The sequence below is a fragment of the Falco rusticolus genome, chromosome 3 (genome assembly GCF_015220075.1).
Source record: "Falco rusticolus isolate bFalRus1 chromosome 3, bFalRus1.pri, whole genome shotgun sequence".
NCBI lineage: Eukaryota > Metazoa > Chordata > Aves > Falconiformes > Falconidae > Falco > Falco rusticolus.
In genome coordinates, this window is record NC_051189.1 from 11,811,002 (window position 1) to 11,951,038 (window position 140,037).

The following is a 140,037-nucleotide window of genomic DNA, read 5'->3' on the forward strand; positions in this document are numbered from 1 at the left end:
CCGCTATGCCTACACGCCCATCCCAGCACAGCCTGCAGGAGTGGCAGCTCTGGGGCCTGCCACTGCCACCTTGCGACAAGAGAAGAAAATGCAGATGCCTGGTCCCAGCCCATTTCCCGAGGAAGGAAGGGAGGAGTTTTTAGTATTATTTGGGTAGTTTTTAATTTTCGCTCTTTCCAAAACTCGGGTTTCATAACCCTTTGATTTCAACCAGCTTTAAGATGAGATATCTCCATGTGAAAATAAAAAAGGGAGAAAAATTCAGTCTATCTAAATCGCCTTGAACAAACCATGAGTTGAATTCCAACAAGAGTAGCTGCACCTTGCGCTTACAAAGAGCCTGAGCACTGCAAAGAGTCACATACAAGGTGCCACAGTACCGTATCTATTGAGTGCTTATATTTCGGTTTTATCATCTTTCATCTAATAGTTTGGACCATGATACTAACTGGGTGCAGTTCCTGAAACCAGCAGGTTTAACTGGTCTCAGCTCAGGGAAGGTTCCTGGTGTGAAACTCAGACTCTCATGTGAGTATGGGTGACTGCATCCCCACAATGTTAGCAATGAGGAGACAGAATGGGAGCCAGAAGCACCTGGTGCTCAGGGATAACAACAACTTGACATTGCTCTGATGCAGGCATGACAAGAATCTGTGTGAAATACAATACACCCAGTCATTGTTTGTGTTAATTGGCATGGAGAGAGAGAGCAAGGCATGCAGCTCACACCTCTTCCCCCATGGGTTCCTTGCTGTGTGTGCTCCATTTTAGCCATGCTAGCTTAACTCCTTCTACACAAAGGACAAGATGTTATTAACTTATTGGCACCTTGGCTGGCCAAGTGTCCCTGTGTCACAGGAAGGCCAGATCACCAAACGCAAGGAGACCAAGGTACATTGCACATTGTTTTACATCTCTTTTTATTGGGAGATCAGAAGCAGGAAGATTGGAACATGTTCCCACCACCATGCAAAGCACCTCCCATCTTTCCAGCCTCCTCCCATCTCGCCTGCTGCTCTGGTCAGTGTTGCAGCCTGGAGGTGCCATCTTCCCTCTTGCTCCCCGTGGCTTCTCATGTGGATTTCAGTACCCATGGACTGGGGAGGAAAGGAATGAGGAGGAAAGAAAGGGGAAAGGATTAGCACTGGCAGGAAGGTGGAGCTCTCGATTCGATCATTTTCTTCTTCCTTTAGCACACTCAAACTTTCATTTGCAATCCATCTACTTACGGTACTTTGCGTGATGCCTCCACATCCACATCAAAACCAGAAAATGGACCCATTTTCTGCAGCCTCCCTTCCATCCCCACAGCTATTTCTTCCTCCAAAACCCGTGTTTGCCATGACTAGAGTGGAGACATGTCCAGAGGGACAATAAAGGGCAGGGATGGAAAGGCAGGAATTCTCCCACTTCAGACCGATTTGCTAGCACATGGTGTCTCATACCCTGAAGCAATCAGCATGATCTTGGAATGCCAGTGAGAAACGTGTGCAGAGCTAACTGAAACAGAAACACTGCCAGCAGCCCATGTTGTTTATTTACCAGAAGTATTTTCAGGCATTTGGTATTACTGTAACTCTTAACAAGATTCACCTGGAAATACAGACCTTAATGAAGGAAGCAGCTCTATTCTGTGTCAAAACATGAATGGTCTCCCCTCTTAGATCTGGAGAAACAGCATAATTTCCCTGAACTTTCTGAACACCTGAAATGTGGGAGAGACCATCCTGGGCCTGTCTAGAGACAGACAGGTCCCCATGGAGCAGCAGGAGCAGGGACCTGGGCGGCAATGTGAGAAGAAAGGATGGGAACACCAGGCAGGAGGGAGGTGTAGCCTCTTAGGGGCAGGTTTCTTCTGTGACCATCTGCTGTGCAATGCCTTCCAGTCCCCAAAATACTCCCTGTCACCACTGATGCCCTCCCATCCCCAAACCCACCTGTAAGTGAGGCTGCAAATATGGATTGCAAGAAGGGAGTGCAGTGGAGAAGACTCCTTCCCAGGAAGGAGATAGTCCAGGCTCAGGGTAACCAGAGAAAAGGAAAGCTATTTTTATGTCTTTGTTTCAAACAGCCTGTGGCTGTTCCTATGAAACTTCCGAGAGCCCATTGCTGTTATTCTGCACATCTTACATTCCCCAAGGAACATAATCTCCTTCTCCCACGGGATCCAACTGGGCTCCCAAAAATAATAAAGCTTTAAACAAAAATTAGAATGACACGTCTTTGGAAAGCAGCATACATGCTCCCCAGTTCAGGAGAGCAGGGGGGAGACTCCAGAGCAACCATCCCCATGTCTATGTATCTGTGTATGCATGTCTACAGACGGGAGCAGGGCCAGAGCAGCCCCTCCAGCACTGCAGCCCCAGGGAGCTCAGGAAGAGGAGCAGCTGCCCACTGACACCCACACAGGGGCCATTATGTACCCAAAATAGCTGCCCTCTCCAACAAGAAAGAGTGCAGGCTCGCAGGACAAATCCCATCTCCATTCCCAGTAGGGTCACGGGCAAGTCAACGATATTTATGACTATTGAAGGCAAAGACAATCCCTGTTCTTTATCCATCACCACGAAGAGACTCCAATGGCCTTGAGATGGCATGTATGGATTTATCCCTCCCTATATTCTATAGGCTCAGCCTCATGTCTGTCCTCCTTTTGACCAGACTGCAACTCCCAGCCCTGGGCTTTGAATCCAACCCAAGAACTTTCTTTTCACACAAAGCAAGAGGTAATATTTGTAATATCTGCAGAAGCATCCAAGAATTTTGTTCCGAGTGTAACTTTTTTATTAATTCCATATATATTCGTTAGAGTATAAGAAACAATATGTACCATACACTACATATATCTATGTTAATATATTTAAAGGAATCAGCGTTTCTTTATGCTGCTTATTCTTTTACAACAATGGTAATACACGATTACAAATCTCACATATGTATTAGTAAAATCAACATCTCAGTGTAACCATCTTAGTGAAATGAGATCATCCAGCAAAGCTGAAATAAAATGTGTCAGTATTTTTTCTGCAACACTCTATTTGCCTTACTATATTTTCATGAAGTGTCTCAGTTTTGATGAAACGGTAGGGTGTGGTCTGGAAAAAGTGTCCCCTCATAAAACATTGGACCTGGGAAGCCTGTTAAGCCTTTAATTTCTCAATATACACTATCAGAACAAAGCTGGACAAATTAAGACATTCAATCTGTCTCTGTTGTTTCTGATTCTCTGCTTTGCATGCAATTATCTGGTTAAAGGTAGCTTGCCCTTGGCTCCCTACTCCCCATTTCATGTGCTCCTTGACTTGTGAGGTCTGGGCTTCAAAGCATCCCTACCAAGTCTACAGAAGCCAGCAGATGGCAGGACCAACTCAGGGCTTCATCTTCTTGGCACCATGGCCACTCCCGAAGTGCAAGACTGGGTGTGTTTATCTCCATTCCAGTTTGATAGCCTCAGACAGCAGCTTTCCAGGGGCGAAGTAACTCCTCCAGCATCAACGAAGGATTCAGCGCCATCTTCATCCCAAACAGCTGAGACCCGCAGCGTCTCACCACTGAGGATGACGGTGAAAGCACGGCACAGCTTCAGGGTGCAAAAGCATTGGGATCACAAGAGCAAGGGCCTTGTGACAGGAGCATCTCCAAGCATCCAGATGTGCACCATATTTGCCTTTCCGGGAGACAGGAGAGCATGGATGCCTATACCTCATTCCAGCATGGAGGCTCAGCCCCCAAGACCAGAGCTACCAGGCTTCCCACCAGGGGTGGTAGGACCACAGCCTCCTTCATGGCAAATAGGGTCCCTGGGTCGTGAGTCATTTCAGATAATCCATAACTTGAGTAAACTAACACCAAGCAAGGACATTCTGTGAGTAGCGATGTGGATCATTTGAGTAATGATTAAGCAACTGGCCTTATTTGTTCTGGCTGTCTGTGCAAGGAAGTCACATCAGGTCTGTGTTCTCCAAAAGAAGAAATTGTGCCCTTTTACCAAAAAACAAACATCTCAAAAAAAGTTGGAAGAACTTTGTTCATTTTTAAGCCCTTCCTTTCAGCAAATGGCAAACCCAGTGAACCTGGGTGGAAAGGGCTGGTGCCGCAGTAAGCTTTGAGCATGTACAGACAAAATATAAAAATGAGAGCCCTTGCGACGTTGGCGTAGTGGTAGATGGCAGCAGCTGCCACTGAATTACAGCCATTTCTAGGAAGGAAGCACGGAAACCATTTTCTCATCAGCACGCTCCAAAATCTGCAGGTATTTGACTTCAGCCGTTCTTTTATTTTCCAGTGAAAACTGTTCCAGGATATTTTATGCTTGTACAGAGCAAAGCTGCCTCCCCTCATCACCTCTCATCCTGTCAGAAAAGGTGAAGATCTGAATTTTCTGCTGAGATTTCGATCTCTGATTCCATAGTCCAAGTAAACACATTCAGAGCACTTAAAGGCTGTCCCACCACTGCCCTAAAGCTCCAAATCAGGCATTTGGTTTAACAAGCCACCACTTATAATGCTCTATAAATGCCAGGTTCTTGCTAGGTATTTTCTTTCTGTTATTAATATTTATTATTACAGCTGCATATTTTCACGCCTTTCTCTCCTGGGCTTTACAGTAGTTGGGGTTTTCACATGATTTCTTGTGCTAAGGATTTGGAGGCAAAAATAAATTCTACAGTAGGACCAAAAATCGTGAGAGTTGGCAAACTGGTCACATGATGCTCGGGATTAAACTGTTGAATAACATCTCTTGTATATCTATCAAAGAAATCTTTGCCACAGGTGCCTGAAAGGAGAAACTGTAAATATCTCACCTTCCATATAATAAGCATACAGGCATACAGCACATGAGGAGGAGACAAAGACAAAGGGAGAGTAAAGAGGAGAAAAAAGCATCTCCATACACAATCTATTCATCATCTATAGGCTCAAGAACACACATGAACTGACCTTCAGATCTGTCCCCTGGCAATGCCATTAATATAACTTGTTATTTGTATAAGGTAAGTAGCCTGCTGAATGCTCTTTCTGCCAGCCGCTGCTCCCTTGCATAATCAACTACTCGACATAAGCAAACTCTGAAATGCTGAGGGAGGGAGATGGTGGTCACTGGAAGAGGCAACCAGGTCTCACAACTCTGCTCATAGCTTTAGCCCACAGGGTCGTCCAGTGCAGCATCCTCAAGAGCCTCATACGGGCTCGAACAGGCGTTAGGACACAACTATGCTAATGTCTTTTAAGTTTAGCTCTTTGCTCACAGCAGAGGTGTGAGGGCAACCGAGTTCAAAACCAAGATGCCTTTTACCAGGTGGCTAGAAGAGTCACAGCCCCACTACTTGCAAGGTAGCGTTCTCTGGGTGCTGCCTTGGTCTCACTACAGTATCTACTCACAGCAAGTGGTGAGGAACAAATTAACCCTGCAAATGAGGTTTCTAACCCTCTTGGGAGGAAGGCTCAGGCACAGGGAAGCTAGGGAATATTTACCCCATTTCTAGTAATTTTTTCCCATTTTCTCTGTGCTATATGTGCATAGCAGAGGTTTGCGGTGTACCTCAAGCCCTGTGGTCCCAGCAGGCAAGGGAGGATGCATTAACCAGAGGAAGGCACATCTGAGGACCAATGAGACAAGCGATGCATTCTTACCAAACTCATCACCTAATTGTAGGTCATGTCACAAAGACCAGTCCCTCCTGTTGTAAAGGCTGTCATTAGCATCTGTGTCATTTTAATTAAAAGATGGGGAGAAGGAAAAGGAAAAAATGCATAACCCTTTTTGTTGTAAATATTTCTAAACATCTGCACACCATCTTTCAAAAGCAGCTGTTTATCACACATTTAAGTGGGGACAGAGGTGTAACTGAACAGTGCGTGCAGCTTGAGCAGCTTTTGGTTTTGACACAAAATCAGAGAACCACACACAAGGAGGTTATGGCTAGAGTGTCAATGCTACACCTGTTTTTTGCTGCTAGAAGAGAAAAAAAGTGCAGTGCACCTCTGATCAATCAGTGGAAGTGACAGCAAGCTTTCGCCAGACAGTTTAAGGCTCAGTTTTGGGGGTTTTTTGTGTCTAGTAAGTCCACAGGTAGGCAAAGCAGGTAGGAAACCAGCTTGATGCAGATGGTAGGTGGACACATCTCCCATGGGATGGCTGACAACTTCCAGAAGCAACGTTGCTGGAAGATCCTGGGATCTGAGGGACAGCAGGAGTGGCAGATGTGGTGGTGAAGTCACCTTCTGCAGTCCACGTGACCATCAACCCATCAACCAGGGATGGCAGGTAGAAGCTAAAGATCTGAGTATTGATATCTTTGCTTTTGACTTCACTATATTTTGCAAACACACCTGTTGCCCTGGATCATTTACGTATCGATGTTATCGTCCAAAGTGGGGAAATCGAGACATCAAGTCTTTGCATCATGCAGCCTAATCTTTAGCAGTCCTGATCCCTGTGTGCTTGCTCCATTAGGAGTAACGGGTTTGCCTCAGACCCCAACAACTGGCATTTTTCACTAAAATGCACCTGGAAAAGGTGATTCCCAAGAGAGGTGACACAAGCTGGCTCAGGGATGTTTGTCAGAAAGGACAGCAACAGGGAGGAGATGGACTTGCTGCTCAGAGGTGAACTGGAAGGAATGCTGAGGTGAAGCACTCAAAAGCTGCTGGAGAGGGTAAGAGGCCCACGTGCCGGGCATAATATTTGGGTTTTCCATAACAGCATTTCAAATGTCTCTGTCTGGAGCAAGGAAACAGACACAGCACACGTTCCATCTCAGGTAACAACAGGAGCATGTTTATTCAGGTCTGGCACTTACAGAGCTCGGAAGGACAAGGTACACATCATTTGTTTTCCAGAAAAGTCAGCCCAGGATCAGAAGAAACAAAACGATTTTATAAAAAGAGACTGCAGCTGCAAGGGGTCAGGAATGTGTCTCCTTTCGGGTCATGCATTCCGATGCCCAGACCACCCATGGGCTGGAGCACGCCGGTGCCAGGCACCTACGCAGAGCGAGAGGCAGGAACGTCTGAACACTTGACCAGGTGGTGTCTGGGGTTAATTGGTTCTCGGCGAGTCCCAGCCTTGTTTTAACCAACCTTAGCAATGAGGGGGAGGGTATTAGGTATAAAAGCAGAAACCCTTCCAAAATGATCCACCTTTGCCAAGGAGGTGTGAGAGTGCAATGGGGTATATCCACAGAAGGAGGAGAACAGCTTGGCCAAACCGCCCAGGTCTCCAATGCTCGAAGAGCATAAAGTCTGGGAAACAACCACCTTGGAAGCCTGCTGAAAAGTAGAGGATCTCCTTGCAGACAGCAACAGAGAAGATATTGGCTAATGAGACCTGCAACAGCCCGTGAAAGATGGCTCTTCCTCAGCCAGCCCCATCACTCACGAGCCCTGAGGATGTAGATGAAGCTAATGAGGACCCCCAAGGCCAGTACCGTGTAGCTGGCTTTCACGCTGCTGGAACCACTGATGTTGCAGAGGAAAGAGTCGCAGCAGTAAACAGACGCAGCCGCTATGCCGAGGTTAATCCCAGCGCTGGGGCAAATGGGAGAGCATCCTTTGGAGATGGACTGGCCAGACTTGCTGCCTGAATTTAGGTTGGGATGGGCGGAAAGGAAGAAAAGCAAAAAGAAATGGGTTTAGAATGTTTCTTGGCTTTCTGATCACCTGTTCTGCAAAGGAAATAACAGAACTGAAATAGATGAAGTATCACAGGTGGCACAGAGAGGATGAAGTACTTCTCAGCGTCAACCTACGGAGAGTAATCTCAGCCAGCCCACACGATTCAAGAAACACCCATGATAACTTCCCACACAGACCCTAGAGATCATGCAACAACCCAGAGACACTACTTCCAGGCCATCAGCCAAAGTCTGGCCGCCATGGCTCCAGTGAAGAATCTCAAAAATCCCACTCAAGCTTGACCCTGGGACTCCTCAAGCGAGACAGGGAGCACGGGGTGTACAGAGCACCAGGGAGGCACTCATGAGCAAAGTCTGTGTTTCAAGCGCTGGCTGCAGGAGGTGCAGCAAGCATTTAGCAGCAGGAAATTGGAAACTGTTAGCACTGTGCTAAGACCAGAGGTTTGTAAAAGCTCCCAGCCTCCATTTGTGCACCCACAACCCACCCACATCACAGACCGTGCAACTCAGGCATGCAACACCCCTCCCCTCCTGCAAGGGAGAGCAAGGCAAGCCAGGCTGGGCTCTGGGCTCTGCAATGGCACTAGGAGACTTGCCAGAGCAGCCTGCTTCCCTTGGAGCAGCAGCCAGGAAGCACAGAGCCACCCATATCTTTCCTGGAACTTAGGGAGGAAAACTGCAAATTCTCCCTTCCTGGCAACCCCACTTTGTCCACGGAGAGCAAAGAAGCAAATGTGCGACTCAGGAACGAATAACCCAAATGCAGGGCAAAAGTAGGAAGGGCAACCCTGGAGTTTCCTACAGAGGAAGCCTGCAGCATCCTCCACGCTTCCACTTATTCATCCGCAACCTCCCCGCCCCCAACCAGAAATTCCCTTCGGACTCCCAGCATCACTGCAAGCACGTGGGCTTTAACGTGACTCTGTCTGGCAGCACGTCCCTCATAAAAATTCCCTTGGGATGGTCCAACATTCAGCTGCTAAGCAGAACTTTCCCTTTTTTTCAGCCAAAGGAAGGAAAGCCTTCCTGCAGCTCAGCAGGTGACCCAGGAGAGCAGCCAAGAGGGGCAGCAGAAGGTCCTGTCACCACTCACCAATTCCCATTCCAACATACGTCGTCACGCAGTGGTTTTCATTCTCCCCACACTTGACAGGCTTCAGGCAGGCCCAGTTGGAGGACGCATCCGAGCAAGAAAAGCAGATCAGCGTGTGGGCTGCAAGAGAAAGGCATACATCGGTTAAGGGCTGGTGGGAAGATCTCCTCGCTTGGTGGTCCCCACCTCTAGCAAATGGCACGCGCTGCATCTGGCCACAGCCACCCTTGCTATTTCAGCTGTATCAGCCTGTGACAGGTTTTTTCCAAAAAAATTGGCCAGATGAAGTGTTCAAGCATAAGGGATACATTTTGAGCTCTTGGCAGGATCAACTGTCAGCTAAAGCCTCAATACAACCACAGGTCAACCCAGTACTTTATGGCATGCTCCTGTTTGCACCAAGAGCGGGTTCAAGCTACAGCCGCCAACTTGAAACAAAACAATAGAAGCATGTTCAAACCTGCAGCCTGGAGCCTGAGATTTGGGCTTATTCAGCTCAGCTACTGTGGACACTGATGGGAAATGCTCCAGGCATGCACATGGGTTTGAGCCTTCTGTGACCTGGCCTTTGGCAGCAGGGCACAAAGCTCAGGCTACACTTGTGCTAGCACATGTGGTGGAAATGATTTCTCAGCTAGAGCAAGCCCAGCATTGCAGCAAGACCTGCAAGGACTTGCACTGTCCCACTACCCAGGGAGTCACAGCACTATGAAGGCAGCATATGCAACCAACCTTTTTAATCTGGAGCAGGGGGATAGCAAAAAAAGCATGCCTTCCTTCATGGCAGGTCCCCTAAAATGGTTTATCCTACACCAGCAGGATGGACTGCACCAGCTGGCTCCCATCCCTCATCCTTCAGATCTGCCCAAGAAAGAGGAAAGATTGGAAAATAGCATTCAGTTGTGGGAAATGGTTGCAGAAACAGCCTGGACCAGTGACTCAGCAGGGACATATGCACTTTGCTGTGGACAGATGATCCTCCCTGTACTTTACATATAAGAACATCATATCCACACTGCAATTGTTGACCTGTATACACAGACAGATCAGGTCTGTTCCTGATGTTTCACGGACTCTGATTTTTGAGCACTCCAACAGCAATTCCTTCCATGAGGCACTGCCCTTCTATTTTACAGGATGCAAAATGGAGTGGGAGCTGATTCAGGATGGGAAGTGCAACAGCATCATTCCTGTTCCTACCACTTTCAGCCCCACCACAAGCAGATTATCCTAAGAACATGAAGTTGGTGAAGCCCTGGGAGAGCTTGCTGAGGCTCAGCAGCCCCTTCATGGAGTGTTTTGAAGACTAAGTTGGATAAATATTGGTAAGCAGCTGTCCCGCTCTTCCATGGGACTGCATGACTTCTTGTGGTTCTTCTCAGTCCTGTTTCTCTCAGGAATTGAAAAGCTTTTTTATGAGAAAATTGGTGAAAAAATAAAACTGTTGTCAGACAAATTACTTTTGAGCAGCCACAGCCAAGGCAGGGAAAGAAAACAAAAGCATAACCTCAGGAAAACAGATTAAAGTGGGTTAGTGGGAGATCCTGAATGTCACATCAGGGCAGCCATTGACTCTGCTTTGGAGACAAAGCCAACACCACAACCCCCTGAGCAAGAATGCCATGGATTGTGTCATACATCTTCCAACAGTCTGCAAACGATCCCTGCAACAAAACCAAGTTACCTAAAGTATGCCAGTGCAGCAGCCACAACAGATACACAGCACCCAGGATTACAGGGCCACCAGTTGAGTCAAAAGCCCCAGGAGAGATTCGTCAGTGGACCTTGCTTCTAGATCTAGGAGACAGGGAGGAGGATGAAGCCAGCCATTGAGTCTGCACCTGTCATTGTCCCTTGCTGAGCCCTCAGAGCGTTTCCATGGGTTGGCCAAACCTCAGTGTGGGACCTCAGAGAGAAATCCAGCTCTCTCCTGCTCCCTTGTTCCCAGCATGTTTCTGCTCTCAAGTCTCAGGCGACCTGTCCCAAAGCCTTTGCCTTGCAACCACCCAAGGGCAAACTGAGGAGGCAAATTGACTCATCCCATTTCACAGGAATTGTCTGCAACCAGGAATGAAGTGGATTACAGGCTTCCTGTGGGCATGATGGGAGGACATATGTCCTCATATCTATTTGCTCACTATGCTGAACACATGAGTCGAGTGGTGCAGTGCTATTCATTAAGGCTTAAGAGGTTCCAGATACAAACACATCACAAATATTTGCTCATGCACATGAAAGTGCTTTTAGGCATGAAATTCTCTACCACGTGACTAAATCTATGCTCCTACCACAGCACCTCCTACCTGTCCCCATGTTTTTCTCTGTCACATTTACGTATTACCCCTTGTCTTAATATAGACAAAATCCTTCCAGAAGAGGCAAGTCTTTTAACATAGTTTAAGAGAAGAAATACACAGTCGTAACTAGTGCCACTTTCTGCCCCACCAAAACAGATAACTGAAAAATCCACTGCAGAGTTAAGAGAGCAAGCAGGCTGAGTGTTTTAAACAAAAGGCACAAGAGGAGTGGCATAATTATTTTATGCAGCTGGAGACAGAGCAAAGAGTTGGAGCTCAAGGCTACCAAAAAAAAAAAAAAAAAAAAAAAGCCCAAGACTGAACAATGCAAAAGGGAAGCCTCGTTTTCACCAACTAGAAAATGCAGCGTTCTTGCACAGGAAGAATTTATGTGTTTATTTGTTTGCTGCTTAGCTCCTTGGAGGAACAAAGAGCTCCCAAAACAGAGCAGACCATTTGGGGGGATTCCTCAGGTAAGAGGCTGAATCCATTCTTGCAAGGGGAGGGGGGGGGGGGGGTGGAGAGCAGCCTGTAAAAGCCCACTCTGAAACTCAGCAGCACCAGTGGAAAATGCTGTTGCTTCAGCAGCTTTCATTCGGTTCCTACGCCCAACGCTCTTTCCTTTTCCACTGCACTTAGACGAGATCCTTATTTATACACCATATGCAAGATCTTAAGGGGACTTTGAGCAGGTAGTAAAGCTTTTCTGCAAGACTCCCTCGGATGCGCTGGAAGCATTTGGGGATAAAGCTACCTGCAACAAGACTAAGAACTTACTTTAAAGCTGAACGGTTTTTTGGAGGAGGGAGGAAATGAAACCTCTTATTGCCTTGGCCTGGACAACCCATCCTCCCAGCTGGAACGGAGCATAAGTCAGCTGGGCTCTGATGGAGAGCCAAGGCTTGAATTGCCAGTTGCTTCCTGGAAGTCACGGGGGGAAGGGGGCATAGAAAGAGCAGCAACCAACTAGTTTCTTTTCACCGGTGTCCTCTGGAGACAAGAAGAGCCCGCGATTCCTGAGCAGAGCCTCACAGGGCCCAGAACTCTCCTGTTTGCTCTTTGTTTGGCTTCTCTAAGCATCAACATATGGAAACAATACAGGGCTCTGCACGGCCCCATGGAGTTTGGATAGTCAGAAATGGAGTCGCCGGGAAGGCGGGGATTGCAGACCCTGCGACTTGGCCACAACTTGCAGTTGTAACACCCAACAACACGAAGCGTGCTCTCTCCCCTGCTTCGGTGGCAGCCCCAAGATGCACTCCATGGGGTACGGTCCCTTGGGGGTCACCACCCACACGTCGGCCACCGCAGCCTTCCCTGACGGATGCTGGGGGGCGACAGCAGGAGGCAGAATCACGAGCGGCTCTGCCCAGACTTTGCTCCATCAGCCATTGCCAGGCTGGGCTCCATCTCCCCTCCACCCTCCTTCCCCTCGGCTGCATCTCAACCCATTTCGGCGCCGTTATCCCGGCTCGCTGCACCAGAAAGGGGGAGCGGGGCCGGCCCTGGGCTTTGTTCGAGCTGCAACTGGGAAAAGCTCCAACAAAATACCCACATGCACAGCTGGAGATGCACACCTATACATACAGGCACTGAAGTTCCTGCTCCGAGAGGGATCCTGCTGCGAGGTAGGTTTTGGAGAGCCACCCACACACACGCCCCGCGCCAAAGCCCGGCACGGCTCAGCTCTGTCCCCCCAACCCCTTTACAACCCTCACCCCCGCTCCCTGCAAAGCTCCAACTTCCAGAGCCCCCCTTGCAAGACGCAGCGCGCACACGCACGCACGCACGCACACACCGCAATTTGCACCCAAACCCAGGGCTGGGGAGCGACTGGGGAGAGGTGGTGGTGGCTGGGTGACGAGGGCATCCCCCCCCCATCCCCCATTACCTCTCTCCACGCACAGCACCGCAGCCAGAACAGCGAACAGGAGCGCCTTCATGGTGCGGCGGTGGGGCCAGGAGTTGCGCAGGGAGGCTGGCGGCGCGCAGAGCTGGCGGCAGGGCCGGGCGCCGGGGGTGGGGAAAGGCCAGAAGCCCCGCCCCGCGGGCCGGCCCGTGCCCCGCGCCGCCTCCCGCAGCGCTTCCCCGGCCCCGCCTGGTTTCGTTTCTCCGCTCCGGGGAGCCGGGGCCGGGGAAAGGGGAGGGCTGCGCCTCCGCGGCTTCTCGGCTGGCCCGCGCCTGGCCCGCCGAGGGTGCTTAATGCCTTGCGGGAGCAGAGCCAGCTAGCCTCTGGCCCTGCCGCAATGGCTTTCTCCATCCACCTTTCGGGTCCCTTCTATGTGCCTGAGGGAACAGACGGGAGTAGGAGGGCTCCCTGTATACCGGACCCCACTCATGCACAGCCCTTTTCAAGTGCAACCCCCTGCATCCACGACTTCCTCCACCCACGAGGACCTGCTGTGTTCGTGTCTCCCTCCTCTCCTCCACGCATCTTCACTCACAGATTCCCTGAGCACATACACACACCCATACACCCCCACCACCCTGTAAACACACCTGCCCTGCCTGTGCAAACCCCTGTGTGCAGGGTTCCCTTCAGGCATGGACCTCCTGCATGTAAGGCCCTCTGAATGCGCAAGCCTGCATGACACCCTCTTTCCATGTATAACCCCTCCACCTGCACAGCCCCCATGCAAGACCCAAGCACACAGAGAACCAGTTTCCCTAGCCGTTTACCAGACCCTAAATGGGATGACACATATGGGGTTGGGAAGCTTGAAGGTAGGAGGGCCCAGCAGCTGGTGTGACACAGGACAGCCTGCGCTGCTTGGCAGGATTGTGTCTTCAGAGCATAGGACAGCCCACCAGAAAGGTTTGTTGGAGTGGCCCAGGTTCAGTAGATCCCACAGAAATAGCTGTGTCCTCCAGGAAATAAGCTGCAGCAAGGGCGCTGGGGGAGGCACCGCGTGAAGCTGGCTGTCAAGGAAGTCTGGGATGGAGGAGATGGTTGGTGAGCCAGCAAGAAACAAGCAGGTTTGACAAACTCTGTATGCCACTGATGGGTTTAATTCTGCAGAATCAGCATTTCCTGGCAAATGCATCTGCCAGAAGAAATTCCAGCTTCTGTCTTGTCAGAGTGCATTCAGAGTCCTCTTCTTGAAAAACAAATCCATGCCTGCAAACCCCCACTTCCCTATTCTTTTCTGTGGCTCTTTTTTTTTTTTTTTCCCTAATCATTGCCAGTTATTTTAGGAGGAACTGACTGTGAGCAGTGTGTTTCTGTGGTCTAATATCTTCCACTGAAATGAGCTGCTGGGACTGTTTCATTCTCTGGTTTACAAATTAAATACTTTAAAAATGGGAAGTTTCAGTTTTGCGGTAGCCTGTGCAACTGTAGTTCACATACACTCACAAGACCCCTGTCTCATACAGACCAAGTTCAGGTTGTGTATGTGAGAGTCGGTCTGGTTTTTTTGTAGCCTACATCTGAGCAGTCTCACAGCATTTATCTCAGTTTTGAGATGAAGCACCTGAGATTTAATTTCTGTGTATCAGGAAGGCACAGCACATTCCTTCAGCTCTCCTGTTCCTTTGATGTCTTGCATGCTCCCCTATCCCCACCAGAAGCCTACAAGGGCCTACAGCTTTCTGGGTTTGTCCCTCATACAACTTTAACATTATTGGTTCCACTGTTTCATGGAGAGGACCTGCCTGCTGCTAGGAAGGAAGAGAGAGGACCTAAGAATCACACAGGGGACAAGTCACCATGGGATCTGGAGTTATCCCAATACAACTGATGTTACAAATTTGTTATTAGTTAGAATTAGCAACCATATTTGTTTATATTGAAACACATTTGATCTTATAGAGTTATTTTAATATGAATATAGAATTATAAGAAATATTGTAGTGGAGTTTGTGTTTGCACAACAACCGACAGCTACAATGAAATCCTTTGTACAGCCCTGTACACTAGGTCAGAATCACCTAGTAGGAATGATTAGAACTCAGATAGCAGACTTAAGATTCAAGATGACTGGATACATTTTTTACGTGTAGACTAGGAGAATGCATTGAGATGTCAAAATGCAGAATTAATGGGAACTGGGGAGAGTCAACTGGAACAACCCGTAGATACCTGCCAAGAAACAGTTACCTTAAGTAAAAGGTAATTCCGGCAGGGGGAGATCGCAACCACCAACTCATGTACCACCTACCCAATAGTACCCCAGACCATTTCTAGATCTTTCTAAACTTTACTGCGTAGAATCGGATATGGGAGGAGAGTATGTTAATGATTTTCAGGAAATATTATGTTTATGCGTGAATACTTAATGAATATGTATGAATAAGTTCTATATATGGTGTACGATTTTGAAGCTTGGTGTGCATTGATCGTGAGAGGACTCACTCATGCACCCGGCCATCAATAAATAAGTGTCTGCTTATCTACATCACATTGGTGTCAATAAGTTCTTCATTCCAAGATTTTGGTAACACTGAAATGGCTGCAGGGGACAGGACAGCTTTAATTACAGGATGCTGCAAATGAAAGAGCTTGGCAGAGCGACTGGGGATGAATTTGCTATGGTGGAAGATACGCCAGGTGAGGAAGCTCTTCTGAAAGCCTGCTGGTCTAAGCCCACGTCTCCCACCTCCTCACCAAGGCTACAATGTGGGCCAGCAGACTTCAAAGCTCAGTGCAGCAGCTCTGATGGCAGGACTTTCTGTTCTAGACCAGCACACAGCAAAACACCACACTGAAGGTTCCAGACTCCTTTTGCAAGTTGTTGGAGGGCTTCATTGAACTGTTGGCTTCATACTGTGAATGCAAGGCAAAAAAAAAAAAAAAAAAAAAAGTCTCTTCACAAGGAGATTATAAGAAAGGCAGCATGGGTAAAGTCTAGCAACAGGAATGTGGTCTGTATTGGGGAAAGGTGGATAAAGATACAAAAAATACACTTAAGGGAAAAGGAGATAAGGAAGCAGTTGGGTCATAAAGTGAACTGGTGCTAGAGTAAATATTTCAAGGTCTACTTGCATGATGGGGATGAATGGCTAGTTTTAAAACCGGGAAAGATGAAGAGTATGGCAGCTGCCTTCATGGGTCAAGGGAGCAGGGTAGCAGGGATGGGTGCAGCAATTAAAACTAGAATTACTAGGTCTGCAAGGTTTTGGTGCTGAACAGGCACTTTAGGAAATTGAGCTTAAAATGTGGGCCTGCTAAAAGCTTGCTCATCTTCTGTGGAGCTAGACAGTTTTCTTCACTCATCTTCTGTGGCACGCAGAGAGTTTCCTTCACCATCACACTTCTGTTTCAGGGCTTGGGCAAGACTTTCTGAGCCTGATCAGGGCTGTGCTTGTGGGTCACTGTGAGGCACCCAAGCCCCAGTCCAATTTGCAAATGAAATGTTTCCCCAGTTAGTGAAGCAGAGTTGTTTTGTGGAGCAAACCTGCTAAAACCACTTTGCATAGATGCCACAGAAAGTGGACAAAGTCCTTTCCTTTGATTTCTAGAGACGAGAAGTGCTCAGTCTTCTCTTCTGAGGGAAAGGATAGAGACTGCTCTATGGAAAAGCCCTGTCCCACCTGCCAAAGCTATCTCTGTATACTGATACTGATAACTGGTACTGTAAAATGTGGAATATCAGTTTGGCACGGCGGAGGACTGCAAAGACATGATCTGTCCTCTGGCCTGAAAGAACAGGAGCCAAGACCTCCATCCTTGCTGCAAGGCATGTTTCCCCTCAGACAAACAAGGTTTTTTTTCCCAGAGCAGTCTGCTGCAACGTAGTCATGCCATAAAGGCCGTCACTGCCCCAAGTGCTGGCATAGCCTCCTACACTGCAAAGAGTGTTGAAGCCATGATGCAGCATCCCCAAGACTCCTGTTCATATTGTCTTGCTCCACCTGACTGAATGAGAGGGGTTGGCTTCATACACCAGCCCTTCCCCAGTATTCCACTTCTGGATTTTTCTCCTCCTGAAGCCCATTTTGGTTGCTCTGCATCAGACCTGCCCAGCAGACTTTCAGGAACATTCTTGGATCATCCAAGGATGCTCCAGACACAAGTTTTTCAGGGGCAAACCAATCCACAATTGCTTCTTTGAGCCTTCTTGCTGTCTACAGGGCCAAACAGCTCACTGTCCTCTGTCACCTTGACAGGCATGACTGTCCTCTGGCACTCTGACAGGCACCTTCTGCTGCAACCTGTGGGAACAGACCTGAGATAGCTCTTAGTTAGCTACTGAGTTTCCTGAAAATGGGTGCATAACCAGGCACCTTTTTGGACTGCAATATTTACTGGAACAGGACCTTCATCTGCCCACTCAAACCACAACCTGCAGTCACAATCAGGCTGTCAGATTTATGAACTTTTATTTCTGGTTGATGTTAACATTTCCGTTTTCCTTCTTTCCTGGAGTGGTTAAGGTGAAGGTGGTTTGCTGGCTGGTGCATGCTCAGTTGGTATTTGAGAAATCAGCATTCTTACACCTCCTCCTTCCAGAGTCTGCATGACTCACACTTCGTCTTGCTTGTTTGTTCCAGGCTTTTGACAGCAAAACAGTTGTGAAGCTTTAAGCAGGGGTCATTACTCAGGCAAAAAGTTCAACTGTGATTGCTGCTGTGATGTCTCCAGGCTACTGGAAGTGTGCTGGAAGATACATCCATGTCTGGAGCAACCAGGGTACCTCCGAAGAAAGGTTGCTCTAGAGTGCTCCAGCATTATAAACTGATTCCTCTACAAATGGGCTCACGTTGTCATGCCCTGTGTGCATGCATAGGCCTTAACTGTCCTGACCAGTCTCACCAAGGACCTCTATTCAGCCTGTGCCTGTGGGTCCAGGAGCCCCATTTAAGCTCAAGCCTGAGCCTTTCATCCTTGCCAGGACTATGCCATATGTGTGCCTATCTCCAGCCATCACCTGGATGCTGTAGGTAGTTTGTCTCCAGCTCTGTTCCTGGCCTTGTGTTGGCCACAGGGCTCAGGTTGTGACCTTGTCCCCAACTCAGCCGCTGGATGGCCCTTCACCTATGTAGTAGGTATGCCTGTCTCCAGCCCTGTCTCCATCTCCTGGGAACACTTTGGACACATGTTGTAACCTTGTTTCCAGTCTTGGCCTCTTTTGAACCATCAGTAAGGTTCTGCAGCAACCTGCAAAGGTTCCTGTGCCTGAGAGCATCTCCTTTCCCACAGCATGGACCTCATCACCTGGTGGTTTTGGGGAGAGAGAGGCTTTTCAAGCCCTTCCCCATCTCTTCCACCAACGATTTGCCTCTCTGTAAAAAAGGAATTCACAAGGCTTCAGGGAGACTGCACAAACGGTGCCAAAGCTGCAGACAAGGTGCTGGGCTTGTGGAGCTTTGCAGTAGAAATGTTAAGTTTGATATGAAAGACATAGGAGTTGGAATGTGCAAGTTTGTGAAAGCACCTAAAAGAAACAGCAGAGCAAGGGTTAAAGGGAAAGGCGTGTGCTGACTAGACAAAAGCATGCTCTAGAGCACCCGGTGTTTGACTTCATTCAGATGAAAAGGAGGAATAAACTGACCTTAGATAAGAGTCTCCAGAGGAGGAAGAACTGGGTAGGAGCCATAAAACACCCAGATAAAGAAAACAAAAGAACTGGGAGCTTCAGGAATTTCACCTAAGAGAGGCAAAATAAAAGGAAAATGGAGCTAAACCGGCTTTCTCTCTCCAAAGGCTGTAAAAGGCAAGTCCAAAATCAGTCTGTTGTGCTCTGCCAAGAACCTCAGAGGCATGGTGAGAACTGCATAGCTGTCATCTCTTGGCTACCTGTGGCGCAGCAGTGACACTGGCCAGATCACCCAAGCACACACATGTTGGTGCTTGTGAGACAGTGATCAAACTAAAACTGGAAGAATGTGTGTGAGAGGGCAAAATCAACTTTGTTAGAGATTTTTTATGATAAAATTGCTTTCTTCTCCGGGAAGATCTTGCAGTAAGTTTTATTACACTAATTTCCTGAAGACTGCATGTGCAGAAGGGAGTTTCTTGTTCCCAGGAGCAGTGTCTGCACGTTATCTAATTGCTGATTAACATCTAATATTGGAGCAGGCCCTGGAGCTGGAGGCAGGTCCCAGATGAGCTATTGTGAGCATCTGGCACAGAGCCAGTGCCTGTTTCCTGGCCTTGCTGGATCAAGGAAGATTGAACCCCTGTCACCCCCATGCATGATGACAATGCTTTGTGTGGTGCTTAGGGATTTGTCTAGGTGAGAAATCAGCTGGAAGAGGTGAAAATTGTATGTAATTCATATTCTGCAGGGTTGTATCTCCACTCACTGCCTCAGCACTACTATTGCTTTTACTGTTGACTGAAATCCTGGGGGTCCTGGAGGTGTTTTGAGGGTTAAACACCCTTTGGAGTAAAGTTCCTACATGATGTCAGTGGAAGAGCATCTTTGGGTCACCTTTGCTGCTAGACATTGCTATGTATTTGGCTTTGAGCAACCCGGTCTAGTGGAAGGTGGCCCTGTCCATGGCAGAGGGGTTGGAACTAGATGTCTTTAAGTCCCTTCCAACCCAAACCATTCTGTGATTCTTTGATAAAGCAAAGTCAAGCCTGAACATCACAATTCTGCTTTAGTGAAGGGAACCAACACCCACAAGAGGTTCATGGGAATGACAGAAAGGAGATGGAGAGAATCGGGAAAGGCAACTGAGTTCATTCTCCAGCCCCAGTGAGACACCAATGAGATGCTGAGGACAGTATTTTTCTATCGTGCTTTGATGCATCTTGATAATGATGCTAAAGCTGCTGATGCTGGAGGCAGTTCTCCAGCTCTTCACTATACATCTTCTGATTCTATCAAAAAGCCCCTTGGCTGCTGTGTGAACTCATAAGCAAAAAGTGGGGAGAATGTAGCAGCCCAGGTCCTCCCTTTGGAGGACAGACTGGGAGGATCTTATCCTGTCACAGACCAGTTCACACCTCCCAGTGCAATGTGTAAGACTTTTCAATAGATTGCAAAGTTCCAAGAAGGTTGCCTTCTTTTTCATAATTTTCCCCACAAGTTTGACACATTAAACTTGTGATCTGTTATAACACCCACCACAACTTCTTTTTCTGCCAGATTGCTGCAAGGGAGATTACCTTCTCATCCTGTATTTGTGCAGATGACAGGTCCACAGTAACTGTAGAGCTTTGTGCTTGTCCTCACTAAATGACATCCCCTTTCTCAGACTACTGCTTAGATTTATTGGAGTCACCCAGAATTCTCCTGTTTCCAGGTTCTCTCATTTTGCCATCTACAAACTCAATGGGCTTACTCTCTAATCCGTCATTCAAACCAGTAATTAAAGCACCGCATCACACCAGAGCCCAGGCAAGCCACAGATGACCCTGTTTAATAGATCATTCCCGTTTGATAGCAGACTGTTGACAGTTATTTGCTCATGATTTTAGCTAGATTGTGTTTTCTTAGTTCTGCTTATGAGACTTGTCATGTGATATGCTGCCAAAAGCCTTATTAACACTGAGCTATGTGACAGGTATCACTTTTTACACTAACTACAGATTTTGCCATCTTGACACAGGTGGGAATAACACCCATCTGTCACAATGTTCTTGCTGTTCATACCCATCTCCTTGATAACCCCTACATCACTGCAAATTTTTTTATGATTTATATCAGAGTTCTGTTCCAAGGCTGGGGTCTGGGTTGACTGTTCTGTATGTCCCCTGAATGTCCTCCATGCCCTTTAAAATGATGGATGCTGCATTTGGTGGTATCCAGTCTTCTGAAATACCCAGGTTTCCCTACTGTGAAGAAACAGGAGCAAGTCAAACAGGCTGGGTTTGGTAGTTGCAATGGATGCCAAAGATTTCTTTACTCAGTGTCTTTGGCCTGGACACCACTTAGTTTGGCTCCTGTCCCTCACTGATGTGTATATTGAAAACATCACTTTTTATTTGCTTAGACCTGTGCCCTGCTTCATTTTAATGTTCTTGTTTTGATGTGTTAGTTGGCTAATTCATGCTAATCTCATGAACATCTGCAGCAGCAAAATGGCTGTGCTACTCTTGTGTTAGATGTGGTTAGTGTCTCCACACCCGTCTTTCCTCTTACACTGCACGTACTGCGGGCTAGAAGCAAAGCCACATCTCCTGACTCTGGATGTGCAACTCAAGTTGTTGTAAGATTGCAAAACAACTTCTAACATTGAAGTGGCACCTGGATGCCTTCTCCCAGCAAGCACAGCTAAACCTGGAGAGCACCACCTACCAAATGTCACGCTGCAGCTTCATTTGAAAAGGCAAATGTGACTAGTTCTTCCATGGAGGAAGAGGAGACTTGGCTGTCTGTGCCTAAACTCCTGGACCACAGGAGCCCTGATCTTCTACCTGCACCTTCTTCCAGTCCAGGGAAGGCAGGTACTGGTGTGAAGGGAGCTGTGACCTTATCATTAGGCAGACCAACATGTACCCCATTTCTCACCCCAACCAAGGACAGCTTTTAAGTGTCCCCCTTTCTTCTTTATGAAAGAGTTTCAGTGATTTCCCACACAAAGCACCATCTCTGACAAAGTCCATTCATAAATCCAACCTCCATGCTCACTTTTCAGAGACCTTCTCCTTGTTTACAGCTGTGGGCTTTCAACCCAGGAACCAGGTGGGTGGTGTTATGACTGGCAATGCAACCAGTAAACACAGTGAAAACCTTAAGGCACTTCACCTGCAAAGGATCAATCAGTGTAATCTTGGCATGGTCAGGTGCGCTGGCATTCAGAAATTTCAAGAAAAGAAGGAGCTCCTCTAAATTTGTAGACAAGGAGATCTAGAAACACCTCTGTCCATTTTATCTTGTTGGACGCATCATCCATTTGGGTGCTACCAGCAGGCAGCACTTAAACTGGTGTCGTGAAAAGTAGGGGAAGAGCTAGGAAGGCAATAAGGGCCTGCAATGGGACACAATGCATGCAGAAGTCTGCCAGAAGGAGAAAGTCCCCATAAGCAGAACCAAGTAGCGTTTTTAAAGAGTGTCTGATAGCCAGGGATCCCAGTGCCAAAGTGGAAGGCCACAAAAGGGAGTCAGTAGTGGTTGTTGGGCTCAGCTAGGCTCTGAGTGGGCCACCTCCTCCTCCAGAACCTGCAGCCACTCCACTCCACTGGTCTAAAAAAAAAAAATCTAGATGGGGTTTGCTCTCTTTCCTTCACTCTACCCATCCTGGTTGCCCGCATGCCACCAGCCTTGGTGGACTTGTCTCAACCCTTGACTTGTTCCCTCCCTACCAGCTGGTCTGACCCACCAGATCTTTGCCTTCTCATGTCCAGTGAAACTCGTTGAGATATAAATTGCTCCTTCTGCTTCCCTTTTCCTGTGCCAGCTTGCCTGGTGGTAAAGACAGCAATGGCTTTGGCCCATAGCCCAGCTTTCCTGGAGTTTTTTGAAAGCACACAATGTATTGCAGGTTCTTCCCTCTGTGCAGGGTATTCCTGGAGCATATGTGCTCAAGGCATTGGGATGAAGTACGGCCACCACAGTCTCTACCAGTGCTGCCAGCCCCTGCCATTAGCAGCTGGACATTTCTTCCTTCTTTTGGTCCTTCTCTTCCCCTTCTCCATCATAGCCTTCCTTCCCTTCTGTGGTTCTCTTTGGTGAGATAAATTTAACAGTACGTTCTGCTGGCAAGTTCACATTTTGACATCTGTCATCCCCAGGCTCACCAGTATGCTCAGCTCAATGGGCATCAATGTCTTCTTGTCCCTGCCCAGCACTGTGGTGTCACTTCCTTCATTTGCTTTGTTTCATTCCTGTGTCTGTTAAATAAAATGTTTAAAACCGGTCACTGGCCTTCAGAGTTCATGGTACAAAACATGAAGCTGATGGTGAATCTTGGGCTGGTCATCATCTTGGGAAATCAGTTGCTTTGTAATCCAGGCAGTGTGAAACATCTCAAAAATGTGCATCTTTCCACATACTTCAGACAAACCAAAGATCTCATTTAGCTGTCAAATACTACATCTCATCCAAAAAAACCCAATGAAACAACCATCCTTCAATTGTTTGGATGAGCTCTGGTTTCCCCCAGCACACAGCTGAGCTGGTGATGCTGCCAAGTCTTCCTTTTTCTTTTGTATTTTGTTTTCCAGAAAACTGAGCTTGCAGCACTGGCTATGACCAAGAAGCTCTGGGCTGTTTGTGTTAGTCTCTGGCTGCCTGCCCTTCCTCTTCTGTGTAGACACCCACAAGCCTCCTACAGAGCTTTTCTGTCTCCCCTCAGCTGCAGCTCTCACAGAGAGGAGGGAACAGAGAGCCTGGAGTGCAAAGCAAAACAAAGCCCAGCACAATCAACCCTTTCCATGCCAAGAACATGGTTTTATAGAAACCATCTCACAATCTCTAAATGGCTGGGGTTGGCAACAGCTGTCAGATTGGATTGGCCCTGGAAAAAAAAAAAAAAAAAGAGGGAAATAGGTATGGGGACATCTTCTTTTCCAGCTAGACCAGGTCCATGAGTAGGCAGTGTGAGGGCAATACCCAGCACAGTGCTCACCATGTTGACCCCCCCTTCCCTTCTCCTTCCCACCTCCACGCTGCTTCTACCCTGCTTCTGCCTTTCGTCTCTCAGCCACGTTGTCTCCTCTCCACCTTTTCCCCCAGCTCAGCCAACACATCTGAGCTGGGTGATAAAGGATGCTAATTTCAAAATGTGATACCCCTACAAGAGCAAAGAGCCAGAGGAGTCAGAAATTGTTCACCAATGAGGCTGAAGGAATGTCCAAAATGTTGCCAGAAATAAGCTTTACCTCTGCTTACTTGTTTACAAACTGCTTGACTGATGCGTGATAACCAACTTAACTGCAAAGAGAAGATACTGAACATCCCCTCTGTGCTGACACAACTATTGAGTTTTACCTGTGTTTCAGGCAGGGTGGGTTGTTATTCCTCAAAGTGCTTTGAAACTCAAAGAGACAAAAATATATCTTCAAGGATCTCTTCAGAGCTGTAAGGATTTGAAGCCTGAGCATGGTAAAAGGGCTGCCTTTTATGTGTTTTCTTAGGTGACTTGGATGTCTGGGGACATTTAGGATTCAAGTAGGCTTAGGAAATCAATGGGAGTTCAGCACCTAACTTATTTAGATGTTCTCAAAAATCCCAGGGGAAGCTCAACTGCAAAGCATGACTCTTTGAGAGCAGTAATTAACCCAGAGGAACAGACTTTTATTTCAGCCGGCAATGCCATCACAGGGAGCTTTTGCTAACCCATCACAGTCCACATGCAAAGATGTAAGTGATACTGGCTAGTACACCCAGGGATATCGCTCCATAGCTGCTTTGCTTGCTACTGACTCCATTCACATTGCATAATGGTTTCTCACAGCAAGAAACCCTCTGATAGGTTTGGTTTTGTTGATGACTTGATGCAGGACACGTTGGAGAACACATCTTAGAGATGACATATTTAGGCTGGTTGGGCTCTAATGCAGAAGAGAAGGGGGGACAGGGAAAAAGAAAGAGTAGAATGTAAGAATCATTGTTAAAATGTTTCCATGGCTAAATCTGCATTGGTGAATAAAAGAAGACCAGGCACTAGTCCCCCAAGGCAAATATGTCCTCTGCTCAGGGCTAGCAAGTCTGGCCATGTCCACACTGCTGCAACATGATGCTGTGCTGATCTTCTCTGGGCTCCGTGTTTCATCTGTCCCTAAAGTAGAATTAGCATGTATTGGTGGCTTTCATTTCAAGATGCCTGAAGCAATGCTCTGGCTGGGTTGCTGTCCACCAAGATGGTTTCTCTACAGCATAAAACCCAGGGGGAATGCACTGTATGACCTAAGATTTGGTCTGAGAGCATGTGGAGATGTTTAAGGGTACAGAGTCCCAAAGACAAACCTGAAGGATTGTGCATGGCAGTAGGAGTCAGCCATGGCGCAGTTTTGCCCAAACATTTTTAAAAACAACCCTGGGAGTGAATATTGCCATAGCAGGAGCTAGCTGGGGAAGCCCACCATGAAGCAACATGTGCACACAGCCCCAGGCTCGAGTTCACTCACTGGGGCTTCTATATGTATCTTCAACATTTCCCTAACACCTGGTAACAATATCAAGCGTGTATTGACACTGCAGTGACTGCAATAGTGTTTATGTTGGTGTTTCTTAACAATTGGTGATGGGGGGGCTATTTTTTCTATACTTTTCCATATGCAGTCATGGCTGGGATGAAAGCCCATTCCTGGGACTGCTCTTCTACAGCAAAAATAAGGTGTTATTCAGAAACGTACTTGTTCCAATGTTGTTACGGACAGTCACGCAGTATTTGTCTTCCTTTGCACACATGGAAATGGACAAACAGTTCTTGTTGGACTCTTGTTCTTGGCACACATAGCACATAAATGGATAAGCTAGTGGGGGAAAAAAAAAAAGCACCTTACATGGTGTAGGCACCACAATACCTACAATCTAGATATCTCCATTTTCCTAGTTACAGCCTGATGAATGCTTGTGTGTGAATGACCAGTGACTTTCTTTATCCCCTGACCCGTGGCAGCAATGTTAAATCCCTCTCTGTCTCATATGTCTCAGACTGCAAAGTGTTATCGATCTGTTTGCAATCTCTGGCAGCAGTAGATGTGAGTAGAATTCAAGGATTTGGGGTCTTTTATGATGGAGATGATTGCTGAGCAACAGCTTCTCTGTCCTGAGGGCTCTGCTACATGAATTGCCAATTACTGCTCAGTCACTCCTCCTGGGCAAGCGTAGGCAAGGCTTCCCGGGGAGAACTTGAGGATGCCTGGAGCGTTTTGAGGAGGTGGACAATGCCCAGTGTCCTACTCCTTCATCTAGCTCAGAGACTACTGTCACGTATGGTATCCTTTCTTGTGGTCAGACGCCATTAACTGAACTGGCCTAACCCCAGTCCTAGAAAGTCTGGTGAAAGTAGTTAGATGCTCTGTTGAACTTCTGCATACTGCTGTAAAATCGAGAATAAATGGGAAGTCTTGACCAAAAGAGTAGTTTAAACTGGTAAGCACAGATTTGGTGAGATAACTCATACATCTGCAATACAGATATAAAAGATGACTGGCAGGAAGGGCAGGCAGCGAGGAGTTGTCTCTCCTGTCAAGACTGTACATACTTGCCCTCAAATCCAGAAGATGGTAGGACAGCCCTCTGGAAAGCCACTGTAAGGTAATGGTAAAAAGAAGAGCCTGGGAACCACAGCCTGGGTAAGAGACCACACCAAAGTGTCTGCAGAACAGCACCCAGCTAGGCAGATTGATTTATAGGTTTTATGGTGGTGATTGGGTTCTGAGCTTGCAAAATCACCCAGAGCAAACTACGTGGTTTTGTGTGTAGGGGAGGAGATGAGTTACTTTAAAAGCATAGACATTTTTTGAAAGGGAAGCAAACACAGTGCAGAATGCTGGCTAAGTTCCTGGTAAGTCTGGGGACAGTCTGTCAGTATGGAAAGAGCAGAAAGGATCTAGAGGACACATTCCTGTAAGTGCAGTTTTGCCTGATAAGAGGTTGGCAGTAAGAAAGTGGAAGGGCAGTGTAGGTCAGAGAGACCATTAAATGAGAAGTTCCTAATGAAAGGAAAGAGAAGGGAAGAGAAGGGAAGGCAAGGAAATGAAAGGCAAGGCAAGGAAAGGACAGGAAAAAGTTATTGACTGCTGATGCTAAGAGGGCCATAACACTATATAGCTTTTTTGCTTCATCCATCACTAAAAAAGTTGAATCTTCATGTACAGACTAAAGGAGATGCAATAAGGTTTTACCAAAATTTTTGGCACAATCTCGAATTATGTTGTTATGAGCAAGCCTGGGAAACACAGGCTAGTGAAAATGCAACAGGATGGGTGACAAGCCAGACATGAAAAAACCCTCACAGGGTAGTTCACAATGGTTATGATATGGAGAAATAGTGTGAAATGGGGACAATGGACACCGACTGTGATTGTATATGTCTACTCAGGAATGTGGGTATGGTGACTAGTCATGGGTGCGGTGTCTGGTCACATAGGCACACAGTTTTGAGGAGCCTGCCCCTCTTCCTCTAACAAAGGGGCTATTTAAAAGAGAATGAGAAAAGGATGAGAGACATTCAAATGCTATCTAGAGGGAGGGAGTGCTAAGTCTCCTTGCTGGAGAAGATCGGATGGTCACAAGAACATGAATCACCTACAAACCTGCAAGACCAGCACATTCCAGGCAAAGGACCGATAAGCTAATTAACACACGAAGCGAGAGTAAGTGGGTTTAGGTAACGAATATGTATAGGCGTTAATTGAATATTCATTTGTTTTATTGTATAAATGTGAGATGGTTTGTCACTTCGGGCATGCACGCTTGTGGAGGAGCGATCCCCCGTGCATCTGCGCGCAATAAACATACCTACTTTATAACTTTTGAGTTATAGAGTCTAATTCTGCACGTCAGTTATTGGTCAAACCAACTGGAGCACTGTTTGCTCATAAGGTTTAACAAGCATAAGGTTCTCCAGCTGTGCGCTCAGATCTGTACAGTATCATCACCAATGACAGACAGGATGGGACAGAGGATGCATATCCCATTTTCAGATGATGTCAAGGACAAAATAGCTGAAAGCCCTGTAAGTAGAGTTCTAAGTGATTTTGACAGATGGATGTAATAAAATAATGAAAAAAAGAATGAATGCAGTCAAAAAAAGAGAATTATATTACATCAAGATAAAAATTAGCCACTTAAATGTAGGATGAGGAACAAGTGGTGGAGTTACAATTAAGGATTGCAGTGTAAACAGCAGGAGTCAACCGTGTCACACTACAGCAATGAAAACAAATGTCACCCAAGGGAACACAGGCAGCAATGTCATCTGCAAGATATGCAAAGTGGCCTTTCCACTCTGGCAAGGCCTCAGCTGGAACACCGATGACCAAATCTGTATGCAGTACTTCAAAAAATATGCAAAGCTTTTGGAGCTAAACCAGAGGAGAGGAAGGAGAAATGGTCAAAGATCCTGAAAACATGACCTCATAGAAAAGATTTGAAGTATTTAGTTTGTGTATTGAAAATGAGGAAATGCTGAGGAAAAACACAGTAACCTTCATGCAAGCAAAAGAAGATGCAAAGAAGAAAGTAATGAACTGTTCTACACATCCTATGGTAAAAACACAGAGGAACAATACAAAAATAGATATTAAGAGATATTAAGACTATCCTTCTGAAAGGATGAGAGCCTGCACAGTTCCAGGCTGTGGAATCTTCTTTGTTGAAAACTTTCAAGGTCATGTTAGGCAAACATCTACCTGGTTTGATCTGGCATTGGAGCAGGGAAAAGAATCATGACCTTTTAAGATTTCTTCTGGACATACTATATCTAGAACAGTGAGTTCATGGATGGAAATGGCAACAGATCCTCTTTGGTGGGCTGAGAGATCAACAGTTTTGATCAAAAGTTGCTTATTAGGGTCTTGAATGGGACTCCAGGTACATGAGAAGGATCAAAAAACAGTTATCTCCAAGCTTCCCTCTGCCCTCTATCAAGCCAGAAAGCTGCAGTCTCTTACTCTTGAATGTGAAAGCCTTCAAATAGAATTATTAGCTTTCTCTGATCTGGACTGGGCTACAGAAAGGTGCTGTATGAAACCCCTGTCTTTAAGTCCATTTGGAAGCTGATGCCAATATAAAATGTTGTCAGCCTACTACAACAATAAGGTTTCCCACCGTGAATGTGTGCTACCAGAATCTTGGGTCTCTATTAGCTTTCCACTTCATCCTGCGTAACACTGAGGATGTTGCCTTTGATAATTACTCTCCTCTGTCCTTGTTGTGTCACTGCGTTTAGGAATTATGGGCATAACACCCTTCCTTTTGTTAGAATTTAATACTCCTTTTCCTACCCCAAAACTGGTCGAGACTTCTGGTCTTCCAGGCATGCTGCAGAACCATCTGTCCAAAAAATGTAGGAGTGGGGGGTTGATACATCAGAGAGCAAGAATTAATTAGAGGCCTCTTTCTCAACCCCTGCTAGATATGTATCATGGTTTCTGGGAAACTACCAGGTGTGGGGGAAATATTGGCAATCAGGTCATTATTCCTACATGCAAGTAGCGATGTAGCAACACGTGTATCAGGTCCAGAAGGAGGACACACATCCAGAGTACCTCAGACTTCCCTTTGGGAGAAGGATGCCTTTAACATGACATATGCACAGAAAAGCTCTTTCACATCTGTCTCTGATTTAATCTATAAGAATTCTCACTGGTGCATTTCCTAGGGAGCAAGACACATGGCAAACCACGTGGCTCGCTATAGTGGAGGAAGCAGCAGTACAGAAAAGCCTGTAAAATACTGAAACGCTGATATGGATAAAAAAATTACATGTTTTGTTATGCTTTCCAGCACTTCCAACTTGCATCATTTGGGAAGATCCCATAGATTGCTGCATGGATATAACCTGGCATCCAGAGTCACACAATTAGAGCTCTATCATTCAATATTGCCTGATGAAAAGAAGAGTTAGTTTATCGGGATCTGATTTCTGCAGTAAATCGTTAATCAAGGTGCAGAAGGGAGTTGGTGGCAATATGGCTGCAACATGGCAATACTGCAAAGTTGGTGATAGCCCCCAGATTTTTGCCATGAAAAGTTTTCACCATCTGCTCTATAAGCCTTATCATAGCAACATTACAGGCTCACCTTGCTCCACACACAGGACAGTAGCCAGTAAGGTGACAAGGGTAGTCTTCATCTCCACCAGATCTTCTCAGCTGGACTGGGAAGATGTTTGGAGGGCAGCTTATATACCTGTTGAATGGCAGCAGTTTTACAGGTTCCAGACGGCTCACGGGTGGACATGAAATCAACCTAAGGGTGTGTAATGTTCATGTGGGAGTTCTCCATGCTGGAGCCTATGGAAGAGGCTGGCACCTTGGGAAAAAGCCCTTTTGGCAACACATTTCTTGCTCTTCCAGTCATATGAGTGATAGGAAATGAGGATCTGCTCTCCTCCAAGTTTCTTCCTTTCCTTCCTCCCAGCAGAAGCAGCAGCTGCACTGATGAAATAGCAGAGCCCGGAGGCACGGGGAGATAGTCCTAGCAGTGCATTTTTCTAATCCCTTTGGACAGTCAGCATGTGATGTACCAGGGTTCATACCGTTAATTTTCTTTAATTATTCCACAGTACCAGAAGCTCAGACTCTCAACTGGCCTACACTGGCTTACCACTAATAAAATCAGTGTTTTATGCTAAATTAAATTAGCTAATGGCTAGTTAAAAGGAAGATTTTCCTCAAATTTTCATGTCAGTCTTCATTTCTTTATCAATTTTCCATTACCTGTAATTAATCCCTCTGCTTGCTCCTCTCCTGGTTGTAATATTCAACTACCTTATACACTTTTTATTCAATGATCTTTTGCTTCTATTTCAAGGATCCTTTAGGTGGTTTGCTTTTCTCCATGCCCAACAGTTTCTGGAAGTCAGACCTCCATTTATGATACCACAAACTGGCATCCTGGAATTGCTGCTCTACTTTGAGAAAAGCCATTTTGCAAACTGTCTCTTTTTCAATCTCTTCTCTTAAATCAATCCTTTTTCTTCTACTCCTCTGTGTTGCTCTCCTGAATTTCTTAAAATCTGTTTCTGACATTCGGGAAAATAGACCTTAATACAAGATGCATCTTGTAAAAGCTCGAGCTGCCATCTCAATAGAGCTTCTTCCAAAGTGAGATTAATCCTGGACAGCAGGTAGCAGAATGTGCAAAATAAAGTATTGCCAACGCCACCTTTCGCTGGCAATTATGGAAAACTTAGCAGGCAGTTCCCTAGAAGTAGCTATCAGTAGGATATTTTTGTCTGTTTCTAATATGAATGACTCCAAGACTGGATGGTTTCCTTATCCATGTGAGTTTCTGACACCTTTTCAGGCCCTCCTGACCTGCTCCTAGAATGACATCATCTAGTGGTGAATTCCAGAGTTGTTCAAGCCTGATGTCGAAACAGATATCCCCGCTCTTGTTTCTGGAGGCTTGTGAGGTCAGCAGGGGACATACTAGTGATGATCAAACCATCTGCTTCTCATCTGCCCTTTGCAGAGGGTAATTCGGTTTACTGCCCACATGTGTTAATAAACAGGTTGTTCTTCATAATTAGTGGGTGTGTCTCCTCACTGGTACTTTGCAATGAGGGTAAAAGGGGGCAACAAATTTTTCCTTTTTTTGATCTTATTAATTATCCCATAGACTTCTGTTATGTATATTCTTTTCCCTTTCTACTCGAATGAAAGTGCTTTAATTATTGCTGCATCGCCCCTCATACTGACTTTGCCAACAGCCATTTGTTCCTACATGAACCTTCTTGCAATAAGATGTTGGCTCAGTGCAAGTCAGCTTTGAAAGACTGGTGAGGCTAAAACATCACCAGCACTGCCAACAAATGTCTACTAAGGAGAAAAATTTGAGTAGGAAACAAGCTTTTCTACGTCAAAGAGTTATGTGGGAGCTGTCCCCAGGGCATTAATGTCTTCATTAGCAGCTAGGCATACTAACAGTGGAGCATGCCCTCTTCCCAGCATCTGGAGAGCAATAATTTTGCACCACATTGACTGTGTCACAGAAATTTGTTCTTTCTCAAGAGGACAGATTACAAAACTCAAAAGCAGTCAAAGGCAACACTTAAGCAGCTAGCTTGAGGACGGTGTCTCCTGCTGCCTGGCATCACAGCCTTCAGCCTGGAGGAGGGCCTGGAGCAGGAAATCCAGGGATACCAAGTGAGAAGTGAGATTGAGGAGGACTGCGACTGCAAAAAACTCACGGAAGCTGAGTCACCTCTGTAATCTCATCGCTACCCATTCAGGAAAACTAAAATGGACCTCAAAATGAAGCCATGAGTTGTCTGTATGGCAGCAGAGAAGCAGATAATTTTGAGAAATGGACACTTTCGTCACTTTCCATGGCTTCCAGAAGCTTTTAAAATGCAGTGAAGACCTTGCTTTGATCTTTTGCTTTGTCATTGATTCACTTGGTGTTAATCAGATCTGGGCAAAGAAGCAGAGAGAAGGGGAAGAAAATTCAAGTTGGGGGGGGGGGGGAAGAAAAATTATTCAAGGAGAGCAGAAGGCAACACATGCCATTCAGAATCAACAGTGATAAAACCCTGAATGAGAGGAAAAAAAGTCCCTGTACTCTGCCCTGGTGAGACCGCACCTGGAGTGTCGTATCCAGTTCTGGGCTCCCCAGTTCAAGAGAGACAGAGAACTGCTGGAGAGGGTCCAGCAGAGGCTACAAAGATGATAAGGGGACTGGAGCAGATATCTCCCTTATGAGGAAAGGCTGAGAGAGCTGGGCCTGTTCAGCCTGGAGAAGGCTGAGAGGGGACCTCATCTATCCATACAAATACCTTAAGGGTGAGTGCCAGGAGGGTGGGACCAGGCTCTTTCCAGTGGTGCCCAGTGACAGGACAAGGGGCAATGGGCATAAACAGCAACACAGGAGGTTCCATCTGAACATAAGGAAGATTTTTTTTCCTTTGAGGTTGACAGAACACTGGCACAGGCTGCCCAGAGAGACTGCGGAGTATCCTCTGGAGATATTCAAATTCTGCCTGGGTGTGATCCTGTGCAACCTGCTCCAGGAGACCCTACTTTAGACAAGGGTTGGACTAGATGATCTCCAGAGGTCCCTTCCAACCCTGACCATTCTGTGATTATGTGAAAAGAAGGACTAAGGTTAAACCACCTCCCACAGGTGCCTAATGTAGGCAGGGGGAGGCCTCCTTGGCTGATTCAGGTCCTGGCCCAGTGACTCAGAGCACTGAAAAGTGAGCTGTTAGATAATCCATACAGAGAGAGCCAGCTACCTCCGAGGAGCAATCCCAAGTATTTCAATGAGACACCCATCTTTTTCCTGAAAGCCCTACAGGCATCACAGATGTCTCTGCAGGGCAGCTCTCATGCAAGGAGTATGCAACCATGGGAGCCAGAGAATAAGAAACCCCGGGTGGAAGGATGTGGAATTAGGCAGCAGCACCTGTGTGGGAGATGTCACACAGGGATTTCTCAGGGAGGCTGGCAGAGAGAAGTCTCCTCTTACACAACACCCATTGCCAAGGGAGGGTTCACTAAGGGAGCTTTCATGGTTTTAGGACCTCCTGTGCCTCAAGGCAGTCGCTGCTCCCACCTTCAGTTAGGGACTGTTTTTATGTAACTTGAGATGTGGGTCAGCCTTTGGCCCACATGCGTGGGTTGTTTTTCTGGGCAGGAGGAAATGCAAAACCTATGGGATCAGGGAGAAACGGGGCAAGAGGGAGGCAGGCTGGGGCCCATGGAGGGAGCTGCTCCCTTAGGGATGGGACTCCTGGCTTCCCAGTGCTGTTCATAACTTCTCCATGCAACAGCCATAAGTAGACCATGAAAACCTCCATGGCAGAAGCAGGCTCTACCACGTGCCTTCACCCCCTTTGCCCACACATTTTCATACCTTCCTTCACATGCCAGGTTCCCTCCCAACCCAAAAATGGAGGCACCCGCCAAGTTCAGGCGGCACAAAACTGAACCTTATTTTAAACCTGGATGCCAAGAGCAGGACTGTTCACAAGCTCAGAAGGACAAGATCTGTGGCAGTAGTAGCCCCAGCTTGGCCTTTGCCTGTGCCAGACAGCATGGTCCCTAAGAAATCCTAAGCCTGTGGGTAGAAAAGTCTGAAGACTACTTTAAATAGTTCAGTTGTTACCACCTTATGATCTGGGTGTGGAGCAGAGTATGGCTATCCAAGACCACAGTACAGTTCTTGGCTCATTCCAGGTGTTCAAATATGTGTGCCACTTGAATATCTCCAATTCTGGCAGGAGGGGAAGAAAGTTGAACGGAGTAGATTGGGCAGAAGACTGGAGCCAGCTCAGCTGGGGGATGGCAGTGCAATAGAAACTGTGGGGACAGTGGAGAATCTGATGGCTAAAGATGGAATATCCTTGGGCAACCTTGCATTTGCACTGAGGAGGAAAAAGATGAAGTGAGGCTGTAGCAAGAAAATAGAGGTTGGAAGTAAAGCCCAGACTAAGACTGGATGAAGAAGCCAACTAGGAAGGTTGGGAGAGAAGACAGTCAGGGATTGCATAGCTGGGGGTAGGATGTGGATGGGAGAAATGGCTCACAAGAAGGGATAAGAGCAGGTGAGGGTGAGCTGGAGCAATGAGACCACATTTCATTTACAAACCTGTTAAAAAGATCCAGCTGTTTCTGAGTGTTGCTGTTCCTCTGCTCTCGGCAAATGCCCAGCAGTGAGCAAAGCATAGAGCTGCTCTCCCTATGCGATGAGTCTACAGAGAGAAAACCAGCTGGGTGAGCTGCACCCAACTAATTACCCTGGGAGATCTTCCTTGGGGTAATCCTAGTGGAGAACTTCTTCAGCTCAGGAGAAAGCATCTCAGCCTCCTGTGACTCACTACGGAAGGGCATGAGTGAGCAAGTCTCCCATTCCTAAGATTATCCACAAGGAAGATCAGTGCAGGGGAGTGAGCTCCTTCAATTTTAACCATGAGAGGAAACTTGACTAGCAAACATAAAAGATTTATTTTCAAAGTTAATATTTGGTCAAAGATGAAGCTGAAATATCCAGATGCCAGCAGACACACGGTAGAAGCCATCTGTCTTTTCTGATGATTTTTCTTTAAGCACCATGCAAGATACTTTTTTCCTCTTTCAAAATAATCCGTAATGCTTATAAAGCAATTTCCGCTGGAAGATCTTAAATCAGTTTAAAGTAAACTTAATGCTCAAGATCCCTTCACATTGGGTCCCGCCTTGTCCCCTCTGTTTGCCTGCTGGAGAGCTCAACAGCCATTTCCTTTCAGCCAGCTGACCCAGAAGAGAAATTGAAAGCAAGTTAAAGAGAATACAGTTTACTCTGAAATGGAGTCACAAAAATGACACTTCTGCCATTGCAGGGGAAAAAAAAAAATAAATCTGGGAGAGACTTCCTGAAGTGAATGCAAAGCAATGGCAATATATTTCAGTGTTATTTCAATTCAACTTGCAGACCAACGCCTCCGCTTTTGTTGCTGCTAACATGGATGCATCCAGCCGCTACACGCGATGTACCATACCACACAGTCATACAATAGAATAAAATAGCACTTTATTGTGCCCGGTTTCTGTTTAACAACTGTAATATTAAAGGCTTCCTCAGAGCAAAATGATACAGAACAGAAAATGGTATAAAGAGAAAAATGACACAAAAGAATGGCAGGGATAAAATGAAGGGGGAAAAAATGCAAGGAGTTGAAAAGGCCAGTAGTAGGAAAGATGGTGACTATATGGTGCCCTTCTGCAAGTGCAGGGCTCCGTATCATGCTTTTCTCTTCCAAACACCATTTTGAGGTAGAGCTGTGCTCTTACGCATTGTTATCAGAGTAAAGAAAAAGCAAAAATATTTGCTGATGAGATGTGACCTTCCAGGTAGGAGAAGCAGGGCAGCATTCACACTGTACAGATGAGAATTTGATTCCTTGCAATACAAGCCCAAGCAGCTACATTTCCCCCCAGCCCCTTTAAAAACCCAGCCGGAGGATGCAGGTGAGACTGGCCAAGATGCCCAGAGCTATAATAGTGTAGCTGGTTTTCACACTGCTGGCACCACTGATGTTGCACAAGGAAGTCTCGCAGCAGCTGGTAGCAACACCAGCTATGCCAATATTCACGTCAATTGTTGGGCAAAATGCAGAACATTTCTTGGTAATACGCTGGTTACGGTTATCGCCTGAAGTGGGACAGAGAGAAAAGGGAAAAGTCAGTTTTTTTATCTTGTAGAGTTTTTACATACTTCAATGATAGGCTGGCTGTGAACATCCAGTGGGAATATGTTGTTCTGTACTTAATGCTGTTGGTTTTCCCTTGCGCTTCCTCACACTATGTCAATATTTGCATATATGTGACCTATGGAGACCATCTCCAGGCCTTACTACACCTCTGTTGTTTTCAGGGCCAGCTGAGTGCAACCTAGGGCAAGATTCTGGAGATCTAATGCATTTGTACAGTGCAAGATTGCAAGACATAATCGTCACCATGCCTTGGGATTGCTCCTTCCACACTACCTGGCCCTTTCCAATTCCACCACCTCATGAGCATATATTTAATCTTGGAGATGAGGCAAGCGATTTGTGCAGAGGAATCTCCTCTCTTCCCATGTCTCCCTTTCCTGAGTGCATTTAATCAGCAGTGCGGTAATGTTACAATATATTGCAACAGAGATGGGCTATGCTGAGCTCCCAGCTGCTGCAAGGTTTGCCCTCTGTGTGCTACAATCCTCATTAATTCTTTCCCTACACATCCTGGTAGGAGGAGGCTCTACAGTCAGCCTAACCTGAACTCCATCTTGTCATCAGAGCCTTAGAAAAGCTTCGCACTCACCAAGTCCCGTGGTAGAATACGTTGTGAGACAGTACTTCTCATGTTCAGAGCATGTGGTTGTACTGAGACAATGCATATTGGAGGATGCATCTTTGCATGTGAAACACATCAAGGAGAAAGCTGCAAAAGAAGCACACAACACACATCAATCACCTCTAGAAATATCTGTAGAAGCACAAAACTGGTGGTGCTGGTCCAGATGGAAGATCTGTCAAGCCCAGCAGTCAGAAGCAAAAAAACTCCTGAGTGTGTGAAACTTGGCCCCAGCGACTCTCCTGGACCCATATTACTTTAAGCTCAGATTCCTGACACTGGTGTGGTTTGTTCATTTAGTAAGCCTCAAGGGACCTCCCTTTTGGATGTTAATACTTGAGTCTCCCTTGAATCCATTTAAACATCTCACATTCCCAGTGTGCTTTTGCCAAGAGCACCCCGGTCTACTACCACTTGCAGCTTGAAGCTCTTGTGGTTTCTTTCCAACCTGGCTCCTCCAAGTCTTGGTTGCTGGCCACTAGTTCTTGTATGGAAAGAGACCTATGGATTGGATGGAGCTTTGAGCAAACTGTTCTAGTGGAAGGTGGCCTTGCACATAACAGGGGGTTGGAACTAGGTGATCTTTAAGGTCCCTTCCAACTCAAACCATTCTATGATTCTACGATTCCTGTCCACACTCTTTCACATCCTCAAGTCAGCTGAAGTGTCCTGGCTTACACACCCTTTCAAGGAGCACACAAACCAACAGTGAACTATTTAACAAATATTTTTGAATACAGAAAGGGAGATACACACCTGTTGAGTAACCCCCCTGGCTGTACTAGGCATGAATATTTTGCTGCATGCCCCTCCAACATATCTCAAATGAGGGACAAGTGACCTAGATCTGCTTCTTAGTGTTTGCTGGAAAGATGGATGCATTTGGCTGGTTCACTTTTAGAGCTCTCTTGTGTCAGGAGGCAATCTTGGACCTGTAGAAGGCAGGGCTTAGCAAACCGCCCCCTTGGCTGCAGCAGATTCCTTTTTACAGCCTTTCACGGGTGATGACTGAGTCACACTACAAAATGTGTACATCTGTAACATTGCATCTGCAAAGCGCTGTGCTAATACAAACGAATGAGAACAGCTTGCACTTCAGTAAGCCAAAGCAGTCATTCATAGCAAAGAGATCCTTGGGGAAGGTTTCATTGCATGATAAGGGGAATTTCCTACTCATCTGTTTATCTCGAGCAAACACTCCAGCAGTAATGTCACCCACCAGGAATTAGACTCACTCTCCTCATTTCCAGGATGTCCGTATATATGGCCGGTTAATACCCATCTTATTCTTGTCCTTTAGCTTTGCCTTCCTTGTTCTTCGTCTCCCTCTCCCTTCTTCTCTTTTGTTCAAGCTTCTTTTCTGTTTTTAGTGCCTTTGCCAGCAATGTCCCAACCTCATTGCTGCCCTTGTTTGGCCTTAGACAAGCTCATCTAACTCAAACAGGATCTCTGCTCCTTAACATCCTACTAGCCCAGACCTGGCCGCAGCTCAGACTGTGACCCCAGGTGACCAGGATCACTGTATTTCATAGGAAGCCACAAAATGCTTTTTAGGGTACTATTCATCCTTTTGTGTCTCTGTGGAAACTGTCTTCTCTTCCTGATCCAGCTAACAGCCCCTTCTCCCTTTCCATGGCCACCCAGCACTGACCTTCACTTTCCTCTTGTAGTCTGTAGCCCTTAGAGTTCCTACTGTCCCTTTTCCCTCTCCCTGGAGAGCAGCTGGCAGAGCACACAGAGGCCAGGCAACTGGGCTTGCAGTGACTCACATCCCATCTCCCTGTGTTCCCATGCTCAACGCCCTTATGATTGATTGTCAAAGCCTCAGACCTGGTACCTGGCTCGTCCCGACATGATACCCAGACTATTGAAATTTGCTTCCTACCTTGCTCATTTTCATCTCCAGAACCTTTCAGCTGTCCTGCCTTTCTCTTGCATTCATCATTGTCCTGACACTGCAGGCTAATTTTTTTTCTTTTTTTTTCCCAAGGCTGGGACCCTCCTTCAGAGCATCTCCACACAAAGTGGTATGGTTTCATTCTCTTTTCTTGTGCAAACCCTGTATAGGTACATTTCTGCTCCACCCCGTTGGGAACCACCCTTTCCTCCCAGAATAACCGTATGCTAGAGCAGAGTCCCCAGACTGGGTTTTCCAGACATGTAGCTCATTTTATCCCTTAATTAATGCAGCTTCTTTAATCAAGCCCATTCCAAAGAAAAACTTCCTGAACCTATGCAGGAAACAGTGGAGCTTGTTGCATGTGCAAGTGTTGTTTCATCACAACCTCCCAAAGCTGCTAATTTCAGATTCCAGTTGCCTTGGGACCCTTCTAGCTGGGGGGTGGGGGAAAGCACCCTGCAAGGTTGATTTTGCCAACCTCTCTCTGTTCTCAAGAGGTTTCTCTCTCACCATTTACTATGTAGGACCTTGGAGGCACAGGGGCTCCTAACCTGGGAGCTAAGACCCTGAAGTCAGGTAGAACAATTTTCCTCATGCTACTGAAAAACACTTCTGGTTTTATTGTGCCTGTTGAAATATCTGTTGCAATGAGGGCTAAGTGGGGAAGGGAACAGTATTTCTTTTCAAGTGTGCCCCACTCAGGATGCAAACCCGGGGTTAAACCAGGCTGCCTTTGGAGGTCTCCTGACTGCAGGCAGCAAGACTCTTCCCTGCTTGAAAAAGAACATTCCTCAAGGAATATTTTCATGTGAATAATTCCAGCCACCCAGATAAACAACTTACATGGGTAAAGGATTAGCAAGTGCAAGTACTGGCAGATGCAGGATTTACACCATTAAAATCAGTCAGGTCCAGGATTAACTGGAACAGCAACCAGCCTTCTGGCTAGATTGCACAGCGAAGCAGCACTGTGTATGTGTTAATTTTCACTGACTCCTTTGATAAGTTTGCTGTCTCATTACCTGATCTTTTTAAAAAATGTGATTACAGTTGATAAGCTGCAGGAAAGAATCATTTTATGTATTGCCCTCAACTTTCTCAAACCCATTGAGCACAATGGTTTAGCACATGCCAAGGTTAAAGCCTGTGAAGTCCCATAGCAAGAATATTTACAGCTTCAAATTAAGCATGAGCCTAAATGCTCTGCTAGATCAGGACCAGAATGGCTAGTAATTTGCAGGTAAAACCCTACAGTAGAACCTGAGAAAATTTCAGTTTGCAATAATGCAAAAGCCCCCTGAGCTGTTCCTTGCCTGACCCACAGCCCACCCCTGTGCAAACAGGACCTCTCCCAGTGGCACAGGCAATGATCTTTGGTAGAGCCCAATCAGGCTAAGTAAAAGCACAGGTTCCCAGTGCACCCTTCCCAAAAAATACAGTTATCAGAATGAGAATAGGACCCTACAACTCCAGCCCAGACCTGGGATCAACATCAGCAAAGTTGCACCTCAAAGCAACAAGCTGCCAGAAGGAGCCAGAGCATCTTCTTGTGGTGTGACATCTCTGACAATTTAGGCAGTGGTGATTTGTAATTGCAAGCAATAAACAAGCAAGTGAATAAAAAATAATCAGGCTATAGTTAGTTATATGTCAGATCTGCAGCTTTATTGCACATACTGCCCTCTCCCTGTCCAGCTCTGTATATCCCTCAGCTAACTCCCTTCTCATGGAGCTGCACCAAGGGCTCCCAGCTGCCTACACTGAGCCACTCGAGAGCTGGGCTGGGACTGCATGAGTCAAGTGAGTTGGGTATCTTATCCCCTACCTCAGCTCCTCAGCTTCCTTCCAACTTCTGTTGGGGATACGTCCCTTGCCTTCTTATCCTGAGGACTGTGGTGCTGTCTAGACCCTAATGACCCTTCAGCTTTACCATTCATGCTGCAAAATGCCCTTGTCATCCTGCAATATCAAAGACATGCCCCAGCTCTGGGGGTCTTCCTAGTGCAAAGCAATCCTTGGAGACTCACCACTCTCCGTGCACAGGGCTATGACGAGCACGACAAGAAGAGAAGTCTTCATCCTTTATAGGTCTTGCAGCCTCCAAAACAAGGAGAACTCACCCAGGGCAGGTTTTATAGCTCCACAGTGTTTGCTTTGATGCTAGGATAATAACTATAGGGTTGCTGTGTCAGACGGGGTAATTGAGACTAACGTGTCGGTGCTTGTGTGTGGAAGTATGCTTCTCTGGAAACAGGCATACATTCCTCCCCACTTTTCTTTTCCTAGTTGTTTCACAATGCAGCTTGTTCATCTGGTATTAAGAATGCAACAGTTTCTAATTCTGGATAAGTGGAGGAAAAGGAAAAGACAAAAACAAAACAGTGTCCATGTGAGAAGAGGAATGTTTTCTTTCCAGGCCAGCCTAGGTCTCAGAACAGACTGCATCCTTAAAGATCATGTACTCCCACACTGTTTTAGTGCATGTGTAAATTGGTTGAATTTAAAATTGAAATCAGGATTGAAACTTCTACAAAATGTCTCCCAGGATTGTCAATACAGCTAGATCAGAAGAGCAGTATCCTTCCACTGCATTTCATAGGGGACCAGACATCATTTTCTGTGGGCCTTTTTAAGACAGAAGTTCAAAATCATAAATGTTTCTGTTAAAAAAAAATGGATGCTTTATATGAGGGAAAATGTTGTCTTATTAGAAAATAAATTCCACTGAGCAATGAGAATGACCACTTAAATTAAAAAATAGAAATAACACCCCCTCCCATCACATTGAACAAGCTGTGATTTTTTCTCACAGATTACAAAAAACAAATGTCAGGGAGGAAATAACCAAACCAGTTAAAGCATGGAGAATGAGGGATTGCCTGATAAAAGACTCATTAAGCCTTCAGAAAAAAAAAAAAATTATAGCCAGCCAAAATTCTGTGAAATGCCAAATAGGAGTACTCCACTGGATTTCCATACGGTGCTCTTTATTCCTTCTTTTTTATCATGTTTCATCCTACCTCCCTGCATAAAAATCGGAATCTTTCCTATCTTCTGATCGCTGTTGCCTTTTCCTCCCACAGTTTTCTTTCTGCAGTCTGGTCATGGGGGTGGAGGCACAGTCCCAGAAATAGTCCAGCTGGATCCCTTTCACATGACACTCAGAGCTGCAGGAGCAACCTGCATGCCCCAAGCCTCTGCCAGTGACTCTGCCGCTTGCTGCTCTCCATCTGTTTTGTTTCCTTTTTTTCTTAATCTCAAAGTTGCTTAGATTTCCATCTCCCATTAAAAAATTGGGCTTCAAATATGACCCACCTACAGTCATTAATCTCATTGAAAAGGCATGCCTCGCTCTTGAGGTGATGTAAGTCTTTCCAACACCTCTAAATTGGACATATAAATATTGTTAGTATGGAGACCTGTGTGACTAAGGTGAGGAAATTTCTGCTTTCTCAATAGGTAGGTCACGAAACTCAGTTGGAACAGAGGTGGCAATTAACCAAGAGAGCTCAAAGGAGGGGAGCTGTTTGGCTTCACAAGGCACCAGGCAGGAGCAAAACAGAAGCTGGCACCCTCCATACCAGGTAGTGCAACCCTCTACTGTCAAATACTTTCTTCTCCCCACTCCAGAAGAGGTTTCATGAATCTTTATTGGAAAATCAACTTTTATTTCTGACTGTTTTGGGTAATAGCAGCAAAGGGGGCTCTAGTCACAAGGTGATGCCATTCTGCAGCCGGTACGTTGTGCTGCAGAGGCAGCCCACACTCAGATTTATTTCAGCCAACAGCATCCATTAACAGGTACAGAAATAGCAGCTCATCCAAGCACTCCCCCCCCATCCCCGCCTCAGTAGTCTCATCCAAGCAAAACCTAAAATATCTCTTGTCTCCTAGAAGCTGCTGAGATTTTGAAACAGCAAGGCTGTATTTCGTAAAGGAATTATTGCAGGATTTCTGACAGTGAAATTTTCCATTAGATGGTCCTGCACTCTTCCAACTGGTCCCATATGTCCCTCTGATACTAGTGTTATCTTTGTCCCTCACCAGTGCCAGGTGAGAGAAATTGAAAAAGACTTAGAAGGGTAGAAAGGACAGGGATGATTAGGACACCAGAGGGACCAAAGCAAAGGAGAAGATAATATTGCAGTTTACAAGTATTTGGAAGTTAGGAACTTTAAGAAGATTTTGGAAAGAGTAACAGGGTGTTTAGCTGGAATTGGAGGGTGGGGTGGAAAGACATACTTCCCTTCACACAGTTGCTGAGTGGAGAAGGAAGGAGAGTGTTTTCATTCATCTTGTTCTAAACCTGGTTGAAATTGTCACATGAGAAGGACAAATGATTTCTTTATTTTAGTGAAAACATGTAGTTTTCATGAAACAAAAGCTGAAATTTAAAAGTAACTGTGTAATTCAGATTTTTTTTGCTAAACGTGGATTTTCAAGTTGGCCAAAAGCTTTGAGAATCATTTCAGAAATTATTGTGAATAACATATAGAAGAAGTGGTTACAAACCAGTGCAAAAATCCAAGTTTCTGTTGGTCCCTCAGCACAGAAATGCTACAACGCTACCATTCTTCAGTTAGCCCATCTCATATTTAAATAAATGCCAGAACACTCTCCTTGCCCAGAAATTAAATCTTTATAGGATGACTGAACCTAATCACATCTTCACAGCCTTCAGCCAGCACTGCGGTTTCTCCCCGTTGCACAGAAACACACGTGCTCCTCAGCCTTGTCTGGAGTGCTGGTTGAGCAGGACTCCTGTCAAATCCAGCTGGGCTGCAAATATGAGGTCTTTTTTTTTCAGGTGCCCCTTTACACAGGCCCTCCCAAAACATAGCACTGCACTTGTAAGCTGCTTGTCCAGTTCCAAGAGTGGATGTATTTTGCCCATTTCAGCTACAGTTCCACTCCTCCAAGAGCTGCAGGGCATCTCCACCCTCAAGAACTGCAGGAGATCTCCTCCCCAAGAGCTGTGGGGCATCTCCACCCCATCTCCTCCATCTCCAAGCCCAGAAATGCAGCAGTGACAGAGGAAAGAGAAGGAGCAGAGACCTCCCCAACAGATCAGACACGGGTCACCTCTGCCAGGCTCTTTCTGCTCGTTTCCCCTGTCCCTGCTGGGAAGTCATGAGCAATCACTCAGACAAGCAGCATCTTTTCTAGGCAGGCACAGAGGTCCCTTTTCCATTAGGACAGATTCCAGCATCATCATCCTCATCTTGGAGATCTATAGCATCTTAGGGTGGGGCCTTTACCTATTCTAAAAGCTGAAACCACCCACCCTGCAGAGATCACATGAGAACTTTGCAGCACTACCAGAAGCACAACCAGTACCTGCCAAACCCCCAGCCTTGGGTGTCAGCCGTTACAAAAACAATTCTTGCTGTTGCTTGCAATGGGAACCACATGAACATCTTTGACCTTTCCAGACTGACACCTTGATTCGTTAGCACTGAGTGATCAGGCAGAACATCTGGCTTTATGGAGTGTCTGCCTTGAGCTGCTGGATGCATCTGAGTCAATTGAGAAAAGTAGCCAGGAGAAGACTCCCAGGCACTAAAAAGAGGAATTCAATGTGAAGTAGAGATTCAGACAACAGCCTTTTCTGGCAGAGCTGTTTTCTCAGGCTGATCTTAGTGTGGATATAGCAAATACACTCTAGAATAACATAAATCTTTATTTTGCCTGACAATTGTCACACACATGCTATCAAAAGAGCTTTCCCAGGGAAAATCAGTACAAAACAACAAATAATACAGGAGAAAAAATAGGAGCTATACTGCTGTGCCATTTTGTGGATGGGATCTGAAGCAATATCTTGGAAAAAACAGGGTACCATAGACCCTGTTGGAGACACTTGACAGAGGATGTTGGTTTCTCAGTTAGGGAATACCTTGTTGGGTCGTCACATCTTCTTCCACACCTCATCACAATCCTGCCCTGATGACACAGATCAGGCTGGCCACAACTCCCAGGAACATTGCAGCATAGCTGATTTTTATGCTGTTGGCACCACTGAAATTGCACAGGGAGGTACTACAGCATTTGGTAGAATAAGCTGCCATACCGAAGTTCACATTCGTCTCAGGGCAGTCTACAGAACATTTCTTGGTGATGCGGTGTCCGATGTCCTTGCCTGGATGGAGAATAGATAAGAAAGGAGAACTGTGATTTAAGATTCTTTTGCAAGAGCTGACCAGAGAACAGTAGGAGGAGGTGTATTGCACTATGCCTAATTTGCAGTGCAGCAATAACAGCTATCAGCAGATTTGATGACGGCTGGGTGAGTATCCACACAACCTGGATCAAATGCATGACACTAGAAAGTCCTGGAAGCACACCATGCTTCCTATGGGACAGCAAAAAATCACTGCCAATGCATTTTTGGTTTCTAAACTCCATTATTTACACACAAACCCTTTCCATCCTCTATCACGAAGCATGTGTGTGAGCTCTCAGATGAAGCAACAGGGTCTGCTCATGAAAATCTGTGTGCTCCAGCCAGCCCTGCCACAAGGTGGTGAGGAATGTACCCCAGGTGGTGGATCACAGAGCACTGCTGAGGGATTCACACCTGCTGCGATTCTTAAACCTCAGTGATTGACTCTTTCCAACAAGACCAACTAGTGCCCTAAAAAATCTATTGCCCATCAGTGTCTTTGGAGGGAAAAAAGGAGGCGAAAAAGAAAAAAAAAAAAAAAGCCAAAAAAAGCGCCTTGACATATTGCTGGTACTCACCAAACCCAGCAGAGCTGTATGTGGTTACACAGTATTTCTCATGGTCTTCACACTTATAGGTTTTAAGGCAGTTCCAGTTGGAGTGCTCGTTGTCACATGTGTAGCAAAACAGTGAGGAAGCTGGAAAAAGCGCACATGACACCTGTTAATGGTTTCTAGCAATGTCCTCCTGGGAAGAAAGTGTCAAAAGCCATGTCCCTTCTTGGAAAATACAAGGTGAAAAATATGTTACGAACAAGTTTTCACAGCAAGTGAAATAAGAGGTTGGGTTTGATTAATGAAGCTGAAAAAGGAAACAACCAGAACAAAACAATTTCCTTTCTTTACTTGAGATTTTCAGTGATTAAATTTGAAAACACGTTCTTCAGCCTGAGCAGCACTCTCAGGTGACCTTTCTTTCTCACCCAGGTCCACATTGGCCTGGTTGACAGCCAACCTGCAAAAGCAGAACTCACGACCTGCCCAGCTGGGTCTAGTATAGTTCTGGCAAGGAGAGGATGAACTGGCACTGTTCTCAGGTGAGAGCTTAGTTTTTTAGTATTTTCAGACTGCATCTGCAAAACACCGTACAGACATGAATTAATTAGAGCCTACGACACCCCTGTGAGCTAAATTACTGAGCATGAAGCCACATTAAAGGGAGTTCCCTGGGAGAGGTTGCTCTGGACAATAGAGAGATTATTTCTACCAGCGCCTGGAACAACATGTTCTCAGTGATATTATTAGCAGGGCTGAGCCAGCTCTATCACAAAGCCAGAAGGAGATGGGAAATGCATTTCTGAGCAAAACTGAAAGAAATTGAGTCAAACTTCCAGGCTGGCCAGCAGGCCATGCTAGAAACATATGCATGTGCCATCTCATTCCCTGGAGGTGGATTCACAATTGATGGAAGCTGTTTCTCTCCTGTGCAGAGTCCCATGAAGTGCTCCTCATGTCTGAGCAGGGGTGACAGAGGCAGCTGAGCTGCTCTCAGGAAGCCTGCTCCGTTGTCACCAGTGGTGGACAGCTCTTGGCTGTAGGTGACCAAATTGCACACCAGGGTCCTCCATTGTTAGGCCGTAATTTTGCTTGTTCAGCTCCTCTTGGCCTTCTTAACCTAGGAAGGCTCTCATTTCTGCACAGAATAGCCCCTTTCAATTGAATTTGTACCCATTTTCCACAACGAAACTCCTCTCAGGGAGTCTCCAAAGCCCAGCTTCTGCTGATTTACATTCATCTCTGAAGTTGAACCTGCCTGTGACGCTTGGTTAGACAATTCCAGAAGCAGTCTTAAAAGAGAATTAAAAGCCATTTTATGCCCTAACTGCCCCAGGTAGGTGAATAAAAGGCCTCCCCTCTGTGATGTGGGGAGCTCAGGTGCCTTGGGTACAGCTCTGCGTGCCTCAGCATATGACTGACCATCTTGCTCTGAAACCTACGCAGTTGCTCTTTCCTAGTGTCAGGTGTTGCAAGTGCAGGTGTTCTCCAAAACAGCAGATAAAAACATTCTTGTGGCATCCTGGTTTTAATTTCTCTTTAACTGACTACTCAACACCCGCTGTTTCTCCACCACTTGCATAAGTCAAGCCTCTCACCTCTCCAGTGGAGGTTCACCAACCAGAGCTGTGGGCTACCATTCTTCTGCAGACCATGGCAAAGCAATCCCAGCCACGCTGCCTAGCAAGTGTTACGGCACTTTACAGACCCTGTAGCTCTCTCTGATCTGCTTTTCTTCCAAATCTCACAAAGCTGTTCAAACCACTTCCTGATGCAGTAGGAGCCCAGACCCCAGCATGTGTGCAAAAGCAACTGAAGTGAACTCACGTTCACCGACTGATGCAAGGAAAATCTCTCCCAGTCGGGAAACAATAACAGCTTAAACATTGTAACTGTTATAAAGCCTTCCCTGCCTCTGGCCTCCACCCTCCATTAGCTCTAGTTTTGCAAATGCAGCCAGAAATAGCCTTAACGGTGCAAAAAGGCTTGCAGGACTCCTTGGGATTTCAAATCCATGCACAGCGCCAATGTTTCTCAACTGCACATTCCTATGTAGTCACATCTGCACCTCCTTTTGAAAGTCAAGCACAGAGCATTGTGGACCCCCATTACAAACACATTCACTCCCAGACACTTAAAAAAGCTCTTCAAACCTACGAGCAAAGGGCTCTTAGGCTTTCAAATACTTGCCAGCAACCTAGTTTCTTGACTGTAATGTCATTGTGTGATATAAAGTGAAACACTGGCAGAAGATGTCATGTCAATACCAGCTGTATTTACCTTTATCAACAACTCCTCAAGTTTCATTCAGGAGCAAAAATAAAACCAAAGGCAAAGCAGTGAGTCCAGCCAAATTCCTATCAGCATTTTTCAGTCCACATGTCTATCTTCAGATGTGAGTGGTCAGAGCTTGCTACTTGGAGGTGTGAGAAACCAGGGCAGTTAGCTCATCTTCTTTGGGTTATGGGTACCTCAACAAAACGCACTCAGAAGCTAAAGCTCAACCACACTAAATATTGCTCGATGCAGCTGATGCCAAAGAAAACCTGCACTACCAAGACCTCACCAATTGCAATAAAAGCTCTCAAACATTCGTGTCCCTGCGTTATGTCTGATTTCTCTTCTGGCATTTTCATCCTCTCCATCTGGCTCTCCCAGCCTTTGCAAAGCCTTACCTCGCTCGGCACATAGGGCTGTCACCAGCAGGGCAATCAGAAAAGTCTTCATGGCTGTTGTGCCCTCAGCACCTGAACAATGTGGAATGGTGCACCACGGTAAGGTTTTATACTGGGACCTGCGTTTACTTTGACTTCCTTTGATTACAGTATTTGAGGTTTTGGGAGTGACAGCACATAAGATGTGCTCAGTGATGGGTGTGGTTTGTGTGTAGGAACCTATTATGAGGCTCCAGGTAGCAATTTTTTTTGCATCTTATTCAGATCCAATCTTTTTTTTCCAAGGCCTACTCCTGCTGACCATGTCCACATTGCTAATTGGGGAACAATTTATCTGATTCAAACATGGGAGTCCCTCCTTAATCCTGTTGGGCTGAACTGCAAAACTTGGAGCAAAGCAGAGGCAGCTGCACCAGTCTGGTATGGCTTATCACTTGCAAGATAGTAGGTGTCATCTGACATTCGCCATATTTTCTCTCTGGTCTCTATATATGAGCGCTTCATATCTGTGGGAAGTGGGAGAGCAGGCAATAAAGAAATTTTTTTGCTGGATTGCCTGCAATCATTCAGAATTATTCACTTTTACTAAGGAACGTGCTTTAAGCAGAAATCCCAGCTTGCATCATTCCTGCAACAACACTATTTGTGCCTTGAGGACTGTCACTCAGAGGCTCCCATGGTCCAGGCAGGGACAGGATCTGATGCTTTTGTTTTGCTCTGCTTCTCTGTCCTCCAGAAGCATCCAGGGTTTCCAAGTGACAATGTTTGTTGCTACCTGTAGACCAACTCTGAACTCTGTCAGGTTTTTCCAGTCCCTCATGACCTTTCCAGTCCTTCTGGACTTCCTCCTTCTGCTCCCACAACTACTTCATCACCTCTTGCCAAATGATTCAGGATGCAGCAGAAGCACAAAGTGCATGGAAATGGCTGCAGGAGTTAAGCTCCAAATGGGAGCAAAAATAACTGAAAAATAAAACAAGTCCTGGTCAAAAGACATCTCAGCAGACCAGGACCTACCATCTTTAGAGAGAGAAATGACCAAGGGGAGCTCAGAGTCAAGGTTTGTAAGGTCACAAATGGCATGCAAACAGAATAAAGAACATCCAGTTGCTCTTTGTCTTCCCCAAATTACTCTCGCAAGGGATTTGGTTCATAGGGTCTTCTGATCACCTGTCTGCAAGATCCTGGGCAGATGGCCCCATGCTCAACCCCTGCGATGAGGCTTTTGCTTCCAGTCATTCTTCCCTCACCCAGTGCTTCCTTTTCTACAGCAGCTTCAGCCCCCAATTTTCTATCTCTGCCTGTGCCCAGAGAAGGGTGGAAGAAATGAGTATTCCAGTTTTCAAAGTCTTCCACTCTGTTCTTTGGATTTCCCTGACCTTGAGCATGAATCTTTCATTACCTCCTTTTTTAGCAAGGATGTGAAAGACCCACGTTGACAGCTAATGTAGCAACTGTACTTCGGAAATAATCTGTGAAAAAGTCATACCCTCCAAACAAGACTCATATAAATACATGCATGAACGAGATCAAGCAGGAAACTTGATCAACTGGGCATGGGAGGAAATAGTAGGTATTATTCTACATGTTTGTTTTATGTATAATAGCCAGGCTTCTCTCAGCCAGCTGGAGAAATGGAAAACAAAACTTCCTTCCCTCTCCTCCACTTGAAAATTCAGAAACAAAACTGAATTATGCACTGAATTCAGCTTATCTTGGAGCCAACCAAGCAGAAAAACGCAGCTCCTCAGCAGAAGGAAGGGAGCAACGCATGAACACAGCCCAAAACAAGAAAGAGAAAGGCTTGAAATTAAAACAAATAAATGAACAGTAAATAAATGAGACTGTTAAAGGAAAGTGCAGCTGAATAGAAAATCTGCAAGTGAGAAATGGGCTGTAGGAAGTGGAAATGTGAGAAAGCATTTAAATAGATTAGAGAGAGGGAAGGTTAATAATAATAAACAAGATTAATATTTCACCCAGAACTGGGAAGAGAGAACAAGGGAGCTGAAAAATAGTGGTGTAAAGCAAAATAAATCAAAGCAAACACAAAAAGCTCAGGGGGAAATAATTAAAGACAGAAAAAGTGAGGGTAAGAAGTAAGATGGGATGGGAGGGAAGTTTCGATGCTTCACTGTTTCTTCTATGGTGGCATTACTTAGCACTGTGCAAAACGTACATGTTGCTATATGTAGACACTGTTCAGGTATTAACCACAGCCCTTTAGGGTCTGAAGAACATTTTCTGCAGTTCTCCAAATCCCAGTTTAACCAGTCACTTAGTGTCAAACTTGGGGTGTCCTATGAGACCTGGATGGGGAAAACCCTGGGGCATCACCTGACCCCTTTCCTTGTGCCCCGAAGGAGAAAGACTGCAAAAGCTTTGGGACCCAGACTGCGGTCTGGCCATGTCCCAAACCCCACTATTCTTGTGTACTGTTGGTATTGCAATCATGCCCAGGGCCACTGCGAGGGCTCTGGGCTCCAACCAGCACCACGGCTGTGGGGTGGGGGATGGGTATCCTTTGAAGTAGAGAGCAGCCCAGGTTTTTTTCAAGCAAGAGGTGAAAAGATCTGGAAGAAAAAACAGAGCAAAGACAACTAGGGTAGTGGGAAGTGCAGATGGTGTCAGGAGAACACCGTGTGGAGGTGTTAAAACTACTTTCCCAGAGACGTAAAAAAAAGAGGAGGGCATTAAAGAGAGGAGGGCAGCAGGATGAATCTTGCTGCTGAAACTGGCTAGGTGGGTGTTAACCCGATGTCATGAGGGGTATTAAACAGTTAACAGAGCCTGGGAGCGCTAGGAAGAAACTTTAACCCACTTCAGTCTTGGACAGCCACAACTTGTGTTTTGTGCCAGACCTTGGGAGAGCATTGTACAGAGCCTGTCCCTTTGTGCAACTGGAGCCAGACCAAGTGTGTTTTCAGCCAGTGAGGGAGCAGTGAGGTGGGAGCACTGCCCGCTCTGGGGACACTTTACTGTCATCTCTCCCCACTTTCCCCTTTTTTGTTCTGGAAGGTGGCTCCAGTTGCAGCTCCGCTCTATGGTGTAGGGAGGAAACTGTTTCAGATCAGGGTTTTAAGCTGCAGCTTCAACAGGGAAAAGGAGATGCCATGGACAAGGTGAGAAGGCAGCCATGAGTAGTGCTCCCAGTGTCCCTGATCACACAGTTGGTGCATGCAGGGCAAGCAGTCCAGCCCAGCCCAGCCCCGGACAGCATCAGGCTGATCTGGTCGTGTCCTCTCCTTCCCTGGCAGGTCAGGGAAGGCTGGGTTTCTTCATCTGGCTGTGCAAGGGCAACAGGGTTAGGTGAGAGACCAGAAGGTGGGAGATCATGGAATCCAGAAACCCCAGGGGAAAAGGAAGAAACCGTTGTCATACTTTGCCCTTTCCACCTAAGTAAGCCTGATTGTTGCAGGCAGCCTGCTCTATTCTTCCCTTTCCTGAAGCACACCTGGATCTGTAGGTGACTTGGTAAACTCCAAACAACAGGACAGAGCTCTCCAGGTCAGCCCCATGGCAGATGACAGAGGCTACCAGACCTCCAGCTAGGAAGGACAGGGGTAGCCCAGACCCCACCATGTCTGGCTGAAATACAAGGTGATCCAGGTAGACTTCCATCTCAGTGTGACAGCTGTGATGGTTGCCAGTGAGCCTTGGTATCAGTCGCAATGGGTGGCAAACCTGAGTCCTTTGGGGTCACAGCTCCCAGCCAACAGGGAACCAAAGCCATTTTGTCACATCCCTTAACCTCCAAGGTCCTAAGAGATAATTCAATCCCACCAGCTTGGAGGCTCATGGGGAGATACCAAACAGCATTATCGTACATGGAGTCATCCACTGTGATTCACATGTCTTCCAGTGCCCTGCCTGAAGGGCCAGGTCTGGACTAGATCACAAACAGGGCATAAGCCCAGCCCCAATGCCATCCATGCCATCAGACCATCAACATGGCTGGGCACACCACCAACTGGCATTGTCCTCAGACAGAGCCCTGACATGGGGATGCTCCTTGCAAGCAACTTGGGTGTAACCACCCTGTTTACAGAGGAACAAGGTTAGAGTATGGATGTGAATCATCCTTCTTGGAGCCAGGGCCATGGTGTGTTATTCTGTGGTGGCATCTCTGCAGCCAGGGGTGGGGATACTGGGGACCTGTGGATCTGAAAGAAAAAGGGTGGTGAATGATGTTTTGGGAGAAAGAAGATGGTGAGAGAGGAGAAATCCAGTACCCTCTTGGGATTCCCTTAAAAGAGTTAATGTCCATGGAGGACACCACTGGCCACAATTGCTTGGGGAGCAATGATCCTCACAGGTTTATTTAAGTTTGCACTTGTTACACAGCTCAGCTGGTAATTCCCACGTCTGTCCTTGCTTTTTCACTGGAAGTGGGAATTTCCTCTTGTCCAAGGTCCAGCTCTCCTGATCCTCTTTCCTGATATGAGCAGTCAATGTGCAGGCACTGAAATGGGACCGTCCCCTCTGCTGTATGTTCACACAGGTGCTGACAAGCAAGGCTCTGATACTTTTTCAGAAATCTTGGGCTATGATAGATATCTGAACCATGCCAACACACTTATGAAAGGCTGATCAAAAGCTTTACCACGGAAGATTTTGGCCAGCCTCTCCAGGAACAAAAGTAGGTGACAGCTATCGTGCTTGTCTTCACAACTGTCTGTCTGATCACTGTGGGGTTTTTGTGTTTCTTTTATGGGTTTTTTTAATTGAAACTTTTAAGATCCTAGAGTTACACAGTGGTGTAGGGAGCAGTCATTTGAACCTGCCAGGCTAGTGATATGTGAGAGAAACTCATGAGAACACAGCTGTGGTAGCAGCTGGCCTTGTGAGAGCCTCCACAGCTGTCCGCAGGGACAAGAAAGCCTTAGTCTGCTCGTCCATTTTGCTTCTGTAAGAAACAAAATTTTCCACTATAAAGGGTAGACACACACCCCCTGACCCAGAAGGCAAGGCAACAGTCACAGTTTTCAAAATTGCTTTCCTTCTTTTTTTTTTTTTTCTTTAAATATTTGCTTTAGGTTCTCGATTCATCTTTTACATGATTGGTATTTCAGGCCCACCAGTGATCCTCTGCACTGAAACCTTATAGCTGAAATTTCCAAGGTTAGGTGAAAGCTGAGATTAAAATGAGAAATATATGTTTCATTATCTGTAGAAAAGCTATGATGAGCTCCACAGACAACCTCTCTACTCTTAATTTGTTTTAGGGTCTCTGGGTCTGATTTTTTACAAGAGGCTCCCAACTGAGAGTGGAAAAACTCAATGAGAGCAGAAAAATTTGGCATATGTGTGGGAAGATCAGGATGTTTCAGTTTCTCTCCTGACCTGCTCCTGCTGACCCAGTCAGGTATGGCATCAAAACTCCAGTTGCATGGTGAGAACAAGAGCTTGGACCATCCCTCCTTACGTCTAGAAACTTGTCACACCTCAGGTAATAGCTGTGCTGAAACCTTCACAAATGCAGCCAAGGAGGGCGAGGAGAGCAGGGCTGTCCCCAGAGGGGAGGCCATGGCAGGCAGAGGAACTACAGGTCAAGGAAATGTCCTGGCAGAAACCATCCCAGCCTGACGGGTGTGTTCAGCAGGGCAGAGAAACAAACAGGATGATATCTGGGAATACAATCATATTCCTCACTGGATGAGAGAAGGGTGTTTTCCCAGGAGGGTTAGTAAAAAATTCGAGGCTGTGTGTTGTTTGGGTTTTCTAAATTGCGGTGATTTTGGAAAAGCAGGGCATGGTTTTGCTGGGGTGTGTTTGCCCTGGTGGTAGGGCAGAAGGAGGGAAAGGCATCTGTCCACCTCAAGAGCATCCCTGCACACTGCAGCTGGGCTTTGGCTTCTCTGACCACATCCCCACTGCTTGGGGGGTACTGTGAGAGCAGCTCACATGCCGTAATTGATCCCATCCACTGGCAGAGCAGCTCTTCTGAGACCAGTCGCCAACCACTCAGTGCAAACAACCGCTTGTAAACCTCAAACAGATGACAGCCTGGGAGGGATATGGGAACCAAAAGCCATCCACACTGATTCAGGGAGCAATACCAGGGTGGAAAAAGCTACCCTGTCTGCAGACACCCTCCTTCGTGCCAAGGAAAGGGCATAGGAGGAACAACTTGCCCCATCTTGATTGTATCCACCATGTACTAGGCTTTGACCCATTCCCAACTTGTTAAAATGTCGTGAAAAAGACAGCCACGACTTGCAGGGATTTTACAGTGTTTCAGCAAAGGCTTCCAGAGCCTCAAAATTGAGTCTGAGTGAGAAGAGTGATGCTCAGTGTCCCAGGTGTGGGAGAACAGTGGCTTTTGCTCATCAGCCCACAGCACCTGCAGTTGGTGCTTCCACCAGCATTTCTTTGCAAACTGACCACTGCTGCAGGACGGAGTGGGAAACCAGAAAGGAAACAAGCTCTCTGACAGGAGAAGAGGTCCATGAAGCTTTCCTTCCTCTGAAAGTACAGCCCAGGGATGTGACCTCCCTTTCTGGGCTGTAAATACAGCGCTTGGCATCAGGCCCTGGTTTTGCTTACACACAGCTGCTCTCTCCTGCCATCCACACGTGGAGGAAAATCCACTTTCATTCAAGCTGAAAGGGAGATGGGATGAAGGAAGTGCCAACAGAAACAAAGCTGCGAAGGTCTTAGCACCAGGAAATGCTCTGCAACCAAAGCTCACCCCCTGGTCCTCCAGACGTGGCTTTCATGGCAGACATACTGGGTATCTCCTCTCCTCTCTTTTGACTGTCCACAGACACCAGGCAATGCCTCTGGTGTCACTTCCACAGGCAAAAGCAAGCCACGACCATCTCCCGGTGCCCTCACTGCCACCTGGTCCTGATGGTGGGAGGGGTCCTGCCCACCTGCTCTGGTCCCATTTCATTTTCTGGGGCAGGGTGGCCAGGAGGGGCGGATGCAATGTGCCAGCCCAAGCAATCAATCATTGCGTGTGCTGGAGTCAGCCATTGCTTCCTTTGGGGTTTCCCCATGATAGTTGTACAGCAGTCAGTGGGGTTCTGGTCAGACCCACAAAGTGCTTCTGATAACAAAAAAGAGCTTTGAACCTACTTCTACACTGGTAAAAAAGCCAAGGACAGAGCACAGGCTCGCACATTCGCCCACTATCAACACTCAGTCATGCCAAAAAATGCCTCCCAGACCGCACCCAGGAGACAGCCCAGGGCCAGAGGGCCATTTGGATGTGACCACCCTGTTTGGGGGATGGAAAGGGTGCCACAGACATGCCACCATGGCCTCATGGCTGGAGAACAGACCCGCCCTGTGCTGTTTATCTGTCTGGATAGAGCCTCTCCCTGTAGCATTTAACCTCAGGAGCTTGATTTCACCCGTTTACTTCTTCACACTCCTGCCAACGCGTGTGGTACAGCATTTAGCATGGAGGGTCTGGAGCGGGAGGTGAGATTATCTGCAGGGATGCTGCTGTGACAGCCTCCGACCCAGCTCCCCCATGCTCCAAATAAGTGGAAGGGACCACACAGGCAGTACCATTTCAGTAATGCCTGGGACATGCTGAGCACCACTCCTGCTGGTTTCCTTGGAAGCAGGACAGCATCTAGGAGAAGCACTAGGATTCTGCCACCAAGCCTTGGCGACTGTGGGTATTTTGGGAAATGAAACATGATCAGACTAGATATTCATCAGGCTCTGCTTCCTCCAAATCCTTCAGGCCCACAGCAGGCAGCAAATCCCAAGGAGAGCATCTGCCTCCAGATACATTCACCACAGCCCAAGGTCCACGTACCCAGGGAAAGCTTTGCATGGATCTAAGCATGGGGAAAAAAGACACAGAGCAGCAGCCTGGGAAGGTTTTATTGCTGTAGGGAGGGGGTGAAGCACCACCCTCCCTTCTCACCACAGCTGACATCCAGCTGGGAGCTGAGTGATGAGCAGACAAGCCAGTCCTCCAACTTTTGCAAGGCAGGGCTCATCCCCAAGGCACTACCTTGCTCTCCTGTCTGTCGTAGCATGGGCTGTGCTGGGCTCAGCCCTTCTTCTCACCAGTGCCAGTGCTGGGGAGGGCAGCCTGCTGAAGGGAGAGGCAGGTCAGCAGCAGCATGTAGCCCTCCTGCTGCTTTTCAAGGCTTTCTGAAGACACAGGGCTCTGCATCTCAACCTGACATTGGGCTTATTCCAGGGAGCAAGTCCTGACCCTGGAGCTTCTCTGATTGCACTGTCAGGAGACTGGAAGTTGAACAAGGGGTGCTGGACCCTATCAGACCTACAGAGCAGCCTCAGCCCATCATGCGACCTGTCACACTACTGACAATAAATCAGGCAGTAGCCAAGCGACTGATGCACTGAGCAATGCCCAAACCCTTGCCTTTACCTCAGTGTCTACATCCATCCATTGTAAAATCTCCTGTGTGATAGGGAAGTGGGGGAGAGATGTCTTTCTGAGCTCTTTGCATGCCCAGCTCCTAACAAAAGCTCCTTGGCACCACAGTGAGTCAAAGAACAGCATTTCTGGAGGAGTGAGCAACGTGGGAGCAGCCTCAGCTTTGCCATGACAGGTTTCTGCATTGCATTATGGAAAGGATGAGTGTTCACACCAGTTATAGCAGCACAGCGCTGCAGGGGCCTCCAAGAGGCAAGCTCTGAGTGCACAGACATCTGCAGTCAGTGGGCAGGCTGACCCATCCTGGTCCCGGTGTAAGGACATCCCTGGACCAGCTAGATGAAACATCACTAAGATACTGAGTGCCAAGATCCAAAGAGCCCTCCAGGTCAGGGTGAGCAGCTCTGCACTGTTATCTCCATCTTAAGCACGTGAATCAGAGACACCAAGTGACTCTGCCAAGGTCAGACATGGGGAAGCAGTGGTAGAGCTTGGTTTGAAGTCTTGCCTAGGCCACCTTCTCCCCAAAGACCTTCATGGACTTCTCCTTTCTCTACTTTCACATAGTTGCCGAAGGCATCAGGTGGTGGGTTCCAGGCAGGGTTAAAACCCACAGGTGAGGAGTTAAAAGGTGGAATTTTTATAATTTGTATGCATGGTGGGTTGCAGGTGCCAGTCTTATTTTTTGGCTGTGGCCATTTATGAGAGGAATGGAGGGAATTAGCATAGTTTAGAATTAGAGGGACAGGAAGATGTTCAAGGAGTCATTGCAAAGAGTGAATGTGAAAGAAAATCAGAAAGAGGGGACGGAGTCACCCATAATGGAACAGAAAGGTGCGACACCATCCAATTCGATCCCCTCTTTACTTCCCAGGACCTCATAGATGTCAACACTCTTCCTGCTGTCCAGACCCAGCCCAACATCAGTCTAGCAGTTCTGGGGACACCAAGAGCACCGCAGCCACAGGAGATGGAGGGACAGAGGGTGGCACCCCACTTCCAAGCAACCCATGGCCCCAGGCTCTGGACCGAAACCTTGCAGGGCTTGGTACCAGCTTTGGGGTTCTGATGCAAATGCCCTCCTCTCCTAGTCCAGGCACCTCAGGAGCTGATATTAGACGCACCAGAATTGTCTCGAACAGCCAAACTGAGGCACGTCCCTGGCTGCCGCCAGCGCAGGAGCCAGCAGGTACTGGAGGCTGGCCGGGGTCCGCTGTCAGTGAGCAGAGCTCGCTGGCCTCGGCAGCACAGACCCACAGCCATCCTTCCCTGGGCTGCTTCCAGTCTGGCCACCACCTCATCCCTCGCATGGCTGCTGGTTTTCCCGCTGGATGATCCCGCAGGAGTCATCTGGGCTGCATATTTCTTTGCAAATTAAGATCTATTTACTTTAAAGCTTTCCTATGACATTGCTGGACTGTGTCAGATCTTATTAAGAATAAAAAAGCCAAGGATTCAGAATTTTTAAACATCATAACTTTTGTTGTCTACAACGGGTGCTGTGTATCCTCATGCCAAAGGTGCTGTGCATCCTCATCCCGGCAGCACCGCGGGCCGGGCCGGCGCCGTGCAGAGGCATCAGCTCCCTCTCGTGGGCTTGGTCTGGCTCTCTGCACTGTCCAGCATGTCCCAGGAAAACGGTGTGTGTGTGTGTGGGGGGGGTTGTTGTTACATGGTGTGTGTCCCCACCTCCCCCCAGTTCATAATATTCATTAGTGCGCCAGACACGGAAATTTTAAGGAAATGTGCCAACTAACTGCCATCAAGTTTCCTCTCATAAACATGGCGGGGGGGGGGGGGGGGGGGGAAGGAAGTTGTCACATTTTCCTTTTTTTTTCTTTCTTTTTTTTTTCCTTTCTGACTGAGGCTGGGATTTGAAGCAACTATTTCAGGCATATGAATGGTAGGTCTCTGATTCACTTGCCCTGGGCCTCTGAAAAGAGTTGGGGGTCACCACACTGAGCTCTCCAAGCACCATCTTCAGTGCCTGTCCCAGGAGGGGGCAGTCACCCCAATTTGTTTGGCAGGCACAGACTGAGGCATCCAGCATTTAGGTAAGTCAATGAAGGCCACAGCATGAGTGCCCAATGGCCATTTCAGTTTGCAGTGCTCGAAATCAAGTATGTTTTATGAAGTCAAAAGTTAAGGAAGGAAAGGAGAATAAAAACAATAATAAAACCTCTTTTGATTTGTACCACATAAAAAAATAATAATAATAAAAAAATGGCTAGATTTCTAGCTTCGATTTGGAGAGCTCTTGGTTTTCCCAAAGAGCTGGAATTTCCCCCAGAGCTGAATTTCCTGCAGCATTTCCACCCAAGCCCTCAGCAGGGAGGTGTCACGAGTCCTGAGAGTAGTTTTGTCCATCCTGCAGCACAGCCTGGTACCTGTTGGGGACAGCCAGGTCACTTCTCCACTGGCGCTCCTCCCCAGGTTGCATGACCCAGCAGGTCTCACCATCATCCAGATGATGCTGTCCACCCCACAAACCAAACTAGGACCTCACCCCCTGCTCTGAGCCCTGTGAGATTTAGGCAACACATCAGGGGGCTGCTGTGCTTTCAGGGTGGTGGTTTGGTGTTTTCCTGCCTGGCATGATACTCACTTGGTAGGTGTGGGTGGCAGTGGGACAGATGGGGGTGGATGCTGGCCACAGAAGGGCTTGGGGGCCCTCATCTGATGTCCCCTCCTCCAGGTACCGCTGCCTAGGGCACTGCTGCTCCCCTTTTGCAAGGCTTGATGGCTCCATCCCCCTCCAGCCTCCCTCCCAGCACTCTTCTAGCCTTGCCCACACACAACAGCTTGGCACAGGGCTAAATTTATCGCGTGGGTCTGGCTGTTTGAGGCTGTAAGCTGGTAGCTCTGATAGCAGAGGGGAAGGGTGACAGCCACACACAGGAGTCCAACTGTCCTACCACCTGGACCCAAAGGAGGCACGTCACAACTCCCCCTGACGTCATCCAACCAGTCCCTTAGGTATTTAAAGTGCTTGTTATTATCTACGCCCAGGCATTCATTACGGGCATTTGCAATTGTTTGTTGCTTCATCTCAATGCTGCATAAGCCTGCCAGCTCCAGACACTGAAAGGACTCCGTGTTTGCTTTGTGCTGCCTCTTCTAAGTACCATACTTAGGCACTTCTTTCTCCATGCACCTTTCTCCATGCCTTGCTCTGGGGTCTGTTAGCCCCTCTGGAGGACTCTCTCCCCATGTCTGGCTGGTTGGGTATCTCCTCCCCAAATGCCTACATTAATGCTGTGCCAAGTGTCTGTAGCATCCTCCTCCCAACACTCTGGACCATCTCCAGCTGAACTGTCTCCTTTGCACTGTGCGATGCCCCGAAGTACTCTGATGTTGCACCTGAGTCCTGCCTTGTGCTGGGGAGAGCAGAAGGGCTCCTTCACCTCTCTCCCACCTCTCCCATGACCATCACATCTTTGAGTATGGTCGAAGAAGCTCAGTGCAGTCTGTAGTGATGTTAAGAACTAGCTCCTTTCCACCCAGTGCACAACTCCTTTCTGTTTAGGGTCCTCCAAGCAACCTCCAAACCCAAGGGGTGAGTGCTGCCTTCCACAATGACACAGCAAGCAGCACAGGCTCAGGGTAGTTTTCTGGACAGCCCCATACGTGTGTTAATGACTGCCGTCTCTCTGTGGTCCTGATTGGCTCTAACTCCTGGTCAAAATTAATAGTTAGGAATCACACCCTCTTCTTCCTCCCCATACATCTCAGATGTATTGGAGAGGATTAATTGCCACCACAGTAGCTTTGCCCCATGGGAAGAGGGCAGATTTCGATGCCCTTGAGCTGCAGTGCCCTTTCAGTAAGGGAAATAACCCTTTGCTCTTCAGCTATGCCCGAGATTATTTATTTCCCTTTATATTAGCCATGGGATACAAGAATGTTTTTCTGCAGCAAAGGCAGACCAAAACAAGCAAAAAATCTGCCAGTTTTGCTTTAAAGCAGCAAAAAAAACCCCTGACTCTGTTTTCCTGCAGGCTGTGGGGGACTCTGTCTTCGCTACTGCAGGACGTGTAAATCCAACACAATGAAATATTAATTATTAGAGTCTGTCCAACTGGGATTCCTCAGTGCTTTCAGAGAGCTGAATAATTCTGGCACACAGCAGAAAAACCACGCAAGTCCCTTTTTTTATTAGAAAATATTGTGTGAGGAGTAAATTAGAGCTTTTGAGCATTCAGGCTGAGGGACAGGAGGGGGCTTGGATTGCTTCAGGGCGAAAAATGCAAATTCCTAAATCGGGTATGAAAGAGGTCTAATGAAGGGATACAGGGAGGTGCATCACCCAGCATGGCTCCTTCAGCATGGAGGGCTGCCCTCGCAGCATGGCGTAACTGTGAGAAGGAGGGGGTAGAGGAGAGTAGAAGTCGATTAATAAAAGAGAGCACACATCTCTGAAGACTCCCGTTATGCAGCACTTCAGATGAAGGCATTCATCCAGAGCAGCCATGGGCACCAGCCCAAGGCAGACACGCTCAGCACAGCTCAAAGCCCCTTTTGTCCCCCTTGTTTACCAGGGCTGGGTTCAAAGCAGAGCACAGAGCATCATCCCTTGGCTGAGCAATGTTTTGCAGAATTGGGAGCCCAGGCTGACCCGAGTTTAAGCATTTCCATGCTATTGCCAGGGCAAAACTCCTCCACAAAGTGTTGCTTGGGAGAAGGGAGAGGCATCCAGCAGCATCTCTGGTAACGCAAAATCTCTAACCTCTCATCATTGTTCATTTTTTCAGCTTCCTTTGACCTTCATTTCTCTGCAGCCTCTGGAAAGTGCTACATGAAATGTTTGGCCTCTCTGAAATCTGTATTCGTCTCTTACAAACCCCTCCATCGTTCCTCAGCAACTTGACCCAAATGCTACAAATACTTTTCATTACCCTGCGGTTGCTTTGGGGGGTGTTAGAGGGACAGGTAAATGAATGGCTTGCTGGAAGACACAATGCCAAGTGGTAGGTCCAGGGCAGCGCTAGCCCTGGGTAAGATCGCTTGGCTCAAACAACAGCCACAAGCAAGCAAGCCAACGAGAAGAAAGGGATGACTGAGGACAGCTGCTAGAAGTGGAGGTGGAGGCAAAGATAAGCAGATGTGCACAGATGTGCAGGCTGTTCAAATAAGCATTGTTTTGATGCAGAGCCAACAGGAAGAGGTATGTGGCTGATGTGTCTGACTGTTAATGGGGCACAGGGGGATGTCATCGTTCCTAGCTGGGGGCTGGGAGAGGCTGGACGAAGGGGGTGAGTAGTGCAAGGGAGGAGAGTTGCAGTTAGCACCCGTCGCAGGCTTTTATACACAGAACTGCCTTTTCCCCTGCCCCAGCAGCAACCCTATGAGTTCGTATGGTTTCACTTCTGAATTGGTGCAGAGGGGTTGTTATTTTTGCCCACCCACCTCCCTGAGTCTGCAAGCTGCCACTGTGTAGCTCCCAGCTGCACCCGAGATAAGGTAAGATTGCAGGAGGAACCCCTGTAGAGATTTGCAGGAGAAGCAGAAGCAGCATCTCTCTCCCCCAGGCTGTAGGACACAGAACAGACACTTCACCATCAAGCTGCTGGGGCGACAGAGCTGGGGCGCAAGAAGCAAGTGAGAAGTTACAGAAGCAACACAGGGCAGGAAATGATGAGCATAATACTTTATCTACTGTGCAGCATGTTCGATGTCCATACCCTCCTCCGTGATTCTGACTATGCTCTTCAGGCCTTCAGGAGCCCCTTTCTCCCACCACTGCTGAGCAGGTAAAGAAGGACACTGGCTAGGACTCTCTGCCACCTCACGGCCGAGCTAGTCTGGGTCCTGGGCACGCACTCAGGTTGCATAAGAAGGTTTGACAGCAATATGAGGTGTAGGAAGCCAGGCCCAGGCTGAAGTTGTGGTGTGGGCAGGTCTCAGAGCACTTCTTGGTGATCCTCTTCCACAAAGACAAAAAGCCTTGCCCAAAGAAGGGAGAGAGCAGCATTAACAATGGGAGTTTGTTGAGAGCTCCCCAATCTCGTACAGGAGGGGGATGGGTTAATGAGTCCCACTGTCCCCCACAGCCCCAGGGACCAGCATGGTAAATGAGACCCAACCCACCACAGCCCAACAATTTCTGGTGACCAGCTACACAAGGCATTCAATATCCCTGCTGGGTATCTGGCACCTCCCAGCATGGACCCTCATGTCAAGGCTTTTTAAGGTGTACAATGGCATCCATGAGACAATGTTCATGCCTGGATTGAAAGCACACTTCCAGGTTTCTCTGCTTGGAGGAAATAATTTTACTCCCCTCTGTATCTCTCTAGACCTTCTCATCCACGCTGGCTACCTGCTTCTTTTCATCTCCTTATCTAATCAAGGCTCAAATTTATTTATTTTTCCTCTGAAAGATTCTCTCTTTATCCTACCTCTTCTTTCAGTGTCCCCTGCCTTTCCATGCAGGCACAAAACAAAGGCTAAAGAGGACAATCTCAATGTGTGATGGGGAGGAGGATTTCAAACTGCAAATTTTAGCATTGCCAGGCTGGGCTAGCAAAGGCTCCACCTCCCACATGTGCTTCCCCATGACTCCTCAGCCCATCCATCAACAAAGGGCAACCATACCAAATTCAGTCAAAATCCCACATCCCATTCCTGAGTCCTAACCAGAGGAAATACAGCCAGTACATACCAATTCCTACAGAGGCAACATTGGTCACACAGTATTCATCCTTGTCCGAGCACTTCTTGGCCTTCAGGCAGCTCCAGTTGCTTTGTTCCCAGTTGCAGGTGTAGCAATACAGGGCATTTGCTGCAGGAGGAGACACAAAATATGGAAGATGGGAACAAAATGCCACTAGTACTGGCAGCAAAAAACACTGCCTTCTTCCTCTTGACTCTCAAATGTACGAAGTGCAGGTTTGCTGAAAGTGATGGAGCTGCAAGACTCAGACCCAACCCACTCTGGAGTCCACACACTTGCACATTTAGACCCAACACATGCACCAACAGTGCAAGTCTTCCCTTCCTGCCCTGCCCTTTAAATAATAGCACAATGGGCCAAGGGTACTGAGTTTGATGTGACGCAGGGAGCAGGGAAGGTCAGGGTCTGCTGCAGGAGTCTACAAGGATGTCCCAAGGCTTGGGGTCATCCTTTCTAGTTGCTGGAGACTATTAGGCTATAGCCTTATTGGGCAATAAGCACTAGCAGTCAAATACGGTTAATTGGGACCTCACAGCCTAAAGTCGCCAGTCTCTCACACCTGTGTCTTTGTGTGGGACTTCAACACCCTCAAACATATATCCATTACTTGGGTTAAAAAAAAAAAGGTGAGGAGAAGGGCTTTTTGCTGTGTGAATTCAGTCCTAAGACACATGCAGTCTAACACTTCATCTTGACTGCCTAGGTCATCTAACATGGATTAGGGCAGTCTTCGTTCTGGCACTGAAGACAATCTTTCTGTCCCTGGGGCCTTGTTGACACTTGGAAATCTGTCAGAATCGCTATTCTGGTAAGAGAACAAAGCTAAATAGCAGAAAGGTATTCTTAGGCCACAATGAGACAGAAATAACTATTCCAATAAATTATTTTTCTTCCCCAGACAACGTGGCAAATTTCAAAGCACTGGCAAACCCTGTTCCTTTTTACTAAATGAGGATAATATTTATTCTCTCTGGTTGCTTAATTGTCTTGTCTGTAGAGGCTACAAGATCATATCTTTTGAGGGGGCTCTGACTTCATTTTCAGTATCTCTGTGAAATAAAACACATAATCTATAATGCAAATAATACACAAATATACCTATCCACTCAATACCCCAGCATAAGACTGTTTAACCCATTTAGTCCACAACCCAACTTCTCCCCAGTTCCCCAACTTTGTCCCAAAATCTCTGAAATCAGCAAGTTTGGTGGGTCTCTGAGATGGGCAGAAATCAGGGGCATTCAGCAGGCAGCTGCACAAGGCCAGATGTTGTAGGTCTGGCCCTGTCCCATGCTGCTGCTAAAACCGGCATCACTGACTGCAGTAGGAACCAGGTGCACAGAATTGCTGTTGTATTGTGCTATCATATGCTGAAGCAATTCTTCATCAAGATTTAGAAATAACCACAGTCTTGCATCATCTCAACGGACAAAATCACTGGGAAGTCTCTTAACAAAGGCAGAACAGTGGCAAATGCCCCCTTTTTTTGGTCTCACTTTCATAAAATTCCAGTAGTACCTGCATCTATCAGGAAATTTCCCTGCAGAAAATAAACCTTTCATACATCCAGGCTACAGATAAGAAACCTGAAGAGGAGCAGTGTGTCCTTCAGCTGCACCACTGTCAGAGCTAAAGTACTTTCTCCCATTATTTCTTTTCCCTGGCTATGAGACCTCCCTGACTTCCAAACACACAACTATTCTTTGTCTAGTAGTGAACCGTGACACCTCACCTTGATCTGCACATAGGATCAAAACCAGCACAGCAAGGAGGGCGGCCTTCATCTTCTCTCAGTCGTCTCTGCAGCCCAGGAAAAGCACCCTCACCTGGGGACAGGATATATATCTTCCCCGCGTTTGGACTGAGTGATGATGAAGCCAACAATTTGGAAAGAGTGGGCAGGGATCATGTATTATTTGAGAGGGCAGGAATGCATGTGGGTTGTTTTCTCACCTCACCATTGCCTTCAGGCTGGTCTGATGGGTCTGGAGGGGAGTGAAAGCACTAAGGCAATTCATTCCATTTATTGCTTTTAATACTTTAATTTATCTATGGTCAGGCTAGGAGTGCTGCTGATGTCTGAGCCGGGGGTTTGTACTGTTTAGTTCCAATTTGATCATCACATCTGTGGCCACATAGTTCAGTGAAGGCAGTTACTCAAAGAAAAAATGATAATAAATGGCATAAATTAATGGCTTCATCTGGGTTTACTGCCAAGTGCCTTCCCAGGTTAGAAGTGGAGAACCCCCAGTATCTGGAGTCAGGGCAGATCTAGCTGTATACTCATGGGTGGCAATATAAACAGGAAATGTCTTACAATTTCCTGTTTGCCTATAAAAGCTGCTGGTTACTGACAGAGTCCTAAATGTTCTGCATCCTGATTTGGAGAGCAGCTGCTGCAAGAGAGCAATGGCTTTGTGGTTCAAATGGAGAAGCCAGAGCACTGGAGGTTGGTTTCCAGCTTTGCAACAGCTTTCTTTTGCTACATCTGAGCAAAGGGTAAAAATATCTTTGTCCCTCTTAGGACACAAAGCATCTGACTGAGAGTCCTGCTAGATACCACTCAGATGTGATGTCCTCAGCCTTTGTGATTTCTCTGCATGCTTACAATTTGGGTGGAGCTGGAGCTGATATTTTCAGCCCTTCTGGGGCCTCCATTTGACTGCCTGTCCCACTTCTGCTTCCAAGGAAAGAGTTACATGGAAGTTTGATGCTGCATATCGGCCAGCATCTCCATGAGTCACCTCTTAGCAAGCCATCAAAGAGCAGAGAGGATGAAGCAGGAGCAGCACCTTTGAATGAAGCCACCTGGGCCATCAGCTGTCTGTTCACCTCTTCCTTCTCCACCCTGCAAGGCTTGGTCTGCACAAAAGAGAACAGAGACCCAGTTGTAGCTACACAGCCTGGGGTTTAGAAGATGGAGATACAGAAGGAGAAGAGGCAGAGGCTCAGAAAACATGTGGAAGAAAGAGATTAGGTGGCCAGAGGGAGGGCTAAAATGATGGGGCCACCGTTAGTTTCTGGGCAGGAGATCAGTCAGATGAGCAAGAGTCCCTGAAGCAGTGGTCATGCTCATCAGAGACATTTAGAGCATCTGATGGGACTAATTAGTGCTCATCACAGTGAAGGCAATGGCCAGAGGAAGTTCAATGTGACACAAAAATGCATAGCATCTTCTTTAAAAAAAAAAAAAAAGATGGGGAATTATTGGGGTAAGCTTTTTTTGGTTGATTTAGAGATATTTTTGAGGTTTCTGACACTGGTGTTAAACCACTGGTCTGCCAATACAGCTGCCGTAAAGCAGGATCAACAGGATGGTGAAGTCAGCCCTGATAACCCCATGAGCCCTAACCGTTCCTCTGCGATGGACGTACACCTTCTGGGTGTGGAGAGGACAAGCCACATTGCTTGCCCAACAGATGAAAATCTACCAGACTCAGGGACTGCATGCCACTGTGGATGCCAGAGAAGGTGTGTCAGTCCTCCCAGATGTCACGAGGTAGCAACCAAAGAGCTAGACCTATTCCAGGGAATAAGGATTGCCCAGCATGATTCACTGCGTGGTGTCCTCTCGCAGGGATGACTCTTCAGGGGAGTCTGGAAGTGAGCCTGGGAAGCCAAGGCTCAGTGTCCCATAGTGGCGGGAGCACCCTGGCAAAGGTCCGCACTGATAAAGTAGTTTACTTTAACCAGATTTAGTTTTTTGAGGGAGGGGAAAATAGTTGTGTTACTCTTCAGCGTGACAAACACGGTGTGTTCTTGATTATTATTTTTTTTAAAAAAACAAAGAAATGTGTCTGACTCAGTTTATTCCTCCACTTCCAAGAACGGACGGCATGAACATCTCCCCTCTGACACAGAACTCAAGAAGTGTCACCTGGTCCAGGGGTTCAAATCTGTTCCTTACTAACAGCAGGAAGATGATCTGCAAGGCCACAGGAAGTGGTCCACCACACGTCTGCTGGCAGGAGTGGTTTGGACAAGCGTGATGATGGACAAAGGTGCGCGATGGGCTGTTTGGCATTTTGAGAATTGTCAGCGGCCCATTGAGCCAGATAGCTGGGACATTACCTTTCTAGCCTCAGGTATGTCTGATGTATATGTGTGATGTGTGGGACTGCCACAGTTGGCATTTTTGCAGAGGCGCATGGGATACTGAGGATGGTGCTGTCACTCTGGGTGGCCAACACATGGAAGTAGTATGACTGCAGCATGGAAGGTAGTGCTTGGCTAGGTCAGGGCAGAAAGCTGAAAAAAAAAAAAAAGGTGTCCCAGCAGCACACAGCAGAAATGAGGTTACAGCTATAACAGTAAATTAAACATGTCCAGGACCATCTCCAGCATGGAGACCAAGAGGTGCACATCAACAAGGCCTCTTGCAAATAGTCCTTCCTTTGTGCTTCTCCTCGGTTTTTTTCCAGACATTGCATGCAACAGTGGTGCTTGGTCCATCTTAAAAACTTGCCAGGGAACACACAAACAATTAAAATGATTAATTAAATGTTGTGGATGATTGCATGCCAGACCACAGATGTTCCCAGGAACTGTTTATTCCCCTAGCTTGGGTTCAGCCTTGGAGATCAGACCCTTGCAGGCATGTGAATCACATCCTTCAGGATGAGACCTTGGTCCCTGATTTACTCTTGGCTGTGCCACATCACTATGCAACTGTGTTGGAGTTGGCTAGTAAACACAGCTTTATTTGGCTGCCCTCCGAAACGTTCTGGCCATTGGGTCTTCCTGGCTGTAGAACAGAGATCAGCAGTCAACAAATGAAGTCAGCCAGGGATCTGCTCATCTTCTGGGAGCCTCATACCAGGGTCTTCTCACAAAAGGCCTTGGGACAAGTGCCCACACATGGAACCACAGTAACAAGGAGGAACAGATACACCATGGCGTGGTCTCATGGGATCTCTTCTTTTTATTTGCCCTGAAGATTTTAACTATTCACCTTCCCTGTGGTCAGAGAAAGATGTCTGCCTCATCACTTCTTAGGTGGCATCTCACAAGGGTTCCAGATATTTCCATCTATCCCAGCATCATCTTAATCTGTATGTACTGCCATTTCCCACTCAGTGGCTAGTGCACCAGGGGCTGCAGGACAGAATTGTTTCTCAGCACATGGTATTATTGCACCACCAGGGATTTTGCAGCCCTGAATAAAATCCATTGAAGCAATTGCAGAATCTAACACTGTCTTGTTCCCCATTCTTCATTTTGGGTGGGGTTGTGGGGAAGGAAGAGGCCAGGTCAGCATGGTACCACTTGTTTTTGGCAGTGAAGACAACAGTTTAAAGCATGCATTGCCCTGGGAGGACAAGAGGCAGCTGTGTGTGTTGAGCACACAGTGGGTGAGGGCAAGCGTCAGCTCTTCCCATCCTTGAAGTCCGATGACTGTGGACAACAGTGATTTTTCCTTCTGGCTCTTTCTCTCCATCTTTCTCTTCCTCCTGGGGGATTTACTTGTTCTTGATCCGGCAGGGCTCATTCTTTGTATCCTTCCTGGTAGTGACCTCCTCAAAATCAGGACAGGAAGGTGGGTTGTCACCACCCTCCCCCTGACATAGATCTGTCCTCACCTCAGACCTTCACAGATGTTTCAGTTCTTAACTCCCAAGGAAGCCAAGGACAGTTCGGACCTAACCTCACCCATGGGTTTACTGCAAACTAACATGGGCTTAAACCCTTACATCCCAAAGTACTGAAGGACTCATACCCTGTGGCTGCTCCTACCCAGCCTCCTATGCACTCCCTATTCCTGGGTACTCATTATGGGAGTCCCGCTGTGGGGCAGATACACGGGTTCAATAACACAGCATGGACAGCCTAGGGCCAGGTTACAACAAGGTGTTGAAATTCTTCTGAGATTGCCCGCTGACTTCCACTCTTTCAGGCCGGGCAGGGAAATGATGCCCCAGAGGCATCCCAAATCTCTGTTTACCTGATTTTATGGTGTCTCTGGGACTCCTGTATTGCCCAAATCCCAGCTGGGTCTGGATTAAGTTACATTCAGGACCATAACCTGTACTTGGGGGCATTAATAGGGGTATCCAGCAGTCATGTCCAGGTGTCACAAGCTCCAGAGGAGGTCACCACCCTTCCAGCTGCCCTGAGGCCGGAACCACATTGCAGAAGGGCAGTCATGGAGGCAACTGTGTCTATACCAGTAATACATGGAGAGCCCATGTACAGTTTCAAGGACTGTCCCACAGTTGTCTGCACTGTTTAATTGTTAGCATGCTCCTCAGCATGGTTTTGGCCTGACCAGCTAGGACCATCCCTGACAATTCCAGATCTACTTTCCAACTGGTATTTCAGATTCAGCCTCTTTACTTTGGAGAGAGAGCGCCAGGCTGTGCAGATGGGCACCAGCTGACCCCAGAGCCAGGAACTGACACAGGGTGTTTCATTTGCTTATCTGCCTTCCCCATGCTGTCCCAGACCTTGTCAAGATCAGAATCTTGACAGCATACTAGAACTATACCATTGGAGATGCAAATCCATTATTTTCCAGACATTTTTCTATATGCCTTCAGAAGTTCCTGCCTGGCTGAAACAGTAAGAGACACACTCTGATCTCAGGCTGTGCTGATCGGGATTGTATCCTCCCCCCGCTCACCTCCATTTGTTTCACTGCCCATGTACTTACATGAACAACCTGACCCTGCTGCTTGCAAAACCCCATCCCTGCTGTGAGCCAGCACTCAATAAAAAAAAAAAAAGAGAATAAATAATAAGCATCTTGGAAATGTCTTTTTTTTTTTTTTTAATGGTAGCTGCAAAGCACTGTTGCATGAAAAGCTATAAAAGAATAACTGATGGATCTCTTCTCCATCAAGCTCAAGCTAGCTTCAGACCGGTCTTTCCATGGCTAAACATCAGATGTTCAGAAGATGTCCTGGGGACAGATGGACAAAATGACTGCAGGTGCTCAGGAACCAGGATGGGTTAAGCGGCTTGTACGGGTTATTCAACAGGAACTTCATCACAGTCCAGTCCAGAGAAAAGGCCTGCTAACACTGACCAGAATCGCAGTTCCCAGCAGCGCTGTGGGAGGTCTCACCCCAGATGCCTCGTGATTGCTGTTGTCCTGACTGCAGCATTTTTAAGGGTCTCAAAACATACTGCAAGCTGAAATGCAGGTTTTGCTGTCAACTTCTGTTGCTGAGTGCCTGGATAAACGAAATCAAATAAAACCAACGCATGAATCTTTCTCCCAGGAGTAAATCCTGACTTTACTAAGAAGCACACAAAATCGCCTAAGACTATACAGGTTATAGTGTTCATTTAACTACTCTGCCTCACCATTCAAGCAAAGAAATAACTGAGCTTCACCTGTAACCCAGTGCTATCCAAATTCTCCCAAAGCCCCATGGAAGGGGAATGTTTTAGACCCAGGTGTGCTGGAGCAGAAAAAGGGGGGAAGGACACAGACCCACCAAGAGCAGGGCTTGGGCTGGGACACTCAGGAACGTTGGGCAGCAGGCTTGGGATGTCACAACTCAGGCAGTTCATGGCAGTAGGACTCACCAGCACCTATCTTATCAACCATAGTCAAGCAGGCTGTCTCATTTTTGGTACACAGGGAAGTCATCAGGCACCGACCATTGCTGCTCTGGTTGGTGCAGGTGTAGTATGTCAGCAAGTCGGCTGCAGGAGAGGAACAGAAATTATTTGCATGAAGTCAAAACAAGAAACCCCTTTCCCAGCTGGATCAGTTCCCATCCTCACACAGGCCACAGGAGATAGAATAAGACATAGTAGATCTGTTTGGCTGAGACAGTTTTACCTTTCTACTATCACATATCCAAAATTGCTAAACACACACTTCCCTGTAGAAAAGCCCTCCTTCCAGGTGAGTGGACAGCAGAGGCTTTCTGCAGGTGTTGATATTCAACAACACCATCACAGCATTTAGCAAATGGTCACAGGCCCAGGAGAGCAGTGAATTCACTCAATTTTTAGCTCAAAGCTTAATTGCACCCCCATCCAAGAAGTGAAGACCTGCAGATCTCAAGATGCGATTGAGTTTGCAGAAAAAACCCAAAGGGCTCTTTCTGGTAGTGCATCATGAGAGCAGGGGAAGGTGACAGATTTTGGGTTGCTCTGGGGGCAGCCCAAGTCCTTTAGCAGCAGTGACAGCACAAAGGAAAGGCAAAGCTGACCGTGCAGACCAGCTCTTCATCTATCACTATCTACTGACTTCTTAAAGGCCTCGGGACTTAAAAGTTATGGATGTGGCTTCTCCTGAAAAATGCCATCCCAGCCCAAGCCTCGCAGCAATCCTGAGCAACTCACCAATGTCCATGCAGAGGACAGACAGACACGCCATGAGGAGAGCCCTTATCTTCATTTGCTCTTCTCTGCCTGCACAGTCTTCAGGAGAAGCAGCTCCCAACCCTCCGTGGAGTCCTAGCTGGGAGGGTGACCAAGGACATCAGCCCACTCATTGCACAGCACGCACAGACCAGAAGCCTGACACCTGCTTACAGAGCCTTGCAGGAACTCAGCGCCCACACCTGCTGTCCAAGTTTTGTGCACTGCCTTTGCCCGAGCACATTACTGAATATTTCAGAATAAGCCAGAAGGAAAGCAGCTGCTACCAATAGCAGTAGTTCCTCTTTGAAAGCAAGCAGGAGATAAAAGGTGGGTAGGAAACTGTTACCAGCCAAGGGGGAATCAAAGCCACTAGAAGGGGGGTGGAGGCTCTTGGATTTGCACACCGTGCACTGCTCCTAGAAAAAAGGGGATATATGTGCTGGGTCCAGCAAGGAGGAGCTACTTTTTGAGGACCAGAACCCACATTTCGTTGCTCGATCAGAGTCAAACCTGGAGCCTTGGGTTAGCACTAGGAAAGCTTGTTCCCCCTGGGACTATGTAGATTTCCTTCCCATGACTTGGGACAAGTGCAGCTTTACCAGCCCTGTTACCACAAGTCTAAGCTTAGAGTGGCACCAGCAAGATCAGGGGAGCACAAAAGAACCAGAGAAAGACCAGGAGAAAGATGCCACACCACTGCTACAGCCTCAGTATCTCATCTTATGGGCAAAGAGAAAGCACATCATGTACGTGTATGTAAATTATTACTATACTTGAAATCTTAACAGGCTTTTATCCAAGAATGGTTGTTGGTCTGGATTTAACTACTATAGGAAAACAAAGAATAATCCTATGTAGAATGATATTATTAAAATTATTGCACACACTTAGTGGCTTCTACCCCTTTTCTTGGTGTTATGCTCACCCTTCCCATTCTTGGGTGTTTCACACTGGTGGCACTACAGTGAGTCCTCAGCATCTGGAGCCCTGAGCCAGGCAAAATAAGATGTTCATGTTGATGGTTCCCTCTTCTTCTCCCCGGGATCCACTCAGAGACATTCCGATTATGATTAGTAACTTTTTTTTCAAACATGCTTTTTTAATTGTTCTGCAGCTGTGTGATGTCTAAATTTACTATATGTAGTGCTTTTTACTTATGTTGGGTACTACTTTTGTACTGTTTGTTACCCCTAAAACCTGCCTAGTCCGGCTCCAGGTCTGCATTCCTTCAGTGAGTGGTTTATAGCCAAGGGGTCTCCAGTTCCAGCCCAGACCTCATCTCATCACCCCATGCCTGCGCTCCTCTGCAGCACATCCCACATGTCCACTTCTCAAGACCTTTGCTGTTGTACCAAGCCTACATTTCTCTACACTGTGTCCTTGGGTCAGAGCCATAAATAACTCATCCTACACAGAATAAAAGCTTGTTACTGCTGTCTATATAAACTGACAGCTGCACTATACAAAGATACACAAAAGTAAAACAAATTATCTGTAGCCACTTGGTCAATCAAAAAAATGGCTCTTACCACTCAGCCAAGTTAAAAAAAAAAAAGCCTCAGGCAAGTCAAAACAAGCTCAGTCAGAGCAAACCTAACAAGCCTCAATCCAGATGTTTTTCAAACTTGGTGCAAAGCTCACAGCCCATTACTAGCAATAGCAATGCCAAATTAAAGTGCTAAGGGATAACAAACCATCTTGTCTTAGACTTTCAAAGGGGAAAAACTGGACTGAGCTATTCTGTTTTATTTTTGGAATTATATCTCCTGGTTTGGGTTCTTTTTGGGTTTTGGTTCCTCTCCCCCCCCCCCCCCCCCCAGGCCCCAGCACACAGGAAGGCATTATGAGAACAACCCAGTACAGCCCCTTATAGAAGCTTTTTTCAAAGGTGACAATAGGGAGATGAAAATGAAGAGAGGAGAGAGGAGAGCGGAAAAGAAGAGGAGAGAGGAGAGCGGAAAAGAAGAGGAGAGAGGAGAGCGGAAAAGAAGAGGAGAGAGGAGAGCGGAAAAGAAGAGGAGAGAGGAGAGCGGAAAAGAAGAGGAGAGAGGAGAGCGGAAAAGAAGAGGAGAGAGGAGAGCGGAAAAGAAGAGGAGAGAGGAGAGGGGAAAAGAAAAGGAGAGAGGAGAGGGGAAAAGAAAAGGAGAGAGGAGAGGGGAAAAGAAAAGGAGAGAGGAGAGGGGAAAAGAAAAGGAGAGAGGAGAGGGGAAAAGAAAAGGAGAGAGGAGAGGGGAAAAGAAAAGGAGAGAGGAGAGGGGAAAAGAAAAGGAGAGAGGAGAGAGGAAAAGAAAAGGAGAGAGGAGAGCGGAAAAGAAAAGGAGAGAGGAGAGCGGAAAAGAAAAGGAGAGAGGAGAGCGGAAAAGAAAAGGAGAAAGGTCTTAGTTGCCCAGCAAGGGAGCCAGGGGTTGTGCAGCCACAGTCCAGGCATGTTGCTTGCTTAAGGGGCCACACTGCAAAGCCTGCCCAGCTGGCTGTAGGGAAAGTGGAACTATATCAGACATAACTAAAAGCAATGAAAGAGGACATCATGGAAGGAGTCCTGTCTGAACCACAGCCTGTTACAGCACAGGCCATGTGCCAAATTACAAAGACACTCAACTCTCTGCCAGTGTTGCCAAGACCTTATTGCATGCTCAAATGACACCCATTGCTACAAAGTTGGGGTTGGTGACCCCTCATGAAAGACACAGGGATGAAGCAGAGAGCTGGATGAGACATGAGGCTATAGCCATGTAAGTCCCAGGGGAGAAGGGGAGAAGGAAGAGAAGACTAATTAAAATCAAAACTAATTAAAAACAAAACAACAAAAAAAGACTGTGTAAAGTTCCTGGGCTAGGAAGAGAGGCCAGAACTGCTGGGCCCAGTTCTTCATCTCCCCTCACTGCCTTGAAATCACACCACTAGAAAGGCAGCAGCAGAATTTGCCTTTGCAGGCACGTGAGTTCATCCCCAGCCTATTTGTGTTGAGAAACCTTCTGCATAAAGAAATGGGAACAGTGATGGGTCCAAGGATGCACAGAGGTGGGGGGAACAGGTGGTGGTGATTTAACACCTCCAGGACTTCCTTCCAACAGAAACAGTGTTTGCAGCACTAGGAGTAAACTATGGGAAGTCAGGATCTGTTTCTGCCTGGGGGACTACCAAGAATGAAACACGAGCCCTAATTAGAACCAGTTGTGATAATTGGCACCCCATTCTCTTCTACTTCAGCAAACTAAGCCTTCAGGAGTTGAGAAGTCCAACTATAGCTTGAGAAATAGACGGAAGAGATTACACAGAACAGCTTAAAAAAACCCAAACCAAACCAACACAGCAAAACCTCCCAAAATAAACAAAGAAATAAAGGAAAAATAAACCTCAAAGAGCTCACTCAAGTATAGATGACCTCTGGGAAGGGGTTAGAGACTTCCTTGTCTGGCCCATCTTGGCAGATAAATAACCTGCCCTGTTTACAAGAGAAGGGACAGTCTGTGTGCAACCCCCCAAGCTAGAAACACAGCATTTTTTTTGACATGCATCAGCTCCCTGCCTCCCCACCCCCCATGCAACACACGGCAATGCAGGAAGCTGCCTCAGTGGCTCTTCTAGGCTCATGGCAGCAGAAGGAACTTCTGAGCCCTCCTGCAGCTGTGCAAGCAGTTACTCAAAGGTTTATTTCTGAGTCAAGACCATCACTCATAATGGCAGCTTAATCCAGACTTGGCTTAAGAATATTAATTAAGTAGTTTATTGGAATTCCTCATGCCCCGTCTTGCAGTGGCTCATGATTGATGTCTAGAGGAGCCATTCTCAGAGCCTGGGACAAGCTTAGCTGAGGCCTTCCTGATCCTTTTTTTTTAATTTTGAATAATACGTGTTCAGCTGATCAAGAATATCACTACTATGGCTAAAAGCAGCTGCAAGAACAACTAGCCTATGTGTTATCTACTCATTCCCTGTGGGACACCCATGAAGGGCAGCTATCCCTCTTCCACAGCTGCACAGAGCAAGTGCCAGTTCTTCATGGGGCACAAACCTGACAACCTGGAGTTTTATCCTTGCCTCAAAAGCCCTTCTCCTGCCCCTCATTAGGCCACCCTTCATTTTATCACAGGGATCTAATTTCTCATCGGTTAGTTGTTTGCTTTCCTCTGCAGCCACACTCCTCGGCATCAGCAGCACTGCAGTTACGAACACGTGGCAAAGGCTAATATCTGTCCAATTTGAGCTTATTTTACAACAGTTTGAACTTGACTGACTGTTGATGGACACAGACTACAACTGTAAAAAACCCAGGGAGCTCCTTAAAGCACGTGTTTCATTTATGCCAAACCACAGACATGATCTTTTCTGCTAAACCACATTGGAAAAGGAAATTCCATTCACTGTGTTCAGAGACAGAGGGCCTGAAGCACAGCTGTGGTAGTCTCAACTTAAATGTTGTTCTGCCCTTTTCCTCTCATACCAACATAAGCATTCCCCTTTAAAGTTTGTGTCCTATTTTTCCCATTTTTTTTCCCAGTTTTGTAAAACCAGAACTCAAGGGAAGAAGGGAGAGAAGCAAAAACCCTCTGGAAACCCTTACATTTCTATTCCTCACATCCCCACAGGGGTTTCCCACCTCTCACATGTCTGCCAGACTACAGCTGTTTTGTGTTCCCCTTAATCTGATCACTCGCCAGGGAACAGATGCAGAGCATAAGCAGCAGTTCAACAGCAAATTCTCCTTGCCCAAGAGTTTATCACACCCACCTCCCCCTGTGCATTAAGATGCATCAGCCAAAAGTCCATCTCTGAACCACCTACAGGTAAGCAAAGACCCTGTTATTAAGCAAATAAAAGAGCAGATAAGCAGCTTTGATGACTGTCCTTCCTCAGATCACCTGCCAGGACCCCTTCTCCACCCCACACAGCCCTGATGGGCAGGAGAGCAGTGCTGCCAATCGCAAAGCCAGGCCTGAATGCTACAGAAAGCAGCTCTAGGAAAAACAGGATGCTGATGTACTTTTCTTTCATCAATGAGGATCAATAATCTGTTGGCCAGACATCAAGAGCTTGACTTATCCCCAGGAGAAAGCATGACATGGGAAGGTTTCTGATAAGCACTGCTTGGTCCAAAGGCTTCAGAATCTGCAAAAGGTGCCAATGTGCAGGCTTTATGTTCCCATCTCTCTAGAATGCTGATGCAGAAATAACAGGCAGGAACAGAGCCCCGGTGGATCCTCCAGTTGCTCAAGCAACTTCTCACACACAGAGAAGTACTACTTGAGGTCTCCTCCCAACCAATATGAACAACAGACTTATGAAAAGCACATTAGTAACCCAAGAAGTTACAGGGGAAGGTACCACTTCTGGTTTTGCCTGAAACCAGATCTTCCCTTTTTGCTTTTTGTTTTAAAATAAAAAATGAGGAAGTAATTACAAGTGAAAAAAGTTAAGCTTTTGACTTTGCATTTCACTAGTAAAATACTGGCAAAAAATGCTAATACTTTGATTTTGGGTTACCAAGTGTCTTAGGCATCAAAGCACAGGCTTTTCTGTGCCTACAGAAAAGGAACTCTGTTGGAGAAGCCAAGTTGAAAACATTTCTGGAGGGGTCAAGGCAGATAGGGTTCAGCTGAGCATGCCAGTATTTATTGGAGTCCCCAAATAACCCCAAGCTGCTGGTCTGGGAGAGGGATCCTACTCTCAAGGGTGTCTGTGTTGGGGCACAATCCTGCTCCTGAGGAGGTCCTGAGAAGCAGAAAATCCCTGTCAGGCTGGGCATTAGGCCAGACTGCTGCTTTGTGCCACTGTGATGTCAACAGCAAGTAGCCCGACTTCTCCAACATGTATCACACTTGCTTATGGCCAAGGGCCAGGAAAACACTTCCCAGAAATTACGAGCCTCTCCGTAAAGCTTAGCTGTTTCAGACATGTTGCATTACACTCCCCAGTATGGGTCATTTGATACCTGGCAAACCAAGCACACTGAACTCTCCCCCTTTCTTTTGCTTCACACCACCCATACGCACTTCAGCTTGATTTCACCCAGCTTTTTTGACAGAAATGGTCAAGCCCCATAGAACTGGTTCATAGGGCAATACAATCCAGGGTAACACCCTTTGGGGAAGAGGTGCTTCATTTAAGCTCCTAAAGAATAGCCAGTAATTACTGTTTAGCTGATGCTGGCAGATCTTTGTAGCCCTGACTTGCAGAGCATCTAAGCGTGGCAGAGTAGCCCTACGGTACTTATTGCACAGAGCCCATCTGCCAGCCTGGCCCTCCTCATTTGCTGCAGCACAGCAGGCAAACACAAGACCTCCAGCTTGATTAGCTGAGCTCTCACTGGCTTTCAGCCACTTCAATTTCCCCCCAAGCATGGCCTTTTGGAGAGAAGCAGGATGCTCTGATAGAGATGGGGGAGCTGTTGAGGAAATCACAACTTTGTAGGTATGAAATATTGCCAGTGTCTGTTTTGCGGATCCACTGCTCCAGCAAAAATGAGGTGAGGATGGACAGAAACATGTGGGACAGCAATTACCCAACCTTTCCACCTCATTAACCCAGCAAAGGATCACAGCACTGATGTGAACCTGCTGGAGGAGAGGCCAAGGACAAAGCTACTCATTTCTCCCCCAAAGCTGCAGTAGGATTTGCTTTCTGGGGTGACTTCCCACCCCCCATTCCCCCAGCAGCTGTTCAAGCTGCTACAGCTGCTCTTACTAATGAAGTTCTTTCCTCTCACACAGTGGTTGAGAGAATTTTTCATCTAGGAAACACTTAAAAGAATTGAAGTCTGTTGGTTCAATGGAAACACCCACAGTGCTCATCCAATTGCACCTTGGCTCCTTTTTTTCTGCTACGGGAAAAGAGGAGCACTCTTTCACTGGAGGCTTGGCTAGAATTGCTCCCTTACGTGGGATGCAACAAACTTTCCACCACAGCTAGTGGTGAACATTCCCTTTAACCCATTTTGAATGCCTGAAAATTTTTGGCAGGATGGGCAGAAAAACATCTCCATCCATTGAGACCAAACTGGTTGCCTCTGTTCCAGAAGTACAAATCCAACACAGGGGTCAAGGCACACTTGGCAGCTCCTGCCTGTTGCTTGCCCAGCTGATAACTAGTCTAACTTTGCCAGAAAATTAAGTCTTGCCATCATTCACATTGATTTAGATCCCTCTTTTAGGAGTCAGTTACCTCATTAAAACCAACGTGAGCTCCTGGGGCTTGGAGAGGGTCCAGTTAGTCTCACAAGCTGTCATGTCACAGCCAAGTGGTGGAGCACACCCCAGTGCAGATGTGAGTTAAACCAGTGCTGGCTTCACCCATGCGTTTTCTTTTTACATTTGTCACAACTCTATTATCACGCAGCAATTCAATTTCCATGGCTCAGTTTTGCATGCGGGCCCTTTGGGACAAAGCACACACAGGTTTTGAGATCTGCAGGCAGGCTCTTTGCTTTAAGACAAAGAATTTCCTATCAAGCTTAATCCCCTGCAGACAACGGAGCATACAGAGACCCCATTACAGAGACTGAGCCCTGGCTCAGAGCTCTGCACATCAGCTCAGTGCAGAAGCTCATCTTGGATGAGCTACAAAAAGCTTGCAGTCACCAATACTTAGAAAAAAACAACACTTCCAGTTTTAATGAAATGCATTTCAAGTACCTGACTTCCAACCAAAACAGTAATCATTTACACACAAGAACAAGTGGCTGTAAATGAACACATGGGAAGCACGAAGAGCTTTGGACTATAGCAACCTGAACATCAGCCCTGAGAAGCCAGAAGGATTTATTGCCAATGCAACAGCTCACTCACACCTGAGATTCACCGGCAGGCAGGCTCACTGTTGCCAGGTATATGCTGATATCACTCCACACCCCACACACCCCCCCCCCCCGCCCCGAAAGCAGCCAATTAGGCAGCAAGCACCAGCACAGTTTATGCTGTGGATCCCTGCCTGCTCCATGCCCAGCAGGAGCAGACTGGGGAGGCTACAGCCTGATGACAAAGCTGTCATCCCAATATAGGCACAGCTCCAGTAAGACTGGTACCACGCCTCAGCGCATTCACATCTCACCAGAGCCTGGTCCAGCCCCACAGGCACCATCACCCTCTCCCATTGCTAAAACCGGTGGCTGGACAGTTTAGTTTCCGTTACTGATACAGTGAGCTGAGCCAGAGCCAACTGAACCAAGTAGGGGAAAGTATAAAGGTATGGCCCCACATGAGATGTCCTCTCCCAGACCAAGATTTAACCCACACAGGAGTGATTAAAGTACACTTTGCTCATGCCAAAGTAAATTTCATCCCTCAGCCTGCTCTTTAATCTAGCATCTTCCTCTCCCCACCTTCTCCTGCCATGCCATTCACTCCCTCCCACAACGTTTTCCATTTTGATTACATTTGTGTAATTGCACAATTTTCTCTTCTCTTGGAGGTAAAAGGGCACAATATATCCTGACATGTAAAACCCCGAGATTTTTCCCTTCCTCCCAGTGCATCCTTGACTCAAGCCCAGGTCTTACAGTGCAGCTGCCCGTTTCGGTGCTGTCATTGCCTTGTGTTTCCCCATCAAGCCAATTCAGACAGTCTAAAAAGGGCAGCACAGCTCGCTACACCAAGGCAATAGGATTAGATCTAATCTTGTTTATCAGCACAATTAAGGCTCTCATTCAATCTTCTTCCCAGACTCCAGAAGAAAGAAAAGATCCAAAGCACCTGGCAACTCCGAAGAGGAATTAAAAGTTCACACCAAAGTCACTGCAGTCAGGATGAGTGTCACAAGTCAGCAATACCTGTTTCAACTAGAAACTGGGTGTTCTTTTGTATACAAAAAAAAGGCACAAAACACCCATATCAAACTCTTTCATTAGGTAGCCCCCAGCCCCATCCCTGCAACAACTGCAGCAGCATGTAAAGAAAAAACAAACAAAAACCACAAAACACATCATTTTTGTTTGGTGCTGTTGTGAAATAACATTAAAGGCACTGTCTCAGAATTCAAAGTCCTCATCAGCCATGTCGATCGCCCAGGCAAACTTCTCCCGTTGAGTCTTGTTGTAGATCTTCTCGATGGGCACACCAAACTTCTTGCACCTGTACAGACCACAGGATAGCAGTGGGTATGTGCTACCCCGTCCTGCTCTGCTCCCACCACAGCAGTCCTCTTCCATCCATGCAACCCCCTTAGCCCCAAGCTGCTTAATAAATCAACTTTGTACCACTGCTGAGAAAGACATGCAAAGTGACTCTTTCTTGCCCTAAGTCCAGAAGGAACACCCTGCAAACAGTTATTTTCAGGAAGGGAAACCTTATCTTTGGATTTTGCTGGCGTCCCCAACATCTCCAGGGCGTGGGCATGTTCCTCTGGGCAGAAGCAAAGTTTATTCCATTCCCCCACAGGCTAAGGCATATGTTTATCCCCCTCCCCAGGCAGGGCTAGGTGACCGGCATGTCTCTAAAGGAACAGCTGCCCCATAGCATGCCCCAAACTTACCAAGCTACGCTAATCCTGGGGTCCAGGTAGTTCAGTTTGGACGTGCCCAGAGCTATCTGCTTGTTCTCCTCCTTATCTGTTGCCTGGACATTCAACTTTGCCAGCTGCTCTTCCAGCCGTTTCAACAGTTTCTTTTTCTTCTCCACATTGCTGAGGGCAGAGGAAGAACATCACAGACAGCATGTTCAAGGAGAAAAGCAGCAGCAGAGGTAAGACACAGAGCAGTTCTCGTCTGCTGTTGCCTAGGAGTATGATGGGAAGCCAATGAGCTTGAACTTAGATCAGAGTAGTCTCTACCCTCGCTTTAAGTCCTGTAAGACCTGAGACTAGAAATACTCCAGAATGGCAGAGTCAAAGATGCCATTCAGCACCAACCTATTTCTGAAGTACTTTGACCTGATAAGACACTTTTACAAAAATGTTACTACCACCAAGGTCAGGCAAGCACGGAACCCAGCATCCAGCAAACACCATCTCCCACAGATCCTGGCTCCATGAGCAAGGACCATCCCCAGCAACCTGCTTTGCACCTCACCAACACAGAGAAGCAGAAAACAAGAAACCCTGGAGTAAAGCATAAAATACAAGCCTCACTGCTCTCCTCCACCCCTCTCCCACCTCTGGGCAACAAGTCACCTTTGGACTCTGGGCCAAGGGAGCAAATTTGGGATAGACCGCATGCAATGACTACTGCAGAGATCAGATCGGTCACAACCCACTACTCAAGTGTCCCCCAAGAAAACCATGCATCAAGGCCAGTACGCCCATCCCCAGCTCCAACCTCAAGCTAGGCATACTTTGCACCATGGCATTTTGTAGGATAACTCCAAGCCAGCAGCTTGGGTTGAAATCTCGGTATTCACTGAGGTGTACCCTAAACACAAAGAAATGCCCCTGAAGGAACTCTTTGCATTCCTACCATTGCAACGAACCATCCACAAGACCTCCACCCATCTGCCAGGCTGCCATAGAACAAGAGGCATCCAAAACCCAACACACACATTTCTGTTCTGATGTACTGCACAGTGTTGGACCACACCATTCCCATATGGAGACCCTCTGCAAAAGAGGATTGTAAGGGATTGTCACTTACACTTCTGCTTTGGCATCTTTTGTGTCTTTGAACTCATCTTCAGCTTTTTTCAGCTCTTGCTGGGCTTCTTCCACCTGTTGCTTCTTGGCATCAATCTGTGAAGGTAAATACGAAATCAGCCCATGCTCCCATCCTCCCTGGAGGTTTCAGCTATCTCCCTCTTTCCCTTTTATTTGCCACACCACTCCTTAACTTCTTTCCAACCCCAACAGCTTGCCCCTGTATCACCTGCTGGAGCTCAAGCATTCCTCAGCATCTTGCAAAAGAACCTCACAGCACGGATGCCAGAAACTCAGCTCTTATCTGTTCATCTTGGGCAACTGCCTGAGAACCGACTGGCTTGTGACAGCGCTGGAGCCCTCTGCAAAATCCCAAGCTCACCAGTAAGGTGAGAAAAATTAAAAGTGGTAGTTCAAGGTATCTCCATAGCAGACCCATGAAGTTTTCAGCTGGTCCTCCTGCAAACAGCCAGACAGGAAAACCAGTTTCCCTAGTCCTGAAACAACTGTGTCAAAGCTGTGCCATCACAAAAGGCACCAAGTGATGAAAAAACATCCTAAACTGTGCCACGTGCTTCATCCAGCATTTGAACTTTCCTCTCCACTCCTAGGTTGCTGATGTCTCTGCACTGATTAAGAAAGCCACTATTCCTGGTTCATTCCCTGCCACGCTACCAATATGATCTCCTTAGGCATCAGGTTATTTACCCTCCCTCTCCTTGTCTCCCCCCTCAACAACAGATCAGGTCCAGGAGCTCTCAGTTTGGTCTGCCTCACCTTGGTCTGGAGTTTTTGCATCGACTTCTCAAAGGTTTTGGGTGTAGACCTCTGATGGTTGCACAGGATGGCCACAGCTCGGTTAGCTCGGTTGTAGGAAAGGAGCTTTCCTGCAACATTGTCCTCAGCTGGAAATAGAAGCATCACCATGTCTCCTTTCTGGGAGCCGAGGAAGACAGGAAACAGGCCAGAGCAGCAGCAAGCTGTTTTCCATCCTTTCTCAGGAGAGAGCAATACTGGTTGTGGAAATTGGTGAAGGACACTTGAGCATCGCTGATACTGTGCCTCATCACCCATATATCCAAGGCAGGCAAAAAATAACGCAACCAACCAGCAGTGCAAGGAAGGAAGAAGAGGAAAAAATACTCCCATCTTGGCTATTAAATAGTCAAGACTATCACTAGTGGGTAACTATTTCTCACTTAACATGGTTCCCAACCTGCTGCATGCCCCCATAAGTTACATGCCACACTACAACATTGTGTGCATCACCAGCCAAGGAGGGGCAGGCAGTTCTAGGGACCCCAAGGCAATGGACAGACATTGCTGAGCCCACTGGCCACATTATGTGGCTGGTAATACCACAAACACTGTCAGTAACTCACAGTTAGTGAGGGCCTTGAGCTGTTCCTGCAGGGTAATGGAGGCATTGTAGGTTCTGAACACTTTGGCACTCAAACCATCCATCAGACTCTGCAGATGTCTGTTCAAGATGGATGTCTGAAGGAAAGAAAGTACAATGAAGTGTGGGAAAAAGGAAGGAAGACAACAAGCAGAAGTCAGGACAATAAAGCACTGGTTTTCTCAGACCTTTTCCTGTCTAAATGACCACGTTAGGCATTAAAAATATAATCTGTAGTTTGCTTGTTGTGTCAGGCCCTCATCTATCAAAAACTGGCACACACTCTACTTAAACCCACAACAAATTTCTCTCAAAGTCAAAAATTTCTGCCCATCTGTGTCCAAGAGGACACATCTTACATCCAGTATCACATCTTACATATATCACATCTGATATCTCTCTTCTACAGAGCACATGGGACTGCAGTTGGACTGGAAACAAAAGATGCTAAGAAGAATAAACTGGGGTTTGGAGGAAGCCTTACTTGTACCAAGAAAGACTATACCAGAAAAATCCTATATAACCAGAAAGAAGCAGCCTCTTCAGAGGAAAGACGGGCAAGTGGGTTATAGGGGATGCAGGCAGAGGGGGATCATGGGTGGCAGCACCCCATATCCTATACCAAGAGGGGGGAGGTTTTTCTAGGGGAGTATCTTGGGAGGGAAGGCTGCAGCACATCTCTCCAGCAGCATCTCACACTTCCCAAGCCCTGGCAAGGTGGAAAAGCATCAAACAGCTGAGGTTTGACACCTCCAGCAATGCCTCAAGCAACACGTGTGTGGGCAGGCCTTCCCAGGCTACAAGAAAAAAGCCTAAGCAGATAAGTTAGAGGATGGAAGGAACAAAAAGACATCTCCTTAGCAGGGACACAGGTTACTGATGAGTGCAGGCAGGCAATGAAGCCTGTGTTCAGCAAAGCAGAGATGCTACTAGTGCAGAAAGAGGATGGGAAAAAGTACTACAGCATCCCAACAGGGTGCTCAAACAGTTACAGTCATGTCTCTGGAGGGGAGAGAGCCAGAACCAGAGTAAGGGATGACCAATGATGCAGCACCACAGCCTAGGAGCCTGCAGGCTGGACAGGGGTGTCACAGGTTTGCTTCTACTCCCTCTGGGCTATCAGTGCAGTTTCAAAAGCTTTGAGGTGACAACGCACATTGAGCCTATCAAAGAGGTCATCTTCCGGGTCCTTGTTCTTTGTGAACAGCTGCAGGTTCTTGAACACCTAAAGAAGAGAAAAGGATGGCCCTGGTCAGGGACGTGGAGCAAATTGCTCCTAGACATCTCCCTCATCATCCAGATGGACTCTGATTCAGACTTGTGTAGTACACATCCTACCACACCACCAGCCTTCTCAACTTCAAGGGCTGGCACTGGGACCTCAAAGCCACTAGTGCCACAGGCTGTTTTCTCCCATCTCTGCTATTACCCCAGGCACTCCAGTTTCCCCACAGACACCATTAACGCCATCCATCCCACAGGCAAAGTGAAAAATAAAGTATCAATGAAAACAGTTCAAGGCCTGATGCCCACCAGTCAATGGAAGATGCTCCAGCAGGAGGCACAACTTCTCTTCTGGTTCATAGGCTAAAACAACCTTGAAAGCCCTACCCCAAAATTCCCCCCCCTTCTCCAGGACAGGGTCAGTTGCCACCCAGCACTATTGCATCTCATGCACATGCTGCCAACTGTGGCGTTAAAGCACAGAGGCATCTTTGCAGCAGGTTTCAGATGCACATCTGGGACTGATGACCACCAAGTGAACCAAGGCAACCGGCTAACCCTGCACCATACTGCCATGCTGGCCGCTGCCTCCATTTCTGCCCCACTCACCAGCTTCTCCACCGACACTTTGTTGTAGTAACGGATTGAGTCTTTCCCAAGGAAGTCAAATTCTACGACATACTCCTGCCCATCCAGATTGGGGTGCAGTTTGATGTGCTCCACGCGCAGGGAGCAGCAGCCAACCGTGTCTGCGGTCTCCCCTTCCTCCTTCTCATTGCCGGCTCGCAGGGCCAGCTGGAAGGAGACAGCGAGTCATCCATCCCAGCCCACTTCAGTTCCCCCTTTCCAAGATTATTGAAGTAGATATGTAGAGATAAAGTAGATATAAAGTAGAGAGAAAACTTTCCCAGGACAGTGCCTCACTGAAGAGTTGCTGGGACCATGGTGGAAACCAGTGACTGCTTCCAGCAGACTGTTTCACTGCTTTAAGAACCCTAAAATGTCCCTCCAGAATAAGGTCACCCAGCTCTCCAGTGGGGTCTTTGCCATCACACAGACACACACGTGCTGTTAAAGTCCAGGAAGGACAGCACAGCTCCTGCACTGCTACACAACTGCATCCTCACACAAGCATCAGCAGATAGTAGAAGTCACCATCCTTCACAACCACTGCCAGATCCCTCTCGTGCAGCAACCCTGGCTACTACAACCAGCAAACACCCATCCACACCAGCATCAGGTGGACCAGCTAAGCTAAACCACAACCTCCATGGATGGGAGACCCGGGGGCCAGGCTGAGACTGCAGATACCTTATCAATGAAGTAGAGGGCCACTGCTCTTTGTCGCTTCTTCATCTCCTTGGACTTCCAATCAGCTTGGTACTGAGCACGGATTTTGTGGACAACATCCTTTAGGCGCCGAGCTATCTCATATTTCTGCCAGTCCTTCTCCCCCTGGAAAGAGGGGCACAGACATTTTCAACCATTGCCCCATCTTCCTTCCACCCTATCAGTTAAACCCTGTTCTGGGAACACCTCCAGCACCTAAATACTGCTCAGACCCCATTGTTTTCTTGAGAAGTGTCCATGAAGTGGAAAAATCAGAGGAGAAAGAGCTCATCTAGTGTTTCCATGCCCTCTGCTGGCAGTGCTAGACCTGGAATCCTGGCCAAGTCTGAACTGCTTGTAGTCTGGAGGTATCCTCCACCTGCTAGCAGCCAGCACACAGTAAATGGGGGGCCAAGCGGTCAAGCACTGTATGGCCATGGCCACTGCTGCTGGGACACCACCTATGGGATGATGCAATCCACTTGCTCAGTTGTGCCCAACTTGTATGCAGTGTCCATATTTACTTTGAGGACTGGAAATAGCTTTAAGCCACCTCTCCCTCCCCACAGTGTTCACTCCCTCCTTCCCAAGGCGCTATAGATTGTGATCCCACCTACCCCTACCCTCCATTTACTGGCATAAATTAATTCAACCTTATAGACTCTGATCCCTGTGGACCCTCTCAGCCCCTGCCTGGCTTTCAACAACCTTGGACACATGTGAGCAGCACAGGGATGGCTCTGCCAGTAGCAATCCACCCCTAGAACAGGCTCGATGCTTAACAATCTTACAAATTGGCACACCAATTTAGTTTACACGCTTTTTTCTCCTTTTTGGCAGCGAGTACATTTTCATTGACATGCCACATCTCTGCTTTCCCCTGATCTTTCCACCTGGCAAAAAGCCAGCGGCTCAAAAGGCAACAGCTCTGCCTGAACAGCAGCACCACTCCAACCTTCAGCTTGGAGCTGGGGTTCAGCATGATGTACTTCAAGCAGTTCTGGATGTTCTCCGTCCACGAGGCCAGCCAGGTAACTGTGTTGTCAAAGCGTACCTCTTTCCACTTGTGCCCTTCCGGTGGCTTGGGGATCTTTGAGTCCCTGAGGGCAGAGCAGGGTTACAGCCCACAGACCATGAAGGAGAAACAGGCCATCAGCTCAACTGCTTCTTCAGTGAGCCAAGGACTGTCAACACATTGTGGCATCACTTACAGAAAACATACAGCCCACCCAAAATCACTCCACAACGTGATCAGTTCTAACATTTGGATGCTGGGGGCAACATAGGAACTTGCTGGGCTGGTGGGGAGTGTTTTCCATCAAGACCACAAAGTCTTTGTACGGATGGTTTTCAGATCAATCCAACTCATGTAAGAGTGTTTGCCCTCTAACTTAACCCAATCGCTGCCTTTCCTCCCTCCAGTGACCATCCTGATGCTTCCAACCAGTACAAGGGACCCATAAAATGAGGAAGAATGGCTCACTGGGAAGAGGAGCACAGGAGGACAGAGTTGTCCCTTCTCCAGAGAGACCACAGGAGCATTGCAGTGTTTGTATTTGATGTCAGGTGAACAGTGTGGACACCAGTGAGAGATGGGAGCCGCTGACCAGCTTCCTGCCTATCCTGGCTTCCTGGTACATCCACAGAGAAACTAAGAGTCAGACCTAACTGCAAAGCAGATATCTGGAGGTGACCAGGAGGCAATAGAAGGGCTCCAGTGAGTTCAAGCCTCAGGGTGTGCAAAGCTGTGATTGCAGGAGATAGCAAAAGCACACAGCAGCTCTGAGCAGAGATGTGCTGTTTACCCCAGTCCCAAAAGCAGATCCACAAGTTCAGCTCTTCCCATGGCAACTCACTTGCTGCAGTTGATGATAACATCTTCTGGCATGATCCTCTTCTTCAGCATGCCCATCTTGGGGTGGTCACCACGGCCACGGAAAAGGCCCGGTGGTTCAGTTTTGAAGTTGCCTATCTTCTCCCGGTGACCATCAAGGATGCAGTACCCATACTCCTCCTGGATCTTATCTGCCTCCTCTTTCAGTTTCTGAAACGAGCACCATGCCACCATCATCCCATAGGGTGAAACAGAAATTCTAGACTCATGCCTGCTTATCACTACCCTCCTTTTCACCGAGAAAGGAAGGTTGGAAAGGCAGAGCTCAAAGGATTGGAGGAAGAAGTGAGCATGAGCCCAAGTCCATTCCCAACAAGTGGCTCATCTCCACCCACTTTTTAAATCCTCAGTGATGCTGTCCCAGCACATGCTGGTGAACAAGCATGGGCCACCAGCCCCTTAAGCAAGGTCCACCATCCTCTGGACAGGGCAGGACCCCAAACCATGGTCCTCAAGGATGACTGGACCCTGCAAAGCCAGGAAACATGCAGCATCTGCAGACAAACTTAATGAATAGGCATGTGATGGTCACAGGGACAGAGCTGGTTCAAAGGCCAAAGAGGTCCCGGGTCAGGAGGGCATAACACCAGAAAGGAGACAAGTAGGAGCCAAAATACTCTGAGCTGGTCCCAAAACATGATATCTGGGACTGCATGATATAGGAAACAGTCCTCACCTGCTTCTCCTCTTTGGAGAGTGCTTTCCGCGCCTCGTTTTTGTCCACAAAATACCTGTGGATCTTCGTGAAGTCACATTTGTCCAGGTCTTTGATTATCTCTTGCTCCTCTGAGGTCATCTCCTGAGCAAGACAGAGGGACCCCAGGTAAAGCCAAGACACAAAACTGACTTCACACAGAGCTGCTGCCTATCTTTCCTTTCCTGTGAAGGAAAGTCAGACACCCACTTGCCAGTTCTTCAGAAAAACCAGAAGGAAGCAGCCACCCCAGCTACAACTACCCTAGCCGCATCCACCCAAGGGCAGACAAAGCTGCCATGGCAGGAGGCCAGGCTGCCTCTGGACACCTCAGCCTGCACCCACAGAGAAGCAAAACCCAACCAGCTCCGGGGTGCAACAACCTCTAACTTCTGCTGTGGAAACAAGCAGTCCCCAAGCATGACCGCAGGCAGCCTGCAGGGACTGCAGAAGCAGCACAAACTTGCCCTAGTACAGCTCTCGCTTTTATTTGGGGACTAAGATGCAGTGCTGTGGGACCACAAGGTTAATCCTTTAGAGGGACATATGCCCCAAACCATTTTTGAAGACGTTTGCAAGACCCAGCACCTAGTGATGCTTTCTTAGGTGGCATCACTAAAACTCACAAGGGAGCACAATTGCCAATGTGGAGGCCTCTAGGATGCTGCAGACAACAAGCCTCAGTCCAACCCACAAGAAGCAAGGAAATAAATAATTACCAGGTTATAGACAATATGATATGATTATAAAGAGCTAAGCCATGAAAACCCTCATCCCCTCCATCCCATACCACCACCTAGTGTCTGCCTGGGTTTAATGCTAAGTGTTTAACGCAGAGGATGGACAGCAAGGAAGCCCTCACAGGGAAGGTACCTTCCTCCAGTCATTGAAGAAGTTGTTCTGGAAGACCTCCTTGGTTGTGTATTCATGATCGAGCATTTTTGCATAGAATGTGGCAATTTCCTCCGTGGCCAGGCTCAGCTTCAGGGGTTTGCCTAGGAAGGGAGAGGACCTTTAACATCAGTTACAGGGACAGCCCAACCCCTCTTCCCCAGGCAGGCATTCAGTGAATCCTCAGGCTCACCACGGTGCCAAAACAGGGACAAGAGGTGAGAAGACACTGGCACGACTTCAGCAATGCCCCTCCCCACCCCCACCCCCGACACAGCATTACCAGGGGATCAATACCCAGAGCACCTGGCACAGCAGGATGCTGCTGCAGCCCATCTGCAATCACACACTCCATTTCCTTTTCCACAAGAGTGGAAATCCTGATTTGTTTTAAGGTCACTGAGCCACAGGGCTTTCAGCAGCCACCAAGCGATGATGAGCCCCAAACTAATGGCTCCCCAGCACAACACAGAACAAGTTTGCTCTCTGACCACGATCACTTCCAGGACCACGCTGAATAGCCAGGACCCCACTTGGAGAAGTTTTGTCTCAGTACTTCCCCACATGGACTGAGCAATTGTGGGAAGCTCAAAGCTGAGACTTGTGCAACAGTTACAGATGCAAGAGCCTCTCACAGAATGGTTGGGGTTGGAAGGGATCTCTGGAGATCATCCAGTCCAGCCCCCTGCTAAAGCAGGTTGCAGAGTCACATCCAGGCAGGTTTTGAATATCTCCAGAGAAGCAGACTCCACAGCCTCTCTGAGCAGCCTGTCCCAGTGCTCCATCAACCTCAAAGTAAAAAAGTTTCTTCTCACCCTCAGATGGAACTTCCCACGTTGCAGTTTGTGCCTGTCACCCCTTGTCCTGTCACTGGGCACCACTGAAAAGAGCCTGGCCCCATCTTCCTGACATTCTACCTTAAGATATTTGTATGCATTGATAAGCTCCCCTCTCAGCCTTCTCTTCTCCATGCTGAACAGGCCCAGCTCTCTCAGGCTTCCCTCAGAAGGGAGATGCTCCAGCCCCCTCTTCATCTTCATAGCCCTCCTCTGGATCCTCATGGTTTTCCAGTGGATCTTGATAATTTCTTGGAGGTGGCAAAGCCACCATCCTCCCCTGAGTTCTCTGGCTAGAGCAATGAAGTCTAGTGAATCCAAGGAACATCTTGGCTTTTCCCAGGAAACCAATGCTTTGAAATAGCTTTTCTAGGCAAGCTGCAGGAAAAGTACCCTGCAGAGCTCCAGGGGACTGTTCAATCCTACTTGCATTAGACACCGAGTTCTGGTGCTCCTGAACTGCAGGGTATGGTGGGTCACCATGGTCTTATAGAAGCCTCATGACAACCTACATACACTAGCTCAGACATTGTCCCTTCCTGCCTGTCTGGTCATTGCCTGTCTGCAAACACTTTTTCATCCAGGGGATGGTGACACCTTTTAGCAAACCTGCCAATGTCACCCAAGATCCCAGGCCAAAACCACCAGCCTAGGTGCACATAACATAGATGGATCTCCAACAGCCGAGAGGCCACAGAGAAGATACAAACCCTATGCAGGACTACACGCTGCTGCCAGGACTTCTCAGAGCCAAAAAAAGTTGACAGCCCCACCGATGTCCCAGCAGTGCCCTCTGGTGACAGCGTTGCCAGACACCTCATTTCCCAAAATCGGCCTTTTTTTCTACTGTAAAAAAAACCCCAAACCCACAAGGTATAGGAAGCCCAAGTGAGGGGTCTGAGGAGGACCAAGACACCATGGGACTGTGGTGCCCTACCATCTCTGGCATCCCTTGATCAAGCCTCAAGGTCCTTACTGCCTCCTTCCCTTGATCTGTCAGAGAACATGTTGCTCAGGGATGAAGCTGAGAACAGGGAGAAGATGACAGCCCAGCAGGCACGGTAGGAAACCAAGGGGGACAGCAGAGACCTAGATCTGTCCTGTCAATTTCAGTCCCTCAGTGATGCACTGAGTTGCTATAGAGGCATGGTGGCTCTGGGGACAACATCAGAAGCCGTGACTAAGAGCTCACAGCAGCTCAGTCAAATCCTGCAACATCTTAGAGGGCAAGTGAGTGATGTGTCAGTCACAGAGACCACAGGACAGGCAAACTGCAGCTCTCAAAAGTAAAAATCACATTTTCTCAGCTTGTGGGGAAACCATGCATGAGCTGACTTAAAGCTCAAACTCAAAAGGCATCTTAATGAGACTTTTTTTTTTATCTCCAGTCCATCTTCACAAGAGGTATACAAGGACTTCAGGCTACAGCATCAAGATGCATTGCTTCCCCTAGAGAAACTTCAGGTCCAGCCCTACCAATACACATCCCACAGCCAGGAGGGGCTGTGGGCAGAGGCACAAGTCTCAGATCCACACATGGTTGCATTACAACACCCTAAAACCAGCTGCACAGGGGTCCTCACCCTGATAAGGGTGCCCCACATGGGAGGGGATGAATGAAGCACACTGCATCCATCAGGGGCTCATTAGCTGCCCAAGAACCCTGTAAATCCTACCACATGCAAAACCCTCCAGCTTTACTCAGGGTTCAGGCTTTATCCAGTGGGATATTTAGGCCTTTTATTCTGTGTTCTGCAATACTGCCCATGTCCCACCCCCATATAAGAGAAGATATCAGCTTTTTGGCCAGGCAGAGGACATGCCTCATGTCCTACCACAAGGCAGACATACCGTCATAGTAAAACTGCACATTATCAGGCAGCGGCTCATAGAGGGGGGCGAAGTAGGGTCCTCTGTGCTCCAGCTGAGTCCACTTTACCCCATCTTCTTTCTTCTCCTCTTCCCACCTGGGACAGACACAGGGACCCATGAGATCAAACCAACCCAGGGTCTGGGACCTTCTCCCAAGGTTCCTCTAGGAAGATTGTCTATGAGCACTGTCTGTTGCTGCAAAACCCAAGCGAAATCCTGTTGCCTCTGCTACTGCCTCAGTTTCCCCATTCTTTCAAACAAGGAAGACAACGCAATTCAGGGAAAGGTGTCTTGAGGAAGAGGACACACTTGGTGTGGTGACACAGAGGGACACAGGGGGAGAGTGAAGGGATGGATCAGTCAACCAAACTCATGGGCACAGGGAGAGGCCCCACTGCAGAGCCACAAAGGCTGCTCAGTTTGCACAGAGGTGGCTGCAAGAACTAAAAACGTACCCTCCCTTCCCTCCCCATCCCTCCCTGCCTCCTTTATTTAAGGAACCACCCCCCAAAAAAAGTGCGTAGGTTCGTGTGTACATGCCAGAGATGGGCAACACACAAAGTCCATGACTACTTACTTATACCTATGATTTTAATGTAAATAAGACCTTAATGCACCTCTACCCACTCCAGAGGAAACAGGATTTTAAAGTCACTGCATGCTTTAGTTGTGAAGATTTTTTTAAAGAAAAAAGTAAAAAAATAAAAAGGTCAAAAAACCCACCCTCAAGATTACAAGAATAGCGTTAAAGAGGTAACGCAGCTCAGGGGCGGAGGATGAAGCCCGCTGGAAGAGCATCGCTGACAGCAGCGCACGGAACAGGCAGGGCTCTGCACCACCCTGCAGCTCAGCACCAGCCAGGCTGGCACCGGCCCTGGACCCCAGCACCTCTGGAAAGAAGAAGGATTGCTGGGAAAACCCAGCAAGGGGAAGAAAACCGCCTGGGTTTCTTGCTCAGCAGCGCCCCGGAAGCATTTCTGACTTTTCTCTTCCCCACGGGAAGCAGGGTAGAATAAATCGCTCAGGTCAAAAGGTGCAACGTGCCAAGAAAGCATAGAAAAAAGAAAAAAAAAGGAAAGATCCTAAAGAACGAAATAACCACTAAGCTACAGAAAACGTGGCTGACAGCATCTCAGGCAGGCAGCTGCAAGGGCTGTTTGCGGGACACCGCAAGGGCTCCACCTCCCCTCCCAAAGTCAGGCGATCCCCCACCCTGGCGGCATTGCCCACTCACCTGCTGCAGCCCCCCGAGCCCCGCCGGAGCCCAGCGGGGGGCAGCCGGGGGCGAGGGGCCCTGCGGCCGAGCAGCGAGGCGGCGAGAGTCCGGTACATGCCCCTGAGCCACCCACGGACACACGGAGGCTGGTGGATGCCCAGGTCACCCCGAGCATCCTGCCCCAGCACCCTGCTACCCACCGGGCTGCGGTGGTGCCGGTGCCTCCGGCATCACCCGGAGGGGCCACCACCGTGCCCAAGCGGTCCGCGTTGTGGCACTCCCCACATGCCGGAGTGGTGAAGCCTTATGGGAAATGTAGTTCTGCCCCTGTTTTGGAGCAAAACTGCTGCAAAACAAGCTGATGCTCGGTACCAGCCTCTCGCCTCCATACCCGGCTCCAGCCCCCCAAACAAACAAGAGAGCTTCATAGGCCCATTTTTCATGCCACTCTGTGCTCTACAGGGGCTGTCCCAAAGGTCCAAGTGCTCATGGACATCCCTGTCTGGGATAACACACTAGCAGCTCCCTGCAGCTGGGGTTTGCAGCAGGCTCCAAACCATCCCCCCACCACACAAATGTTCCTTCTCTGCCCCAGAGTGATGGGGTGCTCTGGGAGATTGTGACATCAAGTGGCTAAAGCCACTGCTCTCTTGAAAGGGATTACATCCTTTCCCAATGCTCTTGTGCCAAAAAGCTTGCCTGGATCAATCAAAAACTGCTGAAAAAGTGGGAATAAAATAAAATGCAGCCCCTCTACAACTCCCCGATATAGGTCCCGCTGTCTTGGAAGCTGTTTGATTACAAGGCATTATACAAATCCTCTCCTTCCACCTGAGAACCACCCTGGCTGGGCACTGGCAAAGTCATTTCAGGAAGAATACATATTGTATATACTGTTATAAGAACAAAAAACTATCATTCAAATACTATTCTGTATTTAGAACCTCTCATTATCTCCCACCCCCTTTCTGTTGCCAAGAGCGCAGAGTTTAAGGCTTAATACAGCCGAGCAGCTGAGAAATAGTAGTAAAAAACAATTTTCAGTTTCACCCTAAGAAATAAAACTAAAACCCCAATTGCATTAGCATTAGACCTGCCCACAGGCCAAAGGCATGCAGAACACTTGCCATTTCCACTTCTTTTCTGCCTCTGCATTCTTTTCTTCTTTCTCCTTCTTTTTAGCCTTTTTGTTTTTCTTTTCTTCTCCTTCTTCCTTAAATTTCCTTTTCCGAGTTTTCCCTGTGGTCATGTCCACTTCACTTTTCTCTTTGCTCTCGTTGCCCTTCTCTTTCAGTTCCCCCTCTGGCTTTTTCTCCTTGATTTTCTGCTTTTTCTTTTTCCCTGGCACATCTCGCTTCCTTGCCGCCTCCTCCTCCTTCACCTCCTGCTCAATCTTTGCACTCTGCATCTCTCTCCACCCTTTCTCATGCACCTTCTCTTCCTGCTCCTTTACTCCTTTTCCATCTTCACTTTGCTTTGCCACTCCATCTCCCACCCCTTTCTCTCCTTCCTCCTCATCTGTCTTCTTCAGCTTTTCCTCCTCTTCCAACATCTTTTCCTTCTTTACTTTCTTCTTCCCCATCTTCTCCACCCCCTCCATTTTCACCTTCTTGCGCTTCTCTACCTTCCCCTTCTCCTGCTTTTCCCTCCAGTCACCCCATCCCTGGGTGCTGCTGCTTCCTTGCTTGACTCTGTGCTGTCCCCTTCCCCAATTCCTGCCCCCATCAACACACTCCTCCTCAGCACCCTCCATCACCTCCCTGGGACTTTCCTCAAACTCATCCTTCCTCCTCCCTCCTTTTCTCCCCAGCTCCCTTCCCTGGTGCTTCCTTTGCTCTCGCTTCTTCTTGCTTTCTTTTTTTCTTTTCAGGTCTTGGGCATCCCCTTGTTGCTGTGGGACAAGGAGGTTCAGCTCCTCCTCCTCACCCTCCCTCATAGCCGCAAGCCCCACATCCACCTTCAAAACCCCAGGCTCTCCAGAGGGGTATGCAGCCCCACCAGCAACACCATCACTTGGGTTTGGGACCTGTGGGAAGCAGCCATAAGGGAAGAAATGCTGAGACTGGGAAAGGAGAGACCTTATCCCAAAGCCCAGGTGAATGGAGGAGGTGCTAAGGGATGGGCCCCATGCAGGTTTGGGTCCAGGGGCTGACAGTCCCCCCAGGTTTCCTACCTCAACTCCAGCCTTGGTTGTTCTTCCCACTGCACAACTTCCTCTCTGGGGTTTGCACTGCAACCTACAACAAAAGCACAGCCACTTCTCACTGCTTTGGTGAGCAGTAGCCTCCTTACATGCAGAATTAGGGGGTTGCTCCCAAATAAGCCCTTTGTTTCCCCTTCAAGCACAGCAGCAACACAGGTGCTGCAGCAGGTGGAGATATCCCAAAGCAGCAGTGACTGGCCCCCATAGGAACTGGCACCAGTTTGCAGCTCATGGCATAAGGATGCTCAACCAAGCAGGAACACAGGTTCTCCAGACCAAACAGGGGAGGTCCCAAGGAAATGCCCCCAGAGACATCTCTGCCCAGAGAAGGTGACAGGTTTACAAGGTTTGGCAGCATCACAGAAGAGGACAGGGATGACATCAGGCTGAGCATTGCTGACACACAGGAGGACGAGACCTTGTGATGGGACACATCTCCTGCGACTGTGGGGGACAGGCTCTCCCACTCCCCTCCCAAGAAGGCAGCCTGAGCACTGGCACAACAAGGAAGGACACAGCCTCATCAGTGCAACACACTGCAGGAGAAGGAGTGTCAGGATCCATGATGTCCACGATCAGCAATAGAGTTGGGGAATCCAGGAGCATTTTCCTGGTCAGCAGAGAAGTCAGGTGAATTTTGGAGCTTTCTGCAGGATTTGCAAGCATTATAAATCACCACCCTGCCCCTGTAAAATACTTTCTCACAAGGCTTCTCCAAGACAGGCAGAGAGTTGGGAACATCATAAACCTCTGAGCTGCTCATGTTCCTCATGTTCCAAAAAAAGCAAAGCAAGAGATGAACAAGACAGTAGCAGGCACAGCCTAAACCAACCTACATCTTGTAGCTTGAGCCTATATATCCAAGGGTTGAGGTGATGATGTCTCCTTGCCCACAGGGAAACTTAGGTCTGTCTCTGCTGGGTCATTACTGCCTCCCAGCTGAGTGAGATGCCCACTAGGCTGCAGAGCATCATATCCCCAGCTTGTAATTGGCACCACCATCAAAAACCCAACTTATCCAAGCAAGTAGGTGAAAAGCAACCAAAGCCACATTCCTCCAGTCCATGCTAGGTGAGCTTGGAGATGAGTTCAGACCCTTGTACCAGTCTACAGGTCAGACCCATTGCCTGCCTTTATCCCTGCTGGCACCCCTCGGCATGGCCAGCTGCTACCTAGGAAGGAGCTTAGAAGCCAGGTTTCTCCTTCCGATGAGGATGGTGGTGCCTCCCCTGCACACCCAGGTAAGAGCATGGAAAGATGAGCCACAGTTTCTGCTTTTAGCCAAAACATCCTGCAGACATGGTTTCTGCAATGGAAAGTGAGAATTTTGGCCCATTTCTAAAAGTTCATTTACATTGATGCTAAATTACCAAACTGTGGGACATCAGTGTGACACAGGGCTCAGGAAAGCCTTCGAGCCTGCTTGGGATGGAGGCAAGAAGTTAAAGAAACAAGGGGCCAAATGCTTTTTCCACACAGCTAGAACATGTTACACAATCGCCACTAAACTCATTAGGGCAAATGGCCCAGCAAAACACACTCAGCCCCTCCAATCTCATTAGTAGCCAAGCAGATTCATGACTCAGAAGGTGAAGTCTTGCCACCTTTTGGGATCGGCTCCTTCCCCAGAAGGTCTTATTAGCGGCCTCTCACCGGACATGAAAGCCCCTGCCTGTAAGACGCAGAGAGGATTAACCTGCTAAGGGCCAGCTTTATGAGTTCAGCTGCCTATCTCTGCCCAGATCTAGGATGGGGCGAGGGAAAGAAACACCCTTTTCCCAGGCTTTGCAAGGCTGGTTGTTCCCATTAGCATTTCCCCACCACCTACCTCTGTATTTATGTAGGTATGTGCATCTGAGCAATCGCGCCCTGCTGACTCTAGCATCCTTGGGGTGCTTGGATGGGGCCAGGAGCCTCTCATTCCACCCTCAAATCCCAGGATGGGGCCTCATATTCCACTTGTGATGTGAAGACGCCAGGACACAGTCAAGCTGCCCAGTGAAGGCATCAGCAGCAGAGTGGTCTCAGTGATACAGGAGGCAAAACCAGAGCTGTGCAACCCCATGGCAAGGAGAGGAAGGACAAACTTAAAGTTCTCTGGGCAAAAAGCATTCAGAAAGTGACCCAGCTTACCTTGAGGAGTCTTTCAGCCCCACTGATGGCCCTTGGTGGAAGGTCAATTTGGTCTCCGCCTGAAAGACACAAAGTGTTGATCTGGGAGAAGGTTAGCTGGCATGGGTACCCCAACAGCAACACCACCCCCAAGCAATCACTCAGCCTCTACAATGGCAGCCAGACAGGCCACAGTACCCATGTGTCATTGACTTCACCTTGCTCTTCCTCAGCCATCTTGGCTAGAAACCAGGAGCCCAAAACAGCAGGCTTTTCAACAAGTGTAAGGACAGCTTTGAGGTTTCACAGGGTTAGGAAATCCCCGTCTTAATTCCAACAACACTGAAAAGGTATTTTATAGAGCAAAAACATGAAAACTATCACCCTTCTTCTTCAACCACCTGCTAATTAGATGTGTTTCTGCTATCAGGGACAGGAGTCCAAAACAGCAGAAGGGGTGGAAGGTCTCCAAAACCATGAAGCATCAAGTGACAGCTTACAGACATCCATGCCAGCTTAGTCCTTAGAAGATTAAATGACCCTTGTAGAAGGTGGCAAGAGGGAAAGGGGGGTGGGGGGGGGAGACATAGGGTGGGAAATACAACAAGGGTGAAGAGGACAAGGAAGAGAAGGGCAAGCAGAAGGAAAAAAGCAAAATATAGGGAAAGTGGGGACAGGACCTAGAAGAAAATGAGCTCAGAGGAGACTCAAACAAAGCCCTAAGAGCTGACTCACGGAGGCCACCAGAAATGTTATCACACTTGGCACACTCTTTCTCAAAGCTGAAGCCAGGTGGTTCTGCTCCTGACCGTGCAAGGCTATGTCTAACCATGCAGTGCCCTGAAACCTGTTCCAGCTTAATCTGATGCTTGCCAAGTATTAAGGCTCTTGTTATGAATTCTGACTTCCCCAAGTTTCTCTTTCGAAGGCTTTCAAGGGAGGCCAAAACCACACAAGGATTTTTTTTGAAAGCTGCTGCTGAGAAGCTGCTAGGTTAACTCAAGGGAAAAAAAAAAAACCCAAGTTAATTATAGGTTAGTTATGGCAATATAAACTTCCGTTCCCTGGGAATACACCTGCTCTCAAATTCACAATCCTTCAGCTCCTGTCAGAAATCAGGTTGGTAAATTCAGGAGCAGACAGTCACGATCTTACAAAGAAATTCTGCATGCAAATGCCTGATGCTTGCACCAGGAACACCAACACCACCAGGACACCAACCACAGGCACCCTTGGTGGTGTTTCAAGGCTGCACCTTCAATTTCATCCATTCAGGAGTGTTTGCTGGCATTTTAAGACCCAGTTTGGAAAAGCGATGGAGACTCACCATGGGGAAGAGAAAGAACATCTCTGCTGGTTTTACATACTAAGAGGACAAGTACAATATGTTAATGTGGGCAAAGCAAAACGTAGGGGGGTATCAGCTACAATCTGTGCTCTCCAGCATCATCCAAGAAGAGCAGTGAAGACCAAATGCCTCAGAAAGGGATGCTACCAGGATGAGACCAATCCTAGCCTCAAGCTTGGAAAGTGTTGGAGACACCCATGTTCTGGTGCTCCCCATTAGTGCCAGTTCACACTCTTGGTCCAACACCAAAATGTGACTGATTCAACCCCGTCACATGCATCTCAGCTTCAGGCAGTTTACTCTTTAATTCAATTCAAGATGCTCCAAGGATCCCTTTCAGGGGCTCATAACCACAAGTTGTAGGACACCATCCTCACAGCTCCCTTGAGAGCAAACCATGAGTGCTACTTAATCCTTAATACTTAATTAAGCACAGACACCACCACATACCAACCCAGATGCAGCTCCCTCCTCTGCTTGGATCTCATCCTGTAGGCTCAAGCCAAGACTTGTCCCTTTTGCAGCCTCTTGCTTTAGAGAACTTCTTGGCCAAAAAGGAGACAGAAAAGGAACACAAGTTTTTCCCTTAATAAAAAAGCTTTTTGATAAAGCAGCCCAAGAAGAGCAGAGTTGGGCATGGTGCTCCTGTGCACTACTCTGGGGTGAACCCAGCTGGGGAACCCCAACACACAGGGGTGCAAAGCCCTACAGGTCCCATCTCCTCCCCAGCTGCCACGATCAACACACCCATCCAGCCAAAGGGTTACCTGCTGATGATGTTTTCCTGCAGTGGCTTCTCCTTGACCTCTGGTGATTTCTTCTTCCCTTTTACCATAGAGGGCTGTGCACCAGGACAGAACAGTGCAAGAGAGAAAGAAATTCACACAGTGGCTTTGATGCCCACAAAACACTGGAGACAGTCACAAGGGTCATCTCAACATCCAGGCACAGAGAGGGCTGGCTGGTACCTGCACCATGCATAGCATTTCCTTTGGCTTCTTCTTCACAACCTTTCCCCTGAGCACCTTCAGCACCTCCTGCCCCTTCCCTGACTGGCTCTTTTGCTTCCTGAGGATAAGGACAAATTCATGCCACCAAGGCCAAGCAGGCAATGCCTGCAGCAAACCCCTCGGCAGCAGAAATAAGCCATGGCATGATACCACACTGCTTAACCTCCATGTCTAGCAGCACCAAAAAAGGTCTCCCAAAAATAAGTTTGGAGGGCTTTCCCCACTGACCATTTCAGGGCTGAGCCGCCCAACAGGACCAGCTGCAGCAAGCATGATAACATGATGCTGGAAGCCCCTCAAAATTCCCTTCCATGCCCCATGGTACCCACCTGCTGGCATTCTTCATCTCAGTGGCCTTCGAGACCCTAATGGGACAGGCACCTATTGGCTCTTCAAGATGTGATACAGGGTTAAAGCAGCATCCCATAGGATGGTCACTGCAACAAGATGTGACAGTTGTGTAGCTGATAGCACCCCAGTTTTGCTCTTAAGAGGAAACCCCAACAGGTACTCACTCCACAGCCTAACCCTGAAGCATGCAGCTACCCACAGGGCCAAGCTCAGCTTTAACAAGGATCCAACTAAAACATCAAATAGAAAAGCCTTGAGCTCAGACCCTGAGCTGTTGTTGGAGACGGCACATATAACATGGCTACCAAAATAGAAGGAAAGACCCCCCAAACAGCATAGGAATTCACAGCACCAGGCAGGTGGATGGGGATTGCACACTGGGCTGGATTTACACCCTCAGAACAGCCCAGGGTACACGGCAAATATTATTCAGGCCCTAATTACACCCAGAAAACCACCACAACAAAAACAATAAAACACAGCAGAGAGACAGGAGCACAACTGAGATAATAGCTCTCCCCACCAAAGCAGGCAGCTAAGCCACCATCACCCAGCTATCACCTGTCCTCTTTTTCTCATGGATAGAGCAGCCAGACCTCCCCAAATCCCTGCTCCCCCTGGAAACTCAAAGCCTCAGAGGATGCAAGAAATAAGGACCATATTCACACAGCACCAAAGCAGTCCCTATCCATGAAGGGCCTTCACCAGTGAGACAAAAAATGTGGGCTTCCCAAGGTGAGAACAAACTACAGAGCACCAGAAGACATCCCACAAACTTTTCAAGGAGTAGAAAACACATTGAAAAACATCCATATTTTACCAGCCTTTGGTGAGCCACGAGCGCTTGCAGCTGCTGATAGGACCTCACTCAGTACATGGTGACATGCTCCCCTCAAAGCCTTGCAGACTGGAGAAGACCTCACCCCTTGCCCAGCTGCCTCCCTAAAAGCAACGCCTCTCTGCAGGCAGCTGATTTAAAGACTCCCTCAGCGCCAATTGGAGGGTCCTGCCCCAAAATGCACCCTGGGAAATGAAGTTTTAGCTCAACAACTGAATTCAAGGAGAAGCCCTAGCCAGCATCTTTTTAATAAGGGTACCTGCTGGGGGAAAATACTTTATGCTGCTTGTTGGGTTAGACTAAACACATTAAAATCAGCTTAGGGAAGTCTACCTTCCAGCAGATAACCCCTCTTCAATTATTTTATTACGTTAGTTCCCCAAACCTAGCCTTTCTTAGGTGTCCATCAGAGCCTTACTGTTGGAGTTAGAAAGGTCTTTGAGCCAAGATACTTGGTGTAGAAGGCCAATATCCTACAGAGTGTTGCATACTACTGCCTGTAACCCTTGCACTAAGCACTCACCCCCTCCCCCTCCTCTCCAGCCCTATTAATGCACGTTAGTCTATTGCTTTCACCTGGCCATCAAGCACCTTGTCACAGCTGAGCCTCAAAATGACCTCAACCACCCTCAACCTGGTGTAAGCAACACTGCTGGAAAGGGTCTAGTGCAAAGGGGCCACAGGGACTTTGCAGAGCAAAGCTTTCCCCTAAAATATTGGGTTTGGGGGCAAAAAAAGGCATTGCCCCATGTTGAAATCCCTGGCCAGGGTAAGTAGCGGGGCCACACGTTCCCCTGTGAAGATGCTGCCTGGTTCATGGCCAGGAGTGGAAACGCTCAGAGGCAGGGCTGGCTCTAGGCAAGCCCCTTTGATCCCTGTTGTGCCACCCGGGGAAAAAACATCCAAGCCACCTTTCTTGCTGGATGAGTAAAAGTTGTCAAGGAATAGGAGCCAGCCCTGGGGCAGGGAACAGGAGAGGACAACTTCATGCTGGGGCTTGTTCACTCTTGGCTGCCTTCTGTCGAGCCAGGGACTGGTGTATATTTGATTTTCTTCCATTTTTACGCTGTGACCCATATATGTTTATTCAGCTCTGATGCCTGATGAAGGTTTCTCCTAAGCCCTCTATGCTGGTTGGGATGCCCATGATGGGAAATGATGGAGTTCACACAGTGGGGTGAGGTGAGAGAAAGCTGTCCTAGCCTAGACCACCTCCAGTTCGCTTATCCATCCTACCTAAGCACAACCTGGGTTAAACTTCTTAATAATTGACAGGAGTTGTATGTATTTTTATATATTTTTCCTTTGCAGATGCTCTTCGCAGTGGGGGAGACAGGAGCAGGATGGCTCCACCCAGGGCTCTGCAGTGGGGAAACGGGGACCGCTCATCCTTTGGGAAAACCAGACTGCAAAGGGGGTCCCTGTGCGGTTTAGTGACGATATCCTGCGAGCTGCCGATCGTAATCGGGCTGAAGGCAGCTCCCTCGTCAGCAGAGGAATAGACGCCTCTCCCTACACGTTCCCTGGTGTGCAGACAGTTGCAGCCACACGGTTAAAATGCTTTCCCTTGCAAACCACTCCAGTATTTATATATATACATATAAAAAATATATAAATATAAATATAATTTGGAAAAGCATTGCTGCCATTACAGATTAAACAGTAATTCCACTTTTCTAGTCCAGCGGCTCCTTTCAGATTAGGAAGTCCAGGAGGGAGAGAAAAGCCCTTCCTAACGTACTCCCTTCCCTGGGATGGCACACTCCTTGAAACCCTGAGAAGGAAAAATTGGCTGGGAAAGGTGGAAATGGTTGAATATATTCAGCTATAAAATAAATTCATGCAATATGAAAGGTTTAATGTATGCCAGGCTAATTCCCCTCCGCCCCCTTGTTAAACAGCCGAATCTGCACGGGACTCCCCGTGCCCTATTGAATCCATGCACAGCTTGGGAATTGGATTTTTCCAACCCCTGGACACTTTTCTGAAAAATTTTGCTGGACTTAATGCTGTTGCCTAGTCCGGCTCTTATTTTACGAGCATGATTGAGAGGAAAACCCTCCTGTGGTTCAACAGTATAGCTCAGTGGGGGGGGGTGGTGGGGAAAGGGTATGATTTGCCTGTATCTGGCTGGAAAAGGTAAAAAATAAATTTGATTTTATTTCTTCATTAATTTTTGCATTGCGTTTTCTACGATACTGAGTTTTGTGCAGGAGTGGAGTCGAAAGGCTATAGCAAGGCAAGGGTATGGCATTCCCAGATGTTGCAGAGTCGCTCCAGCAGCTGTGCGAGCTGCGGTGTCACCACCCAGATGTTTGGGTTTTTTTGAGGGGGGGGAGTGGGATGCAGACCAGGAGCCACACGCAGGGGAGCACCCGGGACCCAGCGCTGGGGCAGAAGGCAGCCGGAGCTGGGTGTGTGTGGGGGTGCACGATGGGTGCCGCCTTGTGGCGCTCCCACCCCCTCCACAGCAGCCCAGGTGTTGCGGGAGGGGCGGGGGGGGGGGGAGCCCGGGGCTTGCACGGGTTGAATTATGGGGGGGCGCCCAGATGTGGCCGGGGTAGGGGCGTGTGCGCGGTTCTAAGTGGGGTCGTCCAGATGTAGCAGGGATGGGAGCGGCCGCGCGCCCAGCTGTGCTCATGGGAGGGGCGAGAGGCCCCGCCCCCCGTGACGTCACCGGCGTTCTAATTCCCACCGTTGCCACGGGCGACAGACCCTCCGCCCCTCCCCTCCCCGCGCCGCTCCGTTCCTCCCCCGCCGCTACTTCCTGTCTCGCGCTCCCATTGGCCAGCGCCGCCGCCGATCCGTGCCATCCCTCTTTCCCATTGGTCGAAGCCTGGCTCCGCCCCGCCCCACCACCCTGCTTATGCCCGGCGCCGCGGTCGTTCTCGGCCGGCAGCGCCCAACGGCGGGGCCGAGTTGGGGAGAGGGGCGGCCCGGTCTGCCGGGGCTTGCTCCGGTAAGTGGGGGTGGGTTGGTAGAGCTGTGGGGTTTGCCCTCCCCCCCCAGTTGAGGCATCTCTCTGAGTCAGTTCGAGGGTGTTGGGGGTCTGTGGGGTTTACCCCCGTCCTCCGGGGTGGCAGGCTGTTGGGTGCGAGGGGGGGGCCGCAGCAGGCGGGGGCTAGTGGGTGTTGAAGCCCCCAGCCAGGCCAGAGCTGGGCTCAGGAGCCCCTGGGGGCTGGCAGGGTGTGGGGCTAGGCCAGGAGAAGTGGAGCGGCCCCAGGTGGGGACACCAAGCCCCAGAGCCAGCCGGTGAGGTCAGGCAGGAGCCTCCAGTGCGGGCCCATCCCCCACCCCACCTGTGGATGCGGCGTCCCTGGAGATGATGCCCCCTGAGGAGGAGAGCTTGGATGGTGGCGGGGACAGGGATGGTGGCCTCGTCCTCCTGCAAGGCCTGAAGAGCGGCAGCACCCGGAAGGTGAGGCACGGCCATGGGGTGCTGTGGGGGGGTGCAGGGTGGCAAAGCACCCAGCTGATGCTCTGTGGGGATGGTGGTCCGTGTGGGTGGGGGTGCAGGTCTGTCCTGGCCATCAGGTGGTGCTGGGTGCGTTGGGGCACAGCAAGGACCTGGTTGAGGAAGGGCTTGATGGGCAAATGAAATGTGGCAAGTAGCTCATCCCTAAGCAGACCTACACAACTATCTCATGGCTCATCATTCTTCAGTGCCACTCCTTTATCACATCTTCCTCCACTGGCTCAGTCTGCAAGCTTCCCAGCAGCTACTTTTAACCAAAATCTCCTGGATTTTGGCTTTTTCTCCTTCCTGCACTGCCTGTCCCTCCTGTTGTTGTCAGAGGTACCTGGCAGGGTGTTGCTCACTGAGTTTCTTCTCCAGGTGCTGTCCATAAGGAAAGTCGGTACAACAGCAGCCTGGCCATGCCTGTGAGATGGGGCCAGTAGCTCCGCTGGCATCACTTCTTTAATTAGTAACAGCAGGGTGAAACCAGTGGGGCTTGTCCTCAGGCTGCCACTGTCCCAGCTGCTCAGCTTTCCATGCTGTCCCTTGGGTATCAGTGCATGCATGTTCCTGGGGTCAAGTGTTGCTTTTCACAGGAAAAGATGAGTAAACATGAGTTTTTGGGGCTGTTTAAGTGTGCCTCCCGTTAGGTTTGTCCCCTGGGAGCCAGCTTTACAAACCTGCTGTGAGTTTGCCCTGTAATCTGAGCTCTTCTCACAAGTATGTAATTTTCAAAACTTGCTCTTCAGCAGAGCACTGCATTTCTGCAGCCCTTTGGCAAAAAACCCACAAACCCAAACACCCCAAAACCCAGCAGTCAAAAAAGCAGAACTCATCCAGGCTCTCTTTAGAGGTGTTTTTTTCCTGAATGAGAGCTGAGATTGCAGCCCTGGCTGAACAAGGATCAATCTGATCTTGAGTCACTTGAGCCTGGCCTCTGACTGCAGCTAAAGAGGTTGCAACCTTAAACCAGGTTGGAGTTTACTCAGGGTCTTGTCTAAATAGCAGGTGCTGCTTGTAAAGGAAGATTAGCTGGAGTTCTCTTCTGCTTTATATGAACATAAAGTTTATATATTTTATGGATGAGCTGTTCCCTTATATAAGCAATTGGTTTACCCTGTCTGATGGATCTCTAGCACAGAGAATAACATAGGAAAATATTGCAAAACTTTTGGCGGGGGGGGGAGGGGAGGCTGGCAGGGGATATGTAGCATCTGTCATAACATGGTTATTTTTTAATTAAAAAAAGCACCTGATTAGACTTCCTATTAATGATATCAGTTTTTAATTTAAAAGAAACTATCAATATAGCATTCTAGTTGTGGGTTTGGTTTTGTGTTTTTGGTTTGTGGTTTTTTTTTTTACCCCGAGAGCATCAGGGGCTGTGGATGGGACCACTGTATGTTTGCTCCCTCGCAGGGGATCCTGAATGCTGCTGCAATAGTGATTCTTTATTATTTTTTTTTGCCAAGGTTCATGTACCGGGGCTGAAGATTTAATACATCTGTTTCCTGCTGGCACCCTGCCCCAGCTTTCATGATGCCCTATGCCTCCCCCAGCTCCCTGGAGCAGTTTCACACTACTAAAATTCAAGCTATAGATGCAGGTTTTGCTGCTTAAAACCCCCAATCCCCCATATTTTTATTTCTCACCCCCCCCATTTTATTTTTCCTTCCTCTTACTGAGTGCATTAGCCAGCAGCGAGGGCACTTCGCTGGGAAATTTAAAACCTTAATCCTCCACTCATTTGTTAAAAGGCTGTGTGATGTAACCATATTCTCAATAAAAGGTTTTAGAGGTTTTAGCTGGTAATGTCTCCCACAGAAAAACAGCTTGCAGCCGGAGTGCTTCATGAGATTAGTTTCATGATAGGGACTTTATATATAAATAGATGTTCAGGGAGCAAAAACGTTTGTTGTGACCTACTGGTTGTCTTCCAGTAACAGCCTATATTACTTTCTGAAATGCCCTTGTTTGGGAGGAGAAGGAAATTGTTGATAATCTTTTATGAAGGAGAATGTTAAAGCCTGCTTTTGTGTGTGGGGTAGTTCTCCAGCTTTTGTTTTGCTCTCTATCCCACAGGCTAATGCAGCTAAACGAGGGTCACTTGGCCACTTGTCCTGTGCTGGCCTGACTCAAACTTGTAGGTTGCGAAGAGGAATAATAATCCCAGTCGACAGCTCTGATTCTATCAAAATAGCTTATAGACCAGCATGGTTCTGGAAATAAAACGGGTGCTGAGAGCTTGATGTTCCAGTTACCTTATTTCTACAGTGATTTTTTTTTTCCAGGTGCTGGATCATCTGTGCACTGGGAAACATCCCTTTTTGGGGACAAAGCTGTGTTAGGAAATACTGAGCCTGAGTGTGGATGAAAATAGGCACTTGCTTTTTTTTTTTGAGTGGGAGGTGTAAACATTTACCAGGTAAAACCTGCAGGGCTGAGGTTGTACCTAGAGACCATGTACTCAATGCATAGAGTTGGGACCATGGATCAAGGGTATCTCTGTTAACAGCAGCGTCAGCGCTTCCTAGAGCTGTGGAAATTGTTGTAATCTTCATCTGTTCTTTGTTCTGGTGCAAGAATTTTGCTCTAGCTTTTACTATTGAGAAAATCTTGATATTCTGGTGCATGCCTTGATGCAGACTTGAGTGGCTAAACACAGCTTGGACTTGACCAGCTTTTATGCAGTTGCCCACCTCTGCTTGAATTGTGCTTGATGGTTGGTCCTTGACCCTCCCAAGCACTGATCTTTGGCTCTTCATTCACCATCCCTGCTGGGGTTGAAGGCTTCCTGGGTGCAAGCCATATGATTTCCTTGCACTTTAGCACCTCATGCTCCTTAGTGTGCTGTTTTCTTTCATTGCATTGTGAGTGTAGACGGGTAGTGCTGGAAAGGTTGGTTGGTCCCTGACTTGGTGCAGGAGCTCATCACCCAGAACCCACTTAGCAGAGAGCTCTGAAGACTGGGTGCCTTTAGGGTTAACAAGAAACCGTATCTAGCACTGGTGTGGATTTTAACAGTGCTTGTGAATCCTGGTCCTACCTAGAGGAATTCTCCTCTGAATGAGAAAACAGTTTGCAGATGAGATCAGTCCTGATGTCCAAATGTTGCTGTGGCTCTGTCTGCAAGTGTGGCCCTTGTGGCTATCAGGTGTCAAACTGAGATCTTGGGCTTCTCTTGTAGCCTTGCTTGGCTTTGTCTTTGGCTTCAGAGGATTTTTATTATTTATTCTGTCAGTTCTCTCTGTGCATGGAAGCAGCACCTGGGGTGTCTTTTCTGGGAACTGCTGGGGTAGGAGGAGATGAAGTGGAGGTGAGAGACATAGGGAGCCAGGCTCCAGCAGAGCTCCTGCCACTTCCTCTTGAGGAGTGTATTTATGCCCTGATCAACCAACGCCAGCAACTGATTGCTGTGAGGAGGGAACAAGGCAGCACTGGAGAGGTCAGATGAGAGAAATCCCAATGGGTTGTCCAACAGAAGGCTTGAACAATGTCATCTTCCTTCCCTGGGAAAGCGTTAAATAGTAGTACTTTTGATGTCTTTTGACTCCCTTCCCTTAAAAAGCAGTAAGCTGTCAATTCCCTAGGAGGCATAACATAAAATTAAAACAAAATTATCCTTAAGGCTTTACGGAACATACGCAGCAGTCTGGGCACCTTTGCCAAATGCAGCTGGGCTACACTTAACATGTTCGTGGTGTCCACCATCCTCCAAGTTGGTCTGAGCAGTAAAAGCTGTGATGGGCCTAATCCTGCCATGAGACCTCAGCTATATCCATGAGCTCTGGTTGTCTGGTATCTAGCACATCGCTGTGTTGTGAGACTGGGTCTGAGCCTGTGTTGTCTGACACGAGGTACCAGGACTGCGGTGCAGATGTGCTGCTGTGAATGGTCTTAATGACAAATCTTGGGACAGATAACCTGCTGTGGTGGAAATAAAGTTATACCCTCACTGAGAAAGAGGGAATTGTGTGTAAAAATGCCTGACTGTCCAAAGCAGCAGCTCATCTCTTACATATTGCATTGCCTGGCACCAGGAGTCTGCGTGTTTGTATATGCACATGGCAGTGATGCAGGGCTGGCTGGTGCCCTGTTCCCTTTGCAACTTTCTCCTTGAACTTCCCTGTACTTGGATGTGAAGGTTGTCTCCTTGGTGGTGAGGCTGCCTGTAGAGCCTATGTCAGCACCAGGTGATGATTCATCTCACCACTGCCGTATTATGGGTGTCTCCAGTCTCTGTGTAAATTAAACTTCTTTCGTTTCTCCTGCTATTCTGTGGGCACTTTCCAGCTGCTTTAATTGGCAGGAGTTCTGGTGACTGTTTTGTGGCTAAAGCTGGTCTTGGAGATGACGCAGCTTGGTCTGTGCTTCAGCAGGTGGGCTGTGGAGCCCCTCCTGTGATCCAGCCAAGCCCTGCAAGTATATAGGAGCTTTTGCTGCAATGCCCATTGAGGCTATAATTTAACTCCCAGCTACAGACCCCTTTCTCATTTCTCTGAAGAGAGCTATGTCTGGCTCCTGCCAGCACGCTCCTGGTCTATGCCTATTCCTCTGGGCAGGGATGCAGGAGCCCCTTAAGCAATTGGATCTGCATCTCTGTTTCTCTCTTGCTTATGGCTTTACCAGCATGTTCTAGGATTGTGTTTTCCCTTGTCACAGTAACAGCTCACAGTCATCCTTAGATTGCTTCATACACTTAAGTTTTGCTTTTGCTCAGTTGCTGGAAGCAACTGCAGTTCCAGCAGAAACCAAAGAGCAGAAATCAGTCCCTTTATGCATGGCTTTGCCCTTTGGACTTGCTGGCATACACCTCTCCTGACAGGTGATTAGGTTTTTCTGTCACTAGGGCTGGGAGGCAGTGGCCTTGTTTTTTTGGCACCAGGGTCACAAATAATGGTATAGGTGTGCCTTGTCACCCAAGACATAGCCAGGCTTCATTTCCTGGAGATGTGAAGTGCAAAGTACACTTGGTGATCATCTCTAAACACTTGCTGCCTGAGGACTTGCTTATAGAAGGAAATGTAACCATGTAATTGCCCTATTTAACACCACAGATGGGTGCTCTTGAACTGGAAGAGGTGTTGGGGAGCTGGCACCACCATTACGTCATTGTGTTCTCTGCGAAGATAGACTTTGAGTTGGCAGAAGCCTTGACATCCCTTAAAGGGGATCTGTTTGTCTTGGCCTCCTCTGGAAAGGGTCTTCTGGCCTTTTCCCTTTTCTTCCTTATGTGGAAGCATTGGCTGAGCACTTTCTGTAACTCTGTCATCTGCCTGTGCAGAGGGTTGAACACAATGTTATTTGGCAAATGTCTTTGAGCATAAAATGGCCTTGCTACAGTAATACTGGCTGTAATCCTGCTTTGTCAGAGGCAGTAAACTTCAGAACCGGACACAACTCGTATAACTTAATGATGCACACCTCATTCATTTTTATGGCTTTCTTAACATATGCTGTCCTCTGTGTACATACAAGTTGTGCTGTTCCCTGTCTGCTGCACAATTTATGGCCCCTTACTGGAAGACTTAGGTCCTTGCTTTCCTTTTGTAAAAGCTTTAAACTAGGAAGGTTAAGAAATCTCATGTTTGACCTGCCAGCTCCTTAAGCACCCAACTCTACTCTTCCGCTGATTTCCCTATGCGCACCCCAAAGCCCAAGAGGCTGTTGAAATAACACCTCTTTCTTCTTTGAGGTCAGCTCTCAATGGGTTGACCTCAAAAGCTTGTGCAAAGAAGAATTAAGCAAGGAAGATGCCTTTTAAAAATGAACACTAGGTTTTGGTGGGGCTTTTTCCCTTCGCACCCCCTACGTAAGGCATGCTTATATCCGTCACCACTTTAGAAACTCTGTGCTGTAGTTTTTAGCTTTTGAGTGCAACTTGGAGAGTATGGGTACAGGCAAAGTGTTGGCTTCTTTTAAACATAAGCTGTTGGAGGATGGGCATGCTTGCCTCTTGACTCCATCTCCCCTGTCTACCTTTTGATTTAAATATGGCTCTTTTTTGCTTGTGGTGGTGTTTACTTTCATATGTAAGTTAGCCTTGGCTAAGCATGTTATTCTGGAGCTGAATTTTCTTCTTGCTCCTATATTTGTGAAATAACATCATTTCTGCAATGCTTCAGGAGCAGGTGCAGCCTAGGCTTGATTGTTCCCCATGGTGGCCTTGGCATTGGTCCATGGCAGCCAGGGATGATGCTTTGGGACTGATGGCAGATCTTCTTTTGGAGAGATATGCTGCAGTCCCATGGGTTACTGCACTTCCCCAACTTCATAAGGGGTGAGTAGCAAAGCAAGGTGTGGGGAGAACACATGAAGTCCCTAAGGGCAGCAAGTCTCAAGATCCTGACTTGACATCCTCACCAGGCTTTGGTATTACATTAGGTGCTCTAATACCTGACTTTCTGGTACCTTTTTGCTGTTGGCTTAGGAGCCTGCATGGGAATTGATAACTATCTCATTAAATCAGATTGAGAAAACACTGTTCAGAATGGGGTGGGGGCAGGGGGGAACCTTGCAGCTTTACAGATGGCTTAGTGTCTCTTAGAGGAAGATGTTTAGGCAAATCCAAATGCCATGACTGCCTGGATGTTGTCAAATCGTGTTTGGTCCCCAGCTACCTCAGGGCTTGCAAGTGTTCCTGGAAGGTAGCTCCTCTTGTGGCCCTGAAGAAAGATGAGGTGATTAACAGTTATCAAAGCTGCTCTGTTTGCATGCTTGAGAGGGTTCGTGTTCATCAGCTTTGACGCTGGTGGTGCCTTGAATTTTGCCTCTTGGTGTTGTCTGAAGCTAGGCATGGGAGAAGTGGGGAGCCGCCAAGTCAATTAAATAAACCCCAGAATTGCTTTTGCAGTGAAGAGGTTTTAACGCTGAATATCTTGAGGAGCCATCCTAGCATCTTCTCATGCCACTCTGCATCTTCTTTTCTTTCTTAATTTCTTCTTGTCTTGTCATCCAACAAGGCAGTATTCATGGACCTTCTCTATGGCTTTAGATAGTCTTTCCATCCATGTGCCTCTTCCATCATGTCTTACCTGCAGCTTCCTCTGGCCTCCTGCCCATGTATTCAGGTAGTCTTTGCCACCTGCTGCCCCTGCTCCCTGCCCCCCCCCCCCCAAAAAAAACCCACCCAAAACCAACAAAAAAACACCACCCCAAAACAAAAAAAAACCCAACAAACCAAACAAAAAAACCCAAACAACCCAACAAACTCTTCAAATCCTCTGACTGCTTTCAAGCAAACCTTTGCAGGAAGTGTGAAGGTCTCAAAGGTGATGAAAGCTCCTGTAGGAAGAGCTGGAGGCAGAGAAAAGGTGCTTTCCACCTCCAACAGTTGCTACCAGGGTTGTTGAGTTTTGGACAGATTTTTGTGGCTCTGGAGGCAGAAAGAGGGGGCCTCGATCCTGCTTGCTTACATGTATTTGGACATATTTGCATAAGCATTTGGCTCACATGTCTCTCGAGCTGACAAGCACACACAGCTTTTGTCTGTAAACCTGAGAGGCTGTTGAAATTTTAATAAGCTCCATTTTTTTCTTTACTGCTCCTTCTCCTTCCTTAAGCTTTAACTCCCATGTGTAGGTTAATGTCCTGCACTGTATGAAGAAACATCATTGAAGGCACAATGTTTGTAATCAGCCTTCAATAAAAGAAATACTTGTGTAGTACCTTAAACTACATCTACACAAGAAGCTCCTTTCTAAACAAGAATTTGATGCTGTCGTCTTTGCTTTGAGAGCCTCTGGGTGCTCAGATTTGAGTAGTGCAGATGTGGTTGGGTTGGGTTTTTTTTCAAGGACCGTTTACAGTGATGACCCATCTCTTTCTTGCTAGAGAAAACCTGGCATGGTCCCTTCTTGGGCGTCAAGGTGTGGGATTCCTTATCCTTTCCCTTTTTCTTCCAACTTCTGGATTTTTTCCCTGGCAAGCCAACAATGTGTGCAGGATGGGTGTGTTGCCCCAGGACAAATCCAGAAGCGGCGCTTCTGGATCAGCCTTTCATGTATTTGCTCCTGAGTGTCTCAGACACAAGATTTGTGCAGCTGTTGGAGTGTTTTCATTAACATCCCACTTAATTGCATTTCCAGAATAGTCAGTCTCATGCTTCCAGCTTCTTCCTTCAGTAATTTAAACAAATTATGGATTACTGTAAAGCACTAAGCCTGCAGATTTACGGACCAGATGAAGTGACCCTGATTCCTCAGTCTCCAATGTACCAATTAAGACCTCAAATCTTTCACTTAAATGAAAATGCTAATGTTAATCCCAGACCCTTTTTAAAGGGGGCACCACTTAGTGGTCTTCAAATATGAGAAATTATTTTTCAGAAGGCTGAAGTCCATGAAAATGCAAAATTTTCCATTCCCTACTTGCTAATCAAAGCTAGTTGCGTACTTTTTTGAGCAAGGATTTTTTTTCTTTTGTTGTAAGTCTAAAGGTTGTTGCTTAAAAATTAGACTTGAGTTGCAAGGAGAAACTTCCTTTGTGTCTCTCTAGGCTAGTGCTAAATGCAAACAGAGGAAAAAAAAAAAGGGTTTTTTTTCCCATTCGTACTGCCTCAGAAAAATGAAATAATCTGCTAGAAGCAAATTTTCCCAGAGTAACACTGGGACTCTACAGTGTCCTCTGAAGAGGTAACCAAGTGTTGCCGTGGCTTGTTGGATTTGAGACTTTTGTGACCCATCTTGGAGGATGAGGTGATACCTGGTGAAGCCCACAGATCTCTACATGGATGAAATTAGCTGAGAAGGTGTTTTGGACAGAATGAGAGCAGGCACTGTTGGAGCTCTGTAGAATCTCTTGAGTGGTGAAACCCTTTCTTGCTGTGGAGGCAAGAGGCCCACCAGTAGCAGTGGAGGGAAAGCACTGGGGAGAAGGGTAAGACTGATATGCATAGCTAACAGAGGTTTTCTAAGGGAAGCAAGAGCGTGAAATAGTGGCTTTGAGGGATTTCGTTTAGTGCTACAGTGGATCTTGATATGTTCTTGGAGGGATCTGCCTGTGCTTTGCACTGGTGTATGAAGAGCAGGCTTGGAGGGCTTCATCCTCTTAAACTACCCAACCTTGTGCCATGCCAAACAGGTGCTGTGTTGTTGTTTTGGGTTTGGTTTTTTTTATCGAGGGGTCTTTAGAGGCTCATTTCATCCATTTGAACCTCTCCTCGCACAAGGGAAATCATCTCTTCTTGGACAGAGCTTTTGTGGCCCTGGATTCGGAGACCCTCCTTGTGGCAACCTCACTGCTTTGGGCATCCCATAATAACCTCTTGCCCCTGTGAGACAGAGGGATATTGCTGTCTGTTATTTCTTGAAGTCGGAGATTAAATGTTTCCCTGTCTGCAGAAAGTCCAAGCCAAAGCCAAGGAAGGAGGCAGGGATGGAATTAATTTACTGCTTTGTACAACTCATTTCTCCACCCCCATGAACTCTTGACTTGCTGCCTGCACTCAATCCCCTAGAGCCAGCAGGAGATGTGAGCACATATAGACATAGGGTCACATCTGTTCCTGAGCTTGAGGGTTATATTGAGCTCATCTGCAGCCCCTTGGGTCTTATCTTGTGTCTGGATGGCGAGACCCTGGGAAGGAGATGCTTAGTTCCTGTTCACAGCTGTGTTTGGGAAGCCTTGCTTAGAAAATAAATCGCTGTAAGCAACATGTGGTATTAGATAGTAAACCCTTTATTTCAAACGAAATGCTGAAAGTGCCAGTTTTAATCCCAAAATGGTGGTTGTTTGCTTTTTTTTTTAATTTGTTGGTGAGACCCTGCCCCTCTCTCTCAGCAGGGCTGCGACCCCTTTGCCCAGACCCAGCGCAGCAAACTGCAGCATCGCCGGGCAAGGATTAACCAGCAGATCAACAAGGAGATGAGGATGCGAGCGGGGGCAGAAAACCTCTTCCGGTGAGTCCTGGTCCCCAGAGCATCTCTCTGGCCCAGGGATCTGGCTGGAGGTGAAAATATGGCCTTGATGTCTAGGAGGCAGGTGATGCTGGCACTCCCCTGGCTATGGTTGGGGTTTGCTCAGCCCTCTCTTGACTTTGCAGTATTCATGCTAGAAATGCCTGCCCTCCATCTGGTGCAATGCTAATGCTCTGCATTTTCATGAAAAATGATGACTTCAATGCCCTGAGAGACTGGTACAAAGCAGGATGTGAGCAGGTGGAATAACAGAAATAAATGTTTAACTAGGATTGAGTTTAGACACCTGAGCTCCTGTCTGATAACCCCAGCAAGTGGATCAAATCCAGCTTTAGTTCTAAAAATCTATAAAAAAGCACAGGCGCAGTGCTTCCACTGGAGCAGAATCTGAAAATTCAAGTATGTCTTTGCAGATGGGCACAGTCCAGTGGGTCTTCACCCTGTTGGAAGATGCATTTACGGGATGGCACCTTTGCATGGCTTTTAGATAGCAGCTGGTCCAGCCGAAATGGAACCAGTGCATTACTGTCTTCCCCAGCAGGGTGTTCATAATGCAATTGCATTATTATTTACATTTTTTTGCATGCAATTGTGTGCTCTTTTATTTTCTTGTTAACCCAAGGATGATCTTTCTTTTGTAGCTCTTGTGTGTATCTCATGTTCCTGTAGGATACTGGAACACGTGCAGGGTGGGCAGGTCTGTTAATATAAGAACATATAAGGCTTCCCTAAAATAGTTTTTTGGCGTATTTTGCCTGTTTGATATTTTCGTTTTTCCCCAATAAAATAAAATTGACATTTTACTTCTGAATGTGAATGTTTTAATATCAGTTGCATGTTCATGTTGCACCTGGAAGAAGGGAGTAATAGTTGCTCCACCAAACTATAGGAAGAAATGGTATTTTACTGGTGGGTGAGGACAGTGTGGCTTCCTAGGGGAGGCAATGTTACAACTCCCATACTCTACTGCTTCAACCAGGCTGCCGTGCCTCATCTAATTTAAAAAAGTCATGAAATCCCAATGTCTGCTGCTCCACGTGACTCCCTTTTATTATAAAAAATTAGGAGAAAATGTGCTGGCTCAGCAGAAATGTGCCCGGCTGCAGTTTTAGTGTGAACAGTGGGAATCAGAGCCACGTGCAGGGGAGTGAGCAAAAATGTGATGCAAAACACATCTTAATTATTCTGCCAGGGAAATGCACTGATGGGGCTTTTTTTCTTGTTGTTGTTGGATGAGCAGTTTGAATGTCCTTTTGTAGCAGCCAATTTTCCTCCCTCCCACAAGTCCACTTTGCAGCTGGGTAAAGTAATAATGTGGGTTTCTGGGCGCTATGGTTCTCAGAGCTTATGAAACAGGAAATCTGGGGGGGGAGGCAGGAATCAAGCTTGTGCATGAGATTAAAGGTTGGGGGGGATGGTATGTTGTAAGTCTAAAGGTTATTGCTTAAAAATTAAAGACTTGAGTTGCAAGGAGAAACTTCCTTTATGTCTCTCTAGGCTAGTGCTAAATGCAAACAGGGGGATAAAAGCTGCGGGTTGCCCAGCCTGGAGTAGTGTTTGCAGCTGAACTTGTTGGTTTCTTTGCCTCTGAAAAAGAAAAAAAAAAACCAAACCCCAAACCCAACTCTGAATGCTTTACAAAAATAATCTCCCAAACTGTTCTGTTCAGCGTATCAGTCTCCTTTCCTGGAGAGGTTGTCGTGAATGGTGTGTTGGAAAAAATGCATGTGGTGTTTGCTCAGTTAAGAGGGTTTGTTTGCTGGATAAATAAATGGGTAGAGGCAGCGGAAACCTTTTCCTTTCTTGTTCAAATACTGGTGCTGAGCAAAGCAATCTGGGAGATAAAGGTGTTGCCAACTAACCAGTTTCTTTAAAAGAAAGCAAAAAAATAGATCAGAAATCTCTTTGGTGTTAACTAAGCAAACAGCTGATAACTTCACCGAGGAGGCTGATGGAGACACATAGGCTCAGCTCTTGCTCCGGGCAGGGGCCATGAAAGCCTCGCTGCAGGTTTGCTCACAGAAACAATTGAGTGATTCCCTAAATTACCTCTCTGAGAGGTACTGTGCTCTTAATTGCTGCGTGTGGCTCTTGTACAGTGCAAACTGAGTGCCCCAATGTGACTTTGGGCTTTACAGCCTTAACCTGGTGGCAAGTCCTGGAAACACTTGCATGTGCATGCAAAATCCTGCAGAGCAAAACTGGGCTTGACTAAGTGCTATGTCCTTTCTACTGCAGAGCAGGGGTGAAAACACTGGTCAGAAACATATCGTGTGTATGTGCAAGTGTTGCCTTGGTGTTGCTGGGTTGCAAATCAGCACAAATCAGCTTTCGGTAATATAAGAAATTAAAAAATTACTGTTGCCAGCTAGGGGCAAGACAGGGAAATTCTTTAGTTCATGTTGAAGGAAAATTGTAGCAACAGTAGTGATGCACCCATGTCTTGGAGGTGTTGTGATGTGTGGAGGACTAGAATAGCAACTAAACATTGGTTTATGTGGAAAGATGATTACTGTGCTGATACCTTATGCAGAATTGCAAAAGTGCTGAAGGATGTTTAATTGGAAGCAGCCGCAGAGATCTTGGGACCTGCTGTGGTTTTGCTTTTGTTGTTTAGAATAAATAAATAAAAAAAAGCATTGGTCTTGGGAAATCCCAGCAAAGGGAACTCAGGAGAGTTGATGCTGAAGGACCAGCATCTTAAAAAGAAAACAGCATAGCTCCTTCTACTACCCTGAGCCAGGTCAGGGCAAAGCCCTGATGGGATGCTATCCACAAAAAAAAAAGTCCAAGGCAACATCCTCTGCAAAAGCTGGGGGAAAGTGGTGCCCTGGCCAAGCAGACCTTGTGCATGTGGTGTTTTTCCTGGAGCCTGATGTGATTTAGCATGAGCAGCCAAAGCCCCTTTCAGCTCTGGGTTATCTCTCCCTACTTTCCTTCAGAGCAGATAAGAGGGGTATAATCAGCCTGGGAGCTTGTCTTGCTCCAGCAGGCAGCTGAAATCAATCCTTGATGTTTACATCTCCTGACATGCATGAGCAGGGAAGGGTCCAGCTCTACCAATGGGTGAGCACCAGAAACCTCTCTTGCAGAGGGGTTGTTTGCACCCAAAATAAGTTGTGTTTTTTTTTTTGTTCCTCAGACCCAACTATAAACCACTTTTATTTGATGTGGGTGAGGGCCTTGAGTGCTCATAGCCAAATCTGAAGCTGCGCTGGAGGGTGGGTGCATGGATGGGCAAGGGGAAGGCTGCTCTGGGGCAGAAATAACAGGCTCATCTGAGCAGGGTGCAGCACTGTAATGAGTTTGCCTGGCCTTGACCTCCACGGCACAGTGATCTGGATGCTCTGAATTCCCCGATCCTAAAAGTCTGAGAGAGATGGGGTGGTTCAGGCTGGAGAAGAGAAGGCTCCAGAGAGACCTTGCAGCCTTCCAGTACCTAAAGGGCACTTACAAGAAAGACAGGGACAGGCCTTTTAGCAGGGCCTTTAGTGGTAGGACAAGGGCTAATGGCTTTAAACTAAAAGAGGGTAGATTCAGACTAGATATAAGGGAGAAATCTGTTACAATGAGGGCTGTGAGACACTGGACCTGGTTGCCCAGAGAGGTGGTAGGTGCCCCATCCCTGGAAATGTTCAAGGTCAGGTTGGGTGGGGCTCTGAGCAACCTGGTCTAGTGGGAGATGTCCCTGCCCATGGCAGAAGGTTTGGACTAGATGACCTTCAAAGCTCCTTTCCAACCCAAACCATTCTATGATCAAGTGCAGAGCAAGAAGCATGGTTCTGTGGGAAGATTTGGATAGATGCACGCGGTATTGCGCTGCTGGATAACTTAATCTCTATTGGTGCAATCAAATGGTGATAAATAAAGGCATTGATGAAATGGGAGAGGTTTGATCCCCATGGTGTTGTCTTGCAGGGCCACCAGTAACCACAAGGTCAAAGAGACTGTTGCCCTGGAGCTGAGCTACGTGAACTCCAACCTGCAGCTGCTGAAGGAGGAGCTGGAGGAGCTGAACAGCAGCATGGATGTGTACCAGAATGACAGGTACACCAGGCAGCCAAGCCAGGCGGGCAGCTGCTTGTGGTGTTGGAAGAGCAGCTTGCTTGGTTGGGATTTGATTATTAGTACTGTTGTTGTTGTTATTACTACTTTTTTGCTCTTTCTGAGAGCAAGGCAGCCTTTCAACTTGCACCCGTTGTTTTGCCTTCCTGCTCTGCAGAGGGTTTGGCCTCTGGCAGGGACCACAAGGTGGTGGCTGGAGAATAGGAGAGGACTTGGGCATGGGCTAGGCTTGCTGGAAAAAGTTTTTCATTCTGGGAACATCAGTGTTTCATTTATAGAGCTGCAAGGAGAGCTAACTCAACAGCTTTTCCTAGCAGATACTTAGATATTTGGGAATGAATGGGTACACCCTCTGGACACTGGTGTCCCAAAGCAGGAGGAATAGCAGGAATCATCTTCACTTGCATCACCCCCCTTTCCTGAGCATCCCACCGGAGCATGAGTTTTTTCCAGGAGGTAAAATAAGGTATTTCGTGGAAGAAATTGAAAGTGTGGCTTCTTAGGTGCCCAACCTTCTGCTCTGGCTGTTCTCAGAGCAGGCTACTCCCCGAATTCTTTTCACATTGAGGGTATTGGGTTATTTTTCTCTCTTTCTGAGGTTAGACCTTTTGTTAATTGAAATGCTGTGTTGCTTTGAAATGCTTACCCAGTCACCTTGATCTTGACTCACTGGTGCAATAATCCTAGCACGCTCACCAGCAGCAAACCAGTATGCCAGACTGGCTCAGCCATGCCATTTTGCTGGGTGAGAAAAGCAGAAATCCCTGAGGCAGAACATACCGGGGATGCTGCAGCAACGTGGGAGCCAATGCCTCTCCTTGCCTTCCTGAGATGGATGGGTGGATGACACCAAGCAGAGTGGTGCGGTTGCCATGCCTGAGGGATGGGATGCTATCCAGAGGGACCTGAAAAGCTGGAGAAGTGGGCCCATGTGAACCTCATGAGATTCAGCAAGGCCAAGTGCAAAGCCCTGTGCTTGGGTCAGGGCAACCCCTGGTATCAATACAGGCTGGGGGATGAAGGGATCGAGAGCAACCCTGTGGAGAAGGACTTGAGGGTACTGGTGGAGAAGCTGGACACGAGCTGGCAATGTGAGCTTACAGCCCAGAAAGCCAGTTGTGTCCTGGGCTGCATCCTGAGCAGCGTGGCCAGCAGGGTGAGGGAGGAGATTCTGCCCTTCTGCTTCACTCTGGGAGTGTTCCCCCGTGGAGCACTGCATTGGAGCATGTCCCGTCCTTGAACTTTGGGGTCCTCAACACGAAGACAGACAGTGACCTGTTGGAGTGGGGCCAGAGGAGGCCACGGAAGGGCTGGAGCACCTCTCCTGTGAAGAAATGCTGAAAGAGTTGGGGATTGTTCAGGCTGGAGAAGAGAAGGCTCAGGGGATACCTTCTTGCAGCCTTTCAATACTTAAAGGGGCTTATAAGAAAGATGGGGACAGACTCTTCAGCAGGGCCTGTAGTGATAGAACAAGGGGTGATGGTTTTCAAGTAAAAGATGGTAGATCCAGACTGGATGTGAGGAAGAATTCTGTTACAATGAGGGCTGTGAGACACTGGGCCAGGTTGCCCAGAGAAGTTGTAGAAGCCCAATCCCTGAAAACATTCAAGGCCAGGCTGGACCAGGCTCTGAGCAACCTGGTCTGGTGGGAGATGTCCCTGCCTATGGCGGGGGGGTCAGACTAGATTCTGTGGTTCTATGTCCATCCACATGCTTTTCCTAGCACATGGTTCTCCTTGAGGGAGGATTGCTGTGCTGTTGGGGGTGCACAGACATGCGAAGACCAGGAGAGCATCAGTGACTCCATCCTGTGGGTTGCTTCAATATTAAATGTCAGAGCAAGATGATGTGGGTATAGGTTTGTGGCATCCCCTATGGGGAGAAGGCTAAGGGAGCCCATATCTCCACCACCCTTGGGTGTTTGCTGCACTCAAAGGGCCTGTTACAGTCTCTGAATGTAATCCTGGGTGTTGGCCCTTCTGTGCTAGAAGTAGGGATGCGTGCAACATTTCCTGTGTTGTGTGCATCCTCCCCAAGTTTTTCCCTGTCAGGGTGGCTCGGCTTTTCCAACCTGCCACTTGTTTGCCCTGGTTTAAAAAAGAAAACAGCAGCAGCAGAAACCCCAAAACCCTGCCCAGGCCACACAAAAGCCCCTTTGTTTGCTCTAGGCATTGGATTCAAGCAGAAATCTTGTTAGGGAACGAGCAGTAATGGCTTTTCTGCACCAATTATAGCTCTTGAAGCTGTTTATTCAGTATGAACAGATGAAAATGTGGGTGCAACCTCTCTGCCCTGCTCCCCAGGTTTCTGCAACTTTCTTTGCCTCTTTGCATGCTTGGAGTAATGAGTGGTGTGCTATCAGTGGTTTCTGGAGGGTAACAAGCAGTGGCTGTTTTGCAAACCTGGGTTGGTGAAGGCTTGGTCCTGCCTGATCAGCCTTCCATCTCGCTCACTGCCAAACTTTCTTGTCTCTTTAAACGAGTCCCCTGGGAGGCCAAGTGTCCAAGGACATGATCACATGGCTCTGTGCCAGGGCTGGGGACTTCCCCGAGGGATAGCTGGGTATCAGGGAAAGCGTTTGCAGAGCTGATGTGATCTGCAGGTACCACGGCCGGTTCGTGTTCCCCATCTCTGTATACAGGAGCTGGATGATGGGTCCAGCTTTGGGGTTCTTTGCAGGGCTGTAATTTTCTGCATGCTCCAGGCTCTACTGCTTATACAGACAGCTTCTTTACTTCTTGGCAGCAGATAATTAAATTGCCTGCTAAATCCCCCAAAAGGTGGTCTTTCCTGGCTGTCATCCTGCAGCACTTCTTCCTCAGTGCTGCACAACTGCCCTGGTTTTAATGTTGAAAAACAAACCACTCCCAGCTGGGCGTTCCCAGAGTCATCATGAGCTTGTTACAATATCAAACGGGTTCTGCGATAGGAGCTATTATTAGATAACTGCTTTTCATAGAGGTAGAGAATTTCAATATCAGGTGCAGCGCTGCAGCCCAAGGAAGTCCTTGTCAGCACCAAAGCCCAGATTAGCACATAGGAAGTGGGTGAATCCATGACCTGTGCACATATCACGCCCAGTTCGCAAGGGTAATTAAAGTAATTTCGTTGCTGGAGCTTATTTTGTTACTACTAAATTTGTTATGGAGAGAAAAACAGAAGCCCATGGAATAAGGGTGATGGTTTCAGGTTATTTTCTCTGCACCTTTTCTTTTGCACTGCCATTCCCAACATCACATTGGAAAGAGCATCCTTCTGCTGTGTGTGCTTTGGTCCTGTTCTAGTTTTACCCTTTAATAGGAGCAGCACAAGCCCAGGGTAAAACGCTGCTTCATTTTAGTCCCTGACACACAGGGTCTTTCCAAGACTTTTAAACCAACCACCAAGTAGGTTGCTGTCTTCTTCCAGTGAGTCCATCAGCGTCCCCATGATCCCTTTGGGCCTGAAGGAGACAAAGGAGCTGGATTTGCTGGCACCACTGAAGGTGAGCATTGGGGATTTGCACACTTGGTGTGATTGATGGAGGGAAGGGACCAGGCACTGTGGGAGATTTTCAGCCGGTGGGTATGGTTGGGTGTCGCAGCAACTGCAAAACACCTTCTGTTTTGGAAGAACTGCAAAAAATAAATTTATGGGGAGGAGCAGGACTTAAAACATGGGGAAAGCAAGAGATGAGGGTCTGGAGATGCTGGAGAGCAAGAGCTAGGCAACGGGGAGATGGTTTTCCCTGGTGCAGCTTTCCTTGTGGTGAGAGCTGGCAAGTTGCTTGAACAGAGTCACTTAAAATCACCCTTTAAATCGTGAAAATCTGTCTTGAACCGTTGCTCAGGTTTTTCTTTTCTTGTTTCTGCATCCAGGATTTCATCAGCGAACACTATGGAGAGGAGGGCATCTTGTTTGAAAAAGAAATCAAAGAGTTCATGGAGCTGCGGCAGGTATGTGTCTCTTGATTGCAAAGTCTGGCTTTGGCTTGTCCAGAAACACTCATTGGAGGTGCCGTGTCTTGCTTTGGGGGTTCCCTCATCCTGTCTCCAAACTGCACCCTTATGCTTGTGTCTCAGGATGCGGGATTCCCACACTAGGAATTTGGTTCATAGGTTGCAAAATATTACAGACAATTCAGTAATTGTTCTCTTTCCCTGTGCTTGTCCCTGCTGACCTAGAACTGAACAATAACAGCAATAACAGTTGTTATCTATTGCCGGTTTATGAATATTAGTTCACCCCCAGCAAAGCTAAATAACTGCTCTCGCTCCAGCTAGCGCTTGGAGAAGAGGAAATATAAAGCAATCCAGTAAAGGTGAATTTTCTCCTCTCCTACAAAACAGCTCTCATAAGTAACTTCATGTTTTGCCTTGCTGCGAAGCTTTGATCCAGGAGAGCGGAAAGAAAGAAGCTTCCTCAAGCCCTTGTGAAGGGCCTGATCCTGCTCTTCAGGCTGTGGGAAAGGAGCCCTGCAAAGCCAGAAGATGGGAAAAGGCTCGTGGTTAAAATTAGGCATTAGGAGAGCTCTGACCCTCCTCACTGTGCCAGGTCAGAAGCTCAAGAACTTTTTTATTAAGAGCAAAAAATCTTATTTCTTCCCTAGCATTTCTTTCATCAGACTTTGCATGAGTTTTTCTTAAAAAACCCCATAAAATAAAATAAATATTCCAGCTTGGTTTACATGAGCATTGCCTCCAGCATGGTTACCAAGCTGCTGGCTCTGGATTTGGGTGCCCCAGCACCAAATTGGTGCCTCCCCAACCTTTTCTGTGGCTGAACTGGTGCCAGGGGGCTGCCTCCCACTGCTGCACAGCATCTCATCTACTACTGATCCGATCCTATTGATCTAATAACTCAGGTGGATTTCTCTCCCCTGGGTTGCCCAGCATGTGCAGCTCCATAAATCTGTCATTTCCCCTTCTGTTTTCCCCCTCTTCCTACCCACGTGTCTCCTCTCCCATCCCTGCAGGCGATGCGCACCCCGAGCCGCAATGAAGCTGGGCTTGAGCTCTTGATGGAGTATTACAACCAGCTGTACTTCCTTGATAGCCGTTTCTTCCCTCCCACCAAAAGCCTGGGTGTCTTCTTCCACTGGTTGGTGCAGCTTTCCCTGTCCCACCTGGGGCATCATGAGTTGGGAGGGAGTTGGGACCAACCCTCCACGAGTGGGTTCACTCCCTCTGCAGCGAAGTTGGGGCTGGTAGACAAGAGGAGTTGGGTTTGCTGTTGCCCTGGGTGGGTTAATTAAGGGAGTCAGGGGAAAGCACTTAGCCCGTGGGGTTGAGTCATGATGGAGACAGTAGCCGCAAGCCCATGCGGAGCGCTGAAAACCCTTCAGGATCCTCCTGCATCTGTGGGTGAGGACCGGGCATGGGCAGCTCTTGACTCTTCCCTTCCCCAGGTATGACTCCCTGACGGGGGTCCCATCCCACCAGCGGGCACTGGCCTTTGAGAAGGGCAGCGTGCTCTTCAACATCGGAGCCTTGCACACCCAGATCGGAGCGCGGCAGGACCGTGCATCCCTGCCGGGGCTCAACCAGGCCATCGATGCCTTTCAGAAGGCGGCCGGTACGTGGGTTCCCCCCTTCTCCAGCTTCCCGGGGGCATGCAGGCAGCATTTCCCTGGGGTGGGAATAGTCCACACCAGTGCAAGAAGGCGAGGGAGCAGTTGTGCAAAGAGGGACGAATACAGGTCATCTCCAAGGGGCCCCCAAAGTGCAAGTTGGCACTGTGCTGCTCCTATAGGTTATGAAGAGGAGCTGGGACGACCCAACAGACACCCAGAGGGCTCTCTGTTGGTACACAGCAGTAGGGGTGTCCTAGCTGGGGAGAGGAGAGATGCTGTGAGCATCTCATCTGAGGAGAGACCCTGTGAGCAGCTGAGGAAAAAAGGGACCCTGGCACTGCAGTCATCCAGGGCTTTGGAGAAGAAAGCTGTGGGCACAAGGATGGTTCAGATAGCAAGGGAGGGACCCCTGACCTGTGTACCCACCAGGTATGGTGAGATGTTTGATGTGCAAGCTGTGTTGCCAGCTCTTTTCCTCTTGCACCACTGGTGGTCCAAAAGTCTGACCCTCGTGCTTACAAGCCCAGTGGCTACCAGGAGCTTCTCCCATGTGCAGGTGCCTTTAACTACTTGAAGGAAAACTTCTCCAACGCTCCCAGCCTGGATATGAGTGCCGCCTCCTTGAACATGCTGGTGCGACTGATGGTCGCCCAGGTCCAGGAGTGTGTCTTTGAGAAGATGACCTTGCTGCGTGCCCAACATGACTTCCTTGCCCGGCTGCAGCTCGCCCAGGAGGCAGCAAGGGTGAGTACCTTGGGGAGGAGAAGACTTTGTGGGGCTGTTACCACTGGAGAGGCTCCTTCTGTGGTCAGCCATAATGCCCAGGAAAGGACAGCCTGCCATCACTGTCTCCTGATGGGTGTCCTACATCTCAACCCATGGCTTAGAAGTTTGTCTCTTGATGCCACACAGGTGGAAGATGTCTACTCGCTGGTGCACCAGACGATGACCCAAGCCCATGTGAAGGATTACGTTCCTTTCTCTTGGACCACCATGGTCCACGTCAAGTCAGAGCATTTCAAAGCCCTCTCTCACTACTTCGCTGCCATTGCTCTTTGTGACTGTCCTGGTGAGTGTAGTGCCTCAGAGGCAGCTGCTTGCTCAGATAAGTGCTGGCTGCACATGGTAGGCTGGTGTTTGGGAGGGATTGCAAAAAAAGAGAAGGGAGGCTTCCATAGGGTAGATGGATATAAACCCTAAAGTTCTGGGGACTCTGAGCTATTGATCTTGCTTATTGACTCAGTGATTCATGCACAGGGCATATTTCCCCCATATTTCTGGTTTGCGCAGTGGTAGCAAAGTCCTTCTAAGAAGGTTAGCAAAAAGGTGCTGTAGGGATGTCATCTGCTGTCCCCTTTGAGACTGGGAGGGTAAACAGAAGGTCAGCTACCTGCTGGCCATGCATGCGCTGATGTCCTCAGCCAGGCATCCTCCAATGCAGGCAGGCCAGCTGGGGGCTTAAAAAAAAAAAAAAAAAAACAAAAACCCAAAAAAACCAAACCCCAAACCCCCTCAAACTTAATTGCCAGCCTTGTGGCTGGCTGCTCTGGGAATCCCACGGTGGTGGGGTGCTTGCAGCAGGGTACACGTGGCTGTGCCAGAGCCTGGCTGACGTGGATCTGTGGAGCCAGCTGGAGTGTGAATGTGGGATGTGACCTGTGATCTCGATCTGTGCCATCACTGGCACCCATGCAAGCAATTTCGGGTCGGGCAGAGGATCTGGGGGCAGGCAGCTAATGCGTGCTGTGTCCTGCGGTGCTGACCCGTCGCTTGGCGGGGTGGCTGAGGACAGGCTGGGAGCCTTTCTGGGGAATGGCTGCTGAAAGCAGTGCTGTGCCACCGACAGTGATGGCTGCCAGACTGTCCCAGCATCCTCCCCCGACTCCGGAGCCTGCCCTAAATCTTGCTGCCAGGCTTGTGCTGTGTGGGCGTTGCAGAAGCAGGATTGAGCAAGGAGAGCTGCTGGGGCTGTGACAGGAGAGAGTAGGGTGTCATGGGGCTGGAGCAGCTTAAAGACAGAAAACAGCAGAGGATGGGGATGCAGCTGTGTTTGAATGCGGTTACAGGGGACAGGACAAACTTTTCCCCTAATGTTTTGAGGCTGTTTGTCCTGGTAACCTTAGGTGCTGAAGGAAACAAATCTTCAAGAGATGCCTGATTTAGGTGTTCAGGTATTTTTTTTTTTTTCTCCGTCCAGAGCATGCTGTTGAGAACCCACATGCCTGCTCGCTGCCTCTCCCTGACCACCTTGTTCAGAATAACAAATCTTTTGCTCTTGTAACCAGCGGGCAATAAATTCCTTATGCTGCAGTTTAATCCCTTAGGGATGCTGGCACAGACAGGGCTGGCATGGGGAGAGCCAGCCCTGGAGCTGCCAGGTTCCCAGTCCACTGGATGCTGATGCCAGGGTGCTTACCAGGCTTTGGGATCTTCCATTTGGACCAGCAAGTCCACAGAGCTCCCTGGAACCCTCTGGGTTGCTTCTTACTGCACTCTGCACCCAGAGAAGGAGGCTACCAAGCAACCCTGAGCTCCCTGTGAGCGAAAGGGGATTAGGAACAACTTTGGCTGGAAATAAAGGTGTAAAAAGCACACGTACAGAGCCCAGCATGGTGCTTGGAGCACCTGTGCAAGCTGTATCCATCTTGGTTTCTCCGTTGAAGGACCCACTTGATTGTACTGCAAGCTCGCTGCCCATGCGGGGGTCCCAGGCACAGCAAGGAGGGCTCATCTCCCAAATTATGCTTTAGTCTGCTCTGCTCTTGTGCTTTAGTTGTCTGACTTGGCTCTGTGTCACTACCCTCCAGGTGGGGAAACCCCAGAGCTCTTTATTTCCAATGCTGCTTCCAGACCGGAGCAACAGAGGGAAGGAAGCAAGAACCAGATACCTCTGCTTGTGCACAGAACAAATCCTGCACTTAGTTTCAAAGCCTGGTGCAGCCTTGAATGTTGATCACTCATCCCTTTCCCCGTCAGTGAGGTCTTGGTTGTTGCAGGGTGTGGTTGGGTGAGAGGAAGCTGCTGCTAAAGTTACTGGGGCCATGGGAATGTGGATGTGGCTTCCTGGTCCCCTTGTCCCCACTGCCATGGGGGTCTGGGTGGCCAAGCAGCACCCTGATGTCTCTCAAAGCCCATCCCCACCCGTTTGTTTTACACAGTGGCATCTGATGCTGAACTGCCAGAGCAGGAGAAGGCTTTTATCCAGTTCCACGTCACCATGCCAGAGGGGCCATCACTCCGTGTCCTGCTGCAGGACCCCGAGGAGAGGAGGAAGCTGGGTAAGCACATCAGTGGGGGCAAAGCCCCCAGTTCTTGGAATGAAACCTCAATGTGCAGGCAGAGCGCCCCATTGTAACCCTAGCCTTGTAGGCATGGTCTCCATGAAGATGTACGATGAGCTGCTGGGGGAGGTTCTCCACCATGCAAAGACACCTTTTTGGGGGGCTTTCTTTGAAAAGAGCCTCTCTTAGGAAGGCAGGAAAACATCACAGTTCCCTATTAGTGTGTTGAGGACCAACTCACAGCTTGCACCAACCTGTCCAGCCAAGTTTGACAGTAAAACCTCAGGCGATGAGGCTTCCTGAGCCAGGTAGCATCACCCAATGCAGCATGGAGAAATCCGTAGGGACGCAGAGATCCTGAAAGCTCTTTGGCTTGGGCTTGTCCCTGACTTGGCTTGATAACAAGAAGACACAGCAGATGCCAGGGGGTGGCATTTTTAGCTGTATCAAAATGCTTGGGAAATGAGAACTTCCTCCCATGTGGATTTTCAGCTTCAGGGGAAAAACAAAGCGTTGCTTATTCAGCTGAAATCATGTTTTGGCAGCCTCTCCCCAAGTGAGAGCAGACTCAGCGCCCTGATTTTGGGGTGTTGTCTCCCATTTGCCTCCCCCACGAGCTGCCTCCTGGTGCTCTTTCCCCTCATTGCACACATGTGAAAGGAGACAGGTCCCACCAGGAATGAGTTTGTAGTATCACTGGCCCCAGCAAAGTCCTGGCTGCTCGGTCAGGTTTCACTGCTGGTGACAGGAGGTGGAGGATGTGCATGAGGAGACTCCTTAAATAAGCCCCGGAACCAGTAACACCACCCTGACACACTCAGCTGCAGTCATCTGGTTTCACAATTTGCATCAGCCCAGAGCTCTGCCTGCTCTTCTCGGGGAGTGGGATCCATTCAGCGTCTGCTGGTGATAAATGAACATGCAAATGCCAGCTGAAGCTGTGGTTTTGGCTTACAGGAAGGGAAGAAGCTTGCAGCAATAAAATTATCCCCCTGGAAGGGTGTTTTTTCCCCCTTCCCTTGTCTCCTTATTTGTCTTACAACATCTTTTTATCAGACATAATATATTCCACCACCTTCAACAGAGGAGACATAAGCTTGCACAATTTCCATGCCCAATCTGTGTTCCCCGTAATCTCTTGGAAATAGCAGGAGTCGTTGACAGTTGTTAAAATCTAGTTGTTTTTTTTTTTTTCCTGCTGACAGTGGGTGCTTTGATAAAATATAGTTGATGCATTTGATACGGTTTTTGTGGAGGAGTCTCTTCCTCTCTGTTTTCCATCCAGCCTCAAAATCTTTCCTGGATTGCAACTTCTCACAGGGGAAAGTGGAGGGCCTTCAGGCCGCTGGCTGTGGTCCTCCCAAGTCTGGAGCGAATCCCGATCATCTCCCTGGGTTAGGTTGCCACCGTGTGTCCTAAAATTGGAAATGCTACAGGCACACGTGTTTCTGAGACGTGTACATATATAGAGCGAGCTTTTTCGGTAGTTTAGCATTGGATACGGGTATCTTGGTTGCAGTCTCTCGCAAAGGAGATGTTCGCATTGATATCCGTGGGTCATCGTGATTTCGTCTCTTCTGGCCATTTTTCATCTGCTCCGTTTTCACGAGGGTGGAAACACGTTGAAGGCAAGTTGAGAGGAGCAAAGCAAGAAAGGATGCTGAAGATGGAAAGCAGGACCTGCGGGGCAAGGAGAAGGCTTTGCGTAGCCCAGAAAAGAGGGAGACGTGTTGCATCTTTCTGAAGCTAAAAGGCTGTCACTAGGAGGACAGGGCTCAATTGTCCTCTCTGTGCGTCCCCCCGGGGGGTGCAAAGCAATGGAGAGAAGTTAATTTGTGGAGGAGATTGAGGTTAAGCATTAGGAGGGACTTCGGGGGCAGCGCAACATGGTGGCAGCTCCCTCGCTGGCGCTTTTTGGGAACATCTGCCAGCTCTGCCACTGGCGCCGGGGGAGTGAAGTAGGTCACCCTTCAAGGTCCCTTCCCAGCCCTACTTCGAGGGCTCGAGCTGACAACTGGGACCTACTCCATTTAGCGAGTGTTGAACGCCTGGCAGGCTGCAAATGTGACTGGGCTGTCCCTGAGTCACATCGGGTGATACAGCCGCGGGGCTGCTGTCATCCGTGGGCAGCCGAGCGAGAGGAGAGGGAACGGCGGCAGGGCTGCTCCGCTCCACTTGGGCTGCGATCTTTCTGCTCCCTTGCAGGCAAGGCTCATCTGAAGAAAGCCATCATGAAGCACGAGGAAGCCATGAGGATTCACGGCTTGTGCAAGATCCTGCGGAAGATGGATATTCTCCAGGAGGTCCTCTCCTTTGCCCACAAACGCTCACTGAGCAAATACTCAGAAATTGACCACGAAGAGGACTTCTTTGAAACTGGAGATGCTCCGGACATTCACCGTAAGTGGTTTTTTGGGGGTGCAGCTGGGAAGGGGATTTGTGGCAGGTTGCATGGGGTAGGCAGACTCCACGGGGAGTTCATGGCATGTCGCTGTGGACCAGAGCTACCTGCACAGAGTGGTGGAGTGTCACAGGTGGGAGTAAGGGCTCTGGTTTGCATGTCTGGCAGCTACCTGAGCAGGTCCTGGCTCTTGTGGGTCATACCACCCCTCATCAGGGAGCACGATATAGATGCAGCAGCTGCTGCAACTACCTGACCCCTGTGCATGTGCTTTTGTCTCCCTACCACTAGCCAAAACGCACCAGAAACCAGAGATAAAATCCCCCAACTTCTCCCAGGTGAAGGTGACTGACATCTTCCACAGGCTGGTACGTACAGCTACGGGATGGAGGTTGCCCCAAGGGAGCAGACATCTCCTCCTCCCCTGCATGCTCTGCTTGCCTGATTTCCTTCCTCCCCACAGCCTCCTCTCCCTCTCCTGGTGCAGCCGCTGCACTTGCAGGCGGCTTTCCAAGGAGGATGAGTTGTCTCCTTGCAGGCAGGGACCTGTGCAGGAGGGGGGCTGGGAGGGTGCAGTTCTGTCAGTGCAAGACCTAAATGGGTTGCAAATCTCCTCCAGTGCATGAGGGAGTGGGCACAGGTGTTTTGGGTGGGCAAGGACCGAAGGGACCTTTTAGAGGAAGCTTTTTGGGGGCAGGGTGATGCCAGCTGGGAGGCACCAGGAAAATCCCAAAGAATCTTTATCCCTACCGTCTTTAGGCTGACAGGGTCCCAGGGAGAAGGGCTGAGCTTTGGGGCTGCTGTGAGACCTGGCTGTGCTGTCCCTGTCCCCCAGGCACCCCAAGGGCTGCATAGCACTCCAGGGAGAAATAGGGTATCTCTGCGGCAGCAGGGAAAAACCTGAACCCCCATCGCCCCTCCTTGGGTGATGGGGTTTTTCCCCCTGAAGTGGGGAATTAAGGAGCCAGCTCTTGCCCACCAGAGCTTTCTGTTTTGTTTGCTCCAGGATTATAGTGTCTAAACTGATGCCGGCTCACTGACTGTGCCGAGACCACCTCCTCCTGCATTATAGGAGTGGGGCAGTGCCGGCAGGATGTCCAGACCTAAGCTCTGGGCAGAGAGTTGGACCAGAGACCTCCCGAGGTCCTTCCCAACCTGCACAAGACTGCTGGTGCATCTCATAAAAGTCAACATCTGACATGGGCTTTTAAGTACTGCTAGCTTTATGGTGCATAAATTGCATTTTTGGGTGTGCAGGCAGGGTAAATCACAGAGCAGGCTCAAAATCACATCCCTAAGGAAATGCAAGACGGGCTTTCTTGCTGTGCCTCCTCCCTATCAGCAGGCGTTTTGCAAGGTTGCACATCCCCAGGGAGTTGTTCTTGCACAGAAAGGTGCTTTCTGTGTTTCTGCCTTACCCCAGGGGCCCCTTTCGGTCTTCTCGGCCAAAAACAAGTGGTACCCAGTGCGGCGAGTCCACCTGATGAGAGGAGAGAATGGTTTTGGGTTCACACTGCGAGGAGACTCCCCCGTCCTCATTGCTGGTGTCATCCCGGGGGGCTGCGCAGCCGTGAGTACCCCAGGCTCTTGCTGTCCCCATGGGGATGCTGGAAGTGAGGTGTCAGGGGTTGCCTTGAGAGGGGTACCCAGGTGGTTTTAGGTCTTAATGCTCAGTTGGTAATTGCATTGGTATCCTCAGGTGGAGACTTATCCCTGCCAGACCTCAGCCCAGGGCTTTGCAGATGGGTGTCACAAAAGAATTGAGGTGCTTTTTTTTTTGTTTGTTTGTTTTAGGAGATGGCTAAGAAAAAAAAATGGAGGTTAACTTAGTTTTTAAACGCTAGCAGCCTCTTTTTGGCAAGCACCCAGCTCCCTTCTCCCCCATTTTTGGGGCGTGAGTGGATGGAACAAGATGGAAAGTCTGAAACACAAGTTATCTCAGTGAAAACTCACTGTGTGAGCTTTCTGATGTATCAGAGGCAACTCTTTTCCAGCAGAAGCTTGCTGGAGCATCCTGGTGGGATGCCTGCAAGCGATCCCTCTCCTTCAGCACTATTCAGCATCAACCCTACCATCCAGAGCCCAGCATCTCTGTAACAACATGCTCCTTAGCAGCAGAATCAAATCCCTTTTTGGGAGACTAAAATCTTCTCCAAGACTGTTTATGGTTCATATCTAGACCAGTTGTGTCCCCTGGGCTTCACTGCACTCAGCTGGGGTGGGATTGGACTCCAGACAGCCACAGAAATGCAGGTGTCCCTGTGTGGACAAGGTTTTAAACCTGCGTGTGCTGGCTGAGTTTCTCCTATCTCTGATGCTGTGCCCACAGCCCTGAGCTGGCACGTGCTTTCCTTTAAGCATGTCAAGAGTCTTGTTGATGCATCGATATGGGCGAAGGATATACAAAGAACCTTGCTGATCTTGCTCTGTTTTCTCTAGGATCAAGGCTAGCAGGCAATATTTTAATTTATTTTTTCTGGAGACCTGTAGCATTTAACCTTTATTAAAGAGTCAGAGCTAGATGCACTTCTTGCAAGGCTGCAACAAGTCATGGGGCTGGGATTTCATAACATGCTGGATGTCCAGCATGGCTATCTCCAGCAGCTGCAGAAGAGATGCTTAGTCTTTAAAGCATCCTACTTTTGTGTGCACACTGCAAAGCAGATGTAAAATCTTTAGGATGATGAAGGCATCAACTGTCTTGTGCTGTAGGTGGAGGGTGAACCCCACCCCTCCCTGTGGCCCATATCTCTGAAGGAATGGTACCTAAGGAGTGGGGGGGACACTGAGCAGACCCTGTGCAGTGGTATCCATGAGCTCACACATGTGCATCTTATCTCTTCCCCTGCAGGAAGCGGGGCTGAAGGAGGGAGACTACATCATCTTGGTGAATGGCAAGGACTGCAGGTGGTCCAAGCACGCTGAGGTGGTGCAGTTGCTGAAGAGCACCGGGGAGGAGGGAGTGGAGATTGGTGTGATAACCCTGCAGGGTTCGGAGGGATCAAAAGCCGTAAGTCACATCCCAAGCCTTAGGTGGGAAACTGCAGAAGAGGTTCCCAAGTGTCTTGCTCCCAGGCTGGAGGTGCAGGGCTGAAGCCGGGCATCACACTTGCAGCCCAGGTGCTGCCCTGGCTTCACACCCCTCTCCGCTCCCCTTCCCATACAGGCAGACAAGAAGGCAGCAGCAATGTCCTCGGGCAGCGGGATGTTGAAGAGCAACAAGGAGAACAGCCGAAAGAGCCTGATGAACAGCAAGAGTGCTAGCACACTGCTGGTCTGGAGCAAGAAGAGCAAGCGGAGCAAGAAGAGCACCTATGGTGTCCCCTTCACTGCAGTGGGAGACAATGAAGCCATGTACTGAATTGGCCTCTGGGCTAGGTTGTGTCCCGCGAGCTCTGGGGCTCGCTGCCCGTGAACCTTCACAAGCACCAGTGGCCTGTCCAGGCTGCACTGGTGTCAGTGCTGCAGGGACCCCCCTGCCCCGGGGACACGCCGCTGGTCGGATCCTCTCCGAAGAGGCAAGTGATGCACAGCACCGGACTCCTCCATCTCCCAGCTCCTGCGTTAAACGATCCTCAGCTAAACAATATGGGGAAACACTGATTTATTCTTAAGGGTTTGTTGTTTGTCTTTCTGCTCTTAAGGGGTTTGGAGGGAGCTGTGCTTCGATGTAAAGCAGGGACTGGTTTGTGTCTTCTGCTCAGGTCGAGGAGCAGCCAAACCAAACCCCAGCCATTAAAGCAAAAGCTGTAACCCTCTTTAGCATCTCCTAGGCTTTCTCTGCAAGGTAGAAGGCGGCACCACTGCTACTGCTCACCAAGAGCTGCTGGCAGAGCCAAATCATTCAGCAGCTCTACCTTCAATGCCCCTTTTTTTTGGGAGAGAGGATAGCATCGGCATCGACGACCTATGGTGATCCCATCATGGGGTCTAGCACAGCCCAGCCCAGACAGCACCGGGCTGTGCATCTCTGCCGTGGTACCAATTAGGGGTGTCCCAGTGAAAGGGGTTGAAGTTAGAATGGGTTTGACCATTTTTTAGTGCTTTTTCTTTTTTTTTAATGAACGCCCAGGTTGTCCCAGCAAATACAGCCCAGCTGCACAGCCTGCTTCTTTGGAAGAAAAGGGAAAGACTCTAATGTGCATTTGTTGTCTCGCTGTTTTTAATCAGTAGAGGTGGATTGCCCTAAATATGTGAGTAGATTAATAGCTAAGAGCCTTGTTTCTTTCTTGGTATGAGATTAAAATTCCAGGAAGATAGCTCCTCCAGATTATTAAACTACTAAATTTGTGCTAGTATTGGATCTTGCACACGTTGCTAATACCCTAACACTATGCTGTCAGCATTCATACCCGAGCTGGGCTGATGGATACATGCATCTTGGTAATTGTACTGGAAATGCTGGGAGACTCCAAATACACATTTAGATATATTGGCAAAATTTTCTCAATCCCATTTCTTCCTTGTGCATTATTTTTCTGAAGGCTAAAGAGCTGTCTGGTCTTCAGTGCTTGGATGATCTTGGTAGGTATAAAATACCCTTCAGAGATGCAATTGTATTTTTGTACTTTTTAAGTCGTGACAAATTTGTAGCAGTAGTTTAAAGAAGCAAACATGTACTGGCAGCGGGATATCATCACGAAAGCATCCCCCCAGGGTTGTACTGTGAGTACTTCTAGGTGGTTCAATGCCCACATGCCAAGCTTTTGGCCCTAGTTTTATTTAAGGAGAGCTAAAGGAGAGCTTCTAGCTCTGCAGTATTGACTGAGAGGCCTCTCCATAGACCGAGACATCACCAAACCGGATTACAGATCTGGCTGCCACCCCGAGGCCATCTGGTGCAGTCAGATTTTCTACGTAATCTTGCCAGCTGCTTGGCGCGGGAGTGCTAAGGAAAGGGGGTAGGTTCACAGAAAAGGCCACCTTGCCATTAAAGCATCCCAGCAGCATCTTCCCCCGGTCCTAAACGTGTTGCCAACATGGACGTCTCCGAGCTGGAGATGTATTTATTTAGAAGCCTGCACAAGCGGCGAGCCTGCGTGTCGCATTTCCACCCGCGTCACCCAACTCCTCTGTTGGCACTGGCGGAGGGAGGGGTTGTGTTCTGTGCGAGTTGGATAATTTCCCTAACACCGGTGGTTTGGTTTGTTGTTTTGTTGTTGTTTTTTTAATTTGTACATGGACTCACCTTTTATGGATTAAAAAGCACTGATGTGAAAACACTCTAGCGTAGCATCTCTGTTTCAGATTACAGATGGACTGGGTGCACCAGCTGTGGTGGGAAACAAGCCCTGGTTGAGCTCCAGAATGGGTCAGTTTTGGGTCATTTTTACATAAACCCGGAGCTGTTGAGGTTGGGGAGATCATTTGGCTTTAGTTCGGCCTGACCCAAGGCAAACCAAGCTCCTAAGCATCCAGACTGAACCCTTGGTGAGCCATTGTCCCCATCTCCAGTGTGGTGTAACAGGAGTTGGTGGCTTTGTTGCAGGAGTTATTTCACGGAAGTAATGTGGGAGGTGAGGAGCAAGGCTCAGGCTGGATCCTGTGGGGAAAAAAGAAGGAAATCATTCAAGAGAGTCATCTTGGCTTCAGACAGCATATTTTGATCTTCTGGTTTTGGATTTCTAAAAGAGTTTCCAAACCCTTTGTTTTTGGAAGAGCCCATCAATGGGAATGAAGGCATCACTCGTGCTGGAGGAGCTCATTGGTGTGGTAAGCAGCAAAGACTTGACATGGGACAACTCCCTCTACTTTCCCTTGGGGATCTGTGTTTCACTGGATGCCACCCCCCTGCCATCCTGGGAGGATGACCAAGGCCATGGCTGTGGGGCTGGACTATAGGTCCTGGCAGCCAGACAAGTTGCTCGCTCAGGGAATGTACGCTCCACAGGAGGTGAAAGGAGTGAGTAGCTCATCTTCAGAGACACACAGGTGGGTTTAAACACCCTTAGATGGGAATAAACCAGGGCAAATGCTTTCAACATTGGGTTAGTGTATTAAAAGGGTGGTGGGGAGCCTGTATTTCTCCTGCCTACCAAGCCAGGGTTAAAACGGCATCTTTTTATGACAAGATTTTGTAATTTAAAGTGTTTCCCCTTTCCTCAGAGCTCCTGTACCCAGCACCAACCTCAAAGCACTACTAAGATTTTTCAAGCCACCCACAGTAAGTTCTTCTGCTGCAGTAGATCCTTTTCCCACCTACATTCAGTCGATGTGGGAAACTCATGACTCCACAGCCGAGATTGCCTCCCCCTCTGATGACATGCTTTCAGATGAGATGCGTGTTCCATTAGCAAGAGCCTGTTGCTCCCTCCCTCCTTGCCAAGAGACTGTGGAACTAGATGTTTCAGTGCTTGTCTTCTCCATCTTGACCATCCTGGACCTGGTGAAGGGGTCCTGTAGGATCCGGGCGGGGTGGGGGGCAACATGGGTAGAAAGCACAAGAACCGTTGCAAAAACAGCTTTACAGTAACCAAAACTTGAGGTTTCTTCAACCTCTGTCCCTGCAGAGAGGAGCTCCAGGGGTGCTTGGGAGCTGAGGCCATGTGCAATGCTCCTCTGTCTGGGCATCCTGGGCTGGTACCAATTAATGTAAATCTTAGGGGCATCTTATGACCAGAAAGAGGATGCAAAGAGGGGTTTGGTTTGGTTTTTATCCCTTGTTGATTTCTGGAGCCCTTGAGACAGAAAACACTGGTGCCCACCACCCTGGAAATCCCATCAGGGAGAGCTCAGCAAATCCACGGGGATTTGGCTGAGTTCACTGCCTTTCAGATTGAATTTTCCTCCTCTTGGAGCTTCACACTCAACAATAAAAATCTCCCAGCCCATATATCAGCCCTTCCAGAGTAGTGGGAAGGTGTTTTGATTTTCCCCTCCAGTAAGTATGCAACAGCTCTCTTAATAGAAGAAGAGAAGGTACCTGCAGTGTCTGGAGCTGTGGCCTCTGCCTCCTTGCTTCATGGCTCGTTGGCACCATAACCCATAATGGCTCCTCTGGAGCTGTCACTGGCTACAAATGAATGTTCCTGGGCGTAACAGAGCGAAAGCAGCTACTGGGCTGGCAGCCCCCAGTCCGGAGTGGTTTGGTGCTGGGATGCTGCAGCCATACAAGGTGCTCTCGCTACTTGCTACACTGAATTTGCAATTTTTCTAGTGGGATCAGGCCCTTCAGCAGCATCTGGTGCTGCTTTCAAACAGTCCTGGGCCAGGAACGCATCAGCAGGGGCATCTCAGAAGGACAGGGCAGAGCATGCTTTCTCCAGCTCCCAGGAAGAGGAGAGACGCTGTGCCCACTTGGTCCCTTGTCCGGTGCTCACTCCATTCCGTGGAAGGTGTCATCCTCAGCCCCACAGCCCACCTTGGCCGTCCCGAGCACCCTGTGCTGGGTGCGGAGCGGGGTGCCCACTGCCACCCTCCTCTCCAGCCCGAGCCCGCTGGAGGGCAGCAGCACCCTGTCCAATGCGCCCGCTCCTCGCAGCACCCGCCCCCCACACCTGCCACCCGAGGGTGAGTAGAGGTGTCCCTGGGGCGCTTTGGAAACCAGGGCATTGCGAAGCATGGCATAAAAAAAGTAGTTTTAAACCATATATCCTGTGAAGTCCTTATAGGGGAAGTATGCAAGAAATAAAGCCAAGCATTGCAGTGCAGCATCCTCTGGTAGAGCACCTTGAATTCATAGCAAGCTCCATTCATCCTGTAAAGGAAAGGGTGAAATTTTTCTGGGAGTACTAGGAGCACCCATCCTGCTCCTACAAGTTGGCCCTTGGGCCCTGCTGGGGCTGAAGTGTGGGGCTTGCTCCCCTGGCCGATCCTAAAAGCTTTTTCAAGGTGCTGTCTGAGATTTACAAGGTCCCGTTTTGGCCCGGGCTCCCCAGCAGCCTGGAGGTGCTAAAGCTTTGGCAGCGAACAGCACTGGGAGGCTCATCAGGCATGAGGTCAAAGGAGAGGGGCTGTGCCACAGGGGTGCGAAGCCACCAGCAGGGTTAGCAGAGCCAGGTAGGTCAAGGCTGGACTTCAGGCCAACGCACTGGAGGCTGCAGGGGAGAGACCAGCAGGTTCAGGAGCTGGTGGAGCACCTGGAGTTCTGTATCCAGTTCTGGGCTCCCCAGTTCAAGAGAGACAGAGAACTGCTGAGGAGGGTCCAGCGGAGGGGCTACAAAGACAGTGAGGGGATGGAGCAGATATCTTTCCCTTATGAGGAAAGGCTGGGAGAGCTGGGCCTGTTCATCCTGGAGAAGATTGAGAGGGGACCTCATCCATGCATACAAATATCTTAAGGGTGAGCATCAGGAGGATGGGACCAGGCTCTCTCCAGTGGTGCCTGCTGACAGGACAGGGAGCAATGGGCACAAATTGCAACACAGGATGTTCCATCTGAATATGAGGAAGAACTTTTTTCCTTTGAGGGTGACAAAGCACGGGAACAGGCTGCCCGGAGAGTCCGTGGGGTCTCCTCCGGAGACATTCCAAACCCGCCTGGACGTGACTGTGCAACCTGCTCTGGGAGAACCTGCTTTAGCAGGGGGTTGGACTAGATGATCTCCAGGGATCTCTTCCAACCCTGACCAGTCTGTGATTCTGTAAACTGGCAGCGCTGCACTAGAGGGCAGAGTCAGTACACGCTGAATCCTGCTCCCACAGCCCAGCCAGCCCATCATCATCCCAAGCCAGCCCAGCACAGGGTGGAACGGTGCCTGAGTCCCAAATTGCCCCATACTCCCACGCATGTAGCTCCGTGCACATGACTGCGCAAACTGATCTACGCACTTGCACCCAAGTCAGCTCTTGCTTTAGCAATTGCCTTAATGCTGCCGAACAGCAAGTCTTCTTGCATCTGCCCGGTGGGCAAAGTGCTGCTGGGAGAGGAGGGAAGGCAAGCTGCCATGAGCAGGGACCTGCCAGGCACCTGCCTGTCCCCAGGCCCTGTCATCCTCAACTGCTTCCTACCAGGGACAAAAGCAGTGGCTGGGGAAACCTCCCCATCCCTGCGTGCTTGACCACCTTTCTGTGCACAGAGGAAGTTCATACCTGGCCCAGGTGGACATGGTCTGGCAGCAGGACAGGAGTGGAGGGGGAACCTCCTTTGATCCCTTGTGCCCTGTTTTCTGTGGGACATGAATGTTTCTGAAGAATCTGCACTCTGTAGTCCAAAAGAGGATGGGGGAGGATTCTGGTCCTCTACTGGAGTCATCCCCAGAACTTGTCCTGTGGCATTATGGGTCACCTTTTCCACGTTGATAGCTTCCACACAGCTCCCATTCCTTATTTTAATCTGCAAAATTTTTACTCTAGACCTAGTACAAAGCTGCTCCACTTCAGGATTTGCATCCCAACTTGAGGAGCTGCCTCTGACCATCTTTTTGCAATAGCAGCAACAAGACATGGACAAGTTGCCACTGTGGCACAAACTCCACTGGTGTAGGAGACGGAGGCTGGACCAGAGATGTGGGGCTTTCATGGGCTGTGGGATACACTGGGAGAAAGTCCAGGTCTACACCAAGCACCAGGGGCAAGAGGGCCATGCTGTGGGGCAAGGAGATCATGCTATAGCACAATGGAGTTATGCTATTGAGAAAGAGGATCATGCTGCAGGTCAGGGGTGTTGCGCTATGGAGCAAGATGGTCATGGTGTGAGGAAAGGGGGCTTTCAGGGTCCTGGTACTCAGTGGGGATCCCTCAACAGCCTGGAGCAAGCCCAGCTGGTGTGACCTCCCTCTGCATGGCTGGAGGCAGTGGCTGGGCCAGGCAGGGATTTGCCCTTGCATTGAGCAAAGCCAGCAGCCTGCATGACCCTGCAAGACCTGTGGGTCCTGCTCAGCTCCTGGGGGCCAGGGGCAAATAAACCCTGCAGCGTATGGAGGGTCCAGTATCCGCAGCACCCTGCGGCAATAAATGTAAAGCAGTGCTGTGGGGTGCATCCCTCTGCTCTGCCTCTTCCCTCTTTCTCTCCTGTCACGGAGCAACTCCTGCCATGTCCCTAGACTCTCCCAACAAACTCATCTTGGTTTTTTCCCCGTCTCAGGAACAGTCCTCTTTTTCCCTGCAGTCACAAAAAGCCTCCTTCACCTAGGCCCAGTCTTTAATGGGAAGGACAGAACTGAGCCGTTCGGAAATGGCTCCTGAATCTTTAATAAAGCAAACATTGCCTGGGCCATAAACATATGATGACAGCAACAGAGGCTCTCAAGCTTATTGCCTGGCCGCTAGTTCTTTACTTAACTCTGCCATAATGGCTTTAATAGCCCGGGAGGGAGCTGAGGTGAAAGTCCTATTAAAAAATGTATTTCCGAATTTAATTGAGGCTCCATCTGTGGGGAAAGACAGAGGAGAGGTCGCTCCACAAGAGAGCTATGAAAAAAAAAGAGCTCACTCTGCCTTCCCCTGCCCCTGCCCTGCCTGGTTAGTGTCCAGCAGCAAATCCCACCCTAGCTGGTGACCTTAGGGACGTGGGACTGTCACAGTGTTTCCTCCCTGGGTGAGACCACCAGATCCCTGGGACTATCCCTTGCATGAGAGGGGGCATCCCCATTTGTGGTGTACCTCCGCTGGCTTTGCAAAGGTGTCCCCTTTGCAATTGGCCAGG

General features: G+C 48.2%; 6 protein-coding genes and 1 long non-coding RNA gene across 11 annotated transcripts; 1 reads left to right on the plus strand and 6 right to left on the minus strand.

Annotated features, from left to right (window-relative positions):
• Positions 1-6,758: 6,758 nt before the first annotated feature.
• On the minus strand, positions 6,759-13,052 carry LOC119144774 (lymphocyte antigen 6E). The gene is made up of 3 exons (XM_037380546.1): positions 12,919-13,052; positions 8,731-8,850; positions 6,759-7,582 (listed from the first exon to the last, which is right to left on the minus strand). Exons 1-3 carry the CDS (start codon positions 12,968-12,970, stop codon positions 7,374-7,376), a joined length of 381 nt encoding a protein of 126 aa, XP_037236443.1. The 5' UTR covers positions 12,971-13,052; the 3' UTR covers positions 6,759-7,373.
• An 11,150-nt stretch (positions 13,053-24,202) lies between these two features.
• On the minus strand, positions 24,203-29,669 carry LOC119144268 (lymphocyte antigen 6E-like). Its single transcript, XM_037379390.1, has 3 exons — positions 29,618-29,669; positions 25,219-25,338; positions 24,203-24,414 (listed from the first exon to the last, which is right to left on the minus strand). The coding sequence occupies exons 1-3, from the start codon at positions 29,667-29,669 to the stop codon at positions 24,203-24,205; spliced, it is 384 nt and encodes a 127-aa protein (XP_037235287.1).
• Positions 29,670-35,028: 5,359 nt separating this feature from the next.
• LOC119145552 (lymphocyte antigen 6E-like) lies at positions 35,029-40,489 on the minus strand. Its single transcript, XM_037382144.1, has 3 exons — positions 40,282-40,489; positions 36,322-36,441; positions 35,029-35,671 (listed from the first exon to the last, which is right to left on the minus strand). Exons 1-3 carry the CDS (start codon positions 40,331-40,333, stop codon positions 35,463-35,465), a joined length of 381 nt encoding a protein of 126 aa, XP_037238041.1. The 5' UTR covers positions 40,334-40,489; the 3' UTR covers positions 35,029-35,462.
• Positions 40,490-44,016: 3,527 nt separating this feature from the next.
• On the minus strand, positions 44,017-47,698 carry LOC119145412 (lymphocyte antigen 6E-like). Its single transcript, XM_037381855.1, has 3 exons — positions 47,647-47,698; positions 44,996-45,115; positions 44,017-44,393 (listed from the first exon to the last, which is right to left on the minus strand). Exons 1-3 carry the CDS (start codon positions 47,696-47,698, stop codon positions 44,185-44,187), a joined length of 381 nt encoding a protein of 126 aa, XP_037237752.1. The 3' UTR covers positions 44,017-44,184.
• A 12,491-nt stretch (positions 47,699-60,189) lies between these two features.
• Positions 60,190-72,784, minus strand: LOC119144834. The gene is made up of 3 exons (XR_005103227.1): positions 70,218-72,784; positions 62,676-69,859; positions 60,190-61,957 (listed from the first exon to the last, which is right to left on the minus strand). It is a non-coding gene; the product is annotated as an uncharacterized LOC119144834 (long non-coding RNA).
• Positions 72,785-79,601: 6,817 nt separating this feature from the next.
• Positions 79,602-93,204, minus strand: TOP1MT (DNA topoisomerase I mitochondrial). 2 transcript variants are annotated; one of them, XM_037380680.1, is made up of 14 exons: positions 92,937-93,204; positions 91,682-91,797; positions 88,977-89,098; positions 88,086-88,208; positions 87,372-87,559; positions 86,570-86,615; positions 85,498-85,641; positions 84,796-84,981; positions 84,119-84,187; positions 82,946-83,060; positions 82,341-82,468; positions 81,565-81,659; positions 80,472-80,621; positions 79,602-80,071 (listed from the first exon to the last, which is right to left on the minus strand). In XM_037380680.1, the coding sequence occupies exons 1-14, from the start codon at positions 93,032-93,034 to the stop codon at positions 79,969-79,971; spliced, it is 1,683 nt and encodes a 560-aa protein (XP_037236577.1). In that variant the 5' UTR covers positions 93,035-93,204; the 3' UTR covers positions 79,602-79,968. The 2 variants fall into 2 exon arrangements, with proteins under 2 accessions (XP_037236577.1, XP_037236576.1); XM_037380679.1 differs by having other exon boundaries at positions 86,471-86,615.
• Positions 93,205-103,655: 10,451 nt separating this feature from the next.
• On the plus strand, positions 103,656-134,674 carry RHPN1 (rhophilin Rho GTPase binding protein 1). Of its 4 annotated transcripts, none has more exons than XM_037381227.1 (15): positions 103,658-104,198; positions 114,018-114,136; positions 118,073-118,201; positions 121,610-121,703; positions 122,077-122,154; positions 123,174-123,298; positions 123,606-123,772; positions 124,327-124,514; positions 124,683-124,839; positions 126,929-127,048; positions 129,257-129,451; positions 129,744-129,820; positions 130,876-131,022; positions 132,304-132,462; positions 132,619-134,674. In XM_037381227.1, exons 1-15 carry the CDS (start codon positions 104,103-104,105, stop codon positions 132,811-132,813), a joined length of 2,046 nt encoding a protein of 681 aa, XP_037237124.1. In that variant the 5' UTR covers positions 103,658-104,102; the 3' UTR covers positions 132,814-134,674. The 4 variants fall into 4 exon arrangements, with proteins under 4 accessions (XP_037237127.1, XP_037237124.1, XP_037237126.1 ...); XM_037381229.1 differs by having other exon boundaries at positions 103,659-104,198; positions 121,628-121,703; XM_037381228.1 differs by having other exon boundaries at positions 103,659-104,198; positions 114,021-114,136.
• The last annotated feature ends 5,363 nt before the right edge of the window (positions 134,675-140,037 follow it).

Coding starts and splice junctions, on each gene's coding strand:
- TOP1MT (XM_037380679.1), bottom strand. CDS start 93,034: ATGTACCGGACTCTCGCCGCCTCGCTGCTCGGCCGCAGGGCCCCTCGC. Junction 88,209..88,976: donor TCTTCAATGACTGGAGGAAG/GTACCTTCCCTG, acceptor TGTCTTGCTCAG/GAGATGACCTCAGAGGAGCA. Junction 87,560..88,085: donor TCTCCAAAGAGGAGAAGCAG/GTGAGGACTGTT, acceptor TGCTCGTTTCAG/AAACTGAAAGAGGAGGCAGA.
- LOC119145552 (XM_037382144.1), bottom strand. CDS start 40,333: ATGAAGACTTCTCTTCTTGTCGTGCTCGTCATAGCCCTGTGCACGGAG. Junction 36,442..40,281: donor AGCCCTGTGCACGGAGAGTG/GTGAGTCTCCAA, acceptor CTTCTTTTGCAG/CTTTCTCCTTGATGTGTTTC. Junction 35,672..36,321: donor GTATTCTACCACGGGACTTG/GTGAGTGCGAAG, acceptor GTCCCACTTCAG/GCGATAACCGTAACCAGCGT.
- RHPN1 (XM_037381227.1), top strand. CDS start 104,103: ATGATGCCCCCTGAGGAGGAGAGCTTGGATGGTGGCGGGGACAGGGAT. Junction 118,202..121,609: donor GATGTGTACCAGAATGACAG/GTACACCAGGCA, acceptor ACCACCAAGTAG/GTTGCTGTCTTCTTCCAGTG. Junction 123,299..123,605: donor CTGGGTGTCTTCTTCCACTG/GTTGGTGCAGCT, acceptor TCCCTTCCCCAG/GTATGACTCCCTGACGGGGG.
- LOC119144774 (XM_037380546.1), bottom strand. CDS start 12,970: ATGAAGGCGCTCCTGTTCGCTGTTCTGGCTGCGGTGCTGTGCGTGGAG. Junction 8,851..12,918: donor GGTGCTGTGCGTGGAGAGAG/GTAATGGGGGAT, acceptor TTTCTCTTGCAG/CCCACACGCTGATCTGCTTT. Junction 7,583..8,730: donor GTATGTTGGAATGGGAATTG/GTGAGTGGTGAC, acceptor ACCTAAATTCAG/GCAGCAAGTCTGGCCAGTCC.
- LOC119144268 (XM_037379390.1), bottom strand. CDS start 29,669: ATGAAGACTACCCTTGTCACCTTACTGGCTACTGTCCTGTGTGTGGAG. Junction 25,339..29,617: donor TGTCCTGTGTGTGGAGCAAG/GTGAGCCTGTAA, acceptor TTCCCCCACTAG/CTTATCCATTTATGTGCTAT. Junction 24,415..25,218: donor CCGTAACAACATTGGAACAA/GTACGTTTCTGA, acceptor CTTCTGCATTAG/AGCCCAACCAGCCTAAATAT.
- LOC119145412 (XM_037381855.1), bottom strand. CDS start 47,698: ATGAAGACTTTTCTGATTGCCCTGCTGGTGACAGCCCTATGTGCCGAG. Junction 45,116..47,646: donor AGCCCTATGTGCCGAGCGAG/GTAAGGCTTTGC, acceptor CGCTTTTTCCAG/CTTCCTCACTGTTTTGCTAC. Junction 44,394..44,995: donor ATACAGCTCTGCTGGGTTTG/GTGAGTACCAGC, acceptor TTCTCCATCCAG/GCAAGGACATCGGACACCGC.